Here is a 144,179-nt window from a genome sequence, read left to right on the forward strand (position 1 = left end):
GAATAATTACCAATTACAGAAAATAAATTATCTATTTTCTCGGCTGGTTTACGGTGTAACAGACAAAAAAGGTGCTCTCATATTTAAAACCAAAATAATCCCATGATATCAACAAAAAATACTTTTAAACCAATAAGTTTATAACGTTAGGCGATATCTCAGATAAATGTGCGAAATAACAATTTATAGATGGATGTTCGTATGGTGACATAAGCATTGAATGTAAGGCTAACCCCATGGTATTAGACATAGTCTTAATAGGCTGGTTTAAGTAATTACTGTACACCAATTCTACCCATGATTGACAACCACACTACTCAAATTCTTGGAACTTCTAGACATTTTGTTTTTTTTTTTTTACGTAATGTTTTACTTAGTAAATACCATTATTTCTTAAAATCTACTGTGACACGTGTTTCGATGCATTCCGCATCATTTTCAAACACCGTATGTGAAGCTAATTCTATATTTTAGAGTTGGGTCCTTGGGACGTTGAAGGTTGAAGAGGAGGTAGTAGCTGATTCTAAGTAAAACATGAATTAAAAATGGATAGGTTTTTACCACAAAGTGACTGCCGAATCAATTAATGAAATTATATTGATTTAACTAAAAATTAAGCTCGAGTCTGAATTCGCTAGAGTTTCACTAGAGACATTTATGGTTATATGCGGAAACAATAAACTTTACAATAATTTATAGGTAAGTTTTGTAACATGTGGGGAAAAACCCAATGAAGGCACGTTATTGTAATACGTAATTCTGCTTTTTATGAAAAATACCGCTGGCACAAAAAACGCGCTTCGAGTGTCAGAAATGAAGACTCTAAGAAGCATATCAGGCAAGAGTCTTCTAGATAGAATAAGAAACGCCAGGATCAGGGAAAATATGCGAGATCGAAGATGTCTTTAGGTGGAGAAGGCAACGAAGGAGACAATGGTATGCGAATGACCCCAGATCGCACTGTACGGCCAACTCTATGGTAGACGACTCCCAGGTAGACCACCAAAGATATGGATCGATAGCTGGGAATCGACATCCCAAGCGGCTAATCCCTCTTAAAAACAGGCCACAGGCCTACACCAAGAACAAGAAGAAGAAGATGAAATATAAATAATTAAATAAACAACTCCACTTCATGAATGATACATTAGGGTATTATTTCGGGAAAAAAAATACTTTGTGTTTTGGTCCACTCCCATTTTTATTAACCAACTAGTTTCGGCAACAACCTGTTGCCCACTTCAGGGTTTAATTTATGACTCATAAATTAGTCATAAATTAAACCCTGAAGAGGGCAACAGGTTGTTGCCGAAACTAGTTGGTTAATAAAAATGGGAGTGGATCAAAACACAAAGTATTTTTATTTCTCGATATAATATATCAATATGATCCACAAAGTTAATGCTTTCAATATTCAAAACAAGATACAATAGGGTTTTATCAAGAACAGATGGAGGTTTTACAGCCAATATAAAAGGTCAATAATGCAAGTAGAGTATGCTTAATATAAGTTGTACGCTTTGACTATTCGTGAAGAAAGAATGTATAAATAGATCCTAGAGATAATGAAGACGTTAGTCAGACAATCTGTTATGATGTTTAACGAGCAGAGACTCGAATTAATAATTACACAAGTGAAAAATAAATACTTATTATACGTACTCTTAAAACACCGGGCAACCTACTTAATTAGGGTGACCAAAAATAATAATTTGGAGAAGTGTGTGATTATAATCCATAATTTTATATTATTAATTTTTATTTTATTTTTTTTTATTCATTTAATATAAGTATTTACATTTTTATTTATAACATATATTTGAATCATTTATACATAGGGAGAACTTTTATATTTCGATTCGCTGTGCCTCTCCATAAAAGAGACTGTGCTCTTGTGCTAATATATCGCTCACTCCTTTCAAGAACGTCATAAATCAAAACTCGTCAATTTTCAGTTGTGTATGTTTTCGGAATGCCTAGAAAATGTCCTATATCCCAGCAAAAGAGGCATATTTTTAACTTAATACTAACCCGCTACAGGGCAGAAAGAGTTGTTTTTAAATTTTGAAGAAAATGTATTGTTTAATTATTTTTTTAAATATACTAAATATTTTTCAAATGGAGAAAAAACCTTCAGGTTTTACCTAAAAAGTTCTATTCCGCAGTAAAAAGTTCGATAAGTGGCTGTATATTTATTTAATACATTGTATTATATTTTTAAACCTTAAAAACGTTCTCCTGAAAAATCATGTATTTTGATTTATGACGTTCTTGAAAGGAGTGAGCTATATGTTATGATGGATTATATAATTATAATTATATAATCCATGTATTATACATAAATTATAGTATTATCTCACGCAGTTATGGTGCCTTTGTTTTTGGGGTTTCGATGGTATTTTATATTCTTTTACAACATTTTGAGTGTGTCCAAATACTTACTTATACACATATAGTAAAAAAATCTATTGTAGATTATCTTCAATTACAGGAGTTATTTTCATATTATTTTTTGACATATCATCAAAGATGAAAAGAATATGGACCTCTCATTCTAAAAAAAGATTTTCTACTCAATAAAAAGCTTCTTTTCATCTCTCCAAAACAATTTTTCCTAGTGGAGTTCTAGCGATTCAAGAACAATGTTTCAAAATTGGTTCATATATATACATACAGTTTCCAAGAATTTGAGTAGTGTGGTTGTCAATAATGGGTAGAATTGGTGAATGTTACACGTGTGTAAAGTGATCACTCAACCAGCCTATGACGGTCGTCAGTCCCGTAAATGCCCAGACTTCCATAGTCTTCTTCATCTTTGATGAGATGTCAAAAATAATATGAAAATAAAACAAGTTGTTTTTAATGGATAGGTCCGAATGTAAACCTACTTATAAAAAAATGCAGTAGCTTTATTATGACTGTATTTATTGTAAAATAGTTGATAATAAGAATCAATTACAAAAAAAAAAATATTGTATTATTTTTTAACATCTCATCAAAGATGAAGAAGAATATGGAAGTCTGGACATTTAAAGGGCTGACGACCGTCATAGACTGGTTTAAGTGATCACTTTACACACGTGTAACATTCACCAATTCTACCCATTATTGACAACCACAGTATATTCTGTGTATGTGAACCAATATAGAAACCTTGTTCTTGGATCACTAGAACTTCACTAGAGACATCTATTGGTGAGATGTAAGTGGCTTTTTACTAAGCAGAAACTCTTATATTAATATGTGAGGTCCGAATCCTGGATTATAATCACACACATGAGAAACGCCAGAAAATACCATTTTCATTTTTATTCTTAAGCTTATAATTTGACCAGATAATTTATTTACAACATTTTGAGTGTGTCCAAATACTTCACAAAATCTGGATTATCACCAATTACAGGAGTTATTTTCATATTATTTTTACTCTTAAAAAATAATATGAAAATAAATCCTGTAATTGATGATAATCCAGATTTTGTAAACAAGTATTTGGACACACTCAAAATGTTGTAAATCAATTTATATTTTCATTAATTCATTCGGCAGTCACTTTGTGGTAAAATCTATCCATTTTTAATGGAATCAAACAATACGGTGTTAGAAAATGATACGCAAATCGAAACATGTATCATGATAGATTTTAATAAATAGTGATGTTTACCAAATAAAACTTCTTTTTCTTCTTCTAACCCCTATCCGTGGTGCATAGGGCACTGAATAGTATTGACGCAGTGTTATTTTGATCGTTACTTACAAGAGCGATAGGCGCAAGTGGTGGCACAGACAGAACCTGAGGATATATAAAAATAATAATACTAAGAAGAAGTATAATAATACACGAATGCAAGGTGATCGCTCCTGCGCTTCAAAGACCAGTCCAGGGTAGTATTAAATAAATTATAGTGTTTATAAATCACATTTATTTATTTTTACCACCCCTTGGGAATCGAACCTAAGACCAAACTCAAATATTAGAATCGATACAATTTTAGTACGAAAGTGATGAGGTACAGCCCTATTGAAAAGGTTCGATCGACCGTGAGGTGTAATAAAACAAAACGGATAATTAAATGCAATTTTATTCCTTGTTGGCCAACAAAAGATTGTATCCTTAGGTTACTGCAAAACGCTGTAAGTCAAAAATATTTTTGTATACTGTCAAAATAACCAGAACCTACAAATGTGAATTGAACACACTATTTAGTATCAATTTACATGCCCCGCTGACAGTGATAGGGACTTTGAAATAGGTAGTATTTTTTCTTAAAATATCATTTTATGATATAGAAGCAGAGGAAGGTCGAAAAAAACCTGGCATGATCAAGTATTTCAAATACTTGAAAGCAGTCAGGCCAGGAGTAAAACTAATAGTCTAGTATGTATAAGAAGATGCATGAATGTGGAAGGTGCGAAGGCTGTTTGAAAATACAGAGTGGTGTGTCGTTCTATTCTCTCTGCCTACCCCTGAGGGTGGCGTGATGGTTAGTTAGGTAGTTAGTTTTGAGGTAAATAGTAAAAAGAAAAACTGTAAAAAAAAACGTGTGAATGTGTGTGTAAGTGCCTGAATAGTGCTATGGTAGTGACGTGTAATATTGTTTGCATGCTGTTGTAGTGATTGTCCTGACGAAGAGACGTTTACGTCCCAAATCGGGATACTTAAATTCAGATGAGTGGTTACACACTAATATTACTAATAGTTTTGTTTAAAAAGTAATAAATTAAAATAAAAGCTTTGTTAATTGTGGACATGCGAGGTTTTGCTTGTAACCCCTTTGAATAACCGGTTTTCCTTAACTTAGGCATCATCGCACGAAACTGCTAATTAAATGGACCGGACAATTATCTCATTCTTCCCAGAGCAAACATATGTCTCTTGATAGGGTCATCGGCGTTTATATAATACCATGAATATTTACCTTCATTATATATAATACCATGAATATTTACCTTTATCAAATATAATACCATGAATATTTACCTTTATCAAATATAATACCATAAATATTTACCTTATTAAATACAATACCATTGTTTTTTTGTTGCTATTATTTCTAATTTCTGTTTTATCATTTACTTATTTTTATTACAATGCATTTTGTTTGCTAGAGCTAAAATCATTCATAAACAAGTGGAGAGTTACTAAGAAAAACCATAAATATTTAACTTTAAAAAATAGAATACCATGAATATTTACTTTACTAAATACAATACTTTGAATATTTACTTTGACAAATACAAAACCATGAATACTTTACCTTAATAAATACAATGCCATAAATATTTACCTTAAATACAATGTCATAAATATTTACCTTAAATACAATACCATAAATATTTACCTTAACAAAGACAATAACATGAATATTTACCATAATAAATACAATATCATGAATATTTATTTATAATATTAAAAATAATAATAATATTAAAAACCCACTGGATATGCATAACACAACATGTATGTAATTACGTCAAATAAATAAATGAACTTTGAACATTTTAAATTTCATGTCAATCAAAACAAAAAAATATTTTAATCAAAAATATAATTCTCGCTTCCGACCTGTTTATCAATGGGTGTCGAAATATTCGTATTTTGGCAGCCCTGGTTTGGAGGCATATCAAGCTATTTGAGTTCGACTTGTTAACTGGTCGTTAGAAGACCCTAATATGTGTCTAAGGCCTACAACAGAGGTTCTGAACCTTTTTGACGTCAGGCAGCACTTTTGATCACAAAGAAAATTATATTATTGTATTATTTGACATCTCAAAAAAAATGAAGAGAAATATGGATGTCTGGGCATTTACGGGGCTGATAGGCTGGTTTAATTGATCACTTTACGCACGTGAAATATTCACTAATTCTACGCATTATTGACAACCACACTACTCAAAGTCTTAGAAGTTCCATATGTGTATATATATATATATATATATATATATATATATATATAACGTGGTAATATTTTTCTTTATAAATTGGGTGTAAATAATATGTAAAGTGGGTGTATAATAATAAAATAAACAATGTGTTGCTTTGTAATTAAAGTTTATTCTTAATTTATCTTTATAATAATTTTTATATCTATCTATCTATCTATCTATCTGATTCTGACAGTTAATAATATTATCGGAAGTCTTTTGTTTTATTCTGAGCGACGCATGCGACATCTGGTGGTTGAACTGTTTTATGTAGGTACTATTTGTAAGTACTTAATAAAATGTATAGGTAGGTACCTAGTTATTTTATTACATCTCCCCCCTTGGGGATGAAAATTCATAGCAAAATTTTCACTCGTCCTCCGGATCATCTTCTTGTAGTGAAGGGACTGGTATAAGTTTAGTGATATGATAAAGTTTTTTTTTTTTTTATTTCTTTCTTTCTTTTTTTTCCTTCTTTTTTTTTCTTTCTTGTTTTTTTTTCTTTCTTTCTTTTTTTTTCGTTCTTTTTTCTTTCTTTCTTTTTTTTGTATTTTTTTTTTCTTGACCCTTTTAAAGTAGACACAGTTTTTTTTCAATCCATTTGTTTTTTTCTTTTGAATTCCTTCATTTTTATTCAGATCTCTTAAAGTATCTTCTAATATAACCAAATGTACAACTTTTAATTGTTCATCTGCATTTTCATTCGATTCTAAAACTGGATTCCTGCTTAGACAATCTACTTCTAAATTCTTCTTTCCTGGAGTATATTTTGTTTTATATTTTGTAGTATTTTTTTCTACTTTATTTTTATTTTCATTTTTCAAGCACTGTTTCTGTGTTATTTGTATGTCTTCATTTTTATTCTGATCTTTTAAAATATCTTCTAATTTAACCAAATTTACAACTTTTAATTGTTCATTTGCATTTTCCTTCGATTCTAATACTGGATTCCTGCTCATACAATCTGCTTCGAAATTCTTCTTTTCTGGAGTATATTTTATTTTATATTTTGTAGAAATTTTTTCCACACTATTTTTATTTTCATTCTTCAAGCACTGTTTCTGTGTAATTTGTAAATCTTCATTTTTATTATTAATCTTATCATCCTCCTTTGTTTTAAACCAGCACGTTGCTTCAGAGTGATATCGAGTTCCCTTATTTAAATTTTCACAAATCTTACATGGACTTTTATCTTTAATTTTATCACTAGTTCTTAGATTTCCACGTCTTCTTTGTTTATCTTCTAATCGTTTTCTTTGATCATCTTCTAATTTTTCTCTCTCACTCCGAACATATTGTAGTAATTGTTTTAATACATCTAATGTTTCATCATCCATTTCCAATTAACAAAATTGTCGTTTTATAACGTGGTAATATTTTTCTTTATAAATTGGGTGTAAATAATATGTAAAGTGGGTGTATAATAATAAAATAAACAATGTGTTGCTTTGTAATTAAAGTTTATTCTTAATTTATCTTTATAATAATTTTTATATCTATCTATCTATCTATCTATCTGATTCTGACAGTTAATAATATTATCGGAAGTCTTTTGTTTTATTCTGAGCGACGCATGCGACATCTGGTGGTTGAACTGTTTTATGTAGGTACTATTTGTAAGTACTTAATAAAATGTATAGGTAGGTACCTAGTTATTTTATTACATATATATATATATATATATATATATAATATATATATATATATATATATATATATATATATATATATATATATATATATATATATATAAATATATATATATAAATATATATATATATATAAATATATATATATTTATATAAATATATATATATTTATATATATACAGGGGGGGTTGGTCAAGGGGCGGAGTTTGAAAAAAAAGGAAAAATGGAAAACAAAGGTGAAGAATTTTGAAACAATATATTATTTAATAAATTATATTATTAGAATTGAGTTTTTTTTTGGATTTCTAAATTTTCAAGATAATTCATAATTTGGCCTTTATATGGAACAAGGTGTAATAATTTTAATGTCTTACCACAAAGTTAATGCCGAAACAATATTTTTTTTTTCATTATTTCACGGAGAACTTGCAACAAGCTCGCGGAGCACCGGTTGAGAACCTCTGACCTACAAGTTTACATTGCCTTTCCAGTGTGTTGGTTTTTTTCTTCATTTTTGGGCACCCAATACCTTGGTCCAACGAGGTGGTTATTTATTGGGTATAATTTACAATGCTTTATCTTTATACTGCAAGATTGGGTCGTATCATTGTACCCTTGTTGTTTTTTTAAGTTTTATAATGTATATAAAAATAAAATGTAAAGAAAGATCAGTTTAGTGTCCCGGGGAAGAATGACCACACATAGACTTTATTACATTTTTAAATGTCTTATTTATTGAAATCAAATATGTGATAATGATGAAAGGCAGATACTAAAAGGTCCAGGTTAGGTTCTGGTAATGATAATGATAAATTACTGTGGCTTGACTAAGCTGTGTATAATATAATACAAAAAAAAACATAGCTTATATTGCTCACTCCATTCAAAACGTCATAAATCAAAAAAACTAGATTTTTCAGGAGAACCCTTTTAAAATTTAAAAATATAATACAATGTATAAAAAATAAATATCAAGCCACTTATTAAACTTTTTACTGTGCAACAGATCTTTTAGGTAAAACCTGAAGGTTATTTCTCCATTTAAAAAATATTTAGTATATTTAAAAAAATAATTAAACAATACATTTTCTTCAAAATGCAAAAACAACACTTTCTGTCGTGTAGCGGGTAAATATTAAGTTTGAAAAATGCCTTTTTTGCTGGGATATAGTACATTTTCTGAGCATTCAGAAACCATGCACAACTGAAAATCTAGTTTTTTGATTTATGACGTTCTTGAAAGGAGTGAGCGATATATGTGTAGATATGTATATAAATATAAAAACTAACTAACCATCACACCGCTTCTCCACAGGGGTAGGCAGAAAGAATAGACGCCAGACCATTCAGTTTTGGTAAACATTCTTTGACTTTATTATAAACAAATAGTTGTTATGTAAAATAATAAAATAAAAAAAACTTATTCAACTCCACAATACTTGGTGCCGAGAACTCACATGCGAAAGGTATATACAATGTCTAAAATTTGAGTAATATAGTTGTCAATCATGGAATCGAAAGGTTAAAATTAATCGTATATAAATTGATCACTTTAACCAGCCTATGACAGGTCGTAATACCTCGACTTACATATTCTTCTTCATCTATGTTGAGATGTCAAAAAAAAATTCCTTATTATACACATTCCTTTCCTTCTTCATCTATGATTTTAAGTGAATAAACTCAAAATTGTTAACAGTGATTTAGACACACTCAAAATACTGTGAATAAAATGACTGGCCAAAGTTTAATAAAAAAATGAAATTCATCTTTTCATCCTTGTATATAAAATACTTTTTGTTACATTTTATAAGAATCTCTTCTAAAAAAATTTAAAGCAAAGAGAAATATTTGTGTTTTTATCATTTACAAAAATACTTCTATTTCATACAATTTCTGTGAGCCTAAGCGACTCATTAGAAATAGGTATCAAATTGTGGTAGAGTGGATTCGAACCGAGAAACTCTGAATCCGCAACACTAACCACGGGACCACAACCCGACACATGCTTACTTCCTAGTAAAGATTTGGACACACTCAAAATATTGTGAATTTCTGTAAAATTTGTTAATTACACCTCTAAACTGGTACCTGAACTGGCAGTACACAACGGAGTCCTGGTTCCGACCCTAATGTATGGAAGTGAAACATGGAGTTGGTAAAAGAAGGATGAAAGTAGACTGAATGCAGTCGAAATGCAATCTCTCAGAAGAAAGTGCGACAAAATGATGTATGATAGATGTTCGAATAGTGAAATAAGGAAGGAATGCAAAGCTGAGATAAGCATTATCGATAAAATTAAGAAAGGTGTGTTGAGATGGTTTGGGCATGTAGAACGAATGAGTGACGAAAGAACGGTAAAACAAACTTATGAGGCGAATGAAATTGGAAAAAGGAGCAGAGTAAGACCTCGAAAAACTTGTCACGATCAGGTATGCCAAATACTTGAAAGCGGTCCGTTAGGAGTTGAAACAATCGGCGGGTATGTATGAGGAGATGCATGAACGTGGAAGAGGCGAAGAATGTTTGCAAAGACAGAGTGGTGTGGCGTTCTATTCTCTCTGCCTACCCCTGCGGGGAAGCGGCGTGATGGTTAGTTAGTTAGTTTTTAAACTGGTACTTTAATCAACGATAGACATAATACTATTTGGATACGGTGCAGCGGCTTGTGCACCATTGGGTACTGATAAGGGTAAGAAAAAGAAGAATAAAGCAAGCATAACTTTGCTTCTATTTTATAGCAATAAGTTCTCTGGAAGCTGTTACAGGTATTCAATACTTGTCTATGATTATGGGTCCGCTGTAGACGTAATATTTGTATAAGCGATCAATTATAACCTATAATTTGCGATCCTTATAAGCGCTTATCCGCCATTACTGTATAACGTCTCATTTTATTATTAACAATTATGGATAATAAATCACAACGACATGATGGATGCTCTGTCATAACTGCTTACTCCTTCGGAGCTTGCTCTGATGGTATTATTATGTTAATGTTCAACTCATGTCCCTGCATTGTTTTATTTGCTATATCCATATAAACATAAATGATTGCATGTATGTTTATACTCTATGGACTTCTATACTATTCAACCCATTGCGATGAAACTAACTGTGGTTTCTGTAAAAACACAGAAGCAAAATTAGAACGGTAATAGAAATACAGAAGTCATACAGGAGAAAGTGACCAAGTGCAAACTAACTAACTAACCATCACGCCGCTTCCCCGCAGGGGTAGGCAGAGAGAATCGAACGCCGCACCACTCTGTCTTTGGAAATGTTCTTTGCCTCTTCTACATTCATGCATCTCCTCATACATACCCGACGATTATTACGACTCCTGACCCGGCCGCTTTCAAGTATTTGACCTCATTGTGCCAAGTTTTCCTCGGTCGTCCTCTGCTTCTTTTTCCAACCACATTCGCCTGATAAATTTGTTTAACCGTTCTTTCTTCACTCATACGCTCCACATGTCCAAACCATCTCAACACACCTTTCTTAATTTTATCGATAATGCTTATCTCAGCCTTACATTCTTTCCTTATTTCATCATTCGAACACCTATCAAACATCGTTTTGCCACACATTCGTCTGAGGGATCGCATTTCGACTGCATTCAGTCTGCTTTCATCCTTCTTTTGCCAACTCTATGCTTCGCTTCCATACATAAGGGTTGGAACCAGAACTCCATTGTGTACTGCCAGTTTAGCTTCCGCTGATAGATTTTTATTTGCTAAAACTGATTTTAGTTTACTCTCCTTTCTAAATCTTTATCAATCTGACCAAGTGCATTTCTTACGAAAACGTGATCATTGACTATTTGATATCTTACTAGCTTAATATTGCCCTGAAAAAAATCCCAAAAGATTTTAAACTTGAAAGTATAATATGTTGACTTGTTAAAAAGGACCAACTGCATTGATGTTTATTTTCTTGCCAAGCAAAAGTGACTTAAATGGCCCTCCTGAACATTTTACGTTTTGTTTGTCACTTTCTCCTGTACGACTACGATATGCGTAAAAGTATTTTCACATTATGACGGTTTTCTTACACCATTTTGACATTCGGAAGCACAGGAGAATCTCACTCGGTCTATTTGTCATGTTTTTGTACAAATTGTATAAAAATATGTCCTGAATTTGACTTCCGAAATAACGTATAATGTATCCGGCCACCGTACCCGTCACACGTCACAATCTTTATTCAGAGTACCTGTCCTTCCAACTAATTATGCGCAGAGTTCACCTATGTTTCCAATGGCTAGTGAGTTCAACTCATATTTTAGCCAAGTTGACATTTTCAATTGCGGGAAATGTGTGTTGAAAAGTCGAATGGTGAGCATATTGTCCTCTCAGGATCTTTAAAAACTATGCTTCTCTGCATTGTATGTATGTCCTTACTACAACTAACATCACACTCACACACACACATACATTCATTTGCTGGATCTACACTAAATATTTTGTACTAATCTTTATGTTTCTGTGGTAAGCTACAATTGGCTTGTTTAATGTATATCTTTTAATTGTTCTGTATTACATATCGCTCACTACTTTCAAGAACGTCATAAATCAAAAAAACTAGATTTTTCAGAAGAACGTTTTTAAAGTTTAAAAATATAATACGATGTATTAAAAATAAATACCAAGCCATTTATTGAGATTTTTACTGTGTTACTGATCTTTTTAGGTAAAACCTCAAGGTTATTTCTCCATTTGATAAATATTTAGCATATTTAAAAAAATTATTAAACAATACCTATTCTTCAAAATACAAAACAACACTTTCTGCCCTGTAGCGGGTAAATATTAAGTAAAAAATATGCTACTTTTGCTGGGATATAGTACATTTTCTAAGCATTCCGAAAACATGCACAACTGAAAATTGTTGATTTTTGATTTATGACGTTCTTGAAAGGAGTGAGCGATATTTTGCTGTTGTTAACCCAAATAAAATAAAAATTATTAAAAAAAACTATAATCAGGTTTCATTTTGTCATATTCTATTCCTAAATTTCAATCAGGTATTATTTTTTATCACATTTGAATTTGTCGTGGTGAAAAACATTTATATAATTATAACGACGAAATACCGGTACTTACCTGCGAATTGGTGGAAAGTGCCGCCTCTATTTGAGTTTTATTTTATTTTCATCGGGTAATTGTGGTCCAGCAGCGGACACAGATCATTACAGAAGACAAAAATTCAGCAGTGGAATGGATTTCTTGGTCCTAATTTTCTTAACTTAAGAAGGTTTGATAACATCTGCAACTAGCACTCCTTATATACACTCCTACATTATTTATTTATCGATTTGGCGTTTAATTTGTAGAACTCCATTTTAATTTATGTATTAATTTTAAATCAAACACAGTTTTTTTGAGTCTACTAAGTTGTATTTTCATATTATTTTTTGACATCTCATCAAAGATGAAGAAGAATATGGAAGTCTGGGCATTTACGGGGCTTACGACCGTCATAGGCTGGTTTAAGTGATCACTTTACACACGTGTAACATTCACCAATTCTACCCATTATTGACAACCACACTACTCAAATTCTTGGAAGTTCTATATATATGAACCAATTTAGAAACCTTGTTCATGAATCACTAGAACTTCACTAGAGACATCTATTGGTGAGATGTATGACGGTCGTAAGCCCCGTAAATGCCCAGACTTCCATATTCTTCTTCATCTTTGATGAGATGTCAAAAAATAATATGAAAATAACTCCTGTAATTGGAGATAATCCAGATTTTGTGAACAAGTATTTGGACACACTCAAAATGTTGTAAGTTGTATTTTATTAACAAAAACACATAAAAAATTATATTGTGACAATTGTTTCGCCTTGTTAGGGCATTATCTCTCTAAAATTTCCGCCACGGTATAACATTAACCTCGCGCTTATTCAAACAATAACTTTCCTCACTTTGCCACGGGAATAAACAGTCTTAAAATGGTTAACTGCGGACAAATCACTGCCCATTTGTTCCCTTATTTACACTCCCATGTTCCAAATAAGGTTCTGAAGAAAAATTGCCAACATTACCCCGGTACAAGCCTAACGCGCGAATAACATATTGAGCTAACTGCGAATGCAATACCGCCCACCACCAAGATTCCAACATTGTGTTACTTTCCAGGCGAACTTGACCACATATTTGTTTTAAGTTGTTTGGACTCCATTTAAGGATTTTAAAAACCTTCACGTTACATGTACAATTCAATTATACCATATTTTCGAATAAGATGTAAAATGAAATTGGATTTTTAAAAGGCATCGACATTTGAGAGATATCCTTGCATTATCATTATTAAAGAGTTCGACAGTGTACCTACTGTTATTTTAAAAAGAATTCCTACTACTAACTAACCAATTTATCATCACGCAGCTTCACGCAGGGGTAGGCAGAGAGAACGAAATGCCTAACCCTCCTTGTTTTTAGAAATTTTCTTCTTCATATATTCTTAAGAGGATGAATAATAATAATAATTTTGGATAATTTATATGGCGCCATTTTCGTACATTAATTTTCAAGGAAATGATTAAGAAAACAAACGCGTTGTTAGTTTTTTTCTGTCACTCTTACTTTTTCTAACTACTTTTATGCAAAAGCATTTTATGCTATCGGTCCCACAACAGCAAAGGCACTCATGCCATATTTGGTGCGCTGGTTGCGAGCTAGTATCATAATTTTACTCATAATAGTTGTAGCCAATCGTAGCGTGAGACGTCTATCGACCAATTCGTCTGGAATACACAGCTCTTTTAGATACTCTGGAGCCATATTGTGTATTGATTTACACATGATTAAACAGAATTTATTGTCAACCCTTTCGGGAAAGCGTGACCAGTGCAGTTGGAGAAGTAGTGAGATGATGTGACAGAATTTAGAAATTCCAAAATTCCGAACCTAGATTTGGACCCCAAAATATTATGAAAAAATAAACTGATCTTTTTCATTTAGAAGATCCATATGATAAACGATGATAGGATCTGATAGATATGATCATACATATCGCTCACTCCTTTCAATAACGTCATAAATCAAATAACTAGAGTTTTCAGGAGACCGTTTTTAAAGTTCAAAAATATAATAAAATGTTTTAAAAATAAATATCAAGCCACTTATTGAACTTTTTACTGTGCAACAGATCTTTTTAGTTAAAACCTAAAGGCTTTTTATCCATTTAAAAAAATGTTTAGTATATTTAAAAAATAATTAAACAATACCTTTTCTTCAAAATGCAAAAACAACACTTTCTGCCCTGTAGCGGGTAAATATTAAGTTTAAAATATGCCACTTTTGCTGGAATATAGTACATTTTCTGGGCATTCCGAAAATATGCACAACTGAAAATTGACGATTTTTGGTTTATGACGTTCTTGAAAGGAGTGTCGATATGTATATGGTTCGTATGATATTCATATACGAGGGTAAGTGTATATGTATAAGAGCAGTTCTGCAAGTGTTGGTCGAAGCAGGGTTCTCGGATAACCATTCATTACTGAATACAGCATGTATCGTCCTGTTTGCTGATGCACCCAACTTCCACACACCAACACCACATCTCCAGACACTTGCTCGATCAACCCTCAAACGACTATTGGGGTTTCTAATGACCCAACACCTAGATCACTTTATTTTAAACACGAATAATCCGCAAAATACTAAATAAAACAAAATCACTACCATGTTTGTAACTCTCCATAATTCGTTTTATTTTAAACGTCAATATAAGGCATTTAGATATACTATCCAAAACAGTTTGGATGTGTTCAAATCGTTGTTCACAAATTTGAGTTAAAATTTCAAATACAAAATATCTTAGATTTGTGAACAAGGATTGGGCATACCCAAAATGTTTTAATTTGAATAATTAATCTATGTATAAGTTTCAAAATGATTGAAAATCATATTTTCCGGAAGAATCTCACATACATTAAAATATAAGGGTCTCTGATGAATAAAAAAATCTCAAATCAATCATAGATGCTGCCGAGAGCTCACACGTATAAGAACGTTGCAATTATATGATACTTATATGAATTGCAAATTTTTAATAGTGTGGTTGTCAATCATGGGTAGAAAGGTAAAGTTAACACATGTGTTAAGTAATCACTTAATATGCCTATGACAGGTCACATTTGAATTATATATATTTCAAATAAATCACTTGGTAAATACCACTTTATCTTAAAATCTATCGTGACACGTATTTCGGTAAATTCCCCATCATTTTGTTTGAAAGTGATGCAGAATGCGCGGAACACATGTCACAATAGATTTGAGAAATAGTGGTACATACCATATTTACAAAGTGGGGTTTAAATTAAAAAATGCATAGATATTACCACAAAGTGACTTCACTTACCATCTGATAACGCTGAAGACATAAACATATATAACGGAGACATCCAAGTATTACAAATCGTTATTTTTCTCAAGGTTCGGTCATTACAGGGTTTACCCTTAGGGTAACCAGCCCATCCCACCTCTTAAATCTCCGCAGATATTATGTGTATTTACTCCCCCCTGCACCTTTCCCCATCCCCCTATTCCTTCCACCTTTCATCCATTCCTTTACAGAATCACCGTCCGGCCATTCCAGCAAGGCTGTCCAAAATCGTTTAAACATGAAAATTCCATTCAAAGAGTCATAAAGTCTATATAAGCGTAAACCTCACCATCTTAAAGTTACTTATTGCTGTTATCAAACTCAACCCAACCTAACATAACTTTTTCAGACAAATAATATTGGTTGCCTTGATTGCTCGTACTTACTCGTTGGCAGATGAAGCTTCCCTTTGAGCTTCATCATGTTGCTGAGCTAGAAGTTCTTGGACCTCTTCCAGGTCTTCTTGGTGTTCTTCAATAAGCTCCTGCACATCTTCCTCTACTACCAATCCAATTCTAGCTTTCTGACCACCCACCGTGATGATGTTCTTCACAGCTTCTGTGTTCTCGACAGTTTCTCTCTGGGTCCAGTAAGTTAAGATTTATTTATTTTTATTTTATTTGTTCATGAATTATACAGCTTTACATTGAAAAAAGCATAAAATAAAAAATAGTTACATTAATAAAAATAAAGCCAATAAAACAATTCCACAATTATGTTATAATAACTGTTAAAAAATTGAGAGATAAAAGAAAAAAGAAAAAAAAGAGTGTGTGTGTGTGTGTGTGTGTGTGTGTGTGTGTGTGTGTGAGGAAGGGAGTAAAAGCGTAAGGTATGGTATAAAAATAGATTTTGCAGGAAGAAGAAGGAAGGAATAACTATTACTATTACTAAGATGTAATATAATATTATACAGTCCATTATGTGAAGCCAGGTTCGTTGTGTGAGTAATAGACCAACAGAAAATTCGTTGTGGGCAGCGTTCGTTATACGAGGCATCACTGTATTTCAAAAATTAGTCTCTTTATGAGGGTTAGGATTACCTTACAATAAGTAGGTACATAATGTCGAGATGATATTGGATTTTGAACATTTCTGAGAAGGAGTAACACATCCCATTTAACGGGACGCTGCCCAAATCCTGAGGATTTTCCTTTGAGATCCTTGGTGTCCTTATACGCGTAAAGCTGTCAACAAGGCTTACATCCACATATCAGATAAGGATATTATTGTATTTATTTTATTTAGTAATATCAGTTTTCTCATACTGACTCAACGCCTTACGGCTTTCATTTATATATATCGCTCACTCCTTTCAACAACGTCATATATCAAAAATCGTCAATTTTCAGTCGTGCATGTTTTCGGAATGCCTAGAAAATGTACTATATCCGAGCAAAAGCGACATATTTTGAACAGTGACATATTTTTAACATTTACCCGCTACAGGGCAGAATGTGTTGTTTTTGCATTTTGAAGAAAAGGTATTGTTTAATTATTTTTTAAAATATACTAAACATTTTTCAAATGGAGAAAAAACCTTCGGGTTTTACCTAAAAAGATCTCTTGCACAGTAAAAACCATACATTTTATTATATTATTTTTTGACATCTCATCAAAGATGAAGAAGAATATGGAAGTCTGGGCATTTACGGGGCTTACAACCGTCATAGGCTAGTTTAAGTGATCACTTTACACACGTGTAACATTCACCAATTCTACCCATTATTGACAACCACACTACTCAAATTCTTGGAAGTTCTATATATATGAACCAATTTAGAAACTTTGTTCTTGAATCACTAGAACTTCACTAGAGACATCTATTGGTGAGATGTACATTTTATTATATTTTTAAACTTTAAAAATATCTCCTGAAAAATCAAGATTTTTGATTTATGACGCTATTGAAAGCGATGTGTTATATTTGTGATTATTTTATTGTACACCCTTTATATTGTAAATTGTTATTGTAATGTATAAAATGTAGTAAATAAAAAACCTTTATTTTATAACCATTTAAGTATTTCGGCTATAGTTAATAAAATATAAAAAAATGTAAAATAAATAAATAACAAAAAAAAATACAAAAATTGTTTCTGTGTTTTATGTTAGAGCCTCGCTACGCTTTTTGTAATATAATCATCAATCAAATTAACCATAATAATTACCCAATGGTGATGTACAACATGGCCATCAAGTATGGCCCCCACCGATTAATTTCTCTAGTTATCTGTAGGAAGGAAAACAAATATGATCCCCGAAATGCTTATTATCGCGTGGAGTCTCTCCTACCTGCCGTCGCAGTATCGCAGTATGGCAGTATGGCAGTATGGCTCGGCGAGCGAGTGCTGGATGCCCGGAGGGCGTACTCAATTAAAATAATTCATTACTTACCTATACGAGCGTCTCTACCGATAGCGTTGGGGCAATTAAAAAATAAGAATGGCCTGTTACTCGACTCTCCAAAATATAATTCATTATTAATGTGCAGTTCCACCAAGAAATATCGGTACAAAACTTCAGCATATATGTTTTTGTTTTATTATATAAAATGCAGTTCAAATATAAAGTAGTTGATTTATTATATGAAATGTAGGTTACATATATATTTTTTGTTTTATTACATAAAATGCAGTTCCACCAAGAAACGTTAATACTTAACATAAATAAATGTTATTTTATAACATAAAATACAGCTTACACATAAAGTTGTTGTTTTATTGTACAAAATGTAGTTCAAATATGTAGTTGTTGTTTCATTATATAAAATGCAGTTCACATATAAAGTTGTTGTTTTATTATACAAAATGCAGTTCAAATATATAGTTGTTGTTTTATTTTATAAAATGCAGTTCCACCGAGAAATGTCAGTTCAAAACATAAATCTAATTGAAAAGAAAGTTTTAAAAATTCAACTCTCTGTTTAGGATTGCATTATCTTAAATATTATCTTGATAGCGAATTATTCCGATTTTGTTGTATAAAAAATAAACAAAGATTTTTAAAATTAGTAAAAAAAAATAAGTTTTTCAAGTGTTAAGTTATATGCAGTATAGTTGCTAGTGGGTCGCTTAAACTTTCTGTTATCACTCGAATCGAGAAGGCAGATTTGAAAATTACATTGTATAGTACGTTCGCGAGTATTTCCCAAAGCTCAGGAGGAAATTACAGGCTGTCCGCTAGGCGCGGGTCGATATTTCAATGTTTAGAATCATTAAAATGTTTGCTTAACGTTTTAATCCACTAATTACTAAATGTTCCCAACTCCACGGGACATAACACGTGCATAAATTAATATTAATTACTGTTCGGCTGTGGAGCACGCTGATACTTTAATATTACGATTACGAAGGCAATCTTCACGCGACGCCATATTGAAAATGGACCGTTATATCTAAGTTCCTACTCAATTTCACTAATTATCTCAACTAATCAACACGCTGCTTCCCCGTAGGGGTAATCAGAGAGAATACAACGCCCCATCACTCTGTCTTTGCAAACTCACTTAGCCACTTCCACATTCATGCATTTTTACTAACCTGACCACTTTTAAGTATTTGACATGCCAAGTTTTTGACATGCCTGACTTTGTTGAGTTTTTCCAGGTGCTCTGCTCCGTCTTCCAACTACATTCGCTTTATAAATTAGTTTTACCGTTCCTTCCTCACTCATTCGTTCCACATGCCCAAACCATCTCAACACGCCTTTCTTAATTTTATCGATAATGCTTATCTCAGCCTTGCATTCCTTCCTTATTTCGCCATTAGAAGATCTAGCATACATAGTTTTGACGCACATTCGCCTGAAGGATCGCATTTCGATTGCAATTAGTCTATTTTCATCTTTCGTTTGTCAGCTCCATGCTTCACTTTCTCTAATTAATTATTTTTAACGTCTTATTTACATGTATAAAAAATGTATTAAATGTATTAAAAACATTTTTAATTTTATTGTATGGTAATATAACACTCTCTTTATCATTCATCGTTCACTTTGTGTAATACCACTTTTATAAACACTTATTCGTGACTACCGGTTTCGGAATAATCAGTCCATCATCGGGTCATTAAAATAAAATTATGACGGTTTGACTTTTGTACAAAAATAAAATTTTGAAAAAGAGAAAGAAGACAAAAAATTATAATATATATTTATATAGCAAAAACTATTTTGTATTTTATTAGAAAAAATGCAGTTCCTACAAGAAATTTAAGTACCAAATAACGATAAAGTTGCTGTACTTTATATACATATCTACAAAAAAAAGTGTACAAAAGTTTGACTAGTGTGGTTGTTACCCGTAGTAAAGTGATCACTTATCCAGCCTGTAGCAGATCATAAACCCTGTAAATACCCGAACTTCCATATTCTTCTTAATCTCTGTTAAGTTGTCGAAATTCAAATTTAATTTGACAGCTTACTAATAATCATTCTCATCTAGCAACTAATATAAAATGTCCGGTTCTTGAATTTTACTAAAACGCTATAACCTCAAAATTCATAAATTATTCATATATTCCACTTCTAACGGATGACTTATAAAACTGGCCACATCCCTCTCTCGCTACGTCTGAAAACAGAGACGGAGCGTTCCGCGTTCGCTCCCAAAGCATGAATTAATATGCCTTCATTATATTGTAACACAGAAACATCGGGTCGTGTTTAATTTTTCATTTTTTTCTCCTATCATCAGGTCTAAAACACAAATCAAAATAAATACATCGTTATACGAGTACATATATAAATTTGTTTTAGCTAGAGAAAATGTGTCCCGTTACTGTGTTTCGTTTCAGGGTGTCCGTGATGAATACTTACGAAATTTTATAGATCAATAATCTGTAATGCGTTATCAATGCATTATGGAGTTTAATATACAGGCAAACCTCGTTTTACGCCTGGGTAATGTTCCGAGAAACACAGCGAAAAATTAAAACATTTGTGTTCATTTTACGCTGCATTTTTTATTTATGTTTATAATGGACGTATATAAGGTGAAGTTCCATGTCAAAATTTAAAGAAAACATATTTATTTATTACATAGCCTTTATTTAAAATAAATTGTAATTTTAATTGTAAAGTTATATTTTTAATTTTTAATTTAAGTTCTACTTGGTAAATACCACTATTATCTATTGCGACAAGTGTTTCGATGTATTCCGCATCATTTTCAAATGTGAAGCTCATTCTGAAGAAAATGATTCGGAATGTATTGAAACACGTGTCAAAATAGATTTTTAGAAAAATTTGTATTTACCAAGAAAAACTCAAATTAAAAATGGATAGACTTCACCATAAAGTGACTGCCGAATCAATTAATGAAAGCTTAATTTCGTTTACAAATGAATAATCTCTATATATAATTGATGAATTCTTTAAAATAAATACGAATTTACCACTTCGTAGGAACTATATTAAATTCTCACTTTAAAAACAAAAAGTATCCCATTTCATTTGCTTTGTTGCTTTCTTTCTTTCAGAACCATAGCTTGAGGGTGAACAGCAGCTGTGACACTTCTGTTAACATTTGCACTTCGATTGAAATCCTCGTCTACCTCACTGAGCTCATCTGTTAACCATTGTATCAAAGAAAATATAGTAAAATCTATAGTTTTTAAGGTTTTTCAGTGATTTTTTCATTCTGTTCTTCTTCTTTGGGATTATCTGACTAAGGGTGATCTAATTTCTACATCAACTCTTCTTATTCTTGACTTGAGAGTGGTTGGTCGTGCGCGTGTAACAGTTCTGTCAAATCTTGGAATCCGCATAAGCTTGTAATCCTGATAATGTTATCTACCTCTTGTACACATGCACCTTGTATAAATACAGGCTAAAGTTTACGCCAAACGTCAAACAATTGGATGTCACTTGGTCCCAAGCAGACTTCACATTTTTTATTCCTTTTAAAATGTCGTAAAACCGCTAATAATTTTTAGCGTTCTGATTTGAATTAGTATCTATTCTTTATCATTAACTGATTATTAATAATTTCTTTAAAAAAACATAATGTTTTCATAGTATAAATAACCAAATAATACATGGGTTGTAATATCGACGGTACCAACTAGCGCAAAAGTGTTTCGGCGTAAAACGAACCGGCACAAAACGACGGTTATCTCTATATTTACAATGTTAGCACTACTAATACGGACAGTACACACACCAACACATATCAATGTGACAACTTAACGCGACTATCTCAGGCGATTTAAAAATAAGTATGATGAAGCGATTGATTCATATTTCTCTTGACGATAATTCCTACGCAGAGAAGCCACACTGTAGACTTCACGACAGAACGGCTAACGTGACTAGGCTAAGGAAATTATCACGCACACATAAACTACATGTTTTATTGTAATTAGGTGAAAATTTCTTCGTACACCCATTACAAGAGGCGGGAACTAATGTATACAATTCTACGGATAGAGTTATACTTTTGTGTGTTTTAACCGTTTTTAAATCGCCTATTAAAACGTATATAATGCAAGAACGAGATTGGATATTAAACGTTAAAATACTTGGTGAAAGCACGTCAAATGGAATGGGGAAATATGACTTATCACTCGTCTAGTTCAGCGGTTCTCAAATGTTTTGGCGACGGAAGCCTTATGAAATATAAACTACAGGGTTTTCACTTCAAATTAGACTTACAAATCTAGAAGATTACAAATCAAATTGGACTTTTAATAAAACAATTTGGTCGTTAAAGTTAGTATATTTAAAAATATATAAAATGAAGGACGAGACACCCAGGCAGCCCTCTAAAGAGGTGGAGAGATAGCTGGCAGTCAACATCCCAAGAGCGACATGCGGAGGCACAGCCAGATCTTGAGGATCTATAAAAATAAGAAGTAGAAGAAGACTAAATATAATGTAGTACTCATGATTTAAAATAATACTGAAAATCTTGTCTGAAAACTTGAGTACCATCGCGCATACAGACTATGACAGCACGCCGCGCAGGCTTGCCAACTTGACGACTAACGCACTTGCTAGTCTTAAGAATAAAAAGGTGTTGGGTGTTAGTCTCATGGTTAGTGTCGCGGACTCTTAAGTCAGAATTTCTCGGTTCGAACCCACTCTGCCACAATTTTATACCTATTTCTAGTAATGAGCTGCTTAGGCTCACAGAAATAGTATGAAATTGAAATATTTGTGTAAGTAATAAAAACACAAACATTTCTCTTTAAAAAAAAGAGATTGGACATGTGGGGGATTTTACACACTAGTAAGTATTAACTTACATGCCCCGCTGACAGTGATAGGAAAGCATTTTTTTTATATTTGATCGAGAAAAACTGTACGTGATGGATTGAAATACCGATGTACGTTTTTTTTAAATCTTTTTAATAAATGGGTCTAAATGGAAAACATGAGTTTCTATAACATGCCTGGGAATAGGAAGAGGCTCTCAGGGTATCTGTGCATTGATTTTATGTATTTTTTTAATGGTAATATATTCGCAAAATTGACACAATTGAATCAAATTAAAATAGTTTTACGATTAGGCTCTAATAAATACAATGTATGGACCATCTAAACACTTTAAATTTCTAAAGCTTTGTTGGCGGAGCTTTTCCACGCAATCTAGAATCGTCTTTGTCGCGTCGGTGGTTCAATTTTCTGCCCCATAACACAATTACGACGTTTATAATATTTTAAAGCCTACAGACGGTAACAAAATAAAATAAACATTGCAAACACATCAAGTGTCCGGCCGAATCACGCCTTCATTGTTTGCGAGATGCATCTGAGAGGTAACAAAAAATTTGGAAATCTTCAGCCAAATAATAAGCTCTGGACCAAATAATCTTTTAACAAAATGCCACTCAATTTTTAACAATAACAACTCGAGTGAAACCTTTTGAGGGTGTCTGAAAAAGATTTTGAGACAGTTTTTAAAAATGATTTTACTTTTTTATAGATTTGGCTTTTAATTTGTAGAACTCCGTTTTAATTTACATTTTAAATATTTAAATTAACAGACTGATTTTTAGAGTATACAAAATTGTATTTCATTATTTAAAACACATAAAAAAAATTGTGACAATTGTTTCGGCCTTGTCATGGCACATTCAAACTAACGTCTGTAATTAGTTTGTAAATGCCATAGCAAGGCGAAACAATTGTCACGTATTTTATTTTTATGTACGTTTTATAATAAAATACAATTGAGTAGACTCAAAAATCAGTTTTTTATTTTTTTATTTTAATATTTAATATATAGATAATATTACTGACTAATATTTAAAATAGGACATTCTTCATCTTTTTTAATATATCGAAATGTAATAATAAGTCCTAACTGGAGAAACCTTAATTCGTGAACAAGGATTTGGGCACACATAAAAATGTGAATAAAATAAAATCTGGTCAAATTATTAGCTGAACAAAAATTTAAAATTGTAGGCGTCTCACAGTATGTTAAATAATTCGGTGAGGATCTTGCATGATGTATGCATCTAAATAAAAGGGTCTGAAACCAACCATAGATGGCTCCCGTGAATTCAAACATAAAGTGTCACGAAATTTATAATAAATGTATGAGTACGAAACAAAATAGTAGCGTGGTTGTCAATCATGGGTAAAGTGGTGAATGTTACACGTATGTAAAACGATAAATTAAACCAGCCTTTGGACAACCAAATTATTCTTCATCAATATTGACTTCAAAATAACATGACCAAATTAACCAGCTGCCAGATATATATATATATATGTATAAAATAAAACCCATTCGGGTATCCAATATAAATGATCTGAAAAAATACTTCATGGAAAGATATATATGTAGTGTTTAGTCATATTTTCTTTTTTTGTTTTTACCTTATGTTTTTCACATTTTCTCATTTGATATATTTTCTAATTTTTTATATTTTTTCATTTGTTTATTTTAAATATGCTTCTTACCTTATGTTTTTCTCATTTATATATTTTAAATATGCTTCTTATGCCTATTTATTATACCTGTTTATTGTTTTTATATTTTGCCATGTATTAGTATTAGTTTTGGTTATTTAAAAAAAATATTTATTGTCACTTTATTATTTGTTTTCCAGTCTTGTTAACCTTAATCCCATGTCCCAAAATGAACAATAGAAATTACTCATCGAGAATATTATATGTATGTATGACTTATGTATGTAATATATTTTGAAAAAAATAATAAATAATAATAATAAACCCTTATCCTCACCCCAGTGGTGCAAAGGGCACTGCGTCATATAAACGCAGTGTTATCTTGATCGTTTACACATGAAGGAAAGGTTATCAGCCCTCCGCTTCAGGTACCAGTCCAGGGTAATATTGAATAAATATGACAGTGAAAAAATCACTTATATTTATTTTACTCCCCTTGGGAATCGAACCTGGGACCTCCAGAACGGTAGCCGAGCGTGCTGACCATTACACTACAGAGGCGGACAAAAAATAAAAAATAAAATAAAAATAAAAATAAATAAAATAATACTATTTAAAATACTTTAAAGGTCATCCGGGTGTCGAAATAAAATTTTGTTTTAATTTTAATTTAAAAATTGTCTCAAAACTTTTCGACCATCCTCGCAAAAGTCATGGTGAATTGATGGACAAAGGAAGCAAGGCGCGACGAGCCGGAATACCTTTCACCGGCCAATTGAAAATTTGAGTATGTTTGTATAGCGCTCATCCTTAATACTTTCGGCGATCAAAGCCAATCCGAAGTCAGCCAAGCAAATGCCGGGACTTAATAGGATTCGCTGAAGGACTTGTATTGTATTATTGTGTATAGATATCCTTTAAATAAGGGTGCCGACAGGACCGCCATAAGTCACAATATCTTAGAATTTATTATTTTATTTTATTTTATGTATTTAGAAATTTAACATAAATACATTTACAATAATGAATAACAAATACAACAGGTTATTGTAACATTCCAATTACAAATTTTCACAAATCGTTCACTCCTTTAAAGAACGTCATGAATCAAAAATCGTCAATTTTCAGTTGTGCATGTTTTCGGAATGCTCAAAAAATGTACTATATCCCAGCAAAAGCGGCATATTTTTAACCTTATATTTACCCGCTACAGGGCAGAAAATGTTGTTTTTGCATTTTAAAGAAAAGGGATTGTGTAGAAATGTAGAATATACTATTTTTTAAGTATAAATATATGTAGAAACAGTATAAAAAATTAGCGATTTAAATGCAAAAGTGCATGGGAAAATATTTACAAAATTCATTTAGGTGTGTCCGAATCCTTGTTCACAAACATAAATGAAATTTAAGATAAGTGTGAGTTCCGAAAAGTTGACTAGTGTGATTTCAATCACGGGTACAATAGTGAATGTTCCACGTGTGTAATTTATTACCTAACCAGCTTATGACAAGTCGTAAGCCCTGTAAATACCGAGACTTCCATATTCGTCTTCATCATTTAAAAAGTAAACACTTGTACTAGTAAAATACCACTTATTAAGTTTTATTTTATTACACACGACTAGTTTTGAAAACTATAGATGTTTTCATCAACAAAAACTAATATTCTATTAAATTTTTGTTCATCTACATATGTTGAGATGTCAAAAAGGTAAATATTCCTTGAAAACGAGTTCTATTTTTTTAATGACACTTGAGAAAAATTCTAAATATGGTATTTCCTACAGCCGACCCTGTTAGGGGGTTGTCAAGCTGGAACCAAGTATTTGATCCACAAGGGTAGTAAATATTATTAATGACTATTTGATCTTCCTGGAATATGTTTGTTTGCACCTGTACATATTTTTCAGTTCATTAACTCATAATAATCATCCCTTATAGCAATATTGTTATGTCTACTATGCCTCCCTTAAGGGTGAGATCTCAAACGTTCTCATTCAGAATGCGAAAAGCCGCGCTAGTGGCCGGACGTATTTCTATGATTTCTTTAAAATGTTATTAGCTAATTAACTAACCATCACGATGGACCGATCAAGTTAAGGCAGCAGCAGGCACCTCGGTGGTTGGAGCGCTACGTGCAGCGCAGTCAAGGGATAACTGGATAAGAGGCATTGCTTCCACAAGGGTCACAACCCTCAGTAATGAGGAATAAGGTGGAGAAGAAGAACTAATCGTCACGTCGTTTCTCCGTAGGGATAGGCAGAGAGACTACTCTGTCTTTGCAAAATTTCTTCGCCTCTTCCATATTCATGCATCTCGTCATACCTCAGACCACATTCAAGTATATATTCCAAGTTTTTTTGTTCAATATACCACATGTTGGAATTTGTTTTAATTTACAATTCCAAAAAAAATATTTAAAGAAAAAAATTATCTCCTTACTTATTCAAATACTTGTTCACAAATTTGGATTTTCTCCTATTAGAAGCTATTTACATATCATTTTTTGATATCTCAACATAGATTAAGAAGGATATGGAAGTCTGGGAATTTACGGGGCTTGCGACCGTCATAGGCTGGTTTAAGTGATCAATTTACACACGTGTAACATTCACCAATTCTACCCATGATTGACAACCGCACTACTTAAATTCTTGAAAATTCATGTATATATATATATATATATACATATATGTGATCCAATTTAGAAACATTGTTCTTGAATCATTAGAATTTTGCTAGAGACATCTATTGGAGAGATGAAAAGAAGCTTTTTTATGGATCAGAAACTGTTTTATTAGTATGTGAGGTCTGAATCCTGCATTATAATCACATACGAGTACATGAGAAACACCAGAAAATATCAATTGAATTGTTTTCATTTTTTATCTTATAATTTGACCAGTTGATTTATATAGAACACTTTGAGTGTGTCCAAATACTTATTCACAAATCTGGATTATCACAAATCAGAGTTATTTTTGTATTCTTTTTTGACATTTCACATAAACGGCTAGACTTGTAAATGGCTAAATTTAACTCCCAAGTGGATAAACCTAGATTTGTGAAGAAAAAAAAAAAGATAAATATGTATGTTTTTATTATTTACACAAATATTTCAATTCCATACTATTTATGTGAGCCTAAGCGGCTCATTATTAGAAATAGGTATCAAATTGTGGTTGAGTGGATTCGAACCGAGAAACTCTGACTTAGAGTTCGCGACACTAACCACGGGACCACATCCCGATACCCGATTGTAAGGTTATCAATACTACTTACTTAAATCGGTAAGTTCCTTATGGAATCGCAGCCCTGCACGATAAATTGGCTAGAATGGATGTCTGTGTTCCACCCCTCGCGAGGGCTCGGTGGGAAGACAGCGCCTCTAGCGGTGACTATAACAATTATACCAGTCGAGAGCTTATTCATTTAATTAAGTATCCCAAACGAGAATTCTTCAAATGATATACACCTCAGATGGAGGGGATGATGGGGAAAATTCCACATATAAAATTTTTTAAACAATATTTAAAAATTATGTTTTTTTTTCAAAGAGAAATACTTGTGTTTTTATTGTTAACACACATATTTAAATTTCATACTATTTCTGTGAGCCTAAGCGGCTCATTATTAGAAACAGGTATCAAATTGTAGTACAGAGGGTTCAAACCGAGAAACTCTGAATTTAGAGTCCGCGACACTAACCACGGGACCACAACCCGACACACGATTTATATTCTACTTCTTCTTATTTTTTGACATCTCATCAAAGATGAAGAAGAATATGGAAGTCTAGGCATTTACGGGGCTGACGACCGTCATAGGCTGGTTTAAGTGATCACTTTACACACGTGTAACATTCACCAATTCTACCCATTATTGACAACCACACTACTCAAATTCTTGGAAGTTCTATATATATGAACCAATTTAGAAACCTTGTTCTTGAATCACTAGAACTTCACAAGAGACATTTATTGGTGAGATGTAAAGAAGCTTTTTATTAAGCAGAAACTCTTATATTAGTATGTGAGGTCCGAATGCTGGATTATACTTCTACTTTTTCTTCTTTTAACCCTTATCCGCACCCAATGGTGCATGTGGCACTGCATATTATTGATGCAGTGTTATCTCGATCGTTACATACACGAAGGTAAGATGATCACTCTTGCTCTTCAGGGACCTGTCCAAGGTAAAATTAAATGAATAATAGAGTGTAAAATCACCAATATTTATTTTCGATCCCCACCTTGGAATTGAACCCGGGACCTTCAGCATGGTAGTTAAACACGCTAACCATTGCACCACGGATTTAGACTAATACCTCGTTATTTATATTAGATATTTAACATTACAGTTGTCTCAACTTAATTTTAAATATCTTCATCTTCTTTTTCATGTTCACTCCCTAGGCAGAGCATATGGCCAACACGTTTAAATATCTTCATCTTCTTTTTCATGTTCACTCCCTAGGCAGAGCATATGGCCAGACGTCTCCAAGTCACTCAGTCACGCGCCATCTCTTTGGCTTCCTCCCAGGTCAGTCCGGCAAACCGAAGTTCCGCTGAGTATAGTCGGTAAATGGTCGTCAGAGGCCTTCCGGGGTGCCGGAATTCTCGGGGTTGGAAGAAGAGACATGAGGGGTTGATGCTCTCAGGTGGCATTCGTAGGACATGTCCCAACCATGTCCACCTTCTCCTCTTCAGGACTTCCTATATGAGATGCTGTTGGGTTATTCTCCTCACATCCTCAATCATTATGAAAAGACATTTCGACAGATATTTTTAAAAACATTTATCGTTTTTTAAATAGAAGTTTCCAAAAATCATTAAAAGTAGTTATAAGTAGTATCGAATGCAGAGCGGATACTGAAAATGAACTGCAAATGAAAACTCTACGGAACATATCTGGCAAAAGTCTACAAGATAGAATAAGGAACGCCTAGATAGTAGAATTATGCGAGATCAATGAAGTCATTCCTTCGTTATCCATCCGATCCGCATGTCCATACCACCTTAATAAACTTTTTGAATGTTTTCAGCTGTTCCTACCTCAATCTTGCATTCCTTTCTAATATCTTCATTTTTAATTCTGTCATATAACAACTATCCACACATTTGTTTAAGGGAAAATTGCATAAAGTTGATGCAGTACCATTCACTGTAAATATGTAATTGATTTTTTTTCTATATTACCAAAAGACTCTGACTCCAAGTGACTCTGAAATCTAGCTATGGCTTATGCAACACCGCTTATCATGGCCCTACTTAGGCTTCAAATTCATAAGTTTTAAACCCTTAACTACTCGTGAGTGGATTTACTCTTCATGTTGAAATTTGCTATAATTTCATGTAATTCATAAGTGAAAATTGAAATATTTTTACAAAACTGATTTTGTTCAGTTTACCCCGAGTTCCCCATCCAATCAAACAATATCTCTGTCCCACTCGTTCTCGCTAAATTTTACCAGAGTAAGAGCGGGATGAACATATTTCCAGGACGACCTCTTAAAGAGAACAAACCTTGTTACTAATAAATGGCTGCTTCAAGGTGTAAAGCTAAACTGGAGTAATTTATTGTATTTAATTAATGATCTTGTATGTATTTAACACGTACAATCACGATCAGAAATCCAGGACCACTGTAATAAATTTTATAAGTTGTTTTATTTTTATTCATTTCTTAGTTTTTCGACGTCTCAAAAGCGAATATTTATGAAGGATTGGTTTGAAGGTGGCGAGGAATTTTTGTGCGTGTTTGTATATTGAAACCAGTTTTATTAATTTCACTAGTGTGCGTGGGATTCTGTATAATTTTGTTGTTAAACAGGGCGAACCGAAAAATAATAATATAAACATAAAAAAATTAAATAAATTATTCTCTATTTAGTTTCTTAAATTATGCTCTAAAAATAAACTCGTATAAATCACATTTCTTTTATATGTAATACAAAAATGTTAGTAATATTAGTATTTAACCACTCACCGAGATTTTTATGTCTACCGTTTGCGAGACGTACCCTTCTCTTCGTCAGGACTACCACAGCATACAAATAACACTACTACTATATATATATATATATATATATATATATATATATCCTCTCAGACAAAAAGAGGGTAGGCAGAGAGTATAGAACGCCACTCTCCTCGTCTTTGTATACATTCTTCGCATCTTCTTCTGCTCATATTTGTAACTAGAATAACCTCAAATATGTTTTACCATTCGTTTATCATTCATTCGTTCCACATATCAAAACCACCCTACACTCTTTTCTTGATTTGTGCGTGTGTGTGTGTGTGTAAAGAATTAAAAATTAAAAATAAACATTAACATTCATCTTAATAAACCTAAAATGACGAATTTGTGTTTTTTTTCAATGCTACACGAATATTTTGATTCGAATATTTTTAGTACAAGTCAAACATAATAAAAATATGTAGAACATATTTTTATTATGTTTGACTTGTACTAAAATGCGAATAAATAAAAAAAAGTATAATAAAATGTTAAAGCATAAATAATTTTATACTTTAACACTTTATTACACTTTTCACGATGCTTGAAAATGATGCGGAATGCATAGAAATACGTGTCACAGTAGATTTTAAGAAATAGTGGTATTTACCAAGTAAAACTAGAATAAAAAGGATAAATAATGATAAAAAAAAATAATGATAATAAAAATATAAGACTGGTTTGCGACGAGATATTGTGAGAAAGTGAGCTTGTGCACTACACGGAATTTTACCGTCCGGCAGTTTTTAAAATAAAGCGACCACGGCAGTTTAGCGTGATCTAATTTACGCGCAACTTGTTCACGCACCGATCAAGAGCACCGACCGAAGAAAGATGGACAAAAGCACAAGCCAATCCAAGCCAATCATCTTTTTATCACGCTAACTGAAGTGCCGGACGGGTAAATTCCGTGTAGTGCACAAACGCCCTCACGATGTTAAAATGTTTCCTAGAATATATTTCTTCAAAAAAGTGATAAATAAAATCATTAAAAAAAAATTGTTATGTACTTACAAAGATATTTTACAAAATGTGGAATATTTTTAATTTTTTGAGACGATTTGACCACACTGTAGTCTGGCCGAGACCATAATTACCCGAGTATTCAGTCCTTAATTCTCCAAATGTTACGAGCTGACCAAATAATTGTTTTGTATGTGATTAGTCACGTCGATGGCAGGAAAAAACCTATCGGAACCATTAATTACCATCGACTCACTTGATAAACGCCCGAGAGAGATTGCTTATTTCAACACCGTATTATGGTCCACCCAGCCTCCGACCGATCGCTATCAGCATCTGTGAATGCGGGATACACGAATATAACTGATTCGAGAGATATCTAATCACGATTCATTTGCTCTGAATCAAGAGTGATACATTTTTCTCACTTTAAAAACATAGACTCGCTAGATACCATGTTAATATGGGCGATAGAACTAAACTGATTCTTTAAAAGAACTCATTTCTTAATTCGGTTTTTAGACGGATCATTTTAGCTAATCTGTACGAATAATACTTAAATTTACAACATTTTCAGTATGTCCAAATACTTGTTCACAAATCTGGATTATCTCAAATTAGGAGTTATCTTTTATATTATTTTTTTATATCTCAACATAGATGAAAAAGAATGTGGAATTCTGGGCAGTTACGGGGCTTACAACCAGCTTAGTGCACAAATTTGATTGTGTATTTCGTATTTCTAGCTCTATATAATATTTTTAATTAATGTTTTACTTAGTAAATACTATTATGTCTTAAAATCTACTGTGACACGTGTTTCGATGCATTCCGCATCATTTTCAAACACCGTATTTAGTAGTGGATTTTAAGAAATAGTGGTATTTACTAAGTAAAACATGAATTTAAAATGGATAGATTTTACCACAAAGTCACTGTTAAATCAATTAATATAAAACCCTTATCCGCACCCCAAGATATAGATGGTGCATAGGGCACTGTGTCTTATAAACGCAGTGTTATCATGATCGTTTTACACATGAAGGAAAGGTGATCAGCCCTCCGCTTCGGGTACCAGTCCATGGTAATATTGAATAAATATTACAGTGAAAGAATTACTTATATTTATTTTTACCCCCCTTGGGAATCGAACCCGGGACCTCCAGAACGGTAGCCGAGCGTGCTGACCATTATACTATGGAGGCGGACAAAATCAATTAATACATACAATATACTTATTTGAAAGTTTAACATCAAAACCTTATGCTGGAAAGTAGACATTACCGATTGAATTGTAAAACTGATTTAAATACTGACTACTTGAAAAGAAGTCGTTACTTTAATTCGAACTCCCGAGTCTATTAATTACCTCACTCGTAAACGCGTATTTATTAGCTAGTAACATTTTAATTATTAGTTTCCTGCAAATGTTAACAGTATATTTATACTTTATTTAACAACTGAAAGGAGTTTAACCTCAGATAACTAAACTACGTTTGTAGATACATAGTAACTAAACATTCGTCAGGCGGACTACGCAATTAAAAACGTGAAAATTATCAAAAGTATTTATTAAAAATAGTAACTGGTTACATGACACTTAAGTTTGGCTTACCATATTAGGAATGAATGTAAGAGACATTTAACAATAAGTCACTACTCCGTAAACAAAGCCTGGCGGGTGCGGGGTGCAGGGAAGTTAATGCACTTGACTTGCACCCGGAAGGGCGTCGTCGCGTGGACGAATGTTTAGTTATCTAGTGTTAAAGAAGTAACGCTAAAACTGATTATTTATAATAGATATTCCCTCACACAAAAAAAGGTAATTGTGTATTTAACAGTTTATTAGTCCTCAGTTCTCATTATATTTATATAATAATCTTCTTCTTCTTCTTCTTGATGTAGGTCTTGTGACCTGTTTTTAAGAGGCCTTCTGCGAAGTTGATTTCCAGCTGCCAATCATCTCTTTGATGGTCTCCATTAAACTTCTGGTACAGATATTAATTTATATAAAAACTAACTACCTAACCATCACGCCGCTTCTCCGCAGGGGTAGGCAGATAGAATCGAACGCCACACCACTCTGCCTTTGCAAACATTCTGCGCCTCTTCTACATTCATGCATCTCCTCATACATACCCGACGATTATTTCGACTGTAACAATTTTATTTCATTATAATGATTTGATGATGGAATGATTATTCCGAAACCGGTAGTCATAAACATGAACTAAAGTATATCTATAATTTTATTATTATATCATTCTTTTTTTAACATCTCAACATAGATGAAGAAGAATATGGAAGTCTGGGCAATTACGGGGCTTACGACCGTCATGGGCTATTTAAAGTGATCACTTTAGACACGTGTAACATTCACCAATTCAACTCATGATTGACAACCATACTACTCAAATTCTTGGAAATTCTATATAAATGGTCCAATTTCGAAACATAGTTCTTGTTTCAGTACAATTTAACTAGAGACATCTATTGATGCGATGGAAGAAACTATTTATTCAGAAAAAAACTCTTTAATTTGTATGTGAGGTCATAATCCTGGATTATAATCACATTAATGAGAAACGCTAGAAAATATCCTTTTCATTTTATAATTTGACCAGTTAATTTATTTTACGACTTTTTGAGACTTCAAAATACTTGTTCACAAATCTGTTCTATCTTCATTAATGGAAGTTATTTTTCACATTATTTTTTGACATCTCAACATAGATGAAGAAGAAAATCACTCCTAAAATTGGAGATAATCTAGATTTGCAAACAAGTATTTGGACACACTCAAAATGTTGTAAATATCATTCGCAAGTGAAAGAATTTATGGCAAAGAAATATTTGGCAATCAAACATTTCAATAAACTCCCTAAAGAAATAAAAAAATAGATGATATAAAAATACATAAGAAAAAAATTAAACCTTTAATCTTGAAAAAATATCAATATATCTTTTATTATAAAACATTAAACCACGAGTGTAAGTCCCTCTCCAAGCACAAGAGCACAGTCTCTTTTATGGAGAGGCACAGCGAATCGAAATATAAAAGTTCTAACTAACTAACTAACCATCACGCCGCTTCCCCGCAGGGGTAGGCAGAGAGAATAGAGCGCCACACCACTCTGTCCTTGCGAACATTCTTCGCCTCTTCCACGTTCATGCATCTCCTCATACATACCCGCCGATTGTTACGACTCCTAACCTGACCACTTTCAAGTATTTGGCATACCTGATCGTGCCATGTTTTTCTCGGTCTTCCTCTGCTTCTTTTCCCACTAACATTCGCCTCATAAATTTGTTTTACCGTTCTTTCGTCACTCATTCGTTCCACATGTCCAAACCATCTCAACACACCTTTCTTAATTTTATCGATAATGCTTATCTCAGCTTTGCATTCCTTCCTTATTTCACTATTTGCACATCTATCATACATCGTATCATACATCATATAAAAGTTCTCCATATGCATAAATGATTAAAATGTATTATGTTGTAAAGAAAAGTGTAAATATATTAAATAAATAAATATAAAAATATATATATAAATATATCTATGGTAATTCGACGTTTCGACCATAAATAAGATTTTATATCGTCTATTATTTTAGTTGAAATGATTTTATATCAAATATCCCTCTCGTTAAAAAAGGAGTAACGATTACAGAAGAAAATTAAAAGAGACGGTCGTAAGCCCCGTAAATGCCCAGACTTCCATATTCTTCTTCATCTTTGATGAGATGTCAAAAAAAAAAAAAAAAAAAAAAAAAAAAAAAAAAAAAAAAATATGAAAATAACTCCTGTAATTGGAGATAATCCAGATTTTGTGAACAAGTATTTGGACACACTCAAAATGTTGTAAATAAATTGTCTGGTCAAATTATAAGCTTAATAATAAAAATGAAAATGGTATTTTCTGGCGTTTCTCATGTGTGTGATTATAATCCAGGATTCGGATCTCACATACTAATATAAGAGTTTCTGCTTAATAAAAAGCTTCTTTACATCTCACCAATAGATGTCTCTAGTGAAGTTCTAGTGATTCATGAACAAGGTTTCTAAATTGGTTCATATATATAGAACTTCCAAGAATTTGAGTAGTGTGGTTGTCAATAATGGGTAGAATTGGTGAATGTTACACGTGTGTAAAGTGATCACTTAAACCAGCCTATGACGGTCGTAAGCCCCGTAAATGCCCAGACTTCCATATTCTTCTTCATCTTTGATGAGATGTCAAAAAATAATATGAAAATAACTCCTGTAATTGGAGATAATCCAGATTTTGTGAACAAGTATTTGGACACACTCAAAATGTTGTAAATTAAAAGAGTATAAAATGTTTATTTGGGATAATAGAGAGATCAACAAAATAGTTGGTTGGCTATTCTATCTAATTATAAGAAATACCAATCTGATAACGCGATACTATATTGGCCATAAGAAAGATGTTTAAAATAATCAGCGATACTAGTTTTTTTTACTAAAAAAATGTCCAAATTATGAATAAAAAATTAAAATACTCAATAAATTTATACCTATATATATATATATATATATATATATATATATATATATATATATATATATATATATATATATATACAGACCCTTACCCGCACACCAATGGTGCATAGGGCACTGCATCATATAAACGCAGTGGTATCTTGATCGTTAGCACATGATGAAAAGGTTATCAGCCTTCCGCTTCAGGTACCAGTCCAGGGTACCGTTGAAAGAATATTAGAGTGAAAATAATATCTTGTATTTATTTCTTTGTTTGAAATTATTCATATTCATTTGACCCCCCCCTCCCAGAGAATCGAACCTGGGACCTCTAGAACGGTAGCCGAGTGTGCTGACCATATCACTATACGAGGTATATTTATTATATAATTTCGACTCCTGACCCTGATATTTGACATACCTGATCTTGTGGAAAGAAAGTAAAATGAAAATATACAAGACATGTGTTCGACCAATAGCCACTTATGGGATTGAGGCAAGAGCAGATACTTCTAGAACTAAATCTCGACTTCGAGCTTCCGAGAAGAAGACTCTCCGATCCATAACCGGAAACACACTGCGAGACCGAGTAAGAAATACCGACATCCGGAGCATGTGTAAGACGGAGGATATCGTGAGGTGGGGACGACAGCGAAGGCGATACTGGAATGATCATGTAAACAGAATGTCAGATGACAGACAGACTTCCACGTTTCGCCCTTCAAGGAATCCCTGAAGGACGCAGACCCCCAGGCAGACCTCCAAAAAGGTGGACAGCTGGGAGTCAACATCCCAAGAACTACAAGCGGAGGCACAAACAGATCCTTAGGATCTAGAAAAAGAAGAAGAAGATCTTGCCTAGCTTTCTCGGTCTTCCTCTGCTCCTTTTTCCAACTGCCTCGTAAATTTGTTTTACCCTTTCTTCTCTCGGTATTCTAATCATATTATATTATAATACCGTGCCTTGAATATTGACACTTGGTACACAGATAAACAAATACGTATTATATCTGATCCATCACCAGTCGAACAATACAAAATGGTCGACCGAACAATGATAAAAAATGTTCCTCCATTGTGTGTTCAGTACAAATTTGTTTCCAATAAAGATCTTTCTACCGATTAACGATATGCCTCCAATATCCCAGGGCAATAATGACTGGCCCATAAAAAACGCCATGGAAAACGCCTAACGACTAACAATACGCCTTTGTCGAGATTGAAATGTGATAATTAATTTTATTATCACTCTTGACGGTTCAATAAATATGCCTTCAATAGTCTGCTAGTCAATATTGCTGGAACTACAGTCGGGCCCCGTTATAATACAACGTATCGACAGTACGTGATTCCTTTAAACGTAATCATATAAATATTTGACATCTCAACAAGGATGAAGAAGAATATGGTATAGGCTAGCAAGTAAAATATGTTATCTCAAAAATATTTATCCAAATACAAACCCTTGTCCGCACCCCAATGGTGCATAGGGCGCTGCATCGTATAAACGCAGTGTTATCTTGATCGTTAACACATAAAAAGGTGACAAGCCCTACGCTTCAGGTACCAGTCCAGGGTAATATTGAATAAATATTAGAGTGAAAAAAGCACTTTTGTTTATTTGATTCCCCCCTGGGATTTGAACCCGGGACCTCCAGAACGATAGCCGAGCTTGCTGGCCATTACCCTACGGAGATAGTGAAGTTAAGGTGGTTTGGACACATGGAACAAACGAGCGAAGAAAGCATATTCAATCATATTCATCTTTGAATGTGGTTGGTAATAGAAGTATAGGAAGACTGAGCAAAACTTGGCATAATCAAGTATTTCAAATTCTCACGGTCGTCAGGTGAATTAAGTGAATTCATAAATTCCAAAAATTTGTCTCACTGCAACGTTTAGCACTGATTGCAGGTAGAGTCATTTTATTGTTTGGTATGCATATCGCTCACTCCTTTCAAGAACGTCATATATCAAAAATCATCAATTTTCACTTGTGCATGTTTTCGGAATGCCCAGAAAATCTACTATATCCCAGCAAAAGAGGCATATTTTTAACTTAATTATTACTCGCTACAAGGCAGAAAGTGTTGTTTTTGCATTTTGAAGAGAATGTATTGTTTAATATTTTTTTTAAATAAACTAAATATTTTAGAAATGGAAAAAAATCAGGTTTTACCTAAAAAGATCTGTTGCACAGTAAAAAGTTCAATAAGTGGCTTGATATTTATTTTTAATAAATTGTAATATATTTTTAAACTTTAAAAACGTTCTCCTGAACAATCAAGTTTTTTTGATTTTTGACGTTATGAAAGGAGTGAGCGATATACGTACTACATATGTACATAGAAGGATATTATGCACCCATAGTTTGAAGACTACAACGAAATTGCTCAATTATCCATGTCCAGTATTAAACATGGCAAATTCTGTGAGATATTCTCAAATTGCTTAAAGCAAACATAAATACTCGCACAACCCATCTTAACACTATCATCCCCGACAGTATATTTATTTACAACAATTTTATTTTGTCCTTGTTCACAAAATAAGGTATATTTTTATTTTCATGTGTGTGATTATAATCCAGGATTCGGACCTCACATACTGATATAAGAGTTTCTGCTCAATAAAAAGCTTTTCTTCATCTCACCAATAGATGTCTCTATATAATGTATTCAATAGTAAAGTTCAAGTGATTTAAGAACAATGTTTCTAAATTGGTTCATATATATAGAACTTCTAAGAATTTGAGTAGTGTGGTTGTCAATAATGGGTGCAATTGGTGAATGTTACACGTGTGTAAAGTGATCACTTAAACTAGCCTATGACGGTTGTCAGCCCCGTAAATGCCCAGACTCCATATTCTTCTTAATCTCTGATTGAAAATTATATGATTTATTTATTAAATGACCCAATCAGATAATATAATTATTTCATTAAATTTTGATATAGTACAATATTAATTTTTTCTTTTATCTCTATATTCTTTTTAATTAATATTATAATATTTATTTATTTAGAAATTTAACAGAACAACAACATAAATACATTTACAATAATGAATAGCAAATAAAACGGGTAATTGTAATATTGTCCGCCTCCGTGGTGTAATGGTCAGCGTGTTTAGCTACCGTGCTGGAGGTCCCGGGTTCGATTCCCAGGGGGGGTGGTGAAAATAAATATTAGTGATTTAACACTGTAATATTTATTTAACATTACCCTGGACTGGTTCCTGAAGCGCAAGAGTGATCACCTTGCCTTCTTGTAAGTAATGATCAAGATAACACTGCGTCAATTTGATGCAGTGCCCTATGCACCATTAGGTGCGGATAAGGGTTATAAATAGAAAAAATAAAAAATTGTAATATTCCAATTATAATATTTCACAAATGTTTAATGAATTAAAAGTAAACACTAAGAATAAAATAAAGCAAAAGTTTAGAAGAATAATAGGAAGAATTAATTTAGAGCTAAAGTAAAAATAATTATAAAAAAAACATAAACAGCTATAAGATATAAGTTGAGAAGAGCAATAAAGTAAAAAATAAGTGCTTTAAGGCAACAGCAAAAAAAAACCAGCAAACACATAAAACAGAAAACATACGCAACAGATACGTAGCTATTCATGTATCGATACGTGAAACATGGAGTTGAAAGTAGACTGAATGCAGTCGAAAGGCGATCTCTCAGAAGAATGTGCGACAAAACGATGGATGTTCGAATCGTGAAATAAAGAAGGAATGCAAAGCTGAGATAAGCATTATCGATAAAATTCATAAAGGTGTGTTGAGATGGTTTGGACACATAGAACGAATGAATGAAGAAAGAACGGTAAAACAAATTTATGAGGCGAATGTTATTGGGAAAAGGACCAGAGGAAGACCGAGAAAAACATGGCACGATCAGGTATGCCAAATACTTGAAAGTGGTCAGGTTAGGAGTCGTAATATTTGGCGGGTATGTATGAGGAGATGCATGAACGTGGAAGAGGCGAAGAATGTTTGCAAAGACAGAGTGGTGTGGCGTTCTATTCTCTCTACCTACCCCTGCGGGGAAGTGGCGTGATGGTTAGTTAGTTAGTTAGCTAGTATCAATATATTGATACGTAGCATCAAATATCTCATAAATAAAATAATAATATCTATAAATTACTATAACTGGTTTTGACAATTACTTTACACACTGTGTAACATTCACTATAACACTATAACAGTATAACTAACTAACCATCACGTCACTTACCCGCAGATATAGGCAGAGAAAACAGAATGCCACATATAATAGATCTGTCTTTGCAAACAATATTCGCCTGTTCCATATTCATGCATCGCCTCATACATACCCGCCGATTACTTTGACTGTAATTATTTTATTTTATTTTAATGATCTGATGATGGAATGATTATTCCGAAACCGGTAGTCATGAATTAGTGTGAATTAGAGTGGTATCACACAAAGTGAACGACGAATGATAAGGAGAGTGTTATGAAATTAATTATTTTTAAAAAAAGGTTTTAATACGATTCACTAAATTTTTCAAGTATTCCTGAACTGAAGGGGTCAGTTTAAGAACTATTATTAACGTGTCAACGCCATGAATAATGTAAGAGTACCATAAATAATAATCTCGGAGCCGAAATGAGAGGAAATAATACCATAGAGTACGTATTCATCTTTATGTGGTCCTATTTACTCTTATGAAGCTGTGTAAAGCCTCGCTAAGGGTGTAATTTTCTCAAAAGGCTATATATAACTTAGTAAAACACGAAACTACCCATTTTACAAATGATTTCTTTATCTATCCGATGTCAAGATAGGTTTTTTCGGATTTCTATCGAAGTTATAGAAATTTTCATGGGATATTAAAGGATTCATTGTTGAAAACAATGCCACATTTATATGTATGAAATAAATAAAATTTATTTTATTTATTGTTTCGGCATTAACTTTGTGGTAAGATATGTTACAATGATTAAAGAAAACACTTCCAACATTCAGATATTATACAGACCTGAATGATGGAAGTTTAGCTTCTGAAACATGTAGTCTATAATATAACTCAAGTGGTAAAAAACAAGTGTTTTCTTTAATCATTGTAAATAAAATTTACACTAAAAAATTAAACCACCCTAATTTTTTGTACTATTTTTCCAACCGGTTTCAACAAACACCTTGACTTCTTCAGGGAAAACAAGGAAATTGTCGAAAACTGATAAAAAACATTAGCCAATAATTTAAAAAAATATATATTTATAAACTTGAAATCACGAAACGGTAATATTTAGTAGTAGGTAAGTATGTATAATATTAGAGCAACGACTTACAGTACAAAGGCATTCCACATATTTATTTTGCTTTATATATTTATTTTTGATCAAACATATCCGTATTTAACCAACTAACTTACGATCGCGCAGGGGGTAAGCAGAGAGAATAGAATGCCACACCAATCTCTCTTTGCACACAATCTTCGCCTCTTCCATATTCATGCATTTCTTTATTGATACCCAATTCCTGACTTGACCACTTTTAAGTATTTTAAATATTTATCATGCCAAGTTTTCATCGGTCTTCTTCTGCTTCTATTTCCAACTACGTTCGCCTAATATGTTTAACGTTCTTTCTTCACTCATTCAATTCACATACCCAAACCATCTCAATACAACTTTCGTAATTTTACCCATAATACTAATGTCAACCTATTCTTTTCTTATATGTGTTTTACTTTCAAAATCCGCCAGATCCAATTTTATAACTTTTTAAAATAAATACTCTATCGGAATGCCAATTCTGGGTTTTATTGTTTAAAATACTTATATACTTGAAAACCCTGTTAAAATATTTAAAAACAGCGTTGTATTTCAAATTTAGTTGTATTCATGGAAATTGCCTTCTGACCCATATCGGCCAATCAGAGAGCGGGGATAGGTAAAAAATTAAGATGACGTCATTATCGGTTTGTGACTCGTGTTTTTTTTTAAATACTTTATAATTTTCTTTAAAAATGGGGAAATTCTCTATTTCATAAATTTTATCTAAAGATAAATAAATCTTTTAAACATAAATGTTACCCGGAGAATTTTGCATTTTTTTGTAAAATCGACTTACATGGATCTGGCGGATTTTGAAAGTAGGGGACACATATCACTCACTCCTTTCAAGAACGTCATAAATAAAATAAAAACTTGATTTTTCAGGAGAACATTTTTAAAGATTAAAAATATAATACAATGTATTAAAAATAAATATCAAGCCACTTACTGAACTTTTTACTGTGCAACAGATCGTTTTAGGTAAAACCTGAAGGTTTTTTCTCCATTTGAAAAATATTTAGTTTATTTAAAAATATAATTAAACAATACCTTTTCATAAAAATGCAAAAACAACACTTTCTGCCCTGTAGCGGGTAAATATTAAGTTAAAAATATGCCGCTTTTGCTGGGATATAATACATTTTCTGGGCATTCCGAAAACATGCACAACTGAAAATTGACGAATTTTGATTTATGACGTTCTTGAAAGGAGTGAGCGATATCTCCATTCGAACATTTTTTCATTCAACCAAATAACATTACTATATATTAAGAGATTATTATCTATCATGAGAATCCTAACTGTTCGTCAAACCTCATCCCTTAGTTTTTCCTATTTCCTACATCCCTAAACTCCCTTCTTCCTTTGCCTTCCGTATTATCAACAATTTGTAATTTTCATAAATATTTAATATAAAATATGTGGTTGCTTCATTATAGGTACAGCAGTAAATAGTAATTTACGTTTTTTTCATCTTTTTTATTTATATTTTATGTTTAAACACTATGTACTTTACCATCTGATTGCAAACAGCTACATAAGGTATCAAACGTTTTGACCAATATCACTAGTCTGTTTTTGGTTGGTTGGAAGATATTGCTTCTTAGTAAAAAGCCCGCTAATGTACATTTATCTTTTCTGTACATGTAGTTAAATAAATAAATAAAATATGCGAATATTCTTACATCCATGACTTGTCAAATTGAACGACATTCAGACGCGAATGTGACATTTTTCAGCGATTTTTTTAACAATTATTTTCATAATTTATGCTCGGGGTGAATAATGGATTGCGTAAAGAATGCAAATTTATTTATCCATTTGAATTGTATTACAAACCGTATAAATCAATCAAAAATTACCATAAATTTCCATTAATTCCGAACAAAATGTTAATAGCCACGAAATATTTTCCATTCATTCATTTGGAATAACATAATCGGCCGGAATGGGTAATAAATAAATGGTTTATGGATAATTTGGTGTTGGTACATCGCGTCCTGGGCCGAGAGCGGGATGCGGACTTGGAGCACTGGCCAGGAGAGGCGTGTAACGAATATTATTCTCACAACTTACCCATGCTTTCTCGCCCTTGGTTTATCCGTCTTGGCTCTGTTAAGCTTCGTCTACATCTCATAATATTTACCTGTTAATTTAATATTAAAATAATATTATATAAACAGTGGAACCTCTCTCATAACAAGTAATTCGCATAACGAGCGAAAAAATCTGCAGTTGCTCCCTTAACCCTTACTGGTCCAATGTCGAATCTCATTCGACATCGATTTTTTCCTCTTAGGTCCCATGTCGGATGTTATTCGACATTTTTTCATTACTTTTATTTATTTATATTCCAAGCTTACATTTTTGTCACTCGTATCTATTACAACAGTATGTGGAGCAAAGGACAAAAGATTTTTTCCAATTGGAATATAACTGTCTATCTAGATTTTTTTTTAAATTTTGGGGGACCGGAAAGGGTTAGCGAGCGATGTTTCGCATAACGATTAACAGAGGAAGAGGAAATCCCTTTTTCACGATATTCACTTGTGATCCGGGAATTTCGCGGCTTGCGAGGAGTTGATAAGAAAACCCTCACTTCTGGGTAACTTTGGCCAGAGAGTGTTGTCAAATGTGATTTTGAAACAGTGAATATGGAGTCTACAGTCAACGAGATTTTGCCATTAGGTAATATCATGGGACTCGAGGTGGATAACAACGATATTGAAGAGCTTGTGAAAGAGTACAGCTAAGAGCTGACCACCGAAGGGCTTATGGAGTTGCATCGTGTTTCACAGCAATACATTATAGAGGAGAGATCGTTAATGGAGGAGGAGGAAGTAGCAGAACAACAATCTTCTAGGACAATAAGATAAATGTTGAAAGCATGGGAAACTGTTGCATCGTACATTAAGCAGCATCACCCTAATAAGGAGGTGGCTATTCGTGCTACAAATTTATTCAATGGTAATGCTATGACACATTTTCGCAAAATTTTGAAGCGTCGCGACGCGTCGGCTGAAAGTAATGTCTTAAAACAGTTTTCTAGTTAAAAGGGATAAATTATTTGTCATAAATTCATATTTTTATTTACGTTTTTTTCCAAATCTAAATTATTTTCCAAGTTTTAATACTCCTTAACAATTTACAAGTAATTTTATTTGAATAAACGTTAAAAAAACGATAAAAAAATACAGTTTTTAAACATAAAGGGCATGTATTTTTTTATTATTTCTTAACTTAGCTTATATTACAACTAATATAAACGATTAAATACTTTTAATTTACTACATTTACAAATATATATTTACATTTCCTTACAGTAAACAAAACATTTATTTTCAAATTCTTTCAGACTCTTTTCATTCTTCATACATTCAGGCATCTCATCATACATTTTCAAACCCATATACATTAAAGAATTTTGCGACTCTGTTTTTTTTTTATAAATGGCAGTCTTATTTTATCCTTATTTCTAGTTAAATGTTTATGACAATTTTTGTTTAAAACTATTTTATCCTTAAAATATTTTGGTAATTTATCGTTATTTTTTTTTATAAATATCATTAATTTTTTGAGGAGATGCATGAATGTAGAAGAGGCCAAGATTGTTTGCATAGACAGATTCGTGTAGCGTTCCATTCTCTCTGCCTACCCTTGCGGGTAGCAGCGTGATGGATGGTTAGTCAGTTGTGTCTTATCCCGTGTAAACCAGCCACAACTCCACCCGCTGCTCTCGACTCCGCGGGGCGCCGTCACTTCTTTTTATTTCCGTTTTATTTATTATTTATTTATTTATTTGGGGGCCGGTACGATATCTTAATTGTGTGAAAATCGTGAGCCCCCCCGCCGGCCGCACAAACACCCTGATTGAATCATCGCTCGGATAAATCCGATAGTGGATGCTGCGAGCTGCAAGTATGCGAGCCAACGAGCGATGGTAATATGAATCTCTGCCTCAGTGTCAATCGTAATATCTCATGTCATTTGCTAGAGTAGGTAATACGTAAAAGGCAAGAAATTACCGTTTGACGTTAAACTAACTAACTAACTAACTAACCATCACGCCGCTTCCCCGCAGGGGTAGGCAGAGAGAATAGAGCGCCACACCACTCTGTCCTTGCAAATATTCTTCGCCTCTTCCACGTTCATGCATCTCCTCATACATACCCGCCGATTGTTACGACTCCTAACCTGACCACTTTCAAGTATTTGGCATACCTGATCGTGCCATGTTTTTCTCGGTCTTCCTCTGCTTCTTTTCCCGCTAACATTCGCCTCATAAATTTGTTTTACCGTTCTTTCCTCACTCATTCGTTCTACATGTCCAAACCATCTCAACACACCTTTCTTAATTTGATCGATAATGCTTATCTCAGCTTTGCATTCCTTCCTTATTTCACTATTCGCACATCTATCATACATCGTTTTGTTACACATTCTTCTGAGAGATCGCATTTCGACTGCATTCAGTCTACTTTCATCCTTCTTTTGCCAACTCCATGTTTCACTTCCATACATTAGAGTTGGAACCAGGACTCCGTTGTGCACTGCCAGTTTAGCTTCCGTTTGCTGTCACCGTTTGACGTTAGGATTGTGAATACGGTTTTTTTATTTATTTGTTTATTTATGTACAGAAAATAAATAAGTACGTTAGCGGGCTAGTGATTATTTATTAACAGACTCATGATATTGGTCAAAACGTTTGATACCATGTAGGAATAGCTGTTGGCAAGCAGAGGGTAAATAGTGCTATTAATAATGGAAAATAAATAAGTACGTTAGCGGGCTAGTGATTATTTATTAACAGACTCATGATATTGGTCAAAACGTTTGATACCATGTAGGAATAGCTGTTGGCAAGCAGAGGGTAAATAGTGCTATTAATAATGGAAAATAAATAAGTACGTTAGCGGGCTAGTGATTATTTATTAACAGACTCATGATATTGGTCAAAACGTTTGATACCATGTAGGAATAGCTGTTGGCAAGCAGAGGTAAATAGTGCTATTAATAAATAAGTACGTTAGCGGGCTAGTGATTATTTATTAACAGACTCATGATATTGGTCAAAACGTTTGATACCATGTAGGAATAGCTGTTGGCAAGCAGAGGGTAAATAGTGCTATTAATAATGGAAAATAAATAAGTACGTTAGCGGGCTAGTGATTATTTATTAACAGACTCATGATATTGGTCAAAACGTTTGATACCATGTAGGAATAGCTGTTGGCAAGCAGAGGTAAATAGTGCTATTAATAAATAAGTACGTTAGCGGGCTAGTGATTATTTATTAACAGACTCATGATATTGGTCAAAACGTTTGATACCATGTAGGAATAGCTGTTGGCAAGCAGAGGTAAATAGTGCTATTAATAAATAAGTACGTTAGCGGGCTAGTGATTATTTATTAACAGACTCATGATATTGGTCAAAACGTTTGATACCATGTAGGAATAGCTGTTGGCAAGCAGAGGGTAAATAGTGCTATTAATAATGGAAAATAAATAAGTACGTTAGCGGGCTAGTGATTATTTATTAACAGACTCATGATATTGGTCAAAACGTTTGATACCATGTAGGAATAGCTGTTGGCAAGCAGAGGTAAATAGTGCTATTAATAAATAAGTACGTTAGCGGGCTAGTGATTATTTATTAACAGACTCATGATATTGGTCAAAACGTTTGATACCATGTAGGAATAGCTGTTGGCAAGCAGAGGGTAAATAGTGCTATTAATAAATAAGTACGTTAGCGGGCTAGTGATTATTTATTAACAGACTCATGATATTGGTCAAAACGTTTGATACCATGTAGGAATAGCTGTTGGCAAGCAGAGGGTAAATAGTGCTATTAATAATGGAAAATAAATAAGTACGTTAGCGGGCTAGTGATTATTTATTAACAGACTCATGATATTGGTCAAAACGTTTGATACCATGTAGGAATAGCTGTTGGCAAGCAGAGGTAAATAGTGCTATTAATAAATAAGTACGTTAGCGGGCTAGTGATTATTTATTAACAGACTCATGATATTGGTCAAAACGTTTGATACCATGTAGGAATAGCTGTTGGCAAGCAGAGGTAAATAGTGCTATTAATAAATAAGTACGTTAGCGGGCTAGTGATTATTTATTAACAGACTCATGATATTGGTCAAAACGTTTGATACCATGTAGGAATAGCTGTTGGCAAGCAGAGGGTAAATAGTGCTATTAATAATGGAAAATAGTAACATTTAAAAAACATAAGTTACAAAAGATGAGAAAAGATAAGGAGAGCAAAGGAAAAAATGAGTTTAGGGAAGGGTGTAGAGGGAAAAACTAAGGGAGGAGGTTTTATTTACAACAATGTTATAAATAAATTAACTGGTCAAATTATAAGCTAAAACGATAAAAAAAATGAAAATGATATTTTCTGGCGTTTCTCATGTGTGTGAGGATTGTGGGAGAATCCAGGATTCGGACCTCACATACTGATATAAGAGTTTCTGCTCAATAAAAAGCTTATCTTCATCTCACCAATAGATGTCTCTATAGAATGTATTCAATAGTGAAGTTTAACAATGTTTCTAAATTGGTTCATATATACATAGAACTTCCAAGAATTTAAGTAGTGTTGTTGTCAATAATGGGTAGAATTGGTGAATGTTACACGTGTGCAAAGCGATCACTTAAACCAGCCTATGACGGTTGTCAGCCCCGTAAATGCCCAGACTTCCATATTCTTCTTCATCTTTGATGATATCAAGACTGATTAATACTAAGTATATTATTAAATTAAAACCAATATTTTTAGCTTTTCCATTTTATTTTTATTTGACCAGCGACCGGGTTTCGTCGTTACCGACATCATCAGACTGGTCTGGTGATGTCGGTAACGTCGAAACCCGGTCGTTGGTCAAATAAAAATATAGTGGAAAAGCTAAAAGTATTGGTTTTAATCTAATAATATATTAAAATGCAATCCCATCACGAAGTGTCAGTGGATAATATAAATCTATTAATACTAAGTATTTATCAGTCTTGATAAAGAAGCAGTTAGCTTCGAAACCGGTGGACATTATAATTAAGTTATAATAAAATATTTATAGTGATTTTAAAACAAAGTTACATATTAATTATAAAATGGAAAATCACAAAGTTAGTGCTTCAAATATAAATTAAATACATACACTTATTTATTCTACACAAGAAGTTTACTAATAAATATTATCGTATTTCCTCTCGATATAAATAAACTTTCTTCCAAACATTCTTCACTAACTGTTTTCTTTATCACTCAATGTGTAAACGTATAATTGGATGTAGGTATAGACCATGTGTAGATTTTGTTACAATTAACTATGGAGAAATAAATAAGTATAATATATGTTGCTATGAAACGCGATATTCTTGATTGATTATTTTATGTTCCGTATATTATGAGTGCTGCATATGATTTAGATGTTAAACAACTCACTGTGAGCTACTTAAAGCCAGAGATAGTCAACAAATGGTTTAAGAATTAAAAAAAGTTATTAAAAAAAGAATATTAGGTCTATAATTTATATTTTTAATGTTTATAGTATTAACATCGTGGCCATTTTTACTTTTTTGTAATGTTAGTATAATAAAACCCTTATCCGCACCCAATGGTGCATAGGGCACTGCGTCATATTAACGCAGTGTTATCTTGATCGTTTACACATAAAGGAAAGGTGATCAGCCCTGCGCTTCAGGTACCAGTCCAGGGTAATATTAAATAAATATTACAGTGAAAAAATCACTCATATTTATTTTAGTTAATATACCTATGTATGTATTAATGTTAGTATACCTATGTATTTTCAAAACAAGACATTTTTTGTCCAAAATATACATGTGAAATAACTCCTTTACTTACAGATAATCCAGATTTGTGAACGAGTATTTGGACACACTCAAAATGTTGTCCTAAAGAATTCATTAAAGGCGGAGGAATATTTGATTACAGAATTTTAATTCATTTTAAGTATCTTGTGCGCCTCCGTAGTGTAACGGTCAGCACGGTCGGTTACCGTTCTGGAGGTCCCGGGTTCGATTCCCAAGGGGGGTAAAATAAATAAAAGTGTTTTTTTCAGTCATATTTAATCAATATTACCCTGGACTGGTACCTGAAGCGGAAGGCTGATCACCTTTCCTTCATGTGTAAACGATCAAGATAACACTGCGTTTATATGACGCAGTGCCCTATGCACCATTGGGGTGCGGATAAGGGTTTTTTATCTAGAATTTCAACGCTACAAGTTATTTAATCCATGGTTTGTCACTTCTGATAGTTTGGAAACATCATTTTGTCTTTCTAGTGACGTCACATTACTCAAGCTGTTTGTATGGATGATAACAAGGATACCTACTTCATTGTTCGCGGCTATTGGATGCGAGCTTTTCCAGTACCTACCTCTTATTACACACACATGCCAACTCTTCGCGCCTACCGGCTGGTACGCAAGTCTCTTCTCTTACAAACTCATAATTTCCTAACTCACTAACTAACCATCCAAATAAAAACATATTTTATAAGCTAGAAGAAACAAAAATCCACTGAATGATCTATAAACCTTGTACATAATAAGCAAGGTAAATAATATATGCAATTCCAATCATAAAAAAAACTATATTATTTATTGATTCGGCATTAACTTTGTGGAATGACATGATTATTTTAATAAAAATTAAACACTTGAACAATCCATTGAATTGAGTTTTATTTTTATTTACGACTAGTTTCGATAACGACAATTCGTCCACTCCTTTCAAGAACGTCATAATTCAAAAATCGACAATTTTCAGTTGTGCATATTTTCAGAATGCCCTGAAAATGTACTATATCCCAGCAAAAGCGGCAAATTTTTAGCTTAATATTTACCCGCTACAGAACAGAAAATGTTGTTTTTGCATTTTGAAGATTAGGTAATGTTTATTTATTTTTTTAAATATACTAAATATTTTTTAAATGTAGAAATAACCTTCAGGTTTTACCTAAAAAGATTTGTTGCACAGTAAAAAGTTCAATAAGTGGCTTGATATTTATTTTTAATACATTGTGTTATGTTTTTAAACTTTAAAAACGTTCTCCTGAAAAATCAAGTTTTTTGATTTATGACGTTCTTGAAAGGAGTGAGCGAATTGTTTTCATCTTCTGGTACAAATTAAAACTATAATTAAATTTTTTTAAATAAACTTTAATTTTAATTTGTACCAGAAGATGAAAACAATTGTCGTTTTCAAAACTAGTCGTAAATAAAAATAAAACTCAATTCAGTGGATTATTCAAGTGTTTAATTTTCATTAAAATCATCATTTCCTAACTTACTAACTAACCATCCAATATATTATTAGATTAAATCCAATATTTTTTGCTTTTCCACTTTATGTTTATTTGACCAGCAACCGGGTTTCGTCGTTACCGACATCATCAGATAAAAACATATTTTATAAGCTAGAAGAAACAGAAATCCACTGAATGATCTATAAACCTTGTACATAATAAGTAAGGTAAATAATAAATGCAATTCCAATCATAAAAAAAACTAACCGTCATGTCACTTCACCGCAGAGGTGGGTAGAAATAAGAACGCTACACCAATCAGTCTTTATTTATTTATTTATTTATTGGAAAATCAACAGAATATTTAACAAAAATAACATAATATACTGAAATTAAAAAAAATAACATTCCAATTAGTAGTTTTCACTTGAGTAATCTAAAAATAAAAATAAACTGTCATGTACATGAAAGTATAATTATATCATAAACTTACATTACATGTTTTATAATGTCAAGGTAGAATGTCACACGTATGTAAAGTGATCACTTAAACCAGCCTATGCCGGTCGTAAGCCCTGTAAATGCCCAGACTGTCATATTCTTCTTCATCTGTGTAGACATGTTTTTTTTTCATAGTAAAAGATTTATTTTTTACCACATAGATTATATTTATTTTATTATAACGACTAGTCCCGAAGCTATACTTCCATCTCCAGGTCTAAATATGAACTGTTTTTTTTTAAATAATTTTATAATGTCTTACCACAAGGTGCATGCCGAAACAATAAATAAAACATATTTTTTAAATTTCTTATCGAAAAATCGGTTAAATTATTTCTGAAACATCCTGTACTTATTTGGTATCATTCAACCATCAATAATATTGACTCTGATCATCTGAGTGATTTATGTAACGTTGTATGTGATGTGATTTCTTCGTAACGATTTTTGAACTAGTGTTAATAAATTGTTAAGATGGGATGATGAACTCTCAAATTAATTTCAATCTGTATATTCAAGTTCGGTATAAGATAAATTATTTTATATTGTTGCATAATATTATACATAAGTGGTAATTCCTATAGAATCACCTGATCACCACATGTAAACAACAAAGTTCAGTATATAATATTTTCAATTATATTATATTGTTGCTTTCTATTATATTATACATTAGTGGTCATTACTATAGAATCAACTGATACCACATGTAAACAAAAAAGTTCAGTAGATAATATTTTAAATTATATTATATTGTTGCATAATAATATACATTAGTGGTCATTACTATAGAATCAACTGATCACCACAAGTAAACAACAAATTTCAGTGTGAAATAATATAAATTATATTAAATTGTTGCATAATATTATACATTAGTGGTCATTGCTGTAGAATCAACTGATCACCACGTGTAAACAACAAAGATATTTTAAATTATATATTATTGTTGTTAAATATTGTTGTTTAATATAATACATTGGTCATTTCTATAATATCAACTGATCACTAAAAGTAAACAACAAACTATCACTATCAATCCCTTGTTACTACTACTAATACCGTACGGCATTTCCCTTCAGGGATAGGCAGAGAGGATAAAACGCCACGCTCTTCCGACACGAAAAGAATTTTACGAGTTATTGTTCCGTTATAAATAAAAAAAGTTTATATCCGTTTGGTCAAAATTTAAAATCTCCTTAAGTTATTTATCGATTACGTAGTTTGACAATATATTGCTTCTTGAGCTTTCTTAAATTAAGCATATTAGAAATGAGTACTATTCATTTACTTTTTTTTTTATTCTTTTGCATTTTACATATATAATATAATATAAATATAAGTAACAAAAAAATATATAATATATACTTATACACCAAAAAAATCCCACAAAACCATGGCCTGTGGGTATAAGTATGTACATTATATTTTAGATTATAGTGAAGGCTGAGATAAGCATTATCGATAAAATTAAGAAAGGTGTGTTGAGATGGTTTGGACATGTGGAGCGTATGAATGAAGAAAGAACGGTTAAACAAATTTATGGGGCGAATGAAGTCGGAAAAAGAAGCAGAGGACGACCGAGGAAAACTTGGCACAATCAGGAGATGCATGAATGTAGAAGAGGCAAAGAATGTTTGCAAAGACAGAGTGGTGTGGCGTTCGATCCTCTCTGCCTACCCCTGCGGGGAAGCGGCGTGATGGTTAGTTAGTTAGTTAGTTTTTTTATAGTGAAGGGCACTGGCAAGAATACAATATATATTATAAGAAGTAAAATTACAATAGTTTCATTAATTGATTCAGCAGTCACTTTGAGGTAAAATATATCCATTTCTAATTAAAGTTTTACTTAGTAAATACCACTATTTCTTAAAATCTACTGCGACACGTGTTTCGATGCATTCTGCATCATTTTCGGTGTTTGAAAATTATGCGGAATGGATCGAAACACGTGTCACAGTAGATTTTAAGAAATAGTGGTATTTACTAAGTAATTTTTTTATTTAAAAAAGTAAAATTAGATTAAAAGTGTTAATATATAATACAAATATTTGATTTTAACAGAAAAAAATATATATTTCAATGAAAATGAAAAAAGTTAGCTAATATATACCATATCGTAGTCATACAGGAGAAAATGACCAAGTGCATTTTTACAAAAACGTGAGTATTGACTATTTTATATCTTACTAGCTTTATATTGCCCTGAAACATATCCCAAAGCGATTTAAAACTTGGAAGTATAATATATTGACTATTAAAAATGTCTAATTGCATTGATGCTTATTTACTTGCCAAGCAAAAGTGACTTTAATAGCCCTCTTGAACATTTTACGTTTTGTTAGTTGGTCACTTTCTCCTGTACGACTACAATATGAGTTATACGTTTAAAAGAAAAAGGAACTAAGTTCTGTTTTTTCAATAATTTAAGTAACATTTTTAATCGAAACAAACTTAGGTAATTATTTAATTACAACATTTTGAGTGTGTCCAAATACTTGTTCACAAAATCTGGATTATCTCCAATTACAGGAGTTATTTTCATATTATTTTTTGACATCTCATCAAAGATGAAGAAGAATATGGAAGTCTGGGTATTTAATATAAGAGTTTCTGCTTTATAAAAAGCTTCTTTACATCTCACCAATAGATGTCTCTTGTGAAGTTTTAGTGATTCATGAACAAGGTTTCTAAATTGGTTCATATATATAGAACTTCCAAGAATTTGAGTAGTGTGGTTGTCAATAATGGGTAGAATTGGTGAATGTTACACGTGTGTAAAGTGATCACTTAAACCAGCCTATGACGGTCGTAAGCCCCGTAAATACCCAGACTTCCATATTCTTCTTCATCTTTGATGAGATGTCAAAAAATAATATAATTATTTAATATTTCTTTTCTATTTCACCAGACTGAGCCACATCAACCGTGTACAGCTACTACTCACTTATAATCATCAATCCATTCGTTACCCCAAACAAATTAAAATCTCGGTAATTAAAATACGTGCCGATAAATAAAAATTCAATTCGAAATAAAAATCCAATTCGATGATCCGTTTCGATTTATTCGTTTCACTCGGAAAAATACAAAATGGCCGCTTATTTTTATTTTTAATCCCTTTCTGATTGACGAATGACACGAGGAAACATTCCGACCGGATGTCTAATATTTGTTTTCGATTTCGAACTCATTCGTTTATCCGGACTGGATTTATAAAACGGGGTTTTTAATGTGTACAGAAGTGTTTTTAAAATCGCTGAAAAAATAATAAATACACTCAGCAATGGATCAATCTCATGGTGTGTTACTATTGGCAAATAAATTAATATAAAAAATCACATAGCAGACACGCTGGGAAAATTTTTAATCTTAACATAAAATTTAGAAAGGTTTCTGCTAATAAAACAATTACTAATAGATGTCGCCTACCAAGTAACATATGCATTTTTTCGATTGAAGCATAAATATAGCTATATTATTAGATTAAAACCAATATTTTTAGCTTTTCCAATTTATTTTTATTTGACCAGCTACCGGGTTTCGTCGTTACCGACATCATCAGACTGGTGATGTCGGTAACGACGAAACCCGGTCGCTGGTCAAATAAAAATAAAGTGGAAAAGCTAAAAATATGGGTTTTAATCTAATAATATATTAAAATGCAATTCCATCACGAAGTGTCAGTGGATAATTAAAATCTATTAATAAATACAGCTTTCAGAAGTATGATTTTTAATCACGGGTAGAATGTTATACAGTGTTATAAATGATAACATAATCCAGCCAATGACAGGTCGTAATCCGTTAAATTCCCAGACTTTCATATTTTCCACCATCTATGTCGAGATATGAATAAAAAATCCAAACATAAATAATGAATTTATGGAAAAATAAATACCACTCTGCGATGCCCCTGAAATAATATTTGAATATTCGATAAAATATTGAAATTACAATAAATTTTACGCATGCACAATAGCGGTCCTGAAAAGGTCCACACATAAACAATAATAGTTCAGCCACAAGACAGGTGGTTAGTGGCAAGTTGACTAGAGCTCGCTCTCACGTCGAGCCAGTCCAGCAGAGATCCATATCGTTATGATGTATTGCCGTGGTACGTTTAAAAGGTACTAATCCATTGTCAACCTTACACAGCGTGGCTGGGATTTTTTTAACAGTGGACCTTTTTAGGACCGCACTTCCCAAATTATACCAATAACGTCTCTATTACAAAGACGCGACCAATAAAGTCGACATAATATTGTATCAAGGTTCATTTTTTGTTGGGTTTCTTTTCTCGGAATGATTTTGTTTATTTTTCCGTGGTAAGATATTCATAATTTAAAATTTTAAAGGTCCTGCGTCAAACATGGATATTGTCAATTACAAATTACTCAAGTTGTTTTCTTCTTCTTTTAAATCTCATCCGATCCTAATGGTGGATAGGTCACTGAATGGCATAGCTAAATACGGAAAAACAAGGTGATCAGTCCTGCGCTTCAGTCCAGAGTGACGTGTCGGGTTGTGGTCCCGTGGTTAGTGTCGCGGACTCTTAAGTCAGAGTTTCTCGGTTCGAACCCACTCAATCACAATTTTATACCTATTTATAATAACGAGCAGCTTAAGGTCACAGAAATAGTATGAAATTGAAATATTTGTGTAAATAATAAAAACACAAATATTTCACTTTAAAAAAATTGATTGCAAGTTGTTATTTCCTACTAAAAATTAGATTCATTCCACTTAAAGGATGTGTATTATCTCATAAATTGATTCGACAGTGATATCCATTTTTAAATTTAATATAATTTATGATAAAACTATTGTAACACGAATTTTAAAATGATGTTTAGTACATCGAAACACGTGTAACAACATTCTTAGACAATTAATGGCATTTACCAAGTAAATGTCATATTTAAAACCAAAGTACCAACATGATATAACGTTACATATACGCGACACGGTATAAAATATGTCCAAGAGCCCAGATTGGCATATTAAGTTACCTAAGTGCGCACTTCGCGGCGTTTTCATACGTATAAAGATAATCTCTCGTTATTTATTAATTCAGACGTTATATACGAGTATATGAGCAGTCGGATTGTCTACGATAGCATGATGTGACGTCACGGCCGCCGTATCGCAGCGTTACCTGCGCTAAGGGAGTTATGATACCTCGTCTAAGGAGCTGAAATTAGAGAACTGACTGCTTCGTAAATATTATTTTAACCGACCTCCGTTTTGGTCTCCTGGTAGATTAGTGGAAAAAATATTATATATATATATATATATATATATATATATATATATATATATATATATATATATATATATATATATATATATATATATATATATATATATATATATATATATATATATATATATATATATATATATATATATATATATATATATATATATATATATATACATTCATTCAAACCCTTATCCGCACCCAATGGTGCTTAGGACACTTCATCATATAAACGCAGTGTTATCTTGATCGTTAACACATGAAGGAAAGGTGATAAAAATATATGCCCAATAAAAAGCTTCTTTACATCTCACCAATAGATGTCTCTAGTGAAGTTTTAGTGATTCAAGAACAGTTTTGAAATTGGTTCATATATACTGTATTATTAAATAAATAAATTTGATTAGTGTGGTTGTCAATAATGGGTAGAATTGGTGAATGTTACACGTGTGAAAAAAGATCACTAGCCTATGACGTTGGTCAGTTCCGTAAATGGCCAGACTTCCATATTCTTCTTCATTTTTGATGAGATGTGAAATAATAATATAATATTCTTTTATTCAAAGTTGTGTGCGACCCATCATGATATATGGGATTGAATGCAGAGCGGATACCGTAGTAACAAAAAACGCGCTAAGAGTGTCAGAAACGAAGTATGTAAGGAGCATATCTGGCAAGAGTCTACGAGATAGAATAAGGAACACCAGGAGAAGGGAAATATGAGAGATCCAATATGTCGTTAGGTGAGGACGCCAACGGAGAAGACAATAGTATGCTCGTGTGAGGAGAACGCAACAATCCAGACAGGGACATTGGACTGCTCGGCCAACACCAAAGTAGACTACTCCGTAAGCAGACCTCAAGACCAAGATATGAATCGACAGCTGGGAATAGACATCGCAGGAGGCTCTTAAAAACAGGCCACAAGGCCTACACAAGATGAAGAAGAAAGAGAACAACATAAATGAAGAATAGATAACAATTCTGAGTATTTACAGGACCTATAACCTGTCATAGGCTGGTTAGGTAATCACTTTACACAGTGTAACATTCACCCATGTTTGACAACCACACTTCTCAATTTATTTTGGAACTCAACACATCTCGTAGGCTCTTGCCAGATTTGAGATAAATAAATTTAATTAATATTTGTTGATTATAATTTGAATGTAAAGTGGAGTGATGATACATGTCATAAAAGTTATGCCTAAAAAAGGAAGAAATGCAGCCATGATCCTTGCCTAACGAGTTCCTGGTAAAGTGATAATCTAAATGGCTTGAAAAGGCTGTTTTATAGCAATTATTTTAACCTTTTTACTAATGGTCGAATATCACACGTACGCAGGGCTGCATCAGAATTATTTTTATTGTTTTTTATTTTTTTTATTTTTTTACATATTCTTTCCAAGGTGTCACACTGTCTGTCTATTTTAACTAAAAAAAACAACTGACCATCACGCCGCTTCCCAGCAGGGGTAGGCAGAGAGAATAGAACGCCACACCACTCTGTCCTTGCAAACATTCTTATTATTCTTATTCTTATTATTATTATTAGTATTCCACGTTCATGCATCTCCTCATATATAAGTTTTTCTCGGTCTTCCTCTGCTCCTTTTTTCCAATAACTTTCCCCTCATAAATTTATTGATCAAATAATGCATACACTGAGTTTTATTTCATTACACACGACTAGTTTCGAAACTACAGATGTTTTCATCAACAGGTGATTACGAAAATATCACCTGTTGAGGAAAACATCTGTATTTTTCAAAACTATTCGCATATAATGAAATAACTCTCATTAAGTGGTATTATACATCTGTTTAATTTTTTAAATAATTTGGATACCATTTTACAAAGTTAATGCCGAATGAATAAATAATATAAAATATTGCAAGTATTTTGACATGTCAACACAGATGAAGAACAATATGGAAGTCTAAGTATTTACAGGGCTTATGACCTATCATACGCTGGTTGAGTGATGAAAGCCCTGTAAATACCCAGACTTCCATATTATCCTTTGTCTATGTGGAGATGTCAAAATGTGTAAATAACTCCAACTGGAGAAACCCAGATTTGTAAATAAATATTGGCATTATCAAGTATTTTAAAGACTCATGTATGAGGAGATGTGGTACGTGTCGCCCTTCAAGGAATCCCTGAAGGACGCAGACCCCCAGGCAGAGCTCCAAACAGGTGGAAAGACAGCTGGGAGTCAACATCCCAAGAGCTACAAGCGGAGGCACAAACAAATCCTTAGGATCTAGAAAAAGAAGAAGAAGAGAAGAAGAAGAGAAGAAGAAGATCATTTACAATATATGGTACAATATGAAATAGTCTCTGGATTTAGAATGCTTGTGTATGGTAGTTTACTGGCCATAAATTGGTTTCATATTTTTTACAGCCCTATTGGAGCTTATTTCAGGAATATAATAAACTTATTAGCCATAATATAGTAACCATAAAAGGTGGTCAACCCTTTCGCCCCGACGGCGACCGGTAGCCGTAAATCACAATAATATTGTTCGACCATTTTAACGATAATCATGTTTAACCTTTTTACTGCGTCGTTATCTTTTGTGTCCAATTCTCGGATTGAAGTCTTTTGAAAAGGAAAAAAATATTAGACCATAAGGAAATAATGTTTTAATCAAGTCCTCAAAGGGTGAAAAATGATGCTTAGTAGATTTTCTTTAATATATTTACATTTTTATTTATAACATAATACATTTGAATCATTTATAGATATGGAAAATTTTTATTAAATATTGATTTGGCATTAACTTTGTGGTAAAATAAAATAATATAAATATAAAAATAAAACACTCGTAAAATACCACTTTTGAGTTACTTACCAATACATTTCTACTGTTTATTTATTTGGCATTAACTTTATAAAATAGTATGATAACTCAAATTTAAAAATAAAACACTCATATAAGACTACTTTTAGGTTTATTAATCAATACCCATTTTCTATTATTACTTGATTTGGTATTAACTTTGTAAAATAGTATGAAAATTCAAATTTAAAAATAAAACACTCGTATAAGACTACTTTTAGGTTTATCAATCAATACCCATTTTGTATTATTTATTGATTTGTTTGGCATTAACTTTGTAAAATAATATGATAATTCAAATTTAAAAATAAAACACTCGTATAAGACTACTTTTAGGTTTATCAATCAATACCCATTTTCAATTATTAATTGATTTGTTTGGCATTAACTTTGTAAAATAGTATGATAATTCAAATATAAAAATGAAACACTCATATATGACTACTTTTAGGTTTATTAATCAATACCCATTTTGTATTATTTATTGATTTGTTTGGCATTAACTTTGTAAAATAGTATGATAATTCAAATATAAAAATAAAACACTCATATTACTTTTAGGTTTAGTAATTAATTACCCATTTTCTATAATTTATTGATTTGGCATTAACTTCATGGAATTACATTTAAATACGTATATAAAAGTAAAACACTTATGGTAGACTTCTTTTGAGTTTATTAATCAATTCACTTCTATTATTAAGTAATCTGGAATTAATTTTGTGGAATAAATGACGATTTAAATATAAAAATAAACCATTTTTAATTAATGTTTTACTTATTAAATACCACTAGTGGTATTTACTAAGTAAAACATTAATTAAAAATTAATAGATTTTACCACAAAGCGACTGCCGACTCAATTAACGAATTTAAAAATAAACCACTTGAATAAGACCTCTTTTGAATGTAATAATCAATACATTTATTAATTGTCAAAACAATTATTTACTATTTTGGCATAAACTTTGTGGAATAACATGTTGATTTAAATATAAAAATAAAATAAAAAACTTGTCCTCTCTAACATTTCAAAACGGTCAGTGGTGCATAGGGCACTATAAAGTATAGAAGCATTATTATCATGATTTTTAAATACACGAAGGAAAGTGATCAGTCCAGGGTAATATTAATCAAACATTAGAGTGAAAAATACATATTTATTTTGGCCCCCCCTGGGAATCGAACCCGAGACCTCCAGCACGGTAGTCGAACCCTAATCAATTGAATCAGTAAATGAGTTTGAAACTCTTCTGAGTCTTTTAAGTAAAAAGCATATACATGTCTAAAGGCCCTTCTTAGGACCACTAAATGTATGCAAATTTCAAAGTTTCTTAAGAAATTATTCACTTATAAAAAACGGTCCTTCTTAGGACTGCTCAAATTACGTTTATATTATATTATATGTGTTTTTTTTAACTGATTAATAAATTTATTGTTAAATAAGTTGAAAAGATAAACGAGAAAAATGAAATCAGGACCTTATTGTAAGGACGAATAGATAAACGATAGGAAACTTGAGTCGGTTTGGGGACCTTATCGACATAAGTTATATTTTTATTAATTCTTCTCAGAGGAGGTCTGTGACAATAGCGTGGTAGCACAACGGAAATGGTGACGAAGCGAATTTTATACCTTCATTGTCATTCTGAACCCCGGTGTATTTTATAAAAACAAATGCTCCGAAATGTTTGTAGAGGTCCATCTTGTAAATCATATTCTTAAAAAAAAAGAAAAAAACGATGATTCTCAAACTTTAATTTAACAATAAATAAAAATATTTTCATGAATCGATTTGGCAGTCACTTTGTGGTCAAAAGAGCTGTGTATTCTAGATGAATTGGTCAATAGACGTCTCACGCTATGGGAAAAGTGATCTTACCAGCTCGCAACCAGCGCACTAAATTTGGCGAGCGTGCCTTTGCTGTTGCGGGTACGATGGCGTGGAATGCTCTTATGGTTAGAAATAGTGAGAGTGAGATGATCTTTAGAAAAAAACTAAAAACACATTTGTTTGCTAAATCATTTCCACCATACTATTTTCCCAGATTCGTTCACAGTTAAGCGCCCTTGAGGTAGTATTTTACTATATTTATTAGTATTCTTAGTATTTTAAATCTATCCCTTTTTCAATTTAAGTTTTACTTAGCAAACCCCACTTTTTCTTAAAATGTATTGTGACATTTAACTTTTCAAATTATGAGCTGTAAAAAAATACATTTCAGGCGTGTCTAAGTTTGTAAAACTAATCCATGGTTTGGATCTTGCATACAAATACAAGGGTGTCTGATAAATAAAAGCTTTCTAAATCCCATCATAGACGGCTGCAGTGAACTCTCTCATCAGATTAATCATGTATGAACCACACTTCAAAAATTAAGTAGTGTGGTTGTCAATTATGGGTTATTAACCATCCTATGACAGGTCATAAGCCCTGTAAATGCCTAGACTTCCAAATTCTTCTTCATCTATGGTGAGATAGCAAAAATATCATTTTGTTTAATAGATTTTTAAATAAGTATTGTAATATGTTCCATCGACACGGGAAAATTCAAAGAGCATATATTATTGTAATTTACATTACATTTATGAAAAATAAATATATTTTATTTATTGTTTCGGCATTAACTTTGTGGTAAGACATGTTACAATGATTAAAGAAAACACTTCGTTTTTTACCACTTGAGTAAAAAACTAAGTGTTTTCTTTAATCATTGTAAAAATAAATAATGTTGCGGTAACGATATTTGATTCTTAAATTACATTAAATTTTAAAAAATCACCATATTAATTTGTTTACCTACGGAATATAACTAAGATACCATTTCAAAGTATACTAAAGTCACAATTATGACGTATGGATACTCTATTTTTTTAAATAGTTTAGTTTCATGTTCGTTAATCCAAAAAAAACGTATGACATATTTTAAGCTTAGTCATTAAAACTTTAATAATTGGCTTGTTTTTAACAATTTATACAAAATACCGTCTTAAGTAAGGTCATTTTTATAAAGCATGTAATAATATACAAATTTAAAAATCATATCTACAAATATAAAGTAAATCTATACAATGCTATACTATTGGCATTTTTTAAATAAATATTATTAACTATTTGGATCGCAAAAATGAAAGAAACGATTTAAAAATAAAACTGAAAGCCTGAGATTTAAAAATGTATAAAAGTAATAATGAAAGATAAAATTTTTGATGATTGTTATCTTCTTGACCAGATTAATTTTACTTTTCCTATTTTTTTAAAAATATATTTTTTTAAATAAGTAAAAGTATTTAAAAAGTTTGAGAACTCTAGGATACCGATTAAAAGTCAAATGACATTTTCTAAGAATAAATAATGACAGTGTCTTCGCTGGTCATCAATCATCATCAGAGAACAAAAGGACTCCTAAAGACCTCACTCAATTAAGATCTTAAAAATATTATATTTACAATTTCAGTATTTAAAAATGTGCTCCTATGGGTTGGATGTCACATTTTAATATCACACACGACTGCCTGGACGTTACGTCGAGTCCATACAGATGTTTAATTTTAATTTACAAAAATAACTGGTCTCATTAAAAACTATATAAAAATGAAAATCATATTTTCAGGCGTTCCTCAGTATGTGAAAATAATTCAGGATCTTGCATACAAATAAAACATGTTCTTCTAAATAAAGTATTCTTATTTTTTCATTCTTTCATTATTTCACCATTTACATACCATACCACATATCGCTCATTCCTTTCAACAACGTCATAAATAGAAAATCGTCAATTTTTAGTTGTGCATGTTTTCGGAATGTCCAGAAAATGTATTATAGGTATCCCAGCAAAAGCGGCATATTTTTAACATAATATTTACCCGCTACAGGGCAGAAAGTGTTTATGCATTTTGAAGAAAATGTATTGCTTAATTATTTTTTAAATATGCTTAATATTTTTCAAATAGAGAAAAAACCTCCAGGTTTCACTTAAAAAGATATGTTGCACAGTAAAAAGTTCAATAAGTGGCTTGATATTTGTTGATAATACATATGATTTTATTTTTTTACTTTTTTTTCTTTATTTTAAATTCTTTTGCATTACATGACAAAAATTCAAATACAAAAAAAAAATAATAAAATATAAATATAAATACAAAAAAAAAGATCCCACAAAGGCATGGCCTGTGTGTGGGTATACAATATAATTTAGTCATAGTAAAGGAAACGATCTCCTGAAAAATCAAGTTTTTTGATATATGACGTTGTTGAAAGGAGTGAGCGATATATGAAAAGATACTGGAAATGGTTATTAATTCATAAGATAATGTGAAATTAGGTTCTTATAAAATATATCAATTGTTTGATGGTGTTCATTAAATCATTATTGTGGAACATCTTGATGCGTCGTAAAGTGGATGTATCTCTTTGTTTTTTTGTGGCTTTAACGAGACCAATTTGGGGAATAGCGAACCTGTTTATAGGACACCCTCATTTGCTCGTAATAAATGTGGCCACTAAATTGTTTGTTACATGTCCATTTTATGGTCGAAAATGGCTTAAACCAACTCTATTAAAGACCTTTTTACTATCCGTCGACTTTACAACTCCGTGTTATAGAACTGGATATAAATTAAGGCATGGCTTCCTATCCTCTACTACTACTACTACTACCATCACGCCGTTTCAGAAAGGATGGAACGCCACACTTTCTGTCCTGACATACACTCCTCGCCTCCTTCACAACCATACAGATGTATGGTATAGACTAGATAGTCTTACATGCCCTCCGATTACGCAGACTTTTGACACCACCAGATTTCAAGTTCTGATTGATCTAATCGTGCCAAGTCTTTTTCGGTCGTCCTCGTTCTGTTTTCCCACTCACATTCGCCACATATATTTTCTTGCTCATTCTCTCGTTATCCATTCGCTCCACATGTCTATACTACTTTTCCTAATCTTTTCAATTATTCCTTGTTCAGCCTTACATTCCTTTCTTATGTCTTCGTTTTTAATTCTGTCATACAATGATTTTCCACACATTCGTCTGAAGGAGCGCATTTCACTCTGCTTTCATCCTTCCTTTGCCAGTTCCATGTTTTGCTTCCATACATTAGTGTCGGTACCAGCACGCCGTTGTGAACCGCTAGCTTGACTTCAATGGACATATTTTTATTTGCTTCCTATTCTCACCTAATAATTAAGGCACCTCAGTGGTTGGAGCGCTACGTGTAGCGCAGTCAAGGGATAACTGGAGAAGAGTCATTGCTTCTGCGAGGGTCACAACCCTCAGCAATGAGGAATAAGACGGAGAAGAAGAAGAAATTCTCACCTACTAGTTATAGAATATGCGAGTACCTATAACAGTTTTTTTTGTCTTTGTCTTGTATTGTAATTTATGGGTCAGTATTTAAAAAAATGATAATAAATGGATTTTAAAAATAAACAAAACATTATATTAAAAAAAAAACTAAAAAACCGTATTTTCTATGAAACAGCACGAATTTTTAGTTTAAGTAGTATGTAAAGAAGTTATGTTTTACAAGTGAAATTGCAACAAAAATAATAATAAAACGTTTTATGGAAATATTAAATCATAAAATATACTTACATATTTTTTAATTCCCAATTTTTATGAAAATACATAGCTCGATGTTAGGATGAGATACCCTAAACAGCCTTAAAATGAGCTTTATCGAAAACTTTATTGCACCTGGATAAGCTTGTTTATTGAGGCCTCACAGGAAAAATTGATTTGGAGCATTCTGCGTTTCTTCTTTTTCTTCTTCTTCTTCTTTTTCTAGATCCCAAGGATCTGTTTGTGCCTCCGCTTGTAGTTCTTGGGATGTTGACTCCCAGCTGTCTTTCCACCTGTTTGGAGGTCTGCCTGGGGGTCTGCGTCCTCCAGGGATTCCTTGAAGGGCGATATGTGGAAGTCTGTCATCTGCGTTTAGATTTATGAAAACGGGATCATTACAAATATGACTGATTCAAATGAAATTTTATTTTTCTCCAAATCTGCATTTCTCCTGCATTTTTCTTATTAGGACATTATCAAAACACTCATGTGTTTGATAATGTCCTAATAAGACGAAACGCTTCACATCTCATATATGTAAAAGTAGAATTCAATTACGGTTAATATATATACTATATTACCCAACAATGTCTATTTTATATATTAAAAGCATTGTTAACTTTGTGGTATGGTAATATAACACTACTCATTATTCATAATTCACTGCGTGTAATATTACTTAAAAACACTACTGCATGACTATGGTGAACGATTAATGATAAGAAGAACATTATTTTTTGACATCTCATCAAAGATGAAGAAGAATATGGAAGTCTTGGCATTTACGGGGCTGACGTAAATGCCCAGACTTCCATATTCTTCTTCATCTTTGATGAGATGTCAAAAAAGAATACGAAAATAACTCCTATAATTGGAAATAATCTAGATTTTGTGAACAAGTATTTGGACAAACTCAAAATGTTGTATATAAGAAGAATGTTTGAAACAATTAAATTTATGATAACAGTTAGTTAATCGATTAATTAGAGAACATCACTACCAAATAAAATCAATTTAGTCTGACCTAGTAGAATCCTAAGCGTTCAATTATTGTAAATGAACACCGGTGTGTTTAGACGGGAATCCGATCAATTAAGTTCTCACAGTCGCCAATTAACGCGGGCGTCCCCTCGCGATGGTATCGCGTCGCGCCGGGAATGCGCGGTATTCGTGTAGCCAGCGCGTCACCCTCGCGCACCTTGGTCGCCGCAGGAATCCCGCAAGGTAGCTCTCTGGGGACTGATGTCTTCATCCAAAACCTAAAGCAACACTCAAGTTTGTCAACAAATTAAATATATAAACTAAATAATGAACTGAAAGGTTTAAATGTTGGAGCTAGAATGAATAATTTGACCGTTTGTTGCCTTTTATATGCTGACGACGCTGCTCTTCTTGCCGATAGCAGAGAAGACCTGCAAACGTTGGTGACAAAAGTGTATAATGTGTGCAAGGAATGTGATTTATTGATGAATGTTAGGAAATCCAAGATTATGGTTTTTGAAAGAGATGAATGTAGATCTGAGTGTGAAATATTGGTAAATGGGGAGATTTTAGAACAGGTAGATGATTTCGTATATTTGGGTAGTATGTTTTCTAGGGATGGAAATATTGTTAAAGACATAGAAATGAGAGTGAATGCTAGGGACAGAGTGAATGGGGCACCAAAATCAGTTTTAACAAATAAAAATCTATCAGCGAAAGCCAAACTGGCAGTACACAATGGAGTTCTGGTTCCAACCCTTATGTATGGAAGCGAAGCATGGAGTTGGCAAAAGAAGGATAAAAGCAGACTGAATGCAGTTGAAATGCGATCCCTCAGACGAATGTGTGGCAAAACGATGTTTGATAGATGTTCGATTGATGATATAAGGAAAGAATGCAAGGCTGAGATAAGTACTATCGATAAAATTAAGAAAGGTGTGTTGAGATTTTTTGGACAAGTGGAACGTATGAGTGAGGAAAGAACGATCAAAACTAATTAAACTCTGTCATGAATACAAACGAGAACTCTCCGTCTACCCCTGCGGAAAGCGAAGTGACGGTGAGTTAGTCAGTTAGTAACATTTAAATTTGATGTTAAAAGGATTATTTTAAAAAATTAACATAGTAATGAATAATGAATCCTTAATAATTTTGTGTGTAGTATCGAATTCTCATTGCTTAAATATGAAGAAAAAAAACTGTTGAAACTACATATGTAGAGTTGAAATATTTTATTTTCTCACATTATTTATGGTCATTCGTTCGCATTTGTATTTCTAGCGATATTATCAATATGTACTGACAAGAAAAAAAGATACGTCTCACCAATCAGTGATGTGAATAATCAGACCTCAAGTTCGAACAATTCGATTATCTTCATAATCGAATATTTCTTTACCTCTGTTGAGAATTAGAACAATTTAAGCTCACGAACAGGACATTATTAACAACATTTTGAGTGTGTCCAAATACTTGTTCACAAATCTGGATTATCTCCAATTAAAGGAATAAATTTTTGACATCTCATCAAAGATGAAGAAGAATATGGAAGCTTTTATTCTGCTCAATAAAAAGCTTATTTTCATCTCACTAATAGATGTCACTAGTGAAGTTGTAGTGATTCAAGAACAATGCTTTAAAATTGGTTCATTTATATAGAACTTCCAAGAATTTGAGAAGTGTGGTTGTCATAATGGGTAGAATTGGTGAATGTTACACGTGTGTAAAATGATCACTTAAACCAGCCTATGACGGTCGTCAGCCTTGTAAATGCCCAGACTTCCATATTCTTCTTAATCTTTAATGAGATGTCAAAAAAACAATAGGTCAATATTAACTTAAGAAAGTTTTGCAATTCATAAAAAAGTAACAATTTTGAAAATATACAAATACTTATATAAAAAAAATAATTCTGATAAAAACATTGTTCAACAAAATCATTTCCCAAAATACATTACCATTATTTTCTATGTTCTTATCAAACACAGTTCCGCCCCTTTACCCCCTCCCCTATATTTATTACCTCACCCACTGATAAATAAAGCTGACTTTTTTATCGTTAGTTTTTGTAATCACTTGCCGTTAAAAACAACTATAGTTTTCAAAACTAATCATGTGTAATGAAACAAAACTCAATAAGTGGTATAATACGAGTTTTTAAAAATAATCAACATGTCATTCCACAAAGTTAATGCCGAATCAATAAATAATATAAGTCAATATTAAATCATTTATATTTTACCTTTTTGACCGCTTCCGTAGTGTAGCAGTCAGCGTGTTTCGTTGCCGTGTTGAAGATTCCGGGTTTTTTAAACTAAATATGGGCGATTTTTTAGTCTAATACTTGTTTAATATCACCCTTGGCTGGTACCTAAAGCGCAAGGCTGATTACCTTTTTTTTGTGTTTGAATAATAAAATAAATTTGCTATGCACATCTCTACGGCGAATACGACTCGATTTAACCTTTTCACTTCTAGAATTATTTCAGAGGTCAGAAAAAGAAATATGTTGGGAATACTAAAAAATGCAGAATTTTAGTGACGATTTTATTGCTCTCAGCACTCGGGTTACATATCCGTACTCAAACTCGTGTTATTTGTACACTGTTGATTTAAACGAATACTTTAAAAATTAATAATAAAATATGTATAAGAACTTGAAGTCATTACGTTTTAACAGATTTTGCGTCGGTTAAAATTTGTAAAAATAATATTTTTTACGATTTTTTTCAAAGAATTCAATGAATTCTCTTTTATTTATTTATTCAGTTAAACTTAGCACCAACTTTTTCAATTAATAAAAAAATCTCTGTTATTTATATTTGGAGTTTGATCAAAATAACACCGATTTGTTTTAAATAATTTTATTTTGATTTTTTTGTAAGAATTATAAGAATTCGCTGTTATTTATCTAGAGTTCATCAAAATAGCACCCATTTTTAAAGAGTTAAAAAATCTCAAAATGGAGTTTGAAATCTCTTCGATTAATTTTAAGTATTAGACGAAAATATCACCGATTTCTTTAAAACTTCAACAATTTTTGTTTTAAAGAATTATGTATTATCGACTTTTTTTTAATTACCTAACGTCCAAGTGACTCTGAAATCTAGCTACGGCTTATGCAACACCGCTTATCATGCCCCTTCTCAGGCCTCAACTTTTTAAGTTTCATAGCCTATGCCTACTCGTGAGTGGATTTACTCTTTATGTTTAAAGTTACAAAAAAAAAGAAGCAAAAAGGAAAAGAAGCAGAGGAAGACCGAGAAAAACATGGCACGATCATGTATGCCAAATACTTGAAAGTGGTCAGGTTAGGAGTCGTAACAATCGGCGGGTATGTATGAGGAGATGCATGAACGTGGAAGAGGCGAAGAATGTTTGCAAGGACAGAGTGGTGTGGCGCTCTATTCTCTCTGCTTACCCCTGCGGGGAAGCGGCGTGATGGTTAGTTAGTTAGTTAGTTAGTTAGTTAATTTCATGTAATTCATAAGTGAAAATTCTAGGCAAAAACATTCGCTTTTATTTACTTGATAGAATTTGCATCATATATTTGTTTAAGAATGAAAAGTATACACCATTATTTTTTTATAAAGTTAAATAAAAAATGCGTCAATATTTTTAAATATTGTTTTTCATATTTTTTTCCAGTATTTTTTATTAAATATTATTTTTTTATTGTTGGTAGTTATGAATATGTTAAGAGTCCAGTTCGGCCACAAAATGATGGCCCTAGATGGCAATCGATGTGAGGAATGCCCTATAAAGCAGACAGGCAGCCCAGTTGACGCTGCGCGACCCATTACGGCCACATTTGGTGACGGCTCGTCCGGAATCATATCCTTTACTCATATCTGACATTATGTATGACGTACCTACACCATGAACCCGCATCTGGACTCGATGCTATATGATAATACGACCAAAAGTACGACTCCGTCCGCACATCACATAGAATGGACTCTTGCTATATTACTACTACTACTACTACTACCATCACGCCGTTTCACCCCTGGGGTAGGCAGAGAGGATGGAACGCCACACTCTTCTGTCCTGACATACACTCCTCGCCTCCTTCACATCAATACATCTAGTCATACATGTCCTCCGATTACGCAGACTTTTGACACCGCTAGATTTTAGGTTCTGATTGATCTGATCGTGCCAAGTCTTTTTCGGTCGTCCTCGTTCTGTTTTCCCTCTCACATTCGCCACATATATTTTCTTAGTCATCTTCTCGTTATCCATTCGCTCCACATGTCCATACCACCGCAAAGAACTCTTCCTAATATTTTCAATTATTCCTCGTTCAGCCTTACATTCCTTTCTCATTTCTTCGTTTTTAATTCTGTCATACAATGTTTTTCCACACATTCGTCTGAGGGAGCGCATTTCGACAGCGTTCACTCTGCTTTCATCCTTCCTTTGCCAGTTCCATGTTTCGCTTCCATACATAAGAATTGGAACCAGAACTCCATTGTGCACTGCCAGTTTAGCTTCCGCTGATAGGTTTTTATTTGCTATAGCTGATTTCAGTGCACCATTCATTTTGTTCCCAGCATTCACTCTCCTTTCTATGTCTTTATCAATCTTTCCATCCCTAGAAAACATACTACCCAAATACACGAAATCATCTACCTGTTCCAAAATCTCTCCGTTTACCAGTATTTCACACTCAGATCTATTTACGGTATTTTTTTACGAAAATGGCGCTATATAAGCTATCCAAATTTATTATTTTTATTATTCGGTACCAGCACGCCGTTGTGAGCCGCTAGCTCGGCTCTTGCTATATTACGAAATTAATAATAATACATTTGGGAAATTCATATAGCGCCATTTTCGTAAAATACTACCTCAAGGGCGCTTAGGGCGTCATTTTCATTTTTTCGATAATTTGAGAGGTAACCTTTTTATCATAGCGATAAAAATGTGCTAAAAGATTCCTAAATAACACGTGTAAAATATCAATTCATTCTGATAACTTTCTCTGCTTCCGAGTTGATATCAAAGAATTTTTTTTTCTGGTTTTTGAGATATGTTCCAGTTTAGATTGCAACCATTTATCATTACTTTTTTCATGGTTTTATGACCCGCCCTAATACATACGACATCGATCTCGTCGATATATTGTCCCATAAGCATGTTTATTTTATTCATATAAAATTTTGTTTTTTTTTTTATCTTCTTATTTGTGACTCGAATGAAGATCAAGGTTTCCTCGGAAAACCGAGGAAACCTTGTGATGATAAAGTATATCAAATACTTGAAAGAAGTCAGGTCGATGGGTGTGCATGAGGAGATGCATGAATGTGGAAGAACGAAGATTGTTTGCAAAACAGATTGATGTGGCGTTCTATTCTCTCTGCCTACCCTAGTTGAAAGTGGCGAGAAGGTTAGTTAGTTAAAAATATAGATATTTAGACAATTTAAAATAAGGTTTGTTTATGAAAAACGTATATAAATTGGTAAAAAATACACGAAAATAAAATTGAGAGACTTTTTCATCTGACGCACCGCCATTACAGATTTGCAATACACGGAAAAATAAATAATAAAATAAAGAGAGCGCTGTGTCGAGCATTGTTTTACCCGTTTGCGGACATTCCGGCCATCGTGTCGTCTTGTCGTACGCGAATCTCGTCACTCGTCCGTCTGTGGGCTGCGCCTTTGAGCCGCAAAAACCGACGCGAAAAAAGCGAAAAAAGTGTCGCGAGACCAGTCGCTTCTTGTATAAATATTTCGACACAATAGCTCTGTTTATGGTCAAAATACCAGCTCCCTTTGTCCGCCCTTCGCCGACTGACGGATTCCTCTTTCGCCTGTTTTATTTTCATCTTTGCCCGTCTTGTTCGCTCTCATATTCGCTCGGTTTATCGCGCATCAATAAGAAATTCGGACAGGAACTTGGATTAGGCCTACTAATATAGGTGCCTTTTTCCGGAAAAAATTGCAATAAATAGTATCTTTTCACAACATTTTAGATGTATCCAAATCTCTCATTTTTAAGATTTTTCAAAAAGTTTTTTGTCCACCTCCGTAGTATAATTAATGGTCAGCACGCTCAGCTATCGTACTGGAGGTCTCGGGTTCTATTCCCAGGGAGGGGTCACATAAATAAAAGTGTTTTTTTTTTCACTCTAATATTTATTCACTATTACCCTGGACTGGACCTGAAGCGGAGGGCTGATCACTTTTCCTTCATGTGTTAACGATCAAGATAACACTGCGTTTATATGATGCAGTGCCCTATGCACCATCAAGCGCGGATGAGAGTTTGAGGAAGAAAAAAAAGTCTTATTTCTCGCAAAAAATCACAATAAATAGCAATATTTATAGTGTGTCTAAATCTTTAAACACAGATCAAGGTTTCACATTTATTTTACATTTTTACATCTCAAATTACAAATAAGAATATTTTAAAATATGGCCTACATTTATGATCAGGGTCTCTGCTATTTAGCAAAAAAACTTACTCAAATCAAGCACGGATGCTGCCGAGAACTCACACATGAAATTACGTGTGGATCATGAATGTAACACTTGTATAAAATGATCACATTAACCAGCCAGCCTCTGACGGGCCCAGACTTCCCTAGTTCTCCATCTATGTCGAGATGTCAAAAGAGATATTTTAATCCTTTAAAAAAATATCATTAAAAATGAAATAATAATAAAAAAATTGTGATAACATATTAACATTTGAATTTAAGTTTTACTTGGTAAATATGTATGCAGTATGTTGTAGTAATAGTAGTTTTTACCAAGTAAAACTTAAATAAAAAATTGATAGATATTACCACAAAGTGACTGCCGAAATAATTAATGGAATAACAAACTTAAAAAGTATAACTAGAAAACGTTTTGCCGATACTGAAACCATATCTACATATCGCTCACTCCTTTCAACAACGTAACATGAAAACGTAACATGAAAAATCGTCAATTTTCAGTTGTGCATGTTTTCGGAAAAAGCGGCATATTTTTAACTTAAAATTTACCCGCTATAGGGCAGATGGTGTTGTTTTTGCATTTTAAAGAAAGTGTTTAATTATTATTTATTTAATATATTAAATATTTTTCAAATGGAGAAAAAACCTTCAGGTTTTACCTCAAAAGATCTGTTTCACAGTAAAAAGTTCAATTAGTGGCTCGATATTTAAGTTTTTTGATTTATGATGTTGTTGAAAGGATTGAGCGATATGTAATAATAATAATAATAGAAAAACCCTTATCCGCACCCCAATGGTGCATAGGGCACTGCGTCATATAAACGCAGTGTTATCTTGATCGTTTACACATGAAGGAAAGGTGATTAGCCCTCCGCTTCAGGTACCAGTCCAGGGTAATATTTAATAAATGTGACAGTGAAAAAATCACTTATATCTATTGTACCCCCTTGGGAATCGAAACCGGGACCTCCAGAACGGTAGCCGAGCGTGCTAACCATTACACTACGAAGGCGGACTACATAAATTACATATAATTAATGACACCTTCATATCTTACCTAAGGAATACGAATTACCGAGAATCCTTAAAGGCATCCCAATTTCAAACATGTGAACTGAATATAAAGGGTATTAGTGAAGATATCATCGAATGAATTTCGAGAATCGATCGGGCATTTTCGACCCAACACCTCCGAACATTAAACAATTTACCCCGATTAAGTTTTACGGATGGAGACAAAATATGCGCCGAGATATAAAACAAGAAACAATACAAAAAGAGGCGTAAATAAAGAAACAAGAAAGTCGCAGGTGGTAGTAAATTGTGTCCCTTGTGGATTCCAGAACAAACCGGACCACATTTCAGATCCCAAATAGCTTGTTTCTATTTACATAAAAGGTTTTCAAAAAAACACCTATTCTTCAGTCGAAACTAACCCTTTCGGTAATGATAACATTAAAATATCATTTATTTGTTTGGATATTCATTATAATACTTTGATGCAAAGTCATTTTTAAATCAAAATATTAAACCTCATTATCGAAGATGAAGCCCACATTTAAGTTTTTTTCTTCTTCAGAATTTCATCAATTTGTAAAAACTCAAACCTATCAGCGGAAGCTAAACTGGCAGTGCACAACGGAGTCCTGGTTCCAAATCTAATGTATGGAAGTGAAACATGGTGTTGGCAAAAGAAGGATGAAAGTAGACTGAATGCAGTCGAAATGCGATCTCTCAGAAGAATGTGCGACAAAACGATGTATGATAGATGTACGAATAGTGAAATAAGGAAGGAATGCAAAGCTGAGATAAGCATTATCGATAAAATTAAGAAAGGTGTGTTGAGATGGTTTGGACATGTAGAACGAATGAGTGAGGAAAGAACGGTAAAACAAATTTATGAGGCGAATGTTAGCGGGAAAAGAAGCAGAGGAAGACCGAGAAAAACATGGCACGATCAGGTATGCCAAATACTTGAAAGTGGTCAGGTTAGGAGTCGTAACAATCGGCGGGTATGTATGAGGAGATGCATGAACGTGGAAGAGGCGAAGAATGTTTGCAAGGACAGAGTGGTGTGGCGCTCTATTCTCTCTGCCTACCCCTGCGGGGAAGCGGCGTGATGATTAGTTAGTTAATCTTCTTATTATTTTTTGACATCTCATCAAAGATGAAGAAGAATATAAAAGTCTGGACATTTACGGGGCTAACAATCGTCATAGGCTGGTTTTAGTGATCACTTTACACACGTGTAACATTCACCAATTCTACCCATTATTGACAACCACACTACTCAAATTCTTGGGAGTTCTATACACACATATGATCCAATTTCGGAACATTGTTCTTGAATCACTAGAATTTTACTGGAGACATCTATTGGTGAGATGCAAAAAATTTTTTTACTGTGCAGAAACTATTTTATTAGTATGTGAGATCCGAATCCTGGATTATAATCACATACATAAGAAAAGCAAGAATATATCCTTTTCATTTTTATTACTTTAGCTTACAATTTGACTAGTTAATTTATTTACAACATTTTAAGTGTGTCCAAATACTTGTAAATGTCCAGACTTCCATATTCTTCTTCATCTTTGTTGATATGTCAAAAAATAATACGAAAAATAAATGGTCATCATATCGGCTGTCCAAACTTAAAACACAGTAAGGGACATTTTTTTGTAGTTCGTTTTTTTTTGCATTTTTGGACTAAGTAGATTCTACTTACTCCAAAAATGCAACAACAAAAAAGTACTGCAAAAAAATGTCCCTTACTGTTTTTTTATGTTTGGACAGCCGATTTCATTATCATCACCCAAGTCTTTATAAGCGCCCTTGAGGTAGTATTTTACTTAAATGACGCTATACAAATTATCCAAATTATAATTAATATTACTAAGTAAAACTTTAGTTAGAATGGATGTTTTTTTTGTTTGACCGTTTGGCAATGATTTGGACACCCCAGAAGACCGGGAATAAGAGGGTTGAGTGGAATTCGTCACCGAGCGGTCGGCGAGGCGGCGGACAAGCCGATCATTTGTACGGATAGGGGGTCAATTTGAATTCGAGAGGGTTTTTTCTCCCTTTTGGCGCGCACTCTTGCCGCGCGGCTTAATTTATTGGAGCGGGAGGGACTCGAACCCGGAGTCGGCAACGAGATCGCGGATCGCTTCTTCAGGCCGGGAAAAAACGACTAAAGGCGAATTCTATCTGGAATGACCAGGTGTCGGGATAATTCAAGCTATTTGAGCTTTGGATGTAGCGTTATGAATTCTACGAAAATAGTCAATTAATTAATTCAATATTTTGAGTGTGTCCAAATACTTGTTTACAAAATCTGGATTATATGCAATTACAGGAGTTATTTTCATATATTTTTTTCTCACATGTGTGATTATAATCCAGGATTCGGACCTCACATACAATATAAGAGTTTCTGCTTAGTATAAAGCTTCTTCACATCTCACCAATAGATGTCGCTAGTGAAGTTCTAGTGATTCAAGAACAAGGTTTCTAAATTGGTTCATATATATAGAACTTCCAAGAATTAGAGTAGTGTCGTTGTCAATAATGGGTACAATTGGTGAATGTTACACGTGTGTAAAGTGATCACTTAAACCAGCCTATGACGGTCGTCAGTCCCCGTAAATACCCAGCTTCCATATTCTTCTTCATCTTTGATGAGATGTCAAAAAATAATAATTAATTCATTACCTATATACACAAACACAGGGTAATATTCAATATTAGTGTAAAATCACTGATATGTATTATTACTCTCTTCCCCGGAGAATGTATCCAGGGACCTTCAGCGCGGTAGCTAAACACGCTAACCATTACACCGCGGAGGTGGACAAAGTAAATTTAATCTTTTGATAATGAGAAGTTACTTACGTATCCATACAATATTTTTTTTTTATCAAATTGTCATCTTATATATCTTTAATTTATCAAAAATCAAATATCAGTAATTTCAAAAAATTATTGTGGAAAAAAAATCGATTATATTGTCAGTAAAAATAAAAACATCCCTCTAATAGTTTATATAAGTAAATAACTAAACCATCCCGCCGCTTCACTGCGGAGGTAGACGGAGAGAATAGAACGCCACACTAATCTCTCTTTGCAAACAATCTTCGCCTCTTCCATTTTTTTTTTGAAGTACCTAACGTCCAAGTGACTCTGAAATCTAGCTACGGCTTATGCAACACCGTTTATCATGTCCCTACTCAGGCTTCAACTTTAAAAGTTTCATAGCCTATGCCTACTTGTGAGTGGATTTACTCTTTATGTTTAAAGTTACTATAATTTCATGTAATTCATGAGTGAAAATTCTAGGCAAAAACACTCGCGTTCGCCTCTTCCACGTTAATGCACCTCCTTAATCCACACTCATGTGGTTGTCAATCGTTGAGAAAATGGTGAATGTTATACGTGTATACAGTGATCACTTAAATCAACTTATGACAGGTAGTAAGCTCTGTGAATACTAAGATTCCCGTATACTTCTTCATCTATATAGAGATGTCAAAATGCAATTTTTTGTCGTTCTAAGTGAATGGGTACAAAATTGACCCATCATTTAAATTCACTGAAAGATATCTTCAAAAATTAGGGCCAAGAAATCCATTCAATTACCCTTCGTTAAGATTCAATACATTCCACTGTTGAATTTTTGTCTTCTGTAATGATCTGTGTCCGCTGCTGGACCACAAATACCTGATGAAAATAAAATAAAACCCAAATAAAGCCGGCACTTTCCACCAACGGGTTTCTCGTCGTTATAATTTTAAAAATGTTTTTCACCCCGACAAATACAAATGTGATAAAAAAAAACCTGATTATATTATTTTTTAACATCTCATCAAAGATGAAGAAGAATATGGAAGTCTGGGCATTTACGGGGCTGACGACCGTCATAGGCTGGTTTAAGTGATCACTATACACACGTGTAACATTCACCAATTCTACCCATTATTGAAAACCACACTACTCAAATTCTTGGAAGTTCTATATATGTGAACCAATTTAGAAACCTTGTTCTTGAATCACTAGAACTTCACAAGAGACATCTATTGGTGAGATGTAAAGAAGCTTTTTACTAAGCAGAAAATCTTATATTAGTATGTGAGGTCCGAATCCTGGTGATTATAATCCAGGATTATAATCCCGTATTATAATTATTATAATCAGGATTATTATTATTATTATTATTATTAGGATTATTATTATTATTATCCTGGATTATAATTATAATTCAGGATTCGGACCTCACATACTAATATAACAGTTTCTGCTTAGTAAAAAGCTTCTTTACATCTCACCAATAGATGTCTCTAGTGAAGTTCTAGTGATTCAAGAACAAGGTTTCTAAATTGGTTCACATATATAGAATTTCCAAGAATTTGAGTAGTATTGTTGTCAATAATGGGTAGAATTGGTGAATGTTACACGTGTGTAAAGTGATCACTTAAACCAGCCTATGACGGTCGTCAGCCCCGTAAATGCCCAGACTTCCATATTCTTCTTCATCTTTGATGAGATGTTAAAAAATAATATGAAAGTGACTCCTGTAATTGGAGATAATCCAGATTTTGTGAACAAGTATTTGGACACACTCAAAATGTTGTAAACCTGATATTGTTTAGGAATAGAATATTACAAAATAAAACCTCCATAATCAGGTTGATTGGGATTGATTATCCAGCTTTTATGTAAGTAACGATCAAGATAACAGTGCCCTATGAACCATCGATTGCGGATGAGTGTTAGAAAAATTTTATAAGATACTTGTTGACCAAGTTAGGATTCGATCTCGGGTTCTCACGCATTCCTATTCGACGTATCAACCACCGAAACAATGGCTCGCATAGAAGTCGTTTATTTTAGTGTCACCATCAGAACGCGGCTTGACACCCGCCGAAACACGTGTTCCTGTCGACTTTTTACTCCACTTATAGCCTAAAGCATCTCGGAAACGTGTTTCCACCTCTCTGCACCTCATCTCCTGCCATTGTCTAGCCGTCCATCCCCATACTTATCATTCATTCGCGTATTTTCTTGTTCGTCTTTATCAGGCTGCATTCCGCTGTCTATAGAACGTAGCTTTGCCCTGTTTATTTTTTAATTTATTAACAACATTTTGTCTGCTGTGCTGGTCGTAGTTGTAGGCGTCTGTGTACCGGCTAACGTCGGGTCGGAATCGGATCTAGCTGACAAACTGAACTAAATACTAATCCCTTTATTTTTTGACATCTCAACAAAGATGAAGAAGAATATGGAGGTCTGGGCATTTACGGGGCTGACGACCGTCATAGGCTGGTTTAAGTGATCACTTTACACACGTGTAACATTCACCAATTCTACCCATTATTGACAACCACACTACTCAAATTCATATACTTGGTTCATTTATATAGAACTTCCAAGAATTTTAGTAGACTTCAATGACTATGAAATATAACTTGTTTCAAAAACCAAAGGTATTCTCACCAACAGGTAAAAAAAACCTAATTTGATAATCTGGCCAAATTATAAGCTGCATAAACAAAAATTATCAAATTTTCAGGCGCCTCCCAGTATGTAAATTAATCCAGTTAGGATCTTGCATACATTCAACTAAAAAAATCTCTGCTAAATAAAAGCTTTCCCCATGCAGCCATAGTTGTCTCCAATGAACTTACGTATACAGTGTAATGAGACAAACGATATATGTAGAAGTTCAAAAATTTGAGTAGTGTGGTTGTCAATCATGGGATAGGATAGTGAATCTTCCGCGTACGTAAAGTTATCACTTAGACCAGCCTAAGACAGGTAATAAGACCTGTAAATGCCCAGACTCGAATGTTCTTCTTCATCTATGTCGAATGTCAATATACTATAAAAATAACTCCCAAGTGGACTAACCCAGATTTGTGAAAATAGATTTGGACACACTCAAAATTTCTTTAAAATCATTTCCACCACAACCACAAAGCTTTTCAAACACCCCTCTCGGAACACCATATGACAGGTCATAAGCCCTGTAAATACCCCACACTCATATTCTTCTTCATCTGTGTCCCGAATAATCCGACACCGAAAAATCTGTTCGGATTGTCGCTCGTCCGGCAAACGCACGTATCCGCCATTTCCCCACTTAATTTTTTTCTCGCGGGCGTGATTATTCCCACTGTGAGACATGATATTGTTATTTATGGCGTTCTGTTTGCGAACACTTTGAACATTTTTCCAGACCACATTCTTACAATGATAATAAACAGGTCCGTACTCGATACATTTAAATAAATATATTGTGTATTAAAATGCTTTTAAAAAAATAAAATCTTAAATATAAAAACTTTATTAACAACATTTTAAGTGTGCCCAAATACTTACAAATTTGGATTATCTCCAATTATAAGAATTATTTTTCATCTTATTTTTTTTACATCTCAACATAGATGAAGAAAAATACGGAAGTCTGAGCATTTACAAGTATTTGGACGCACACAAAATAAACTGGTCAAATTATAAACTTGAATAATTCATTGAAAATAATGTCTTCTAGCGTTTCCCATACATGTGATTATAATCCAGGATTCGGACTTCACATACAAATAAATGATAGAGTTTTTGCTCAATAAAAAACTTCTTTCATCTCACTAATAGATGTCTCTAGTGAAATTGTAGTGATTAAGCAGTGAAATTGCAGTGATTCATTTCGAAATCGAACCATATTTATAGAACACTCACCTTATCATTCATCGTTCAATTTGAACACAAACCATTACAATATTACAATACCAGTATTGCAATATCACTTGAAAAAAAACATTAAATCGTGATTACTTTTTTTGGAATAATTATTCCATCATCAGGTTGCCGGGGTTACGTCACAATGAAATTGTTCCGGTTTGATATTTGTACAAACATACAATTTTGAAAGAGAGTTTGATGACAAATGAATTACAACGGGAATATTTTTTAAAGTGGACTCAAAGTCAAATTTAGTTGGTTATTTATTATTAAAAAAGTGATAAATATAATCACTAAAAAGTAAAAAATATATTCTTTTTTTTCACTTATTGAACTTTTAATTGTGCAACAGATTATTTAAGGTAAAACTAGAATGCTTTTAATCCATTTTTAAAATATTTAGTTTATTAAACAAAATAATTAAACAATCCATTTTCTTCAAAATGCAAAAACAACACTTTCTGCCCTGTAGCGGGTAAATATTATGTTAAAAATATGCCACTTTTGCCGGGATATAGTACGTTTTCTGGGCATCCCGAAAACATACAACTGCACAACTGAAAATTGATAATTTTTAAATATGATGTTGTTGAAAGGAGTGAGCGATACGTTTTATATTTTTTACTGACAAAATAATTTATTTTTCTTACATAAATTTTCGCAGTTACTAAATCCGTCCACGTATGCCGCGTTCATTGAGCGTGTCTGATATTTGATTTAGTCGGCCAGTTTTTGTCGTCAACACGTCATAATTTCAAAGCGAATCACAATGTGGGAAGAAATGGAGTTACGACGTTTTTCTAATGCACTCTTCGAAGGCAGGAAGTCAATAAAATAAACACTTCGACTTGGAATTTTTAAGTCAATTAGGACAGTAAATGTTTTAACCAAGAAGTAGCAAAAAATATAAAGAAGATATAGATATCTCAGCAGCGAAATAATCAGGACATTTACACGGCTTGCGACCTGACAATGTCTAAATTAATTAATCACGTAATGAATATAAAATTCAACTACAAAAAGATTAATAATAATAATAATAAAACCCTTATACGCACCCCAATGGTGCATAGGGCGCTGCTTCATATAAACGCAGTGTTATCTTAATCGTTTACACATGAAGTAAATGTGATCAGCTCTCCACTTCAGGCACTAGTCCAGGGTAATATTGAATAAATATTACAGTGAAAAAATCATTTATATTTATTTGACCCCCCCTGGGAATCAAACCCCGGACCTCAAGAACTGTAGCCGAGCGTGCTGACCATTACCTTACGGAGGCGGACAAAATTTCACACACAACAGTATTATGTATTAACTAACTAACGCCACACAAATCTGTCTTTGCAAACAATCTTCGCCTCTTCCACATGCATGCATATATATATATATATATATATATATATATATATATATATATATATATATATATATATATATATATATATATATATGTATATATATATATATATATATATATATATATATATATATATATATACATATGTATATATATATATATATATATATATATATATATATATATATACATATGTATATATATATATATATTTATATATATATATATATATATATATATATATATATATATATATATATATAATATATATATATATATATATATATATATATATATATATATATATATATATATATATTTATATATATATAAATATATATATATATATATATACATATATATATATATATATATATATATATATATATATATATATATATATATATATATATATATATATATATATATATATATATATATATATATATATATATATATATATATATATATATTTATATATATATATATATATATATATATATATATATATATATATATATATATATATATATATATATATATATATATATAAATATATATATATATATATATATATATATATATATATATATATATATATATATATATATATATATATACAAATATATATATATATTTAGCAAACACACCATGTCATATGTGTATTTTGGCCTCTCTGGAAATCGAACCCGGAATCAAAAACGTTACTTTTTGTTTCTTTTTTTTGGGTTACAATCTATGTTATGATTGGTTTGCTTCTATCATGGTCGGTCTCCACCCGACTCTATCCTCCGCTCGTCTCTTCAACTCGGAGTACCTGCCGCAGCGTATGTCGTAGATAATTTGATCCATGTAGGTTTTATTTAGAACATTTATATTGTTTGCCTCTCTACGATTGGAATGGATAGTAAATTACGAAAAATACCATAACTTTTATTGAATAAACATAACCGTAAATAAAAACGGTGGAAATTCAAATGATTTGACCACAATACCTTTACGGCGCAATTACGACCCGGCATTGTGGTTAAGTCGTAACGTGCACTAAATAAAATATGCAAACAATACAAATAAAAACGTATTTTGTAATAAAATCGTTGTTTTCTCACAACCAGATCGCTCGACTGTCTACCACAAAATTACATAATGAAGATCGTATAAACTTTTCCAATTTTTACGACTCAATCTCCCATAATAAGTGGGAGTTATACATCTTTTTTATCTAATAAATAATTCAAGAAATATGCGGTTTATGGTACGTGAAATTCAATCGCACACATAAAAGTCGAATGTGTGTACAAGCAGTCGCATGCAGTGAGCTTTAAACGAGGTCTTATTATGCCACTTTACGTTGGAGGTTGGTAAACATAGTACCAATTTTGACATATCGCTTACTCCTTTCAACGTCTTATATAAAAAAAAACTTGATTTTTCAGGAGATCGTTTTTAAAGTTTAAAAATATAATACAATGTATTAAAAATAATTATCAAGCCACTTATTGAACTTTTTACTGTGCAACAGATCTTCTTAAGTAAAATCTGATTGATTTTTCTTCGTTTGAAAAATATTTTGTATATTTATAAGAATAATTAAACAATACCTTTTCTTCAAAATGCAAAAACAACACTTTCTCCCCCGTAGCGGGTAAATAATAAGATTAAAATATGCCACTTTTGCTGGGATATAGAATATTCTTTGGGCATTTCGAAAACACGCATAACTGAACATTTACGATTTTTGATATATGACGTTGTTGAAAGGAGTGAGCGATATGTAGGTGCAACCGCTCTAAACAGAGACTTAGAGTGCTGTAGTGTAACCACAATCTCAAGTTTTTCAGGCAATTTTTATGTTATTTGCAACCGCTCTAAAAAGAGACTTAATGCTTTAGTGCAGAGGTTCCCAACCCCGTACCCGCGGGCACCATAGATATAATTTTTTCATAAACATTAATTAAAAATGTGAATTATTTTTATTATTATGTTACCTTAAATTTTTTGAGTGCCTAGGTTTATTATATTCGTTGTTGTGTTTTTGCAATATTGTATGTATGTATGAGTGATTTCTTTGCTGACAGTACTTAAAAATAGGTGGCGCGCCACCCTACCGATATTTTAGAATGTGCTCTAGAGTACAAAAAGGTTGAGAACCCCTGCTATAGTGCAATTACACTCTTTAGTTTTATAAAGGAATTTTTACATTATGTTCACCCGCTCCAAACAGAGACTAAGTGCTATAGTGCCACCACACTCTCAAGTTATTAAGACAGTTTTTACAATACTTGCAACCGCTCTAACGGAGACTTAGTACTATAGCGCAACCACACTATACACTCTAAATAGAGACTTAGTGCCATAGTGCAACACACTCTCAAGTTATTTAAACAATTTGGACAAATTTTGCAACCGCTTTAAACAAAGACTTAGTTCTTTAGTGCAACCATACTCTTAAGTTATTAGGGCAATTATGACGTTATTTGCAACAGCTCTAAACAGAGACTTAGTGCTATAGTGCAACCACACTCTCGAGTTTTTAAGTTATTTTGACATTTAATGCAACCTCTCTAAAAAGTGACTTAGTCCTATAGTGCAAACAAACTCTTAAGTTTTTTTAAGCCTATTATGTCATTTTTTCAACCGCTCTATACAGAGACTAACTCATTAGTTAATTAGTTACTTGGTTAGTTAAGTAACTAACCAACTCAAAAGCTACGCACAGAGTGCCTATCTTGTATATGTTGAAGAGAATTTGCTTTACATTGGCCGGTGCGCACTTTAGCGCGGATTACCTCCCCCAGCGCGCTCAGGGGTTGGTTTGGGGGAGGTATTTACCGGATCGATATAGCCGGCGGGAGGAAGGGAGGCTGTAGGCCGGAAGGAGGGATGCTGCCGTAATATAAGGGTGGCTGCGGGTAGTTAAATGTGCCCCAAAGGCAGCCCACAACAATTTTTTTTTCTGAAAATGTCTTTGCACTGTTCCGTGTCTGTTTGCTGTGCTGGTCGGGGTTGTGGGCGTCTGTGTACCGGCCAACGTCGAATGGGAATCGAATCTAGCTGACTAATTGAACTAAACACTAATCCCTTTCACTGCCTAAACTAGTGTACTTCTAGAAAATTTGGTGATGGACTTACAATCTTGTATTTATTTAGATTGGCAGGGACAGGTATATTGAAAGCTTTTAAATGTAAATTCACAGTAAAATACAATTTTATATTGTTTCACATTTTCAATCAATTTTTCAAACTTAGTTTGAAAAAAATTTGCTAAACAAGAGCAGACCTGTCAAGAAGACTAGATGTTTCTGTATCAGATCTGGGCATGCGGTGGGACAGCTTTCAATATATAAACCCACAACAAAACTTTTTGAAAAATCTCGTATAGATAATTGCAACAATACGATTGTCAATTTTAAAGACATCTATTGTTATAGATTCCCAGGGGGAGGGTGGTAAACATAAATATTAGTGATTTTATACTCTAATGTTTATTTAATATTACCCTGGACTGGTACCATTAGCGCAGGAGTAATCAAATTGCCTTCATGTAAGTAACAATCAAAATAACACTGTCTCAATACGATGCAGCATCCTATGCACAATTGGGTGCGGATAAGGGTTAGAAGATGAAAATACATATGTGAAACTAACAAATCATCAAGCCGTTTCCCCGTAGGGTAGGCAGAGCGAATAGAACACCACACAACCCTGTTAAGGAAAGGAAAGTGATTGGTGGAAACGGTGTAAATGGTGCACTGAAATCAGTTATGGCAAATAAAAACCTATCAGCGAAAGCTAAACTGGCAGTACACATTTGAGAACTGGTTCCAACCCTATAATGTATGGAAAAGGAGCATATGAAAGAAGTTAAAATTTTATCTCTCAGGATTTTTTATGTAACCTATGTAAAATTTTATGCTAAAATAATAAAATGAAAAATGATATTTTCTGGCGTTTCTCATGTCACTCACTCTAAAACTAAAACCTGAAGATTTTTTCTCAATTTGAAAAATATTTAGTATATTTAAAAAATAATTAAACAATACCTTTTCTTTAAAATGCAAAAACAACACTTTTTGCCCAGTAGCGGGTAAATCTTAAGTTAAAAATAACAGAAAGAGTTTCTGCTTAATAAATAGCTTTTTTCATCTCACTAATAGATGTCTCTAGTGAAGTTATAGTGATTCAAGTAAAATGTTTCAAAAATTGGATCATATATACAGAACTTCCAAGAATTTGAATAGTGTGGATGTCAATCATGGGTAGAATTGGTAAATGTTACACGTGGGTGAAGTGATCGCTTAACCCAGCCTATGACGGCCCCGTAAATACCCAGACCTCCATATTCTTCTTCATCTTTATTGAGATGTCAAAAAAGTAATATTAAAAACAACTCCTATAATTGGAGATAATCCAGATTTTTTAACAAGTAATTGGCCACACTCAAAAAGACGTATTTTTTTTAAGTGATGAAATTTTTACAGCACGCCTCTGAAACATTCATCACTCCCATAGTACCTAACTGTCTACCAGTTTCTACATACGTCCTCTTTCATCCCCCCCCACCACCCCCACCCCTCACCCGCCCAGATCCGCAGCCAATGGGAGGAGAGAGAGAGAAGCGAGCAATTTGCTAACGATCCGTCTAATGGAACTTCATTTCCGCTTTCCCCGTTTCCGGTTTCCAACGCTACCAAATGAAATGCCAATAAATAGATGACGGCAAAATAAAATTGATGATAACTTTTAGATAATATCGTGAAGATTGTGTTTTTTTATGTTGTAATAATATTTAGATGCAGAAAAACACTTATAAAAGAAAACTGATGGAAATTAAAGGATAAGGGATTTATACAGCAAATGTTCATATAGTAAGATATTTAAGTTGAAAAATAAATAATCTATATATATATATATATATATATATATATATATATATATATATATATATATATATATATATATATATATATATATATATATATAACACATGAAGGAAAGGTGATCAGCCCTCAGCTTCATGTACCAGTCCAGGGTAATATTGAAAAATATTATAGTGAAAAAAACACTTTTATTTATTTGACCTCCCCTGGGAATCGAACCCGGGACCTCCAGAATGGTGGCCGAGCGTGCTGACCATTACACTACGGAGGCGGACAAAAATTAAACAACTTTGTTTTAACCACTTTTTATTATAAGTACACTTTAACCTACCAGTTTCTTCAACAAACTTGTCGTCATCAAGGTTTATTAAATTCTAAAACATTAAAAATATTAACATACTCATAATTAATTTAGCACAGTGTGTTTTTATTTTGCTCTCCACTTTACGTATGTATACGTTCCATTAGTTTTTATTTGGAGTTACCACGCAATGCCCATTAACATTTAGGATTTAGTATTTGGTAAGGGAATGTAATTAATTATGAGTATTTTAATGTTTTAGGATTTAATAAACCCTGATGATGACAAGGTTCTTGTTGAAACCGGTAGGTTAAAGTGTACTAATAAAAAAAAAGTGGTTAAAACAAAGCTGTTTAATTTTATAAAGTTCAAAAAAGTGGTTTTATTTATACAAGTGTTTTATTGTTACACATAAATAGCTCATAATGTTCATAATCAAACAACGGCTACTGGAAATGTTTATTCACTGGTAACATAATGAAAATTTCTTTTTTTATATATCAATTGTTAAATAGTGTTCTTAAAATCTTTGGATATTATATTTGTGAAAATAAACTGTATTTTCATTTATAAACTCAAAAAAGTGGTCTTATGCAAGTGTTTCATACTTAAATTTAAAAGTTGTCTAGATTATTAGTTGAAATATTATCTTCATATTTTTTTCTGTTTAATATTCATTTATTTGTTTATGTAACGTGTCAGTTATTATATGTTGTCAATTAGAACACACTCCACCAAGTGAACCATGAGAGGAGATACAATCTGCATAAATTAACAAATGTTCTGGTGTTAAGAGGAGAGCTGGCGATCGAAACTAGATAGGTAAAAAAAATTATAAAAAAAATATTTTGTGATTAATAGTTTACTGAATGTTGAATAAGGTCAATACTATAGATTTTAGTGCAGTTACCAATCTCCTAACATAAAAAGAAAAAATACCTATACCCCATTCAAGTTATGAAATTCTCGATCGATATTGATATTACATACAACATTTTGAGTGTATCCAAATACTTGTTCACAAATCTGGATTATCTCCAATTATAGGAGTATTTTTCATATTATTTTTTGGCATCTCATCAAGTCTGGAAATTTAAGGGGCTGACGACCGTCATAGGCTGGTTTAAGTGATCGCTTGACGTATTAAATATTAAAATTTTAAAAAATATCTCAGTCTATGCAGTCGAAATGAGATCCCTCAGATGTGCGACAAAACAATGCGTGAAAGATAAACAAATAAATGTAAATTAGGGAAAAAATGGAAGCCTGAGATCAGCATTATCGATAAAATTAAGAAAGATGTGTTGAGATAGTTTGGGCATGTGGAACTAATGAGTGAGGAAAGAATAGTAAAACATATTTATGAGGCGAATATATTTGGAAATAGGAACAAAGAAAGACCGAGGAAAACTTGCCATAATAAGGAATGTCAAATTATTCAAATGGGTCGAATGTCGGAATAATCCACTGGTGTATGAAAAATCGTAAATTTTCAGTTGTGCATGTTTTCGGAATGCCCAGAAAATATACTATATCCCAGCAAAAGCGGCATATTTTTAACTCAATATTTACCCGCTACAGGGCAGAAAGTGTTGTTTTTGCATTTTGAAGAAAAGGTAATGTTTAATTTTTATTTAAATAAACTAAATATTTTTCAAATCGAGAAAAAACATTCAGGTTTTACCTAAAAAGATCTGTTGCACAGTAAAAAGTTCAATAAGTGGCTTTATATTTATTTTGAATACATTTCATTATATTTTTAAACATTAAAAACGATCTGTGAGAAGTGTGGGAATTGTATTCTCTCTGCCTACCTCTTAAGTATATAAATTATCATTTTCCAGTCCAATTAAAACATGTTATGTAATTTAAATAAATAATTAATTTGATTTTCGAGATTGTCGACTAACCTCTTAACGTCTTGTATTGAATAAATGAATAATGCTTTCGACACGAATATTATAAAACAAGGAATGAATGTCACAACGTTATCAGAGCACTTGGTGACACGCGTCAGCTCCATAGAGACTATTTTTAATTATGTCGTCAAATTAATGACGTCCACTAATGAATGTCATAATCTTGTAAAACAATAAAAAAATTGCTATTGTCGGTTCGTGATTCATTCGTAATTAATAACTGAGGATTTGAATACGAAAAATGTTGTGAATAAAGTATTTGAATTTTTTTTCAGGCTTTGTCTAGCATGTCAAATAATCCGGTCGGAATATTGTAAACATCTAAAAAAAAGGTTGTGTGCTAATAAAACCTGTCTCAAACCAACCAAAGATGACTCCAGTGAACTCCAGTGAAGAGATTGTTAATATTCTCATATGTAAGATTTCCAAAAAATTGGTTGCCAATCATGGTGAATGTTACACGCGTGTAAAGTGATAACTTAACCACCCTATAACAGGTAATAAATCCTGTAAGTACCAGACTTCTAGATTTTTCTTCATCTATGTTAAGATGGCGCGGAAACAATGACTCTGACCAAGCAATCCTCCCATAAGTTGCAAGTTGCACAGAGGAGCATGGAGCGAATTATGCTTGAAATAACATTAAGAGACAGAAAAAGGAAGGATTGGATCCGACGCCAGACACAGGTCTGTGACGTGGTAGAGCGAGTTGCTTGGCTGAAGTGGAAATGGGCCGGTCACATAGCCAGAATGACCGACGACAGATGGACGAAACGCATTCTGGTGTGGAGACCGAGGAACCAGAGGCCTCAAGGACGTCCACCGATGAGATGGGTGGACGACATCAGGAAGTTTGCTGGAAGACGGTGGATGGGGACGGCGCAGGATCGGGAGGAGTGGAGGCGGAAGGGGGAGGCCTTTGTCCAGCAGTGGACCTCAACGGGCTGATATGATGATGATGTTAAGATGTACCTAAGCGTTTCACTATAATTTAATCATGTCTAAATAACTAAAAAAAACAAGTGTTTTATTTATAATTTTATCATGTCTTACCACAAAGTGAAACAATAAATAACATATCGCTCACTCCTTTCAACATCGTTTCATATCAAAAATCGTAAATTTTCAGTTGTGCATGTTTTCGGAATGCCCAGAAAATGTACTATATCCCAGCAAAAGCGGCGTATTTTTAACTTAATATTTACCCGCTACGGGGCAGAAAATGTTGTTTTTGCATTTTGAAGAAAGAGATAAGTTTATTTTCTTATTTAATTTACTAAATATTTTTCAATTGGAGAAAAAACATTCAGGTTTTACCTAATACGATCTGTTGCACAGTGAAAAGTTTAAAAAGTGGCTTGATATTTATTTTTAATAAATTTTGTTATATTTTTAAACTTTAAAAACTATCTCCTGAAAAATCAAGTTTTTTGATATATGACGTTGTTGAAAGGAGTGAGCGATATATGTAGGACGGAGTGTGCCGTTCTATCCTCTCTACCTACTCTGCAGGGAAATGGTGTGATGTAAGTAGTGTATAATATTTGTATATAATTGCAAGAGTTTAAAACAGAATGATTTTATCACAAAAATTGATACGTATTTGTACATAATATCGGTAGCTATAAAAAGAGTTTCTGCTTAATAAAAAGCTTATTTTCATCTCACCAATAGATGTCTCTAGTGAAGATCTAGTGATTCAAGAATAATGTCTCAAAATTGGTTCATATATATATAGAACTTCCAAGAATTTGATTAGTGTGGTTGTCAATAATGGGTAGAATTGGTGAATGTTACACGTGTGTAAAGTGATAACTTAAACCAGCCTATGACGGTTGTCAGCCTCGTAAATGCCTAGACTTCCATATTCTTCTTCATCTTTGATGAGATGTCAAAAAATGCTATAAAAGAGCACCATAATAATACATATTTCCTCTTTATCTAAGTTTCATCCACATAATTCCAACTGTTTGGAGAGAACTTGTAGGAAATTACTGCGAAATATCAGTAAATTGGGATCGATTCCGTCGAAACGGAAACAATGATTCTGAAATTACCAGCTAAAGGGGATGCAGATAAAAACACCCTCCCCCCAAACCCCCTCCCTCCCACCCCATAGGAGCGGTAATTGTGTGGAGGATGGCGGGGGCGGATGTGACGCCATCTTGTATACAGCCTCCCAAACAAGGGTGACCATATTTATTCGCTTAAAATCGGGACACAAAATTTAATTCAGAATTTTATAGGTAATAATTTACATTACAATTAGCGATGTGATCAAAATGATTGAACTATTTAATATTCATTCGGTTTAATTTGGGTGTCTTAAGAGAGATGAAGCATCTTTTTATACAAAGGTATTGACAGGGCTTGCGACCTGTGATTGGCTTGCTTGAGGTAATACTTTATACACTGTATGACCTTTATCATTGGTAATTTATTATTAGATTAAAACCAATATTTTTAGCTTTTCCACTTTTTTATTTGACCAGCGACCGGGTTTCGTCGTTACCGACATCATCAGACTGGTGAGAGGCTATACAAATTGTTATGTTATATATAAAAGAAGGCAGGAGTTGATAACCATGATTTGATATAATTTTATGAGAAATTAATTTAATTTGAGTGAATTTAAGTATTGTATGATATTTAAAATATTTTTTATAAAGGTTTTTTTTTGTATTGAAAGCACGATTTTATATAAAGTTATAATAGATTTGCATTTTTTGTAAATGAATTTAAATTATGTAACGAGGTATCAGGAAATGCTGGTTGACGGCTCCTTCCACTAAGCTGTGGTTGTCCGGGGGGAGTCCGAAGTTCTCTGAAATGTAAATTTCCCGGCAGTCATTTCTTATCGACAAGACATTAAGGCATCTATTGTTTCTTTTCTAATGGGTAAAGTAAGGGAGAATGAATGTGTGTTACTTGATCATTTAATATGTATTTATTATGACAATTTTTTAATCTATTTATTTCCAAAATTTCGAGCCTATCTAATTTTTTACACAAATGTAGTAAAGGTAAAAAAAAAATCTTACACAAATGTAGTAAAGGTAAAAAATTAGATAGGCTCGAAATTTTGGAAATAAATAGATTAAAAAATTGTCATAATAAATACATATTAAATGATCAAGTAACACACATTCATTCTCCCTTACTTTACCCATTAGAAAAGAAACAATAGATGCCTTAATGTCTTGTCGATAAGAAATGACTGCCGGGAAATTTACATTTCAGAGAACTTCGGACTCCCCCCGGACAACCACAGCTTAGTGGAAGGAGCCGTCAACCAGCATTTCCTGATACCTCGTTACATAATTTAAATTCATTTACAAAAAAATGCAAATCTATTATAACTTTATATAAAATCGTGCTTTCAATACAAAAAAAACCTTTATAAAAAATATTTTAAATATCATACAATACTTAAATTCACTCAAATTAAATTAATTTCTCATAAAATTATATCAAATCATGGTTATCAACTCCTGCCTTCTTTTATATATAACATAACAATTTGTATAGCCTCTCACTAGTCTGATGATGTCGGTAACGACGAAACCCGGTCGCTGGTCAAATAAAAAAGTGGAAAAGCTAAAAATATTGGTTTTAATCTAATAATAAATTAAAAATGCAATTCCATCACGAAGTGTCAGTGGATAATATAAATCTACTTTATCATTGGTTTTTTATTATGGGTACATTTATATTACCTTAGTTTTATAAAATGTAAATAATAATCTTTTTATTATTATTCGATTTATTTGTATGCGTTCTAAATTTCAGCATCATTAGCTATTCAGATAGAGATAAAGTAATTTCTCGACATATTACCTTGTGAATACAATATATGCTTAGTTAAAAAATTTAAATTCTCAATATTTTATCTTATCCATATATTAGAATATAAAATATTCACAATTCTCTTTGTCTTACTTTATAATTACAATATTTTTTGACGTTTTATTTTATAAATACATTAATTTAAGAATTAAACAAACTTATAAATATAACTTTACGAATGATAATATAATATTAAGTATTAACAATTTTTAATTAAGCTTGATTTATTTGTCCGCCTCCGTAGTGTAATGGTCAGCACGCTTGGCTACCGTTCTGTAGGTCCCGGGTTCGATTTCCAGAGGGGGGTCTAATAAAATAAGTGATTTTTTCACTCTAATATTTATTCAATATTACCCTGGACTGGTACCTGAAGTAGAGGGCTGACCAACTTTCCTTCGTGTGTTCAACGATCAAGATAACACAGCGTTTAAATAATGCAGTGCCCTATGCACCATTGGGGTGCAGATAAGGGTTTGAATGAATCGACGAATGATTTTTTTATTAGTTAAAAATAATACCATACTTATTGATTGATTCGGCAGTCACATTGTGGTAATATCTTTACATTTTTAGTTCAAATTTAACTTTTAATTTAATTTAATACCACTGTTAAAAACTAAAAATTAAAGAATCTTCATCCTTCCACGTCCCAAGGACACAACTCTAAAATTAAGACTTAGCTTCAAATAAGGCGTTTGAATGATGATTGCGGAATACATCGAAACGTGTCACAATAAATTTAAAGAAAAAGTTATATTTACAAAGTGAAATTAAAATTAAAACCATATATTTTTATTATAATGATAAAAGAAAACACTTGTTTTTTACCACTTGAGTTTTATTATAGACTACATGTTTCAGAAGTTAAACTTCCATCATTCAGGTCTGCATAATAACTAAAATATAAAATTGTTCTATAAATAAGGAGAGGTAAAGTTAGAGGGAGGGGGTTAGTCAAGGGGCGGAGTTTAAAAACAAAGGAAAAATGGAAAGAAAAGGTGAAGAATTTTGAAACAATAAATTATTTAATAAATTATGATTAGAATTTAGTTTTTTTTGTATTTCTAAATTTTGTAAATAATTCATAATTTTACCTTTATGTGGAACAAGGTGTGATAATTTTGTTTTAAGGGAATGGAATGAGTGATTCGTATCTATTATGTGATTTGCAAATTCCGAAAAATAATTACTAACAAGACCACTTTTTTATTATTATTTTAGAACGTGGGTTGACCCTACAGCAGCCGAGCGATTACGCGCCTTTCCGGAAACCTAATAAAACAATTTGTAATGAAAATGGAGGAAGGAGCGTGATGATATTACTTAATGTAACGACAAACACCTCGCTACTGGGAGGAGATGGGATCATAGAAATATTGTGTGCGCAAACAGAGGGAACGATCCACCCGGTAATTCTCAGCTGAGGAAACTTAGCGATCTCAGACGCGATACTTTCAAACAGTTTAAAACACAAACACTAGAGATCTCGATTTTCAGCTATCTCATAACCGTTGCCGACTATACTTGATCATTCATATTCTAACCCGTCGATATAATATGTTAAAATTCATATTATTTTAATTCATATTCAGAACAGAATTCAGTACTGTAATGGTCAGCACTCTCGGCTACCGTTCTGGAGGTCCCGGGTTCGATTCCCAGGGGGGGTCAAATAAATATAATTGATTTTTTCACTGTAATATTTATTCAATATTACCCTGGACTGGTACCTGAAGCGGAGGGCTGATCACGTTTCCTTCATGTGTAAACGATCAAGATAACACTACGTTTATATGAAACAGTGCCCTATGCACCATTAGGGTGCAGATGATTTTTTTATTATTATTTTTAATTTTTAACTTTTATTTTCTTGAGAAGAAATTTGGAGCAGAACTAAAATATCGGATATCATGGATCTAAGCAAGACTAAAGTGGCAATGGGCAGGACATGTTGCAAGACAAGACCCCACAAGATTGTCCCCTAAAATATTATGATGGAGCCTTTTGAGAATAAAAGAAGCGTTGAAAAACCTCAAAAAAGATTGTCCAACGACATAGTCGTCGTGAGGGCAAATAAAAATTAGCTGCTTGCAGCAACTGACCGAAAAAAAACTGAAAAGAAAACGGAGAGACCTATATCAAGACAGAGGAATATAGAAGACAGAGGGCTAAAGAAGAAGAAAAAGAAAAAGATTCAACAAAATGCAAGTAACAGTCTAAAGAGAAAAGTCTTCAAAACAATTGTCAGGCCCTCACTCCTCTATGGCTCGGAGTGCTGGACGATATATTACTCGATATATGACTCTAGGCAACAAGAAACAGCTGAAATGCTTAGGTAGCCAGCTGGAGTGTCTCTTAGAGACAAAATAAAGAGTTCACGCATTCGTGGAAACCTGGCTGTAGCAAACATCAATAGTAAGGTAGAGGAAAAGCAATTGAGATGGTATGGGACCATAGGACGCAGAGAACCTGATCATATTGTGAACCAGGCAACCACCATAGATCTTCCTCGAACGACGTCTAGAGGAAGAACAAAAAATTCATGGATGCTGCGGAAAGATTTTTAATTTTTAATTTAGCTTATATTATATTTAATACAAACTTTTATTTACATCCTATATAAGTAAGTATATTTACATATTCTTACAGTAAATAAAACATTTGTATTTAAATTCTTTCAGACTCTTTTCATTCTTCATACATTCCGGCATCTCATCATACATTTTCAAACCTTTATACATGATTCGAAGGCATGGCCTAGGTGACGTTGTCCAATGACCTATATCCATATAAGGACCTACAACCAATTTACCAATATGTGTGTTTTTATGCATCTCTGTTAGTTAGACCTCAATTTAATAATTGAATAATAGTTATTACTCCACTATGTTTAGTTTACTACACTTATAAACTTATTTAACTTTATTTATAGCTCGAATTAAACTAAAGACCATTTAATGCTCTAATTCATTTGATTAGTTTAGTTTACTTGTGAACATCTTTACTTTAGTTAGTATTTGAAGTGTTGAATAAACTTTTAATGCTCTAATTTATAATCGTAGTTCAGTTATGGACCGAATTTACTTTAGTTAGAATTCGAATCAATTTGTAGAATAATTTCATGCTCCACCTAATATACTTCGTATACTGTTCTCAAAAACATGTTGGTTTTTTTCTACAGCATCCATGAATTCTTTGGTCTTCCTCTAGATGTCTTTCGAGGAAGATCCACGGCGATTGCCTGGTTCACAATATGTTCAGGTTCTCTACGTCCTATGAGCCCATACCACCTACAATTGCATTTTCTCTACCTTACTATTGATGCTGGTTACACCCAGACTTCCACGAATGCGTGAACTCATTATTTTGTCTCCAAGGGACACTCCAGCTGAACACCTAAGCATTCGCATTTCAGCAGTTTCTAGTAGCCTAGAGTAGGTGTTATACATCGTCCAGCATTCGGAGCCATAGAGGAGTAGGTACTGAAAATTGAGGTCTGACAATTTTTAGTAGACCTTTACCTTGTAAATTGTAATTTGATGAATTTTCTTCTTCTTCTTCTTTAGCTCTCTTCCTCATGTATGATAGATGTGCGAATGGTGAAATAAGGAAGGAATGCATAGCTGAGATAAGCATTATCGATAAAATTAAGAAAGGTGTGTTGAGATGGTTTGGACATGTAGAACGAATGAATGAGGAAAAAACGGTAAAACAAATTTATGAGGCGAATGTAAGTGGAAAAAAGAGCAGAGGAAGACCGAGAAAAACATAACATGGCACGATCAGGATCTTGAAAGTGGTCAGGTTAGGAGTCGTAACAATCGGCGGGCATGTATGAGGAGATGCATGAACGTGGAAGAGGCGAAGAATGTTTGCAAAGACAGAGTGGTGTGGCGTTCTATTCTTTCTGCCTACCCCTGCGGGTAGGCAGAAATATATATATATATATATATATATATATATATATATATATATATATATATATATATATATATATATATATATATATATATATATATATAGACACACACTCGTTTGTCTTAGTGTTTGTCAAAGAATATTCGATTAAAGTAAGGATTTCATTACCCCCGAGATGAGCTGATCGGCACCATTTCCCATTACTTGAGATGAGGCGAGAATTAGTTCCTAAACCTCCCACTTAGAAACTTCGGGCGGATCTCCCCCGAGAGGGTGGTTGGTGGGGGTGGCGGTATGGGGGGGGTAGGGTGGCAATAAGGACACAAAATTACCTACCCAGGGATGGAGGAAAGAGCTTATAAAATATACCTTGTTTAAAACGAAGAGAAGAGAGAATGAAAAATATATCGTCGGAGAAAGTGTACAAAACAGAATTGGTGAATAGAAAAGGCATGTACAGTGAAACCTCTATCTATCGTTTTTAAAGGGACCTAGTGAAATAAACTATGAATGCGGGAAAACAATGATTGCGAGATAAAGAAATCAATACACAAGGAGATACGATCGAGTAAAGATACCGTTCTCCCAATTGCATAATCATTGGTAGGTTGAAATTTTAAGAATACAAGTTTTAGATGTAAATAAATGAATTAACTAAAAAAAAAATACAAAGTTGAACAGAACCCAAAGATCTTCAGACCTCTTCTGCTGTATCCATCACACAAGCTTTCGATAGTCTGTATCCCACACGTTGAAATATTGTCGTCGATTATAACAAAATTGAGAAAATGTAAAAAAAAAGTAAAAAAAACAGACAAATTATATCAAATATGTAGCGTAATTCAAACGATAAATGCGGTAAAATGTTTGATAGAAACGATCGATGCGATCTATTTTTGTATTAAATGAATTCGGGGTAGACGAAATAAACGACACATCCGGGAAAACGATTATTCGAGGAATGATAGATAGAGGTTTCACTGTATTTTGAATATTTAAAGCATTAACTCTGTGGATGATTGTAATATATTGTTTGGAGAAATAAAATGAATTTGTTTTTGGATCCACTCACTTTAAGTGGATCAAAAAACGAATCTTTTTATTTCTCCAAATAATAGAAAAGGCATTTCATACGCCAAGACTACATATCGCTCACTCCTTTCAAGAACGTCATAAATCAAAAAACTTGATTTTTCAGGAGAACGTTTATAAAGTTGAAAAATATAATACAATGTATTAAAAATAAATATCAAGCCACTTATTGCACTTTTTACTGTACAACAGATCTTTTTAGGTAAAACCTGTTTTTTCTCCATTTGAAAAATATTAAGTATATTTAAAAAAATAATTAAACACTACCATTTCTTCAAAATACAAAAACAACACTTTCCGCCCTGTAGCGGGTAAATATTAAGTTAAAATTATGTCTCTTTTGCTGGGATATTGTACATTTTTTGGGCATTCCGAAAACATACACAAAAGGGACCATCAAAGATGAAGAAGAATACGGAATTCTGGGCAAGAATTTGAGTAGTATGGTTGTCAATAATGGGTAGAATTGGTGAATGTTACACGTGTGTAAAGTGATCACTTAAACCAGCCTATGACGGTCGTCAGCCCCGTAAATGCCCAGACTTCCGTATTCTTCTTCATCTTTGATAAAATGTCAAAAAACCATATTATGTATTGATTTATACATGAGTAGATAGTGGAAAATAACGTAAGAGGAATATTATAACATTCATATGGGGACAAAAATTAAGGCAGAAAACTAAATAAATAAATAAATTATTCTAACGTAACGAAACGTGCCTAATAAACGTGACGCGTCCTTGAAATTTCACCCAAATTTATAGATCATCGAAACAACGCATTAGATGTTTCACTTCATAAAAGGAGAGAGAAAATGTGGGTGTGATGGGTGGTGGGATTACGCTTTCGGGTAATATGTTTCCCGTGAGGTGGGCGTAATAAGATGTGGGAGGTTGGCAGAGTGAATGCGGGTGTGTGGTGGGTGGTGGGTGGTGGGCGGTGAGGGGATGACGGTGGTGGGGGAGGCGCCCGGGTGGGGGGAGGGCCGATTAACGAACTAAAGTGGAGGGTGTGTGGTATATTGCTTTATACTCCGAGGAGCGGCGGTGCTGTAAAAACATCGTGGCATTACAGAGCTTTTATATAAAAGACTCAGATTAAGAGGGACAATTATTTTGGTTACAGCGGATGCAAATTTATTTTAAATTTAAATTTCTTCTTCTAACCCTCATCCGCACCCAATGGTCCATAGGGCACGACATCGTATTGACGCAGTGCCATCTTGATCGTTACTTACATGAAGCAAGTTGATCACTCCTGCGCTTCAGGGACCAGTCCAGGGTAGTATTAAATACATATAACAGTGAAAATCACTAACATTTATTTTCACCCTACCCCTGGAAATCAAACCCGGGACCTCCAGCTTAACACACAACTGATTTTAATTGTACTCGGTAAATACCACTTTTTCTAAAAATCTATTGTGACAAGTGTTTCAAGTGATTCTGTATTAAATAGGGCAATTGAAACATCTGTTATTTTTTAAAATAAAAAATAAACAGATACTATCCCATCTTCTACCTTCAACATCCCAAGGATACAAGTCAAAAAATTAGACTAAGCGCTACATAGGGTGTTTTAAAATGATGCTGATTGATAAAGTTGATAGATATAACCACAAAGTGACTGCCGAATCAAGTAATAACAAAAAAATATGTTTAACTACATACAAACATTGTAGGATAAATAATAAATAGGAAAATCGACCTGGATCGATTCTCTACAAAAGATAATCTTTAAATGACTTTGTGTAGATACTTTATCTTAACTTCTGTACCATTATTTCTACTGACTTAACTAACTTCATAATTCAGAGAATACTAACACAGAACGTCACGCAAATCGTCTTTTCAATCTTCAATCTTCGCCTCTTCCACATTCACGCATTATTCCGATTTCTGACCTAATCACACCCAAGTATTTGAAATACTTGATTATGTCAAATTTTCTCGGCTCCTATTTCCAACTTCATAATTATAATTTTTTTTTACAATTTTTTCTTCACTCATTCGATTCACATGCCCAAACCATCTCAACAAACCTTTTTTACCAAATTTTATCGATAACGCTTATCTCAGCCTTGCATTCCTCCCTTATATCAACATTCGAACTTCTATCATACAATGTTTTGCCACATTCGTCTGAGAGAACGCATTTCGACTGCATTCCATCTACTTTCATCCATCGAGAAACGATTCACAGATATTGGTGCATTGCACATGTGCAAGTACTGACAAACTGCATTAGGTCTTCTTCATCCTCTACGGGCTCCGGCACGTTCGCGCATCGCGGGCCGTAAAAAAATGTCCGTGTCATTTGGCACGAATGGCGAGAGTTAAATTGGCGATTACCGCTATGTGTAGGCAGTAATGTAGCCAGCAGACAGCAGGCAGCAGGCAGCAGCCATTCCTCCGTAAGCGGCGGCCGCTGATTGGTCCGCGCGGCGTAATCACTCTCCCACCCCCCGCGGGAGGACACGGCTCAATAAACCCTCGCGACAGGGCAACGTGACCCAAAAAAGGTGCTCCACTATTTGAGACATGATATTTCACTATATTTGTATATGAGGTCAGGATTCGGACCTCAAATATCGCTCACTCCTTTCAAGAACGTCATATATCAAAAATCGACAATTTTCAGTGGTGCATGTTTTCGGGATGCCTGGAGGGGAAGAGAGGGAGTGGAAGATCCCCACACGATGAACCAATCAAGTTAAGGCAGCAGCAGGCACCTCGGTGGTTGGAGCGCTACGTACAGCGCAGTCAAGGGATAACTGGAGAAGAGTCATTGCTTCCACAAGGGTACAACCGTCAGTAATGAGAAATTACACAAAGAAGAGACCCTTGATTACTAAACTATCCTACGAGTAACGATATTACTAAATATTCGTAAAAAATACCACATAGAAATACAACAGAAATGAATAATCTAATCAATTTTTTTATTATTACTTTAGAAGTAATAGTACCTAACATTCTTTGGGTTAAAGAGTGAAAAAGATCATGTAACAATGAATTGCTTCCACAAGGGTCACAACCCCTTTAGTAATAAGGACTAAGACGGAGAAGAGAAATTACTGGATACATGTTTTTTTTAGTGTTTTTTTTAGGATTCGAGCATCTTTCTGTAGCCGGTGGACTATAGTTCCAAAGTAGCAGTAAGTGGCTCTACTTTGCTGGTTTCCTCCTCGCACCTCCCTCTCTATACCCGTCCCACTCTCTCCCGCGCCCACTGGAGGGGAGGAGAAAGAGACGAAGAGAGTAGAGGAAAAAGTACACGAGTAGGTATCAAAACGATAGTACAAGACACATACATGTCGCCATAAGTACAAATGTACACATAAGTACATATGTACGTACACATATCGATCACTCCTTTCAAGAACGTCATAAATCAAAAAACTTGATTTTTCTGGAAAACGTTTTTAAAGTTGAAAAATATAATACAATGTATTGAAAATAAATATCAAGCCACTTATTGCACTTTTTATTGTGCAACAGAAATTTTTAGGTAAAACCTGAAGGTTTTTTCTCCATTTGAAAAATATTTAATATTTAAAAAAAAAAAATTAAACAATTCCTTTTCTTCAAAATGGAAAAACAACACTTTCTGTCCTGTAGCGGGTAAATATTAAGTTAAAAATATGCCGCTTTTGCTGGGATATAGCACATTTTTTGGGCATTCCGAAAACACACATAACTAAAAAATTGACGTTTTTTGATTTACGACGTTCTTGAAAGGAGTGAGCGATATGAGATAGATAAATAGAAAACCCTCTAGTTTAAAAAAAAGCAAAACCTCGAAAATAACTAATTAGCTAATCATCACTCCACTTCTCCGTAGGGGTAGGCAGAGAGAATAGAACGCCACACCAATCTCTCTTACATACGCGTCAATTATTCCGGCTCCTGAACTGACCACTTTCAAGTGTTTGAAGTACCTACTTGACCATGCCAAGTTTGCTTAGGGCTTTCTCTGCTTCTATTACCAACCACGTTAGCCTCATAAATTTGTTTTACTATTCGTTCTTCAAATAAATATATGTGATTTAACTCGAATATTTATTAAATATTACTCTGGACAGGTACCTGAAGCGGAGGGCTGATCACCTTTCCTTCATGTGTTAACGATCAAGATAACATTGCGTTTAAATGATGCTGTGCCTTATACACCATTGGGATGCGGATAAGGGTTTAAATGACAATTAAATTAATGAAACACTTATTTACCCCACTTTTAGCAATTTCTCCTACTGAACCTTCTATTCCTCCTCTGTTTCCTTTCCCAAACAACGATAATGTTCTTCTGAAAATTCCTTTACTTATACCATCTGTAACCGTTCAAATAGCCACACTTATATCCTAAAATCCAAAGCAATTTAATTTTCTCACCTCACTCAACTCTCAACTCACCAACAGATGTCTCTAGTGAAGTTCTAGTGATTCAAGAACAAGGTTTCTAAATTGGTTCATATATATAGAACTTCCAAGAATTTGAGTAGTGAGGTTGTCAATAATGGGTAGAATTGGTGAATGTTACACGTGTGTAAAGTGATCACTTAAACCAGCCTATGACGGTCGTCAGCCCCGTAAATGCCCAGACTTCCATATTCTTCTTCATCTTTGATGAGATATCAAAAAATAATCTATAAACCTTGTACATAATGAGCAAGGAAAATAATAAATTCAATTCTTATCTGAAAACAAAAAGTCTGTAGGACCCCATTAGTCGAGCCTTATGTGTCGTAATTTGATAATGTGGATATCGCCCAGATTTATTAGAATATCGGCTTTCCATACAGGGAGTCCCATCACCCGAAATTGCTTGTCGGGATGATGTATGGATCGAAATGGGAGAACGGTAATGTCTTGAAAATCCTTTGATATTTCGGATAAATTTCCCGGAAAATCGGTTTGAATTTGGGTAAGATGTGAACACTGGCGTCTCGTAGAAAAACTGATTTTTTTAAATTTGGATACTATTAGCCCTCCCTTCCCGGTGTTGTGTACCTTGTACACATTGCTTCTAATAACCATCAAAATCTCTATTAATATAATAAATACAAAGCCAAGATTTCAGGTATTCCTCCATAACATATTTACGCATTCATTAAAAAATATATATTAATAATACTCAGAATTTATCGGGTACATTGGAGGTATTTTGTGAATATCGGAAACAAATTCGCGTATAAACAGCGCGTGAAGAGTGTTCGGGAACCGCGACACTATATTCGCATCTCACTCTTGCATACTTGCACTGTGCAAGCGTGAGAAGCTCAAAGCTTAATGTTCTCTGGCTAGCTAGCGAGCTAGCTGCAGTAGCTCTTGAGCTTTCGACAAGAGTGGACCTATGCTTGTTCCATGAGCGTTGCCAGATGTTTTTTTTATGTTTTCAGCAAATAAATCTAAATTATAATAATTTTTTACTTCAATTATTATTAATTAAGGGGATTAGCTATGAATATTCGTATTTTCCGATTTTAAGTCACTATTTTTTTGTTCTGTAGTGACTACCCAACACCGGGACGCGCGTTTTTATTTTAGCACCGTAAGGGAAAGGGAAGTCAAGTCAAAAAAAAAATCAAATATCATTTACATATTCATTACAATACCATATATTATCATTTTGAATTATATAAATATAGATTGTAATTTTCTAATTATCTACCATATACTTAATTATCTCTCATTAGAATCCTAACTGTCCATCAAAACTCCTCCCTTAGTTTTTCCCTCTACCTCCTTCCCTAAACTCCATTTTTCCTTTGCCTTCCTTATTATCATCAATTTGTAATTTATGTTTTTTTTTTTAATATTCAAGTACTATCTACCCTCCGATTATATATGGCATCATACATTTTGACCAATATCACTAGTCTGTTTTTGGTTGGTTGGAAGATATTGCTTTTTAGCAATAAGCCCACAAATGTACTTATTTATTTTCTGTAAATGACGTAAGCACAAACATTGATTCGTCTAATTGTTTTTTAAAATAATAAAAAAGTGTGTTTAAAAAAAAGATGCCGGAACGCCGTTCCACCGCGTTACATAAAGAAAAAAAAGCCCTGCTTTTAGCTGTATTAAAAAAAAACTAACTTACTAACTAACCATCACGCCGCTTCCCCGCAGGGGTGGCAGAGAGAATAGAACGCCACACCACTCTGTCTTTGCAAACATTCTTCGCCTCTTCCACGTTCATACATACCCGCCGATTGTTAGACCCGCCGACTCCTAACCTGACCACTTTCAAGTATTTGGCATACCTGATCGTGCCATGTTTTTCTCGGTCTTCCTCTGCTCTTTTTTCCACTTACATTCGCCTCATAAATTTGTTTTACCGTTCTTTCCTCACTCATTCAACATGTCCAACACACCTTTCTTAATTTTATCGATAATGCTTATCTCAGCTTTGCGTTCCTTCCTTATTCGCACATCTATCATACATCGTTTTGTCGCACATTTTTTTGAGAGATCGCATTTCGACTCATTCAGTTTACTTTCATCCTTCTTTTGCCAACTCCAAAAGAGTTAAATAAATAAAAATAAAAAAAAAATAGTTTTCACGCCTACAATGGAGAGTGTTGTTAGAAGGTATGTGAAGGGCAGGCAGTGGTATGTGGGGTAAGAAGGGACAGTGTGACGCGAACAGAAAATGGCATTTTTCACGGAAACAACCTAACGACCCCTCTATTTTATGTTATTATTCGTAAAATCGTTCGAGGCCTTCAGCATTTGCCCTTTTTTTAAGAAAAATATCGCTACCAATTCGGCCACACATCCAATATATTTACATACGAGGGGAAATTTACGATGTCTTCATAGGGGAATGCAGGAAAAATAGACTACTGTACGATTTTATTATTTTTAGAGATTTATTTTTAACACTCTAACTAACTAACTAACTAACCATCACGCCGCTTCCCCGCAGGGGTAAGCATTATTTCCCTTTTCCACGTTCATGTATCTCCTCATACAACCCACCGATTGTTACGACTCCTAACCTGACCACTTTTAAGTATTTGGCATACTTGATCGTGCCAAGTTTTCTTCGGTCTTCCTCTGTTCCTTTTTCCAATTACATTCGCCTCATAAATTTGTTTTACCGTTCTTTCCTCACTCATTCGTTCCACATGTCCAAACAATCTTAACACACCTTTCTTAATTTTATCGATAATGCTAGTCTCAGATTTGTATTCCTTCCTTATTTCACTATTCGAACATCTATCATACATCGTTTTGTCGCACATTCGTCTGAGAGATCGCATTTCGACTGCACATGGGATTTTTAAAGTTGTACAACACATTAGTGGTTAAGTGGTTTTTTAAAGTTGTAAAACACATAATCGTTCACATTGTGTTATACAACTTTAAAAAAACACTACTTTATGTCACCGGTTTCGAAATAATCATTGCATTGTTAGGTCAAATGTAGACTAGTTTTCATTTGACCTGATGATGGAATGGTTATTTCAAAACCAGTAGTCATAAAGTAGTGTTTTTAAGTAGTATTACATAAATTGAACGATGAATGATAAAGATAGTGTTATATAAAAATTATTACAACTCAATTTATTGACTAAACGTTTCCACTTATAAAATATCTTATTCTTGCTTCGCTGTGCCTCTCCAAAAAAGACACTTAGCTCTTTTGCTTAGAGAGGGGCTGACATTGAATATTTATTTTTGGTACTTAATTAAAGATATAGTAGGGGAGAGTGCCCATGAATGGGACGTTTTTGATTTTGCCTCTCTAGTTCTTCTCTGTAAAATAAATCACAAAAAATAAACGTGGTTTCCCTTTATTCAATCTTTTAGCTACAAATATGCAATACTATGTTTTCTAAAAAAAATAACCTAACTGCTTGAAAAATCGATTTCAAAAAATGTCCTAAAATGTCCCATTCATAAACACCCTCCCATGAGTGGGACACCAGTATACCATGAATGGGACATTAATTAAAATGCAAGATCGACGGAAAAATTATATTTTAAAACAAAAATAATCAGTAGACACTTTCGTATAATACGTAGACGCATGCAAAAGAAGTTTTATTCAACATTTTTGTAACATTTTTGGCAAAAAAAGTTCAGATATCTTAATATTCCACAATTTTTACGGGCCAAATAATTTACATTAAAGCCATTGCAAAACACTATATTGGTATTCTCCTTCACATATGTGATATTTATTATCCTCTATTTCTTTTGTTTTTGTCAGTGATACACCTTCTATATAACTGATTTATCTGAACTGATATCTCTGTCATTACTCATTGAAATCTCTTCTATGAGTTTTTTTTAACTCTTTAAGCGTTAGGCTTATTTTTTGGTCTAATCTATAGGTTTTCGTTTTCCATTCTTCAATAATTGTATTTTCAAAAACCTGTAGTGTCAGAGGTTATACTTGATTTCCCCTTTCTGATTTTTTTCTGTACTGTAGAATAAATTCTTCCAGCTGAATTTTAATACGTGGAAAGCATTTCTTCTCGCTTCAGAGTAAACTAACTAAAAAACTAACTAACCATCACGCCGTTCCCCCGCAAGGGTAGACAGAGAGAATAGAACGCCATACCACTCTGTCTTTGCAAACGTTCTTCGCCTCTTCCACGTTCATGCATCTCCTCATATATACCCGCCGATTGTTACGACTCCTAACTTGACCACTTTCAAGTATTAGGCATACCTGATCATGCCATGTTTTTCTCGGTCTTCCTCTGCTCCTTTTTTCAATTACATTCGCCTCATAAATTTGTTAAACCGTTCTTTCCTCACTCATTTATTCTTAATGTCAAAAAAACCATCTCAACAAACCTTTCTTAATTTCATCGATAATGCTTATCTCAGCTTTGGATTCCTTCCTTATTTCACTATTCGAACATCTATCATACATCGTTTTGTCACACATTCTTCTGAAGGATCGCATTTCAACTGCATTCAGTCTACTTTTATCCTTCTTTTGCCAACTCCATGTTTCACTTCCATACATTAGAGTTAGAACCTGGACTCCGTTGTGCCCTGCCAGTTTAGCTTCCGCTGTTGGCTCTGTTATTTCCTTTGCTAGGTGTATGTAAAAATATCTGACCACTAGAAATATCAGCCTCTACTTGTTTAACATGTCTACAAAGAGAAGATTTTCCTAATGCATATGTCTTTGCAACCGACCTAATATTTTGCTTTTTATTTAAAACCTCTTCTACAGCAGATTCAATTTGAACGTTGGTTATGCGTGTTCTTGGCATTATATCCTAAAAACAATATACAATGCGTGTAATACAAATTAGTACAAACGATTTTTAATGTAAATAAAAAGTATTCGAGATGAATTGGACGATTTTCCCTTGAGTGGGACCGTCCCATTCATGATCACTGCACTTGTCCCATTCAAGGAAATGCGTGATTTTTAGAAAAATAAATAAATCGATACATTTATACTAAAGTAAATTTGATGAAACTTACTTTATAATATCCTGAGAGAACCGACTTAAATAATTGTATATATCAATTGGAGCACGAATCATAACTTGTATGTACAAACAAAATCAAATTACAGTATATAATTTACTTTTGGACGCAAAAAAATTGTAACACGTCTTACTCGCTTCACTGTCAGTCGAGAACTGAGGTTTGAAGATTAATCTGTCTAATATCGTAGCGTTAATGTTGGGTAATTTTTGTTTTTTTTTTTGTAACAATAGTTTGGGCTGGAGGACGATCGTCCCATTCATCCTCTGTCCCACTCATGGGCACTGTCCCCTACTTTTTTGAAAAATATTTTACAGGTATTATTAGGTATTTTTTTTAGTAATTTAACATCTTGCTGTCTCATATTCTTTTTCTTCTTCTGGAAATGTAAAAATTATTTTAAGTGGAGAAAACCCAGATTTGGGAATAAGTAATTGGACAAGTAATCCGTCTCCGTGGTGCAATGCTTAGCGTATTTAGCTACCGTGTTGGAGGTCCCAAGTTTGATTCTCAGGGGGGTGAAAATTAATATTAGTGATTTTTAACTGTAATATTTTTTTAATGTTACTCTGGATGAAGCGCAAGAATGATCACCTTGCCTTCGTTTAAGTAATGATCAAGATAATACTGCGCCAATACGATGCAGTGCCCTATGCATCATAGAGTGAGAAGAATTGGACGAATCGTTTATTAAAATATTATGCGAGCATTTTTTATCAAAATCTTGTGAAAAAATATTTTTAAAGTGTCCGAAGAAACCAGCATTCCCCATTTTTATAGCATCCCATTTCCTTGACATAGCGTTATGTTAGCGAAAGAAAATATAATATTGGTCCGGGATCAGGGAGACGCGGGTGGTTCGGGACATATATCCTTTGTAGGAAAACAGAATACGTATAAAGTTTGTGTTATTATTTGCCCTCATCCCCCCAGACGTATAATGTTACTCGAGCCGGCAGACATCTTGCGATCTGTCCATAAATTACGCAAATCCATTCAGATTCGCCAAGAAAGTATGCTCTGCGAAACTTTTCCCTATAATTCGTTGTTCGGGCACTTCCACTAGATTTAAATTCACGTGAATGTTATGCTACCCTTGCGTTAAGTATTAAGGTAGTCGAAGGTAATCAGTAATAAATCACTTTGTGTAATATTTTATTATATAAAAAAATTATCTGATCACATATACCTACAATCAAAGGGATAAATAAAATTTTATAAATAAACATATGAAGAAAGAAATTAAGAAAGGTGTGCTGAGATGGTTTGGATATGTAGAACGAATGAGTGAGGAAAGAACGGTAAAACAAATTTATGAGGCGAATGTTAGCGGGAAAATAAGCAGAGGAAGATCGAGAAAAACATGGCACGATCAGGTATGCCAAATACTTGAAAGTGGTCAGGTTAGGAGTCGTAACAATCGGCGGGTATGTATGAGGAGATGCATGAACGTGGAAGAGGCGAAGAATTTTTGCAAGGACAGAGTGGTGTGGCGCTCTATTCTCTCTGCCTACCCCTGCGGGGAAGCGGCGTGATGGTTGGTTTTTTTTTTACATATGTTGTTTTTACAAAAGTTCCCTCCCTAGTGTATGGAAGTGAAACATGGAGTTGGAAAAACATGGATGAAAGTAGACTGAATGCAGTCCAAATGCGATCTCTCCGGAGAATGTGCGATAAAACGATGTACTCAATTAAGTCGAAGTACTAATTGAAAAATTTAAATTAATTTAATTGTTATTTTAATTTAATTTACAATGATTAAAGAAAACACTTCGTTTTTTACCACTTGAGTTTTATTATAGACTACATGTTTCAGAAGTTAAACTTCCATCATTCAGGTCTGTATAATAACTAAAATATAAAATATAAAATTGTTCTATTAATAAGGAGAAGGGAAAGTAAGGGGAAGGGGTTAGTCAAGGAACGGAGTTTGAAAACAAAGGAAAAATGGAAAGCGATGGCGAAGAATTTTGAAATAATATATTATTTAATAAATTATTATTAGAATTCAGGTTTTTTTGTAATTGTTTTTTTTTTTTAATTTAATTGGTTGTTACCGAATCCTGGATTATAATCACATACATGAGAAACGCCAGAAAACATCATTTTCATTTATATGATTTTAGCTTATAATTTGATTATAATCCAGGATTCGAACCTCACGTACTAATGCATATAATATAAGAGTTTTTGCTCAATAAAAAGCTTTTTCTCATCTCACCAATAGATGTCTCTAGTGAAGTTCTAGTGATTCAAGAACAATGTTTCGAAATTGGTATATATGTACATATATATAGAACTTCCAAGAATTTTAATAGTGTGTAGTCAATAATGGGTAGAATTGGTGAATGTTACACGTGTGTAAAGTGATCACTTAAACCAGCCTATGACGGTCGTCAGCCCCGTAAATGCCCAGACTTCCATATTCTTCTTCATCTTTGATGAGATGTCAAAAAATAATCTATAAACCTTGTACGTAATAAGCAAAGTAAAAAATAAATGCAATTCCCATGTAAAAAAAAGTCTGAAGGACCCATTAATCGAGCCTTATGTGTCATAATTTGATAATGTGGATATCGCCCAGATTTATATATATATATATATATATATATATATATATATATATATATATATATATATATATATATATATATATATATATATATATATATATATATATATATATATATATATATATATATATATATATATATATATATATATATATATATATATATATATATATATATATATATATATATATATATATATATATATATATATATATATATATATATATATATATATATATATATATATATATATATATATATTTATAAATATAAATATATATTTGTCTGTCCGCCTCCGTAGTGTAATGGTCAGCACGCTCGGCTACCGTTCTGGAGGTCCCGGGTTCGATTCCCAAGGGGAGTAAAATAAATATAAGTGATTTTTTCACTGTAATATTTATTCAATATTATTACCCTGGACTGGTACCTGAAGCGGAGGGCTGATCACCTTTCCTTCATGTGTAAACGATCAAGATAACACTGCGTTTATATGAAGCAGTGCCAGGTCAAGGGTCTTATTATTTTATTTATTATATATATATATTATATATATATATATATATATATATATATATATATATATATATATATATATATATATATATATATATATATATATATATATATATATATATATATATATATATATATATATATATATACATATATGTATATATATATATTTATATATATATATATATATATATATATATATATATATATATATATATATATATATATATATATATATATATATGTATATATATATATATATATATATATATATATATATATATATATATATGTATATATATATATATATTTATATTTATATATATATATATATATATATATATATATATATATATATATATATATATATATATATATATATATATATATATATATATATATATATATATATATATATATATGTGTGTGTGTGTACAATGAAATAGGAATTGGTTGGAAATAGCAGTGGTGTGGTGTGGGAGGGTACCAAATTGGTAAAGTGATCATGTACTGGTATGTTATGTCTCCGATTTAAGATATGATCATGTGTTCGCATTATACAAACTACACCCCTGGCGAGGGCAGGGGCGTACGGCGCGGAGCGTTGGGAGTCTTAAATCGAAAAACAATAAGTGGCGAGTTGTATCGGAAACCAGTGGCGGCGCGCCAATACGAATGTCTAATAAACTTCATTTCTTAACATTTTTTGTACGTAATACTTGTTCACAAATCTACGTTTTCTCCACTTTTTTGTTATTATTTTACATATTTTTACTAAACAGGAGTTTTTTTATTATAATTTAATATGGTTACAAAATATTTTTTTAATAGTTTAATTCATTTTCCAGACAATTCTACGTTTACAATCGTAATACAAATGAATAACGCAGTTCTCTCCAATAAAAAGACTAAGTTATTGTGCTTGGAATGGGACATACACTTATTATTTATTTTTGTTGTTACTATAGTTTATTTTGACTATAATTATTTTGAGACATAAAAAAAAAAGATTTTTGATCCACTCACATTTTTATTAACAACCAACTAGTTTCGGCAACAACCTGTTGCCCTCTTCAGTGTTTAATTTATGACTAAATTTTAGAAAAAAAAACTATTTAATCATAAATTAAACCCTGAAGAGGGCAACAGGTTGTTGCCGAAACTAGTTGGTTGTTAATAAAAATGTGAGTGGATCAAAAAATAAAGTATTTTTATTTCTCAAAATAATATATCAATTTGATACACAAAGTTAATGCTTTCAATATTCAAAATATTTTTTTATTATAATTTTTTTCGTGTTTTTTTTTCTTTCTTAGATTAACATATTTATATTTTATTTAATTTATTTTTTATCATTCAAAATTTTCTTTAAATTTAAGTATTTTATCCCGTAAATAGTTTAAGTATTGGTGTTCTTTAAACATGGTTTGCAGAAACCAAAAGCAGTTTTGGGGCTTAGAATAATAAAAAGAAAATATTTGTTGCATTGATTTTTTTCTTTTTAAAATGACTTTTCTCTGAATTTTTTGATAGGGTTCAATGCGTTTTTGTGAGTTACACCCAATCCAACAATGCCCATTTATTCTTACATTTTCGACATCTCAGCAAAGATGAAGAAGAATATGGATGTCTGGGTATTTACACGGCTTATGACCTTCATAGGCCCTGTTAAGTGACTTACCTAACCTAACCTAACCACGATTGACAACCATTCATCTTTATTTTTAGAACTCCTACATACATCATTAATCTCATGACATGTGAGTACACTGGACCCATCTATGAAAAAACAGGATTTGAATTTAATTATATAACTTATTATTTGACCCGTTATTTTCATATTTTTTTTTTAAATAACTGGTCAAATTATAATCTGCATAATAAAAAAAAATTAGACGTTTCCCGATTTGTAAAATAATCCGGTTAGGATCATCCATACATCTAAATATTGTTTAATTCTGGTCTCTGCTGTATAAAAGCTTTCTCAAACCAAACGTAGATGGCTCCCGTACACTCAAACAAGCGTCATGATATTTATCATATATACTTATATGGGTTCCATAAATTTGGGTAAAATGGTGAATGATACACGTGCATTAAGCGATTACTAAAATTAGCCTTTATAGGCAAAAAGCTTAAGGAAATTAGGAATTCAGGGTATTTACAGGGCTTTCTACCTGTCATGGACTAATTACGAACTGTCGTAGGCTGTTTACAGGTCTTAAGTCCCGTAAATACCCAAATTTTTATGTTCGTCTTCATCTATGTTGAGATGTAAAAAAAATTTCTTCTTATTGGAGAAACCATTATAAAAAGGATTTGAACACACCTAAAATGTTGCGAATATTTAAGGACCACGACGAGCCGCCACTGGTATCGTGTGCCATTTATATGAAGTAATATAAAAAAATACGATCGAATTCTATCAGCTAGCGTTTGGAGAATGGTTCCCTCTGGGCGCATTGTATCGGGCCAGACCCACACAATAAACTGAAAAACAAACCAAGTAAACCGGGATAAAGTGCGCAGAGATAAGCTGGAGACACTCCCCCCCTCCGCCTCCTGGAGGGACCCCTGCGCTGGAAAGTGGGAACACATCCTGTAAATGGTTTCGCGACACACCCTTCCCCCCATCAAATTGGTGTAACACGATACGCCACTGGTTGTGATCTCAATTGGATTGTTGAACGATTTGGTAGCTTCTATGTGTCTTGTTCGACAAATTGAAACCTCAATATGTGTGATACATAAATGCATTATTATTTAAATTTTTCCGTAAAACCCTTATCTGCACCCAGTGGTGCATAGGGCACTGTATTGTATCGAACCAGTGTTATCTTGATCATTAAATACACGAAGGAAAGGCGATATATATATTTACAAAGAGACTTGTTTGACTTTGTTACATACAATGTGAGACTGTTTCCGTGAAAAAAGTGAGAAATAAAATTATAAAAAATGATTTTTTTTATTTTTAAAACAGTGAAATATTTGTGTTTTTATGATTTACAAAAATACCTCGATTTTACACTATTACTGTGAGCCTCAGCGGCTCACTATTAAAATAGGTATCAAATTATGGTAGAGTGAGTTCGAACCGAGAAACTCTTGACCAGTCCGCGACACTAACCAAGGGACCACAACCCGACACTTATAATCATGAAAATCCAGTAACATCACTTTATAATAAAATCTAAGTCATTGAAATATTTAGTCCAGTAATTTATGTCCAGCTAACCCAGTTAATAATGACCATAAATAAGTATTTGACCCAATGCGTTTCAAAACCCCCCAAATCCAATCACAAACACGCAATATCCAACCAACCCTTGCGTGATACAGTGGGGGAGGCATAAACCCTACAAATGTACGTATTTATTATTACTTTTATTGGGAAAGCGTGTCCCACACCCTCTAAGCATGACGAGATGAATCTCTACCGCAATTATATTCTCCTGGGAGAATCGAATAGAATGTCCATAATTATATGTCCGTTTTAATGTATCTAAATAACGATTATCGGTTTTCAATTTAAATTAAACTTACAACATTTTGAGTGTGTCCAAATACTTGTTCACAAAATCTGGATTATCTCCAATTACAGGAGTTATTTTCATATGTCCGCCTCCGTAGTGTAATGGTCAGCACGCTCGGCTACCGTTCTGGAGGTCTCGGGTTCGATTCCCAGGGGGGGGGTCAAAGAAATATAAGTGATTTTTTCACTGTAATATTTATTTAATATTACCCTGGACTGATACCTGAAGCGGAGGGCTGATCACCTTTCCTTCATGTGTAAACGATCAAGATAACACTGCGTTTATATGAAGCAGTGCCCTATGCACCATTGGGGTGCGGATAAGGGTTTTAGGTACAACATTTTGAGTGTGTCCAAATTATAAGCTTAAATAATAAAAATGTAAATGGTATTTTCTGGCGTTTCTCATGTGTGTGATTATAATCCAGGATTCGGACCTCACATACTACTACAAGAGTTTCTGCTTAGGAAAAAGCTTCTTTACATCTCACCAATAGATGTCTCTAGTGAAGTTCTAGTGATTCAAGAACAAGGTTTCTAAATTGGTTCATATATATAGAACCTCCAAGAATATGAATAGTGTGGTTGTGAATAATGGGTAGAATTGGTGAATGTTACACGTGTGTTAAGTGATCACTTAAACCAGCTAATACGGTCGTCAGCCCCATAAATCCCCAGACCTCCATATTCTTCTTCATCTTTGATGAGATGTCAAAAAAAAGATAATAATAATAATAATAATTTCAGGTACATATTTGGCTACTTAGATTCTAATTTTGCCTTGGAATTTTCAATTTTATTATTTAAAAGATATATTTTTTACTTATTTCTTTTTGTTTTACAAAAATGTTAATAATATAAGTAAATAACCACTCACCGAGATTTTTGTGTCAACCGGTTTCGAGACGTACCCGTCTCTTCGTCAGGACAATCACTACCACAGCATGCAAACAATACCACCCTTCACCACCATAGCACCATTTACACACTTAAAACTACACAAAATGCATGTTTAACCTCGGCTCGCAACGCATGGCTGTGCTGAAACCTTTAGTGCATGTTGGTCTTCGGGTCGACCAAAAATCGCACGTGTTGAACATTTTTATAAATAAGTAAAAATGACTAACCACAAAGGAAATGCTTTAAATATGAATAATATTGAGACTATATATTTTTTTCTTTATTTTTAGCTAGTTTCAGAACAAAGATCAATTAACAATATCTCAAAAACTAGAGGTGATAGAAAAAATCTGGTGGCGTTTTTGAAATCAGCACATTTAAAATATTAAAATGTTACACGTGTGTAAAGTGGCCACATAAACCAGCCGATGACGGTCGTCAGCCCCGTAAATGCCCAGACTTCCATATTCTTCTTCATCTTTGATGAGATGTCAAAAAATAATATGAAAATAACTCCTGTAATTGGAGATAATCCAGATTTTGTGAACAAGTATTTGGACACACTCAAAATGTTGTAAAGTGTTATTAATAATGAATTGAATTTTTCAAAACTATATGAAGTATGAACTTAAAATTTATAAATAAAATCAACACTAAGAGAACGTTGTTAAATAATACTAATTTCACCTTCAAGTTTCCAAGCCTCACCGCTATATATCTCCAAATTATTAATGATCACGAATAAACGTTTGCTTCTTTTAAAAATATGTTATTATGGTAATTATTTTAGTGTTTTGTAAGACAAAAGTCAAACATATATTACGTTCCGCTAGATAAATCATTTGGTACATTCAATACTCGGCGACATTGACAAACGTTGGACAAATCTGATATACACACTATTTGGGACGCACTAAATTAACCGGGTGTTTCGAAAGACGATAAATACTATTCTTCTTCTTCTTTGCGCGATCTGTCCTGTCAGGTTGACATTCACAGATCTGATACAGAAGCATCTAGGCTTTCTGACAGACATTCTCTTGCAAATAATTTTTTTGTTGAACAAAGTTGCGATATTTATTGAAAATGTAAAACAAAATTGTATCCCGATTTAACTGTGAATTTACATTTAAAAGGTTTCAATGTCCCTGTCACAGACTACATAATATGTTGTGAATAAAATGACTGATCAAATTACAAATATAAGCTGTAAAAAATCATGTTTTAGGTTTTGCCCAGTATGTAAAAATAATCCGGAGTTCGAATATTGCTTACATAAAAATGAAAAGAGTTTCTGCTAAAGAAAAGCTTTCTCTTTCTTACATAGATGGCTCATGTGAACTAACATGTAGAGTGTCATAAAATTAATGATATATGTAGAAGTTTGATTTTTTATCGCCTTAGAACGTCATGAGATTAATCATATATGTATGACATCCTAAATTTGAGTAGTGTAATTGTCAGTTTTAGGTAGAATTGTTGAATGTTACACTTGTGTAAAATGATCACTTAGCCAAACCTATGACGCTCGTAAGCTCTGTAAATGCTTAGAATTACAAATTCTTCTTTATCCAAACTGAGATGTCAATATAGTATATAAATATCGATATAAACATACTTCAAAAACGATATCCTTTTGGTCGATAGAATTTTGATTATTATGCATTAAAATCAATAACCGGCTTCTAGAAAGCCATTAAAAAAAGTGGAATATTTTTATATCGGTAGATGTCAAAAGTGTGTAATATTGTATTGTTTTGGTTGAAAGAAGTTTGATTATTATGCAATAAAATAAAATATAACCTGCTTCTATAAAGCCATTAAAAAAGTCGAGTATTTTTATATAAGTAGATGTCAAAAATGTGTAATATTGTATGGTTTTGGTCCAAAGATTTTTGATTATATAATGCCATAAAATTAAATACATTCTGCTTAATTATCTACAAAGCCAACATTTTGAGTGTGTCCAATTACTTGTTCACAAAATCTGGATTAACTCCAATTACAGGAGTTATTTTCATATTATTTTTTGACATACATCTCACCAATAGATGTCTCTAGTAAAGTTCTAGTGATTCAAGAACAAGGTTTCTAAATTGGTTCATATATATTGAACTTCCGAGAATTTGAGTAGTGTGGTTGTCAATAATAGGTAGAATTGGTGAATGTTACACGTGTGTAAAGTGATCACTTAAACCAGCCTATGAAGGTCGTCAGCCCCGTAAATGCCCATACTTGCATATTCTTCTTCATCTTTGATGAGATGTCAAAAAATAATATCTATAAAGTCATTAAAAGCAGTCGAATATTTTTATAAAGGTAGATGTCAAAAGTGTGTAATATTGTTTTTAACCACCCGTTAGATTAGAAGCTGACGTTTATCAAGAAAGAAAATCACAACAAATAAGTCCCAGCACAGATCACGGGCCACTCATCAAGATAAGTGCGTCATTAATGAGTGACTAATTAGTGTTTTTATTGGCCGCTTCATTTCGACGTTTAATCTAAATCTGTGCCATAAATAACGCTTTATAGCGAATGATGAAATCGGAATAAAACGACCGTCCGCACAGAGGTCATTGCCACAACTTGGTGCCCAAATTTATCAATAATTGTGGACTGTATTACTTGAAGACTAATTACAGTCGAAATGTTATCTCTCAGATGAACGGGCGCCAAAACGATGTATGATAGATGTTCGAATCATGAAATAGGGAAATAATGCAAGGCTGAGTTAAAAATCATAAATAACATTTTGAAATCTCAAAAAAATGACATCTCAACATAGATGAAGAAGAATATGGAGTCTGGGCGTTTACGGGGCTTGCGACCGTCATAGGCTTGTAAAAGTAATCACTTTACACACGTGTAACATTTACCAATTCTACCCGTGATTAACAACCACACTACTGAAATTATTGGAACTTCTATATAAATGATCCAATTTCGAGACATTTCGCTTGAATCACTAGAACCATCTATTGCTGAGATGAAGAAGCTTTTTTATTGAGCAGAAAGTATTATAATTAGTATGTGAGGTCCGAATCCTGGATTATAATCACATACATGAGAGACTCCGGAAAATATCCTTTTCATATTATTATTTTAGCTTATAATTTGACCAGATAATTTATTTACAACCTTTTGAGCGTGTCCAAATACTTGTGAAAAATCTGGATTATCTCCAATTATAGAAAGTATTTCTCACGTTATTTTTTGACATCTCAACAAAGATGAAGAAGAATATAGAAGTCTGAGCATTTACGGGGCTTACGACCATCATAGGCTGGTTACACCACTTATGGTGTAAATGCCCAGACTTCCATATTCCTCTTCTTATCTTAGTTGAGATCTCAAAAAATAATATGAAAAATAACTCCTGTAATTGGAAATAATCTAGATTTGTGAACATGTCGCTCACTCCTTTCAACTACGTCATATGTAAAAAAAACTTCATTTTTCAGGAGATCGTTTTTATGTTTAAGAATATAATAAAATGTATTAAAAATAAATATCAAGCCACTTATTGAACTTTTTACTGTGCAACAAAACTTTTTGTTAAAACCTTAAGGTTTTATCTCCACTTGAAAAATATTTAGTAGGTATACATATTTAAAAAAATAATAGAACAATACCTTTTCTTCAAAATGCAAAAACAACACTTTCTGCCCTGTAGCGGGTAAATATTAAGTTTAAAATATGCCGTTTTTGCTGGGTTATAGTACATTTTCTAGGCATTCCGAAAACACGGACAACTGAAAATTGACGATTTTTGATATATGACGTTGTTGAAAGGAGTAAACGAAGTATTTGGATACACTCAAAATGTTGTACATGCATAGTTTCATTGTATTATAACAACTCTCATATAAATTATGTATGTATGTGTCAACAGATTTTTCTTAAATTAGTCTGTACGGGTACCTATTAATCAGACCTTGTTTCTTCCAACATTTATAATTGTCAAAACGTCCATTAAAATTATAATATTCATATCAGCCGTTGTGTAGTGGAATATAATGAGTATTATGATATCTGCCTGCCCCGTAGGCACCTGGTGTCGGTGATTAAGACGCCGTATAGTACGTGTGGATATTAGTAGCGTCCTACTCCGCTGTTGTTCCCAATAAATGTGATATATTTCCGTAATATATCACCCGAACTAACGCCTGTAACTAAACAACCAAATAAGATGTAGAATTAAGTTTTTTTTTATAATTCAAACGATGTTAACACACTCGAAAAAACCTATTCAAATAAATGTGAACAAAAAATGTATGGATCCTCGACCAGGGTCGGATTCGAAGTATTTTTTATTTATTTATTTATAAAATAAATAAAACCGAATAAGATTAAGCACGATCAGATCAATCAAACCTAAAATCTGGTGGTGTCAAAAGTCTGCGTAATCGGAGGGCATATGACTACATGTATGGATGTGAAGGAGGCGAGGAGTGTATGTAAGGACAGAATAATATGGCGTTCCATCCTTTCTGCCTATCCCTGCGGGGAAACGGCGTAATGGTAGTAGTATTAGTAGTAGTAGTAGATATATAAAACTTGTGTGCATCATAGCATATGTGATCGAATGCAGATCGGATAACGCAGTAACAAAAAACGCTCTCGGTTAGTTTAGGAATTTTATAGTATTTACTAAGGCCTGAATTTTTATGTTAATTTTATAGGATAGAGATATTTTGATTTGCTACTGCGTACTTTCGACGACATCTCGCATATTTCTCTTCTCCTAGTGTTCCTTATTTTAGACTCTTGCCAGATATGCTCCTTAGTTAAACATGAATTATTTATTTATTTATTGGAAGCTAAACTATCAAGGACAGGCAGAACGGAGGCGGCTGGAGGCGCTTGAGATGTGGAAACCTGGGCGTAACAGACATTAATTTGAAGGTAGAAGAAAGACAATTGAGATGGTATGGGCATATAGGACGCAGAGAACCCGAACATGTAGGCAACCAGGCAAAAAAAATAGATCTTCTTCGAAAGTTATCTAGAGGAACACCAAGGAATTTATGGGTGATGCAGAAAGATAACATGATTGGAAGGCATGGCCTAGGTGACGTTGTCCAGGACAGAAGGACCTTTCACCATTCTACCCATGATTGACAACCACACTATTCAAATTTTTAAACTCATGTTTACATATTTATACCATCATGTAATTCACACGTCATATATCATATAATTTGCCCGGGATTTTCCTCAAAAGACATCTAGAGGAAGACCGAAGAATTCGTGGATGCTCCAGAAAGATATTTTACATGATTCAAGGCATGACCTAGGTGACGTTGTCCAGGACAGAAGGACCTATAACCTGATGACGAGGAGAGCTGACCCCAGCAGTCTACAAGGACTATAAGCTGGGATGTAGCCAGGAAGATGAAGGCGCATTTGAGGATTCATTGGTCGAGACGTGTAGGGAACAACGAGGTATCAAACAGTCTAGATGCTTACTTAATAAAGAAGCCAAATGGATAGGCCATAATATAAGACACACATTGAGGAAGGCATGTGCGAAGGCACAAACTGCAGAGGACAAACAAACAGGAGAGAACAAATTATTTCCGGCATATGCTATAGCGGAAATGCCAAGTTGAAGAGACGGGTGGAGACTGACCATGAAAGGAGGAAACCAAACATCACAATGATTGGTTTCCTCCTACCCACGAAGAAGATTTGTTTTTTTTTTAAACCCTCATCCGCACCCGATGGTGCATAGGGCACGGCATAATGTAAACGCAATGATATCTTGATCATTAACACGTGAAGAAAAGGTGATCAGCCCTCCGCTTCAGGTACCAGTCCAGGGTAGTGTTGAATAAATATCTAGATTTTTATTTGCTAAAACTGATTTTAGTGCACCATTCAGTCTGTTCCCAGCATTCACTCTCCTTTCTATGTCTTTAAATCAATTAATAATTATAATTATAAGATTTTCGAATTTAACCCTGAGTTCACCCCTGCGCGTTAATAAGGCCATCGTAAAGGCAACATTTGTACGTCGGACATGGCTCGCTCAGGGGGCACTATATCTTGCCCGCGCAGGACAACTTATCGACTCTTTCATTTTACTCCAACCCGTTTAAAAACAAATACATACTTTATAATAGTGTTAACAAAATCACTCCCCCCTGTCCTCGCCCCGCGCCGGCCCTCGCCCTGCGAGTGGGTTAAAACTTTATTGCTTAATGTTTTCTGGTAATTTACTGCACCTCCATACAACACTTTTATTTCCTTTTTAAAATCTAATTTGCTGGGACGAGAGTTTTTTACAGTTTCGAGCATACAATATTGGAAATTTCAATATCTTTTAACCCTTATCCACGACCAATGGTGCATAGGGCACTATGTTATATTGACGCAGTGTTACGTGACGCAGTGTCTTGATCGTTACTTACTCATGTAAGGCAAGGTAATCACTCCAGCGCTTCAAAGACTAGTCCAGGGTAATATTAAATAATATTTTAGTGTAAAATCACTAATATTTATTTTCATGCACCCCTGGGAATTGAACTCGGGACCTTCAGCACGGTAGCCTTAACACACTAACCATTAAACCACAGAGGCAGACTAAACTAAACTAGAAACTAAATAATCGTTACCGCAGGGGTAGGCAGAGAGAATAGAACACCACAATAATATGTATTTGCAAAAAATCTTCGCCTCTTCCACATTCGTGCGTCTCCTCATACATACTCGCCGAATATGACGATTCCGACTCCTAACCTGACCACTATTCTTATCAAACATTTCAATGTAAAAATCAAATACTTGTTACATTTTGATATCTCAACATAGATGAAGAAGAATATAAAACTGTTACAGGGTATAAAGAAAATATCCAGCCTTGGATATTCTTCTTCATTTATGTTGAGATGTCTAAATGTAATAATAACGCCTAAGTGGAGAAACCCAGTTTTGTGGGCGAGGACTTGGCATATGCAAAATGTTGAGAATGAAATAACTGGTCAAAGTCTTCGTTAAATGGTATCAGTCAAAAGGTTAAAAGGAAATAGGAGTGTAGGAAGACCGAGGAAAACTTGACACGATCAATAATGCATTTCAAATGCTTAAAAGTGGTCGGGTCAGGAATTGAAGTAAAGTAATAAAGTAAGTATGTATGAGAAGATGCATGAATGTAGAAGAAGAGAAGAAGTTTTGTAAAGACAAAACCCAGAAGCCTTTGTCGAGACACCCTTACATTATCAAAAGTCACTATTTGGTGTGCTTTATGGGCAGGTGGAATCATTTGCCTTATTTGTTTTAAAGTCGATGCCGGCCAAAATGTTACGGTCAATGAAGAATGCTGCAGAACCATGATTACTGACTTCTTCGTACCTCAGTTGAATGGCGTTGATGTGACAACGCTATTGTTTCAACAGGATGGCGCAACATGCCACATAGCATGTGCCACCAGCAATTGATTGCGGGAAATTTGTTTTTGTGTTTATTCCATTATTTATTGTAACTACAGACAGTTGGTAGAATTCCATTTTGAATTGTTAGGTAATATACCCAAAATTAAACACGGTTATTGGATTGAATTCTACTTTTATTGACATATATCGTTCACTCCTTTCAACAACGTCATATATCAAAAAACTTGATTTTTCAGGAGATCGTTTTTAAAGTTTAAAAATATAAAAAAATCTATTAAAAATAAATATCAAGCTATTTATTAAACTTTTTACTGTGCAACAGTTTTTTTAGGTAAAACCTTAATGTTTTTTCTCCATTTGATAAATATGTAGTATATTTAGAAAAATAATTAAACAATACCTTTTTTTTTCAAAATGCTGCCCTGTAGCGGGTTAATATTAAGTTAAAAATATGCCGCTTTTGCTGGAATATAGTACATTTTCTAGGTATTCCGAAAACATGCACAACTGAAAATTGACGATTTTTGAAATATGACGTTGTTGAAAGGAGTGAGCGATATATGAAAATATTTGACAGAGGTTATCAAACACTCTTGAGTGTTTGATAATGTCTTAATCAGACGAAACGAGTCACATATTATCATATTTATGTAAATAAAGGTACAATAGAATTCAATCCAATAACCGTGTTTAATTTTGGATATATTACCCAACAATTTATTCCATTGATTGATTCCTCAGTCATTTTGTGGTGGTATCTATCCATTTCTCGTGATCTTGCACATCCCTCGTCGTTTCAATAACACTCGTAATTATTTCAATTAAGTATTCGACACTTTAAGTTAGCGAATACGATTTGCTGGGCCGTTATGCCGCGTTATGGAGAGAATCGGAAACCTTCAGACTTTAAACAAACACTTGGGATTGCCGTGAAGTCTAATAAAGGTTCTTCAACGATAATGAAATTCGATATTCGTACTCCAAACGAAACTATTATACCTTCCTACGCAGAAAGTACAGGGTGATAAGGAAGTTCATTTGGATTTTTTATTATTTTTTTCAATAGGGTATTTTCTGTCATTAAAGGAATATAATGCTCCGAATTCGTGAACTACACTTGGATGGCTTGACTCTGGCCAATGTCTGTACACGATGTATTCTTCAGTTCTTTCTACACGTAGCAAGTGGCAATGAGGATAGCCTGGAACGACTGGTTGTGATCTGTAGCCTGGAGGGGAAGAGAGGGAGAGGAAGATCCCCACACGATGGACCGATCAAGTTAAGGCAGCAGTAGGCACCTCGGTGGTTGGAGCGCTACGTGCAGCGCAGTCAAGGGATAACTGGAGATGAGTCACTGCTTCTACAAGGGTCACAACCCTCAGTAATGAGGAATAAGACGGAGAAGAAGAAGAGAATAGGTGTCTCAACTTGAAATGTAATATCTATCGTTCCTCTTACAAAAGACGATGGAAGTCTGAGCATCCCAGGGCCTACCGCTTGGCATTTTGCTGGCTTAAGCGATCACTTTATACACTTAACGTGTAACGTTCACCATTCTGCCCAAACGTAATGTATGGAAGAGTTGGAAAAAAAAAGAATGAAAGAAGACAGAATGCAGGTGAAACGCTATCTCTCAGACAAATGCGCTACGAAAAGATGTGTAATAGATGTTCGAATGGTGAAATAAGGAATGAATGCAGTGCTGAGATGGGCGTTATTGATATAATTAAGAAAGGTGTGTTAAGATGGTTTGGACATGTGGAACGTGGAGTGAGGAAAGAACGGTAAAACAATTTGATGAGGCGAATTTAGTTGGAAAAGGGAGCAGAGGAAGACTGAGGAACACTGGACATGATCAGATATGTCAAATACTTCAAAGCGGCCAATGTCTATGATTGATTTGAGTAAGCTCTAAAGAGAAGTCAAAATGTAATAAAAATAAAAAGTAAATACACATATTTTCACATACTTCTTCAAATATATCTCAAAAATGTAAAAAATACAGATTTGTTTGATAAAATAAAATAACTTTGTTATAACCACTTTTTTATTAATACAATTAACCTACCGGGTTCGACAAGAACCTTGTCAGTTGATTTAATTTTATAAAGTTTATGAAATGTGCCACAAAGTATCTGCGGAAAACATTCAAGAAGTTTAGGTTAGTTTATTTTATCAAACATAATATGTAGGTTGTTTGTGAACACCGTGTATGGGTACAATACTTCGTCCCACATACTAAATAGAGTAATAAATACGGATTTTTATAGCTTAGGCCATTTTGTTAGTGATTATGCAGACACAGTTTAGTGGGTCGGGGTTCGGGACTCCGCTAAGGAGGTCTGAAGGTATCTTTTAAAACTACTATATATACATATTAAAATCTCAACATAATAATAATAATAATAAAACCCTTACCGCACCCCAATGGTGCATAGGGCACTGCTTCATATAAACGCAGTGTTATCTCGATCGTTTACACATGAAGGAAAGGTGATCAGCCCTCCACTTCAGGTACCAGTCCAGTGTAATATTGAATAAATATTAGAATGAAAAAATCACTTATATTTATTAAACCCCCCTGGGAATCGAACCCGGGACCTATAGAACGGTAGCCGAGCATGCTGACCATTACACTACGGAGGCGGACGAAGACAAATCTCAACATAGATGAAGAAAAATATAGAATTCTGGGTATTGACTGGTCATATGACTTGTCTAGGTAATCGGAGGGCATGTATGACTAGTTTACGGTTGCGAAGGAAGCAAGGAGTGTGTGACAGAACAGAAGAATGCAGTATTCTATCCTCTCTGCCTACCCCTGCAGTGAAACGGCGAGTATAGTAGTAGTGGTAGATCTGATCAAATCAAAAGCTGCATAAAAATTGAAAATCACGATTTCAGTCGTTTCCCAGTATGTAAAATAATCCGGTTGGGATCTTACATGCATCTAAATATAAGGTTCTCTGTTGAATAAAAGCTTTTTCTATCTAACAAAGATGGCTGTTGTGAGCTCATATGTAGGTACTGTAACATATAATATTATGTAATTGTCAATTTGTGGTAATATCTATACACTTTTAATTTTAATTTTATAAATACCACTATTTGCCAAGTAATTTTAATTTATTTTAATCAATGACAAAAAAATGTATAAACTGACAAATAAAAATAAGAAACAGCTCCTATCTTTCTTCTTATTCAACGTCCCAAGGACACAACTCTAAAATTGAGACTTAGCTTCACATACGGTGTTTTTTTTAATATTACAATTTGGCCGGCTTATCGCTAAGTAGATTTTTTTCTAAAATACATCTGGTATTACTATTTCACGCTCTTATTCAAATTTCCACTTAAACAGCTCAAATAGGGGATGAAAAAACGAATCCGTGACTGAAGCAGTCCTCGGGATATTAGGCAATGCTAAAACAAGGGATGATATTAAGACGTTAAATGGTTAGGGGATTATTTACACATATTTCACATGTCATTTTATGTTTCTCGTTAATTGGGCGTAAAATGACGGGGTGGGTCGACGCAGAAACTTCCCCTAGACTTCAGGGGTAACCAAAGCGTCGACCGCGGTTGACAAAATGAAAAGCTTATTGAAAATATGCAACGCTGTGTTTCCAGAGCTTCTTCTAATGTGATTTTCTTACTGGCTCCTTCCCAACTTATCGTCTTTGTAGATTATTGGGGTCAGCTCTCCTCGACCTCTGGTTGTAGGTTCTTCTATCGTATACGTCACCCAGGTCATGTCTTTGAATCCTGTTATCTTTCTGCAGCATCCATGAATTTTGTCTTCTTCTAAATGTCTTTCGGGGAAGATCCATGGTGATTGCTAGGTTCACAATATTTTTTTAAAGATTTGTGTTTTTATTATTTACAAAAACACTTAAATTTCATCCTATTTCTGTGACCCTAGGCGGGTTATTATTAAAAATAGATATCAAATTGTGGTAGTCATTATTAAAAGTTCATATTATTTATTGATTCGGCATTAACTTTGTGGAATGACATAGTTTTAATTTTTATCAGAAGATCATCAAAACATCTGTTAGTTTTCGAAACTAGTCGTTTATATAAATAAAACTGAGTGTGGTATACTGTACGTGAGTGAGTAATTAAAAAAATATATATTAAAAGTTCAAACCCATATGTTCAAGCGATGCCTTCGAATCATGTTATCTTTCTGCAGCATCCATGAATTTTTTGGTCTTCTTCTAGATGTCTTTCGAAGAAGATCCATAGCGATTGCCTTGTTCACAATTTGTTCAGGTTCTCTGCGTCCTATGTGCCCATACTACCTCCAATTGCCTTTCCTCTATCTTACTTTTGATGCCTGTTACAGCTAGGTTTCTACGAATGCGTGAACTCTTCATTTTGTCTCTAAGGGACATTCCAGATGACCATCTAAGCATTTGCATTTCATCAATTTATAGTTGCCTAGATTAAGTGTAGGGTTCTTCGGATACAAGATAAAAATAAAAGTTTAAATGTTTTAACAATGATTAAAAAATCGTCTGTGAATGAAGTTGGAAATAGAAGCAATGTAAGACGTATTTTATTCACTTTTTTTATAATGTGCAAAACTTTGTTTACAAATTTTTACAAAGTCTGGGTATTTACAATGCTTACGACTTGTCATAGGCTTGTTACCAGCATATGACAGGTCATAGGTCTTAACATTATATCAATGTGACGCAGTGCCCTATGAACCGTCGGATGCGGACAAGGGTCGGTAAAAGAGTAACGTTTATTTAAAACTAGCTGTACCCGGCCACGCGTTGCTGTGGCTTAATTTGGTCAAAAGACAAAAACTAAAAGCACACAATTCTATAATGATTCATTTTACAATGCTTGTGAAGCAATGAAAATAGTAAATAACCTTTGAAACAACAATGCATTCTAAAACATAGAAAATGGCAAGCATCAATATCTGTCAAGAAGCACGCTTTTGGCTATGAGTAACATATAGTATGAATGTGTTGCTCTTACGTCCAACGCATGATGCTTTACCCATGAAAAGATTTTGCACTAACTTTTTTTTAACGAACTCTTTTATAGTACTGGATTCTTGGTAGATTCCTAGAGTTCTTATTAGATTATAAGGATTCTTCGACTTAGTACTGGATTTATTTTTTACCTTAAAATAGCGTCAGATCGAATTGTGGAATGGTTTTAATGATACAAAAACCTTCCCGGATGCGCATCCAATGTATTTACAAAATTTCATTGTGATCGGATAAGGTGTAAAGGCAAGCATAAGTAACCAACAAACATACATTCATTTTTATATAAGTATAAAGATATAAACATTTTTTTGGTTTTAATTAATAATTTTTTTATCAGTATTAGACATACGATGTTTGTAGATCCGTGGCAAAATATTGGCAACCCCTGCTATGTGCACAACTACACACCCTCTTAGTTGACTGAAGTCATCCGTTAAACTCAGTCGAATTGATTGTATTTTAATCCCTGTTTGTGTGAATATAACGAAATATAAATATTATTATACATTTCTATAATAACTGTACATACTTCTGCTTCCGACCCTCATCCGTAATAAATGGTGCACAGGGCACTGAATCAAATTGATGCAATGTATAATTGATCGTTTTTTGTGTAGAAAATAATTAACTAACTACCTAACTAACCTCCGCGTCCGCCTCCGTGGTGTAATGGTCAGCGTGTTTAGCTACCGTGCTGGAGGTCCCGGGTTCGATTCCCAGGGGGGGAGGTGAAAATAAATATTAATGATTTAACACCGTAATATTTATTTAATATTACCCTGGACTGGTTCCTGAAGCGCAAGAGTGATCACCTTGCCTTCATGTAAGTAAATACATAGTAGAGTGGCACCCCATTCTCTCTGCCTTACCCTGCGAGGAAGCGGAGTGATGGTTGGTTAGTAAGTTATTTTTTGACATCTCAACATAGATGAAGTAGAATACGGAAGTCTGGGCATTTACAGGGCTTACGACTGTCATCGACTGGTTTTAATTATCACATTAAAAAATATATATGAAAAATAACTCCTTATTAGAGTTCTGCAGGTCCCGGGTTCGATTCCCAGGGGGTTCAAATAAATATTTGTGATTTTTTCACTCTAATATTTATTCAATATTACCATGGACTGGTAACTGAAGCGGAGGGCTGATCACCTTTCCTTTCGTGTGTTAACGATCAAGATAACACTGCGTCTATATAATGCAGTGCCCTATGCACCATTGGAGTACGGATAAGGGTTTGAATTGAATTGAATAATTAGAGATAATCCAGATTTCTGAAGAAGTATCTGGACACACTCAAAACGTTGTGATTAGTTGGTTAAAACAGGTAAGGTTAATTTCTACCTGATTTATATGACGTCTTGTTCTTTTTTACCCGCACCATGAATCACTGGAGGTGTTCCTGACCCACCGCACGTATCACATTACGCTTTAAATTGATGGCAAATTAAAGGTTTACTACATATTTCTGCGAACGATGACGTCACGTCGGAACTTTGGCCACACGCGTTCTAAGCCCGAATAAATTACTAGTATACCTATAATGATAATAACACTAATCATGTTTTCAGGCGTTTCCCAGTATGTAAAAAAATCCGATAACGATCTTGAATATATTTTTTAAAAAGGTTCGCTCCTAAATGAAATCTTCCCCAATCAAAAATAGATGGCTGTTGTGAACTCATATGTACGCTGTCATAGGACTAATCAAATATGTAGGATTTATATACAATTATTTACAATTATTCATAGTTATTTAAAATTATTTCCTATTATTTTTTTTACAATTATTTACAAGGTCTAGTGATTCAAGGACAATGTTTCTGAATTGGTTCATATATATAGAACTTCCAAGAATTTGAGTAGTGTGGTTGTCAATAATGGGTGGAATTGGTGAATGTTACACGTGTGTAAAGTGATCACTTAAACCAGCCTATGACGGTCGTCAGCCCCGTAAATGCCCAGACTTCCATGTTCTCCTTCATCTTTGATGAGAAGTCAAAAAATAATACTAACATATTATACAGAAATGGTGCAATATAAATTATCCAAAATTATTTTTAAATGGAAATCCATGTGTGATGTGTTAAATATGCAATATAACGTGTTGGAATGTTAACAGGATGAGAATCTCGGCACTTAACAACAATACACTGGGCCTTTTGTGGTTTCTTAGCGATGAGTTACTGCCAAATTAAACTAACAATTTCCTGCCCATTAGATAATTTGCTTTGCGGTCACAAAACGAGATTGGTAGTATCGATTACATGGGAAAAGGGAGGCGACCGCTAATATTATATTACGATATTGAATTTATCCTATTTGCTTCCAAGTAAAGGGTTGAGTCATGTAGTCAACTATTTTATACACACACATATATATATATATATATATGTGTGTGTGTATATATATATATATATATATATATATATATATATATATATATATATATATATATATATATATATATATATATATATATATATATATATATATATAAATATACATATAAATATATATATATATATATATATGTATAGTGGGTGGCCAAATTATTAGGGACACTTTAAGTTTTTTGTAATTTTCAAGTTGAAATAAATTTTTTGGTCAAATTAATTAGTTTTAATTATTTTTTCTTATGTATTTTTGTTGCTGGTGTCATAATTATTGTTTTGAAGATGTATCAATACTGTGAAATATCAAAAAAGGTAGTTTTTTTTTTAATTTGGATGTTGATTAGTGAAAAATGATATTGGTGTGAGCTCAGTTGATATTTTTTTAAACCATTTTTTTGTAAGTTTTTTGAGTTCAAGACCATAAAAACGTAAGTGTTGTTTAATAATTTATTAGTTTTGCTAATTCAATAAGTTAATTTCAATTAATTTTTAAATAAAATTCAATTTAGTTTGAACTGAACCATAATATTCTCAATTTAAGTATGGGCAAGTTTTCAAACATATCTCCGAGAAAATGTAGGGAAGTTATAACCATACTACTTCATTCCACATATTTCCAGAAAGAAATAGCAGCATTTTTCGAAGTCAAGAGTCCATCGGATACCAAGAAAAATAAATAAAAACCTGCGTCTAGAATCAGCCCGCGTCGGAAAAAAGGCAGAAAAAGCATCACAACTCCGCGTGGTGCCCATAAAATCAGGGACATCTATTTCCAAAATCGTAAAAAGTCTGTTGATTGTCTAATTGTTGTTGATTTCTGTTGATAAACGATGAAGGAAGTAGTCCAGGGTAATATTGAATAAATATTACAGTGAAAAAAATCACCTATATTTATTTTACCCCCCTTGGGAATCGAACCCGGGACCTCCAGAACGGTAGCGCTGACCATTTCGCTACGGAGGCGGACAGTTTATAAGCCCTGTAAATACCCAGACCTCCATATTATGTATCTTCATCTATGTATAATATAAATGTAAAAATAACTCCTAAGTTGAGATAATCCAGATTTGTGAACAAGTATTTGGACACACTTAAATACTTTAAAAAAATGAACTTAAAAAAATATATATATATTCTTAGGTGGCCGAGAATCCTTTTAAACCCATTATCTTCCAATACAATAACAGTTATCCTTAACGACTTTTTTTCTTTCAGTTTGAATTTTTTTTAAGTGTGTTATGAAAAAAAATCTTCAAAGTCAGCCGCATTACAGGATTAACACTTGAAATATTGGCAGGATTATTTCATTTTGTTATCCTTCGACGTTGGAGGTCCTGCGACCCAATGTCATAAGGCCTAATGCAGTGGTTCTGAAACGGTGCTTCGCGAGCTTGTTTGCAAGTGCTCCGCGAAATTACGAAAAGCGAAATAGAATTTTGGTCCATTTACTGTGCGATTTAAGTTGGAAATATAATGGCTAGATGGCAGCATCATTGCAAAGTGAAGTTGTGTGCGCTTGCCTCATCAATATATCTTTGATTCTATATCAACATATGTACTTAGAACTATTGAAAATATCATATGAGTTATATGTAGGAGTTTGTACATACGGTACTCAATCATTAAAATGATCTGTGACTCTTGATTTAGCAATTCGTATGAAGAAATGAGAGAACCTATTATATCGCTCACTCCTTTCAAGAACGTCAGAAATAAAATAAAAACTTGATATTTCAGGAGAACGTTTTTAAAGTTTAAAAATAAAATACAATGTATTTATTGAATACACTTATTTAACTTTTTACTGTGTAACAGATCGTTTTAGGTAAAACCTGAAGGTTTTTTCTCCATTTGAAAAATATTTAGCATATTTAAAAAAATAATTAAACATTTTCTTCAAAATGCAAAAACAACACTTTCTGCCCTGTAGCGGGTAAATATTAAGTTAAAATCTGCCGCTTTTGCTGGAATATACTACATTTTCTGGGTATTCCGAAAACACGAACAACTGAAAATTTACGATTTTTGATATATGACGTTCTTGAAAGGAGTGAGTGATGTATCAAATATAATACCTTATGTCGTTGAAATTTGTAAAAGCCGACAAACTCAGGTGTCTCATTAAATAATTTTAATGGGACAAAAAGTTTCTATTGAGTATTTTTTTTTTAATTAATATTTTTTTTAACTTGTCTGCAATAAAATAATCAGTTATTATTTTTTAAATTATCTTTGTATGCTTTTTGGATCTTTATTTTTGCTTATGATCAAAAGTGCTTTCTGAGTTCAAAAATGTTCAGAACCACAGACCTTACGTACTGCCGAACAGATGTTACCTCGTTCCAAATCACACTTAGCAAACGAAATGGGATTAGATATTATTTAATGACCAACTAGACATCGCGCCGCTTCTCCGCAAGGGTAGGCAGAGAGAATAGAACGCCACACCACTCTGTATTCGTAATAATATAAAATAATAATAAAATAACAAATAGTAAGCACTGGCAAATACACGTCTCCTTCACACACTATCAGCGAGCAGCGAGAGAGAGTGAAACACAACGTTTAAATTTATCCATTATAACATGGAGTGTCCGCCTCCGTGGTGTAATGGTCAGCGTGTTTAGCTACCGTGCTGGAGGTCCCGGGTTCGATTCCCAGGGGGGGTGAAAGTAAATATTAGTGATTTTACACTGTAATGTTTATTTAATATTACCCTGGACTGGTTCCTGAAGCGCAAGAGTGATCACCTCGCCTTCATGTATATTAAATAATGATCAAGAAAACACTGCGTCCATTCGATGCAGTGCCCTATGCACCATTGGGTGCGGATAAGGGTTATAAGTAATAATAACATGGAGAAGAAATGCCGAGAAAGTACAGATTTCAAGGTGGATTACAATATATTAAATAAATCTATACATTCGAAAGCATTGGCTAACATGTGAAGCCGCGGAATCGGAGAGAACATGGCATAGTTTGCATTATGTACAAATACTGCGATTACAGATTTTCCATACATACATCATACATGCTTGATACTATTCTTCACACTCAAGTTTTACTATACAGTAATAAAATAATAACTGGCGTTGACCCCGATAACCTTTCTCTTGTCAAACAGAACGTCGATTTTCACGGTCAATGTTAATTATACACATTTTATTTTTAAATCGCGTAATTCTGAATTCCTATCAATGTAGGGGCCTTCTTCAGGGTAAAAAAAAACTAACAAAAATGTAGAAAAAATAACTGGTCAAATTTAAAATCATGTTTTCAAGCGTTTTTCAGTATGTAAAAATAATCCGTGATCAAGATTTTGCAAACATCCAATTCAAAGGGACTCTGCCAAATAAAAGCTTTCTGAATCCAACATAGATGGTTCTTGTGAACTCATATGTACTGTGTCATAAGATTGATCCTATATCTAGGAGTTTGAGAAAATTTGAGAGCAGTGTTTGAATTGTGAATGTTGCACGTGTCTGTAATCATTTAACCAGCCTATGACATGTCGTAAGCCCTGTAAATACCTAGACTTCCATATTTTTCTTCATCTATGTTGAGATGTCAAAAAAGGTAGATTTATTTATTTGTTTAATTTTACATTTTGACCACTATTTTAAGTTTTGACATAATACTTCAAACTGGCAAAATACTTTTATTTGGCAATACACAACGAATTCCTGGTTCCAACCCTAATGTATGGAAGCGAAGAATGGAGTTGTGAAAAGAAGGATGAAAGTAGTCTGAACGTGGAAATGGCGAAGAATGTTTGCAAAGACAGAGTGGCGTGGCGTTCTATTCTCTCTGCCTACCCCTGCGTGACGGTTAGCTAGCTTATACCAACATAAGTGTGTGCACTCACGGACGCTGGAGGTTAATAGATTCAGAAAGTTCGCTGGGCAGTAATTCACTATAATTTAAACCCGACCCCAAACTCGGCAGATTAATAGCCTAAAATTATGTGAAAGTCGTAAATTAATTCTCGCTAGGGGTGGTTCTAGCTACCCTCGCGGAATTACACTTTTCGACGGCGAATACCAATTCACCCAAATGATGACTTAATTGAAAGCGTTATCAAAAAACCCACTATGAATATGTATAGCCTCGGAAGTGGGGGCGCGTCTAGAATAATAATTGGGTTGTTGGGTAAAATATCCAAAATAAAACAAGGTTTTTGTTGGATTGAATTCTACATTTATTTATGTATATCTTAATACGTGACGCGTTTCGTCTTCTTAGGACATTATCAAACACTGATAATGTTTGATACTGATAACACTTGAGTGTTTGATAATGTCCTGAGAAAACGAAACGCGTCACGTATTAAGATATACATAAATAAATGTAGAATTCAATCCAACAAAAACCTTGTTTTATTTTGGATATGTTACCCAACAATTCAATATGGAATTCTACCAACTGTCTGCAGTAACAATAAATAATAATTGGGTACCCAAACGACTCGACAGCTTGTATTGAACTTATGTATGTACAGTGGAACCTCTCATAACGAGCATAATTCGTTCCAGAATCTTACTCGTTAAGCGAAATTTTTGTTTTTGAGGTAGTATTTTACAAAAATGGCGCATTATAATTATCCAAAATTATTTTTAGTATTATGATCATTAGTATTATTATTATAATTATTATTACTACTACTCGAATTGTGCTGGAGTTCACGGGCTCGATTTCCAGGGAGGTCAAATAAATATGAGTGATTTTTCACTCTAATACTTATTAAATTAAAATTGTATAAGGGTTTGAAAATGTATGGTGAGATGCCTGAATGTATGAAGAATGAAAGAGTCTGAAAGAATTTAAAAATAAGTGTTTTGTTTACTGTAAAAAGATTTAAATAAATACATGATGTAAATTAAGTGTAAATAATAGTTTATATGAGTGTAATATAAGCTAATTAAAGAAATAAATAAAATAAATAAAAAATATGTTATCCTGGACTGGTGTAAGACACGATTACATTACACTTGTTTTTTACAACTTAAGTTTTATAATTTAACGACTAGTTTCGGAAGCTACAAATGCTATCTATGGGTTTCAATATATACAATATACATAATACTCAAGTGATAAAAAACATTTAAAATAAAAAAAACAATTTTGAGTCTTTTTTAAAAACAGAGTTTGATTCCATCTGACACCAACGCATTGCACCAATTATGCGTAATTTCGTCGGTTTTTCCAAGATGACGGATGTCATAATGCCTGGAATCACGTCATATAATATTTCTAAATAGCACTGTAGGTACTTTGGCGCACCAATCTACCAGTCTCCAGAGTACTAAATGCTACATCTGTAAAATACACCCTTCGCTGATCGTTAGGGATGGAAACACGCTGCCTTGTCGTATGGTTCTTACACTCGAAAAGAATTTAAAGACATATAGAGCTAATTCATAAAATATTGAAGTCCAGTATTCGTTGAGTGGCATATTAATTTTCTCTAAATCCAGGTAACATTTTACGTAATTAATTTTTTTAAACCGTTTTGCATTAAAAAAAATAAGTCAAATTGGTGTAGCGTTCCATTCTCCTTGCCCACCCCTGCAGAAAAGGTTAGTTAGTCATTTAATGGTTAGTTAGTCATTTAACACGTGCATAAGACCATTTTTAAGTTTGTTAATGTTTGTTTGCTCTCCTCCGTAGTGTAATGGTCAGCACGCTCGGCTACCGTTATGGAGGTCCCGGGTTCGATTCCCAGGGGGGGTCAAATAAGTATAAGTGATTTTTTCACTCTAATATTTATTCAATATTACCCTGGACTGGTACCTGAAGCAAAGGGCTGATCACCTTTTCCTTCGTGTGTTAACGATCAAGATAACACTGTGTTTATATAATGCAGTGCCCTATACACCATTGGGGTGCGGATACGGGTTTGAATTGATTGAATTATTGTAAATACGACTAGTTTCAAGAACTACAGATGTTCTCATCAACAGGTGATAATACAAATCATTGTATTTTTACCTGTTAATGAGAACATGTGATGTTCTCGAAACTAGTCGTAGGTACGTACATTAATAAAAGTGTAATCTTTTATGTACAAGTGTTCAATTTTTATTTTTCATTAATTGATTCGGCAGTCACTTTGTTATCAATTAATAAAATTTAATTTTTATTTCTTGAATGTTTTCCGCAGATACATTGTGGCACATTTTAAAAAAATAATTAAAAATCCTAAAAATCCTAAATCCTAAATCATAATTAAGGATTTTTATGGAGTGTGAGGAAGTTTTTGGTGAGAGTATTTTAATGTTTTTAATGTTTTTGATTTCAAATAAACCCCGATGATGACAAGATATTGTCGAAACCGGTAGGTTGAATTGTATTAATAAAAAAGTGGTGAAAACAATGTTAATTAATTTTATAAAGATATTTAATTTTTTTGCTTAAATCATCGTGTTGTTCCATAAAATTAATGCCAAATCATTGAAGAATATATTAAAACATTATAATTTTGTATTTAAATATTGTAATTTTAACCAACTTAGTGTCTGTTTAGCTATTTAAAAGAAATTGATGAAATCAATTAAAGCTTCTGATTTTCAACCCCATAAGAATAAATTCAAACTCCATTGTGTTGAATACAAGTTCTGACGCTTTCATCCGCCGAATTCCCATTGAAGGCTAATACGATTTTAACTGTCGTTTCATTGTGGACTTCCTCTCTCCACCCTAAAGCAAATGGCTAAATCTACAACACGGGGTAATGGAGTGTGTGCACGCCACTGTCCAATAAATATACAGGGTAATAAAATCATTACTTGCACCCTCCGAGCAAGAACTACCCTTGGGCAGCTCGAGGGGTGAATTCATGTACTGAATTCGTTACGCAACCCCTAGATTTATAGATAGGTACATATATATGTAAAGGTATTGGATGGATCGAAGGGATGTAAGATGTGAGATCGATCTCTATGTGAAAATATTTTGAGGAAAATTTGATTTTTATTTATTTTAAATTCTTTTGCATTACACAACATAAATTCAAATACAAAAAATACTAATAAAGTATAAAAATGAATACAAAAAAAGATCCCACAAAGGCATGGCCTGTGTGTGGGTATACAATATAATTTAATAATAATAAAAAAACCCTTATCCGCACCCCCATAGTGCATAGGGCACTGCATTATATAAACACAGTATTATCTTGATCGTTTACACATGAAGGAAAGGTGATCAGCCCTCCGCTTCAGGTACCAGTTCAGGGTAGTATTGAATAAATATTACAGTGAAAAAATCACTCATATTTATTTTACCCCCCCCTGGGAATCGAACCCGGGACCTCCAGGTAGTGTGCTGGAGGTCTAAATAATTATACAATATAATTTAGTCGTAGTAAAGGGTATATAGGTTTTATAAGTAGAACTAGAATAATAGTGTTAATATAAAATACAAAAAATACTTGACTCTCAGAAAATTGTTTTTTTTTAATAAAATTAAAAACTTAATAACATAAAAACATAAAATAACATAAAAAAGAGGTGAAAAAGTAAAAAGTAAAAAAAGCTAGCGAGCATGTACTACAAGAAAAAGAAGCTTAAATCTGTCTCTTCTATAAATAATCTAAGCACTTTTACTTAGTAAATATTACCATTTGTAAATAGAAATTTATTATTATCAATATTATTAATATTTAAAGCATTTACTTAGTGGTTACTCATTTTTACTTTTTTTTTATAAAAATGTTATTTTTAACATTATTATTATTATTATTATTAGTTTATAACCACTTACCGAGATTTTTATGTCTACCGGTTTCGAGACGTACCCGTCTCTTCGTCAGGACAACCACTATCACATCAAAACTGTTATAGTATTTGTCCTGACGAAGAGACGGGTACGTCTCGAAACCGGTAGACATAAAAATCTCGGTGAGTGGTTATTTACTAATATTATTGACATTTTTGTTAAAAAAAATAAGTACATTTTTTTTTTAAACATTCTACTTCTAACCCTTTTCCGCATCCAATGATGCATAAGGTACAGACAGCATCGTATAGAAGCGGTGTCATCTTAATCGTTAAATACACGAAGGAAAGGTGATCAGCCTTGCGCTTCGGGTACACTACAGGGTTATATTTAAAAATATATTTAACAGAAAAATCACTTATGTTCATTATGACCATCTTGGTAATCAAACCCGGGGCCTCCAGCATGGTAGCCTAGTGCGCAGAAAACTATAAAAACCATAATTATCAATATGACAATTATTAAAACCTCCCCTGTATTGTCTATGTTTCCACTGACAATTTTTTTTAAAATAAAACGGTTTCTTCCTCCTCTTCATCCTTCTACGTCCCAAAGAAACAACTTAAAAATTTACACTAAGCTTCACATACGGTGTTTGAAAACGACGTGGAATGCACCGAAACTCGTGTCACAATAGATTTTAAGAAATATTGGTATTTACCAAGTAAAACTTTAAAATAAAAAGTCATTGTTAAATGGATTTTCTAACGAAACCGTTTTACCAGTGGAAATATTATTATTATGATTTTTATTTTATTGGAGTATGGACTAAATAATGGATATTTTTTTAAACAATCATTACTAATTTAATTTTAAAAGAAACGTCAATTTTACGAATGTTTCGTAAATATATTTAATTATGTTTCGTGGTTATATTTAAATTTTACTAGCATTAGATATATATATAGATAAAAATTGACATACGAAAAAAAATGCACACACTAAAGTAGGCTTGATGGATATTCTAACGTTCATTGCCATCTGTTGCCATTTATACAAAGCTTCGATTTTCGCACTCGGTATTTACGAATAACTTAGATCGTATATTTATATGATATCGCTCACTCCTTTCAAGAACGTCATAAATCAAAAATCGTCAATTTTCAGTTGTGTATGTTTTTGGAATGCCCAGAAAATAGCCATATTGTTAACTTAATATTTACCCGCTGCAGGGCAGAAAATGTTGTTTTTGTATTTTGAAGAAAAGGTATTGTTTAATTTTTTTTTTTTAATATACCAAATATTTTTCGAATGGAGAAAATACTTTCAGGTTTTACCTAGAAAGATCTGTTGCACAGTAAAAAGTTCAATAAGTGGATTGATATTTATTTTTAATACATTGTGTTATATTTTTAAACTTTAAAAACGTTCTCCTGAAAAATCAAGTTTTTTCATTTATGACGTTCTTGAAAGGAGTGAGCGAAATAGGCACAAGAAGCATATTTAAAAGAAATATAAGGTAATAATATGTTACAATACCTACTCTTTACCCGCACATATACCAATAATTGCATTTTAAACTACTAATACTTTTACTACCATCACGCTGTTCCTTGAAGGGGTAGGCAGAGAGAATTGAACGCCACACCAATCTGTCTTAAACAACCTCATACATTCCAACTCCTGACTACGCTCGAGTATTTGAGTTCCAAAATTTGAGTATTCTGGTTGTCAATCATGGCGATCACATAAACCAGACTACGACAGGTCATAAGCCCTGTAAATACCAAAACTAACAAATTTTTCTTCATCTATGTTGAGATGTCATTATTGCACGTCAATTTTCTTTCGTGTAGTTTCATTTAAGTATTATCAAATGTACACTTGAAAACGGGAAAACTCTTTTTTTCTTTTTTTAATTTGTAACTTTTTATTTGCACTATGGAATATACATTTGTGATTTATAATTTATACTTTGCGATTTGTGATTCGTGATTTGTGATACATGATTTGTGATTTGTGTTTGTGATTTGTGATTTATGATTTGTGATCCATGATTTGTGATTTGTGATTTGTTATTTGTGATTTGTGATTTGTGACTTGTGATTTGTGATTCGTGTTTTGTGATTTGTAATTTATAATTTGTAATTTTTGTAATTTCAAATTATTGTGTCCTAGTTCCAACCCTAATGTATGGAAGCGAAGCTTGGAGTTGGGAAAAGTAGGACGAAAGCAGACTGAATCCAGTCGAAATGCGATCCCTCAGACGAATGTGTGGCAAAACGATGTTTGATAGATGTTCGAATGATGAAATAAGGAAAGAATGCAAGGCTGAGATAACCATTATCGATAAAATTAAGAAAGGTGTGTTTAGATGGTTTGGACATGTGGAACGTATGAGTGAGGGAAGAACGATTAAACAAATTTATGAGGCGAATGTAGTTGGAAAAAGAAGCAGAGGAAGACCGAGGAAAACTTGGCACAATCAGGTATGTCAAATACTTGAAAGCGGCCGGGTCAGGAGTCGTAATAATCGTCGGGTATGTATGAGGAGATGCATGAATGTGGAGGAGGTAAAAGAATGTTTGCAAAGACAGAGTGGTATGGCGTTTGATTCCCTCTCCCTACCCTTGCGGAGAAGTGGCGTGATGGATAGTTAGTTGAAAATTTTATATATGATGAAATATAAACAAATGCATAAATAAATTATGTTTATAAATATATGTATATGTAAATACTGAATTAAATACTGTTCGTGAATAAATCTTTAGATAAAACGTAATTAGAGAAAAATACAGCAATAAATTTATAAATAGTTTGTTAATGAAAAATACAAAAAGTGACCTTTCACATTATTAAGATTACTATGTTGGTACGACATACATCCATTGTATGTGTGCGCACATCATTATATTTCTTTATAACGAGTAAAATGTCGAGACAGCATCACGTTCAAAACATGCGCAAAGGGCGGGTGGAGCATATGGCCACCTCTGTCACGCATCGTTTCTATAGGCTTCCCCCAGGTCAGTCGATGAATGGTTCTCTGCGGTCTTCCATCGCCGGAATCTCTGAAGACCCTGAGGTTAGGAGAGGAGACATGAGGGATTAATGTTCACAGACAGTATTCTCAATACGTGACCCAACTTTAACAACATTTTGAGTGTGTCCAAATACTTTTCAGAAAATCTGGAATATCTCCAATTACAGGAGTTATTTTCATATGATTTTTTGACATCTTTTTTTTAGAAGTCAAAAAATAATATGAATATAACTTCTGTAATTGGAGATAATCCAGATTTTGTGAACAAGTATTTGGACACACTCAAAATGTAAATATATTATCTAATCAAATCATAAGCTTAAATAATAAATATGAAAATGCTATTTTCTGGCGTTTTCGTGTGTGTGATTGTAATCCAGGATTCGGACCTCACATACTAATATAAGAGTTTCTGCTTAGTAAAAAGCTTCTTTACATCTCACCAATAGATGTCTCTAGTGAAGTTCTAGTGATTCAAGAACAAGGTTTCTAAATTGGTTTATATGTACAGAACTTCCAAGAATTTGAGTAGTGTGGTTGTCAATAATGGGTAGAATTTGTGAATGTTACTACACGTGTGTAAAGTGATCACTTAAACCAGCCTATGACGGTCGTCAGCCCCGTAAATGCCCAGAATTCCATATTCTTCTTCATCTTTGATGAGATGTCAAAAAATAATATGAGAATACTAACGTTCTTTTGCAAAGTTTTTTTTTGTTAATTAAAATATGTTGGAGTAGCAGTTATTATTTGCATAGCTTATAATGTATAGGGTTTATATTCTTTAAAAGGATATTTATTCAACCTAGCAACTTTGTGCAATGATCAAGTATGCTCGTCGGCTGTGACCTATTCATGGGAACTTCTCTTCACCTACATTTGTGATGAGAAAATCACAAAAAAACTCGCAAGATTTGTGAAAGATGAATTAAATAGAATAATTCATCCAACAATTCCTAATTTAGCGGAAAACAGTCTGACTCTACGGAAGAATCCATCAAACAATTCCTAATTTAGCGGAAAACAGTCTGACTCTACGGAAGAATCCATCAAACAATTCCTAATTTAGCGGAAAACAGTCTGACTCTACGGAAGAATCCATCCAACAATTCCTAATTTAGTGGAAGGCGGACTGACTTACGGAAGAATCCATCCAACAATTCCTAATTTAGTGGAAGGCGGACTGACTTACGGAAGAATCCATCCAACAATTCCTAATTTAGTGGAAGGCGGACTGACTTACGGAAGAATCCATCCAACAATTCCTAATTTAGTGGAAGGCGGACTGACTTACGAAAGAATCCATCCAACAATTCCTAATTTAGTGGAAGGCGGACTGACTTACGGAAGAATACATCCAACAATTCCTAATTTAGTGGAAACAGACTGACCCTACGGAAGAATTCACTTCCTCGATTTGATAATTCTAGAATAACCCTTTTTGAAAAGCAATTATCAAAATCAACTGAAGTAAAAGGATCTATCAGAGAACTTTAAATTTCACAATGGTCCATAGGGAGACAAATCCTAGACTTGTGCCTGAGAGACAAAATCAGAAATGAAGAAATCAGACGCTAGACAAAGGTTGCCGTTTATATAGACGCGTTGCCAGACTAAAGGGCAATGGGCGGGTTATGTCACGAGACAGGAAATGGACAGATGGGTATCCAGAGTTCTGCGTTGGAGACCATGGGACATGAAGAGAGGAACAGGCCTGCCCCAGGAAAGATGAACCGATGACGTTGTCACGAAAATTGGATTGAAAAAGCCAAAGAAAACAGGAGATGTCTAGAAGGAATTAGAAGAGACCTACATCCAGCAGTGGAGAGACGGCTGTCAAACAGCAAAAACCCTTCATAACTAAGAAACATCCGAGACATTACTATCTATCATTAGAATCCTAACTGTCCATCAAACCTCCTCCCTCTACCGCCTTCCCTAAACTCCCCTTTTCCTTTGCCTTCCTTATTATCATCAATTTGTAATTTATTATCATCACTTCGAAAGGAGCAAGGATCATTCTCTTGCCATGTCTCTTCTTGTAAACAATGCACCCTCTCTAATCATAGATAGTAACGTCTGAGACATTATCATCATTAGAATCCTAACTGTCCATCAAACCTCATCCCTTAGTTTTTTCCTCTACCTCCTTCCCTAAACTCCCTTTTTCCTTTGCCTTCCTTATTATCATCAATTTATAATATATATTTTTTTAATGTTCAAGTACTATCTACACTCTGATTGAAAACAGCTATATATGGTATCAAACGTTTTGACCATTATCACTAATCTGTTTTTGCTTTTGCTTTTTAGCAATAAGCCCATGTACGTATTTCTTTTCTGTTAATGAAGTTCAAATAAATAATATCATGTAAAAAAGACATGTCTCTGATCAACGTTGTGGTATCAGCTCTGCTTTGACGTCCTAACGCGACGCAATAAAAACTGATATGTATTTTTTTATAATTTTAATTAAGTAATAAATGAATCATTAATTTTTATCGCTGAATTATTGTCTCGAATGTTATTTTGAAAACATTGCGATTACCGGTATCGAGGAACGTACAAATTGCGATTAAACATGTAAACACTCGGTAGTGAATGATGGTGATATGGCGGGAGATTTATGGCAACACATTTTGGCGCGTAATTACTTAATTAACCACACAAATCTTAAGTAGTTTAACCTGCAACCAACCAAGAATATAAAAAAATACTTCTAGAAAATTTGGTGATAGACTTACAACCATGTATTATTTAGATTGGCAGTGACAGGTATATTAAAAGCTTTTCACAGTAAAATCGGGATACAATTTTATGTTGTTTCACATTTTCAATAAATTTCGCAACTTAGTTTTAAAAAAATGCTTAGCAAGAGTAGATCTGTCAGGAAGCCTAGATGCTTCTGTATCAGATCTGGGCATGCGGTGGGGCAGCTTTCAATAATATAAAAAATATCATCCAGGGTCTTTTTTGCCTTAAAAAATCCAAAATAGATATTTTGGATTTCAAAAATTTCTTACAACTTGAAAAAGCAATTTTTGGCCAAGAATAACAATTAATACAATCTAATATTCAAACAAACTAATATTCTCGGCAGTACACAACGAAGTCCTGGTTCCAACCTTAATGTATGGAAGTGAAGCATAAAGTTGCCAAAAGAAGGATGCAAGTAGACTAAATGCAGTCGAAATGCGATCTCTCATTGCGGCAAAACCGTGTATGATAGATGTTCGAATAGTGAAATAAAGAAGGAATGCAAAGCTGAGATAAGCATTATCGATCAAATTAAGAAAGGTGTGATGAGATGGTTTGGACATGTGGAACGAATGATTGAGGAAAGAACGGTAAAACAAATTTATGAGGCGAATGCAGTTTGAAAAATTGTAGAAAAAAAAACTGATTGGCCCACACTAGATTATCCTTCCTATTAAAACACAGACTAAAATAAAACACGTTTTTAGCTAGAAGAAACAAAAATCCACTTTTTGATTGATCGACTTTGTACATAATAAATAACAAATACAAACATTTTGAGTATGTCCAAATACTTCACAAATCTAGGTTTCTCCAATCAGGAGTTATTTTTACATCGGCTCTTGGAGTGGAATATATCGCTCACTCCTTTCAACAACGTCATATATAATAAATCGTCAATTTTCAGCTGTGCACGTTTTCGGAATGCCCAGAAAATGTACTATATCTCAGCAAAAGCGGCATGTTTTTAACTTAATATTTACCCGCTACAGGGCAGAAAGTGTTGTTTTTGCATTTTGAAGAAAAGGTATTGTTTAATAATTTTTTTAAATGTCCTAAATATTTTTCAAATGCAGAAAAATCATTCAGGTTTTACCTTAAAAGATCTGTTGCACAGTAAAAAGTTCAATAGGTGGCTTGATATTGATTTTTATTATATTTTATTATATTTTTAAACTTTACAAACGATCTCATGAATATTCATGTTTTTTTTTATATATGACGTTGTTGAAGTGAGAGATATGTGAATTGGATGAGCGAATA

Source organism: Brachycentrus maculatus, unplaced genomic scaffold (assembly GCF_059751285.1).
Source record: "Brachycentrus maculatus isolate JH-2025_06_01 unplaced genomic scaffold, ASM5975128v1 h1tg000203l, whole genome shotgun sequence".
NCBI lineage: Eukaryota > Metazoa > Arthropoda > Insecta > Trichoptera > Brachycentridae > Brachycentrus > Brachycentrus maculatus.